At 38.1% G+C, this 134143-nt stretch overlaps 6 protein-coding genes and 1 pseudogene across 11 annotated transcripts; 5 read left to right on the top strand and 2 right to left on the bottom strand.

The window, feature by feature from the left end:
• The first annotated feature begins 13069 nt into the window (after window positions 1-13069).
• LOC117301346 (glucose-6-phosphate exchanger SLC37A2-like) lies at window positions 13070-35319 on the top strand. Of its 3 annotated transcripts, none has more exons than XM_033785263.1 (19): window positions 13070-13253; window positions 15799-15853; window positions 18001-18088; window positions 19402-19483; window positions 20125-20230; window positions 20777-20855; window positions 22450-22585; window positions 22865-22941; window positions 23544-23710; window positions 24782-24831; window positions 26583-26702; window positions 27126-27216; window positions 28516-28664; window positions 29250-29298; window positions 30183-30256; window positions 30974-31162; window positions 32110-32213; window positions 32519-32556; window positions 34459-35319. In XM_033785263.1, exons 3-18 carry the CDS (start codon window positions 18021-18023, stop codon window positions 32547-32549), a joined length of 1572 nt encoding a protein of 523 aa, XP_033641154.1. In that variant the 5' UTR covers window positions 13070-13253; window positions 15799-15853; window positions 18001-18020; the 3' UTR covers window positions 32550-32556; window positions 34459-35319. The 3 variants fall into 3 exon arrangements, with proteins under 3 accessions (XP_033641154.1, XP_033641156.1, XP_033641155.1); XM_033785264.1 differs by lacking the exon at window positions 13070-13253 and adding an exon at window positions 13334-13445; XM_033785265.1 differs by lacking the exon at window positions 32519-32556.
• A 5-nt stretch (window positions 35320-35324) lies between these two features.
• On the bottom strand, window positions 35325-72429 carry LOC117301345 (neural cell adhesion molecule 2-like). 4 transcript variants are annotated; one of them, XM_033785258.1, is made up of 16 exons: window positions 72130-72428; window positions 70705-70752; window positions 57037-57192; window positions 50907-51050; window positions 50296-50475; window positions 49442-49571; window positions 47674-47843; window positions 46988-47162; window positions 46000-46032; window positions 42952-43052; window positions 41775-41932; window positions 40999-41203; window positions 40341-40364; window positions 38575-38631; window positions 37155-37190; window positions 35325-36371 (listed from the first exon to the last, which is right to left on the bottom strand). In XM_033785258.1, the coding sequence occupies exons 1-16, from the start codon at window positions 72278-72280 to the stop codon at window positions 36256-36258; spliced, it is 1884 nt and encodes a 627-aa protein (XP_033641149.1). In that variant the 5' UTR covers window positions 72281-72428; the 3' UTR covers window positions 35325-36255. The 4 variants fall into 4 exon arrangements, with proteins under 4 accessions (XP_033641149.1, XP_033641151.1, XP_033641152.1 ...); XM_033785260.1 differs by lacking the exon at window positions 57037-57192 and adding an exon at window positions 55414-55563; XM_033785261.1 differs by lacking the exon at window positions 40341-40364 and having other exon boundaries at window positions 72130-72429.
• An 8019-nt stretch (window positions 72430-80448) lies between these two features.
• Window positions 80449-82352, top strand: LOC117301817 (sulfotransferase 1E1-like). The gene is made up of 3 exons (XM_033785816.1): window positions 80449-80576; window positions 81253-81426; window positions 82189-82352. Exons 1-3 carry the CDS (start codon window positions 80549-80551, stop codon window positions 82350-82352), a joined length of 366 nt encoding a protein of 121 aa, XP_033641707.1. The 5' UTR covers window positions 80449-80548.
• A 717-nt stretch (window positions 82353-83069) lies between these two features.
• On the top strand, window positions 83070-91926 carry LOC117301815 (sulfotransferase 1E1-like). Its single transcript, XM_033785815.1, has 4 exons — window positions 83070-83280; window positions 84474-84568; window positions 89453-89630; window positions 91471-91926. Exons 1-4 carry the CDS (start codon window positions 83070-83072, stop codon window positions 91578-91580), a joined length of 594 nt encoding a protein of 197 aa, XP_033641706.1. The 3' UTR covers window positions 91581-91926.
• A 2959-nt stretch (window positions 91927-94885) lies between these two features.
• On the bottom strand, window positions 94886-102287 carry LOC117301607 (intraflagellar transport protein 57 homolog). Its single transcript, XM_033785631.1, has 10 exons — window positions 102214-102287; window positions 101403-101854; window positions 100846-100954; window positions 99907-100079; window positions 98515-98605; window positions 98323-98394; window positions 97442-97636; window positions 96643-96774; window positions 95509-95638; window positions 94886-95066 (listed from the first exon to the last, which is right to left on the bottom strand). The coding sequence occupies exons 2-10, from the start codon at window positions 101564-101566 to the stop codon at window positions 94900-94902; spliced, it is 1233 nt and encodes a 410-aa protein (XP_033641522.1). The 5' UTR covers window positions 101567-101854; window positions 102214-102287; the 3' UTR covers window positions 94886-94899.
• Window positions 102288-102474: 187 nt separating this feature from the next.
• On the top strand, window positions 102475-118830 carry LOC117301401 (3'-5' ssDNA/RNA exonuclease TatD-like). The gene is made up of 7 exons (XM_033785365.1): window positions 102475-102713; window positions 106561-106744; window positions 108298-108538; window positions 110175-110289; window positions 112265-112425; window positions 112944-113127; window positions 115629-118830. The coding sequence occupies exons 1-7, from the start codon at window positions 102617-102619 to the stop codon at window positions 115946-115948; spliced, it is 1302 nt and encodes a 433-aa protein (XP_033641256.1). The 5' UTR covers window positions 102475-102616; the 3' UTR covers window positions 115949-118830.
• Window positions 118831-130951: 12121 nt separating this feature from the next.
• The window catches only part of LOC117301814, an 11506-nt pseudogene continuing 8314 nt past the window's right edge, over window positions 130952-134143 (top strand).

Here is a 134143-nt window from a genome sequence, read left to right as displayed (position 1 = left end):
CGCTAATTATTGCAATTTTCAGTAGCCGGCTCGTCATCCTTTTGGATACTTTAATTAAAGACAACTATTTCCTGAAATAAAACTTACTTTATTTATGACACTTGAACACCCATGTGATGCCATTTTGTACAAAACAATTGTCCAACAAAACACAAATAGCACTTGGCTGCACAGTGCCTCCATAACAAGCTCAATATATCGTTGGGAAAAATTTTTTCTTAGTGACTTCCCCCATCTCGACATTTTGGTAAACTCACGTTTTACGAAGGCCTATACAAACGCAACAGTTTTCACTGATGCTTCCATCTACTCGAAAAAAACTACTTCATTTATGACTTTCAATCTTATGACACTTCTACATCATCGACAAATCACAAACAAAGCACTAATTCATTTGTTTACACAATTTGGCTGCACATACTAGCTATCGTTGGACTTCCCACTTATAAGTGACACTCAAAGTACAATGTGTTCAACTATTTAAACAAAGAAACATAGCAAAATTGGGCTACGCCAAGACTCTGTTAAGCCGTTCTATCATTTGAAGAAACCGTTTGTTAGCGGCTTTTCAACTTTCGCTGAACTCGCATAATAAATAAACAGAACAGTTCTTAATCTGAAGCTCCCATCATTTTATCGAAGATATTATCCATGGTATATCCATTGAGGTATATCCATTGAGGTATATCCAGTGAGGTATATCCTATGAGGTATATCCAGTGAAGTATGTCCATTGAGGTATATCAATTGAGGTACATTAATTGAGGTACATCCAGTGAGGTATATCCATTGAGGTATATCCAGTGAGGTATATCCAGTGAGGTATATCCAGTGAGGTATATCCAGTGAAGTATGTCCATTGAGGTATATCAATTGAGGTACATTAATTGAGGTATATCCAGTGAAGTATGTCCATTGAGGTATATCAATTGAGGTACATTAATTGAGGTACATCCAGTGAGGTATATCCAGTGAGGTATATCCAGTGAGGTATATCCAGTGAGGTATTTCCCGTGAAGTATGTCCATTGAGGTATATCAATTGAGGTACATTAATTGAGGTACATCCAGTGAGGTATATCCATTGAGGTATATCCAGTGAGGTATATCCAGTGAGGTATATCCAGTGAGGTATATCCAGTGAAGTATGTCCATTGAGGTATATCAATTGAGGTACATTAATTGAGGTATATCCAGTGAAGTATGTCCATTGAGGTATATCAATTGAGGTACATTAATTGAGGTACATCCAGTGAGGTATATCCAGTGAGGTATATCCAGTGAGGTATATCCAGTGAGGTATTTCCCGTGAAGTATGTCCATTGAGGTATATCAATTGAGGTACATTAATTGAGGTACATCCAGTGAGGTATATCCATTGAGGTATATCCAGTGAGGTATATCCATTGAGGTATATCCAGTGAGGTATATCCAGTGAAGTATGTCCATTAAGGTATATCAATTGAGGTACATTAATTGAGGTACATCTATTTAGGTACATCCAGTGAGGTATATTCAGTGAGGTATCCAACGAGGTATATGCATTGAGGTATATCCATTGAGATATATCCAGTGAGGTATATCCATTGAGGTATATCCAGTGAGGCATATCCAGTGAGGTATATCCAGTGAGGTATATCCAGTGAGGTATATCCATCGAGGTATATCCAGTGAGGTATATCCTATTAGGTATATCCAGTGAGGCATATCCAGTGAGGTATATCAATCGAGGTATATCCAGTGAGGTATATCCATCGAGGTATATCCAGTGAGGTATATCCAGTGAGGTATATCCTATGAGGTATATCCAGTGAGGTATATCCATCGAGGTATATCCAGTGAATTGTATCCACAGAAGTGTCCAATGTGTCATTGTATTGAGTCTAAAGCAGTAGTACAAGCTAAATCCATTTGCGCATCTTGCTGATTTTCCTGAAGTTTAAATCCATCGAGTGACAAAATGGTCCAAAGACATAAAGTTAATGGTTCATCGTCATTGTTCCTTTACTCTGTAACATTCGCTTGGCACGCACGTGTTGACGATGAGTTGTGTTTTTATGAAATTATGTTTGACTGAATGATCTTATTATTGCCTTTTCTATTAATGAACTATTAATAAATGAACTAAATGGCTAGTTTATTGAAGTTAGTTATTGTTACCCATCAATCGAACCAACCAAACATTCACACTGCACGCACCCTTGTGTTTTTATTTAACGTTGATCCATAGGCCAACTTTTAGAAATCAGTTATTATTTTAAAAAGTTATATTTGCCTTTACTCTAAGGAACTATCTATAAATATAAATAAACACGGACCAACGTAACCAGTTCAGAAGACAAGAGCACTTGAAGATATCTCTAAATCATATTATCAGACTTTTGATTCATTTCATTTTTTCTGATATTGAAACTAAGGACTCTCAGAAAAAAGTGAACTTAATCACTTTACTACTCAAGAACAAAATGGAAAGAAGACAAGCAAAGAATTTTCAGTTTTAGATGTGGGAGGAAAACCCTGATGAATGAATCCATGGCAAACCCAAGCAGTCAGGCAGGGACTGGAAACCTAACCCAGGTAGAGCACTTGGCGTGGTTCGAACCAGGGTCCTAGAGGTTGAAGGCGAGGAAAGATACCACTACGCCAACCCGACAGCTTTTCTCATCTTCTCCTCGGGCTGGTAGATTAAAGAGTAAAGACGTCTTTGAAGATCTATGTACAATGGTACGGCACCACAGAGACCATTCCGGAACCTTGCACTATTCAAATTACCCTTTGGTTAAAAAAGGTACATCCCAAGACCTATATTATAAACCATGATTTATTACTGATTTTACTGATTTATTTATTATCGTATACTGTTTACACTGCCACATTCACATTCTCGTCCTTCTCTTCATACGAGTTTCATTTATATCAGTTTATTTAAACAAAATTTAAGAACATTTATAAAGTTAGTGCTTCATCCGTGTAAAATGGTTTTGGGTGTTGTTCGATGTGTTGTGATTGGATATGAATGTCAAAGCGGGATGGTAGTTATGCTGCCCTCATTGTTCAAAAACGTTCCTTTTTACGTCCCTTGTTGTTCATCATTGTTGTTCCATACAAATGTTTTCTCCTTTGGAGTTGATAAGCTGTTTCCAGGTGACAAGTGCGCCCTCGACGTTACGTTCTGTGTCGATAACAAACATTGCGATTGTGGTGACTCAATGGCTCTGAAGAGTTGTAAACATTACACATAATGTCCTCCATGTCTATGCATCATTAACACAATAATATTTCACCAAATTAAAGTTTGACCATGAGGTTGAAGCTAACAGTATTGCAAAAGTGCATACAATTTAAAGTAACACCAGCTTAACACCAATTTAATACTAGAGAGTCAAAACGTGAACATAATAATGTGTTTGCCTTAGTTTTGACACATAGCAACATTTATTTTGTTTAGCATGTTTTACTCCACTAAACAGTTGGATAAGCAATATTATTGTCCATCCTTTCTCTTCACAGTGTGCAAGTTGCATTCACATAATCCCCTCTGAGCGTGGTAATGGACGCACACACATTGATGATTTCTAATTCGTTGTCCTTGGTGTTATTCGTAGTTAATATTGACGGGCATGGTTGATTGACCCATTCACATTAACGAGTTCCTGGTTAACAGTCACGGGCATGGTTCAATGTCGTGTCCACATAGATGTTTTCTGTGTGTTTTTGATGGGCGTGGTTAAACAACTCGCGTTGATGATTTCTTGGTTGGTGTGACGAAAAAACAAATACATGTGCGTGGTCGATTTGACACTGACGTTGGAGATATCTTTGTTGGGCGTGGTGTCAAAGCCTGAAGAGTTCTCACATTTGATCAGTGATCTGAGTCAATTAGTGTTTAGGACATCATTAAGAACGGTATGATAACCTCGTCTCATTTTCCATCTTTGAGCATGTGAGGGCTCAGTTTTGTCCAAAGCTGCGCTTTAGCGTTTAGCAATGCGATGCGTTTGCTGTTGTATCTTGCGTGAATGTTTGTTTTGGAGTGTTATGTTTGGTGGAAATATTTAATACCTAGATTTTATTTAAGTAATAGTCCAACTAATCAACTCAAGTTTTAATTCAGCAACCTGCATCCATCACCCATCCATTAACTCACACACTCTTTCAGCACGATCTCCTCATTATTAAATAAAACAACTATTAACCAACTAAATAATTACTTGCTATTTCATTTAGTAAAACATACAATAAATAGCCCATGAATCTGCTTAGGTTTTGAAATAAAATAAAAAGTGGTAGGGGTCTTCCAAAGTAGTGGTCCTTCACCGTTGCCGTTTCCATGTTTCTCCCTGGCTCACATTCACGTATTGTTTTAACGTATACTCAATTGTCTCTTGTCTGACACAAGGATGTTTACTTTATCCTCTGCTTCATGTTCTAAAGAGTATCATCCGATGTGTTTAGTATCCTTTATTCCTTATTCGCACACACTTACCTAATTCATGACAAGGCCAAAGATTCGGAAATGAATGTAAGAAATAGGGTAGCTAGCAGAGACAAGGAATCTGAATTGAGGAAGAAATAGATTGTGCACCATCTATTTTCTTTCTTAATTCATATCCACCAAGTAGGATTTTACACCTACAGGAGAGGATCTGTGCTTCTGGAAAGCCCAATAGACACCTCTTGAAGAAACACTGATACCTTGGCTTGAATTGACCAGAGAGAACACACTTAGAAGTAAAAAACAAACGCAATCTTCACGATGTACATAGGCCCTAAGTCTTCCAATAAATAATAACATACATTAAATTCTCTATGACGAGAGAATGTGCAGAGGTGGGGGTAGGGAATGCATAATAAAAAGAGATACAGCGTCCATTATTTTCTTATTCTAAAAATGTATCTTTCCTTCTCTATCTTTATATACACATAAGAGAAGAGACATTTGTAAGATAAGAAGCAAAAGGAGAAACTGTCTCGAAATTATCTCACATCGATGGAGAAGAGACATCGGGATGAGAAAGGAAAAGTGTCCAAGGGGGGGGGGGTTATAATCATTAATTTGCACCGGAGACCACACTTACCCATAATATCATGCTATGCAGCATCAGCATTAATAATGCTGATATACTTATTAACTACTTACACATACAACAATGGTCATGATTGATCCTGACAGAACAGGTTGTCATGAAAATGCGTCTTAGACAGACACAAGAAAGTATTTCCAACATGGGATGACAGTCCAAAGAAACCGTCTCGTATCTCAGTCACCACAATATAGGTTAAAAAAGACAAGATACATTTGGGATGAAAGGAAAGTGTCACAAATTGGGGAAAAATATAAATGGTACAATGAATTGCCCCACAGGCTACACTTACACATAATGTACACTAATATGCATGTACCGTATTAACTACTTACAATGTTAACCACTAAAACATAACTGGTGTATATACTGAGAGCACACCTACATGGTATTACCAGATTGTAAGATATGAACAAGTTGTAAATCTTTCTGACACTGTAAACACCCATACATTGTACAGAAAATTAACTTAGCTGTTGACCCTGACAAAACAGATTGTCATGAAAGTGAATCTTAGACAGACAAAAGAAAGAATTTCAAAGATAAGACGACAGCCCAAAGAAACTGTCCCGTATCTCACTTCATTAGGTTAAGGACAAGCGACATTATGGGATGAGAAAGGACAAGTTTCCAAATTGGGGGACATATAAAAAGTCCAATAATTTGCACGATATAGACTACACTACTCTTTTATCATGCATACTGACATACCTGTACCTAACTACTTTCTAAAAATATAAACCACTTAAATTATACTGTTTAATACTCAAGAGCACACATATGATAATTATTAGCAGAAGACATACCAATTTTTTCTGACACTGTAAATTGGCATACATGTACAGAAACTTACCTTAGCTGGTTGACCCTGACAAAACAGACTGTCATGAAAGTGACAGCCCAAATAAACTGTCTCGTATCTCACCTCAATAGGTTAAGGACAAGTGACATAGGGTGAAAGGAAATTAGTGTCCAATTAATTGGCGAAAATACAAAAAGCCCAATAACTGACACGATATTGACTACACTTACTCTTTAACCATGCATACGGATATATCTGTACCTTATTAACTACTTACAAAAATATAAACCTCCTGTAATTATACTGTTGTATATTCAGAGCACACCTAAGATATTACCAGATTGTAAAACATAACAAGTTGTAAATATTTCTGACACAGTAAACATGTACAGAAACTAATACCGTAATACCGTTGAAGCTGGTTGACCCTGACAAAACAGGTTGTCATGAAAGTAAATTGTAGACAGACAAAAGAAAGGATTTCCAAGATAAAATGACAGTCAAAAGAAACTGTCTCGTCACAATTCACACCAATAGGCTAAGGACAAAAGACATTATTGCGGATGAGAATGGAAAAATGTCAATATTGGGGTAAATATAAAAAGCCCAATAACTTGAACCAAATAGACTATCGAGTTAATACCTGTACATGTACCTTATTAACTACTTACACAAATATTAATCACTTAAATTATACCCAGAACACACATAAAATATGAACAGATTGTAAGACATAAACAGTTGTAAATATTTCTGCCACTGGTAAACCTACCCAGATATTTACAGAAACTTACCTTTAGTTTGTATTCCCTGACAAAAGCAAACTGTCATGCGGGCGTACATCTTAGACAAAGAGACCCAGAGTTCATATATTGAGAAGAGACATTTAAAAAAATAACACACAAGAAAGGATTTCCAAGATGAAATGAAAGCTCAAGAAACTATCTCATCATTCTGTTTCACACCAATAGGCTAAGGACAAGAGACATGGGATGACAAAGGAAAAGTTTCCAAATAGAGGGACATCATAATAAAAAAAGCCCAAAAATGTACACCATAGACTATACACTTACTCATTTATCATGCTAGTGCTTGTACCCTTTTAACTACTTACACGAAATATTAACCACTAAAATTATACTGTTTTATACTCAGAGCACACATAAGATATTACCAGATTGTAAATATAACAAGTTGTAAATGTTTCTGTCACTGGTAAACCTACCCAGACATTTTACAGAAACTTACCTCGAGTTTGTTATCCCTGACAAAAGCAAATTGTCATGCGGGAGTGCATCTTAGACAAAGAGATCCAGAGTTAGATTGAGAAGAGACATTTTAAAAAATAAGACAAAAGGAAGGATTTCCAAGATGAAATGACAACCCAATAAACTATCTCATCATTCTATTTCACACCAATAGGCTAATGACAAGAGACATTATGGGATGACAAAAAAAAAGTTTCCAAATTGGGGGGACATCATAATTAAAAACAAAAACAATTACATCATAATAGACTATACACTTACTCATTTTATCATGCTATTGCTTGTACCCTTTTAACTACTTACACGAAATATTAACCACTAAAATTTTACTGTTTTCGGAGCACACATAAGATAATTTATTACCAGATTGTAAATAATAACAAGTTGTAAATATTTTTGTCACTGGTATAGAAACTTACCTTGAGTTTGTATTCCCTGACAAAATCAAACTGTCATGCGGGATTGCATCTTAGACAAAGAGACTCAGAGTCCATAGATTGAGAAGAGACTTTTGTTTACAAGATTAGATAAAAGAAAGGATTTCCAAGACGAGATGACAGCCCAAAGAATTTTGTCTTCACTATATCACACATTATAGGCTACGGACAGAACATTATGTGATGAGAAAGGAAAAGAGTCCAAATTTTGGGAAAGCACAATAACTTGCACTATAGGCTGCTATCACTTACTGATTTATCAAGCTAATGCACCTTATCAACTACTTAAAATTATACTTTAAAATATTAACCACTAACACTGTTTTATACTCAGACCACACCTATGACATTACCATAAAGAAAGACACAACAAGTTGTTAATAACTGACGATGGTAAACATTTTATAACCATACCCATGTACAGAAACTTACCTTCAGTTGGTTAATACTGAAAAACAGATTTTCATGAAAGTGTATCATAGAAGAAAAGGTCAAATTCCAGAGTCATAGAAAGAAGAGTAATTTCATAAGAAGTAGGGATTGACAGACAGCCCAAAAACTGTTTTGCAATGGAACAAGAGTCATGGGATGACACAAGGGCTGTCCAAAACAATACATAAATAAGTACATAATAGATTGCACCAAAGACCAACTATCATGCTTACTTGTACCTATAACTACTTACGAAAATGTTAACCACTAAGAAGACAAAAAAGTTGTAAGTATTGATTACACTATAAACAATTCTATAACGACCCGTACTTTAATGAGTATCACATACCGATAATTCATGTACAAACACTTACCTGAATTTGGTTTTACCCCTGACAATTAACGTCATGGAATGGGGAGTGTGTCATAGAAAAGGAGGTTGAGGGTCATATGCAGAGAGATTCTCTGAGACGGGGAAATAAGCAGAAGTGTTTGGAGGGGAACTGTGAGCAGGATTTCCCACATGTGATGAGAAGAACAGCCCTTAAAAGTTGCCTTGAAGTATCACAGAGTATAGTAACAAACTATATTTATTTTTTAGATCACCCTTGTTAAATCACAGACACTTATTTCTTATTTTTGCTACTTGCAAAATCTTACTTACCATAAAGTCTACTTAAAACATAAACCTACATAAATATGCAACAAACTAAGCAGGAGATAGTATTAAGGGGGACAAGCTATAATAAAAATAAAAAAAACGCATGTATCAACTTATATCTGCTGAATGTGAAATGTATAAGACATAGATAGGGCTCACTGAAATGGATGCTGCAAATTTCTTCAAACAAGAGAATAGATGGTGGCAAGTGCAATCATTCAACGTAAGACTCAGCACAAGATGAATGCAATTAAGAGCAGAGAGACAGATAGAACATTCCTGCTGGGTCTTCATGACTTCAAGACATCAGTGGCAAACCACCAAAGTGTCTTCAAACAAGAGAATAGATGGTGGCAAGTGAAATCATTCAAAGTAAGACTCAACACAAGATGAATGCAATTCAGAGTAGAGAGAGATAGAACATTCCTGCTGGGTCTTCATATGACTTCAAGACATCAGTGGCAGACCACCAAAGTGTCTTCAAACAAGAGAATAGATGGTGGCAAGTGCAATCATTCAACGTAAGACTCAACACAAGATGAATGCAATTAAGAGCAGAGAGACAGATAGAACATTCCTGCTGGGTCTTCATGACTTCAAGACATCAGTGGCAGACCACCAAAGTTTCTTCAAACAAGAGAATAGATGGTGGCAAGTGCAATCATTCAAGGTAAGACTCAACACAAGATGAATGCAATTAAGAGCAGAGAGAGAGAAATAGAACATTCCTGCTGGGTCTTCATGACTTCAAGACATCAGTGGCAAACCACCAAAGTTTCTTCAAACAAGAGAATAGATGGTGGCAAATGAAGAAAGCTGAGTTTTCAAATTAAAGTTGAAGATCAAAGCCTTTCAATGGCAGACCACCTCATACGAAGTTTACAAAATATACTTCATCTTATGACAAATTCAATTTAATTCAACTGTTAAATTCTCAACATTATGTACGAAAACACCTTATTACCTCATCACGTCCGGATTGCATTCGGGTGAATATCTGATTCACACAGAATGATTTCCTTTTGTGAAGAGTGTGTAAACGAGACACAATCAAAGAACTGTGCATTAATGATCTCAGAACCAAGAAATGTGGTTTATATGAATCTACGAAACTCAGCATGAACTTGAGTATTAATATAGGGTATAAACAAGAGGGACAAGAGGCTTCAAAGCTAGACTTTGAATGTAATAATTTGAAAGACTTAGTGTGGGAAGAGAAACAATATACGTTAACAGACTAAAAACTATAAGCCTAGAAAATGTTTTCTTTTAATTTACTTCATAACTCTTATTTTTGTTTTGTTGTTTTATTTCATAATAATGTTTGTATCCAATGCTTTTGCAAACGATCATTCCGTCTCCAGGAGGACACGCTCATCCAAGTGTTATCTCATTCATTCACTCTATCCCAACAATGCAAGCCTGTTATATGCTTTAATTTAATTTACTTCATAACTCTACTTCTTAACAAATTTTCATGTTTGTTGTTTTATTTCCCAATAATTAATTTTTTGTGTATCCACTCTTTTCGCAAACATTAAGTCCTCTCCAGGAGGCTAAACGTTCACTCAATTGTTATCTCAATCATTCACTCTATACTACTTGGAACTTGAGTTATAACAAAAAGTTACTGGGCTAAGCACCGATTAACTTATTTTCTTCCAATTACTACTTTCTCTAATTTTCAAAAAGGTAACCTTTCCACTTTTTAAAACTCCCCTATAGTAGGGTTTAGTTATTTAAATCTAGTGTGTAATGATGTTCGTGTGGTAGATTGTGTTGGTCAGTGATGTTGGTGTTTGGTTTTGCCTATGCATCGCATTGCGTATAAACAAACTGAAATGTTCCAAAGTCAGCTTTCTTACATAGTCATTTAAAGTTATGCAATTCAAAGACCCTAATCCTGTTTGGTGCGTTGAAGATCAATGTAGTTTTCTTCTTTTCTCATCTCCTTTGAAAATTGTATTACTCTTTCTTTTGTTGATGCAATGAATGACATCAGTTCCGAGAGAAGTGTTGCAGCTGGTCACGACCTTTCCGCCTCATTGTTCAGTTCGTGAGTGAACAGTGTGTGCACTGCGAGTTCAACAATAGTTGAGTAGGGATACCACATTCCAAATCAGCCTATGATTACAACTTTGGTGTGTTTTTGTACGATGAACAAATATATATATATTTTTCAACATGACAGAAATTAGTTTTAAGCATTATAAGAATACATATACAATATTGTGCAATGTGGTTTGGCATTACCAAATCAACACAATTTTCACAACACGTTTTTTTTAGTGAGGTTAAAATAAAATACCCATTATAAAACGTGTCACCATTTTTCATTTTAACATCTTTCGAAATATATGTCTCAATACATTATTTATTGCATGCTTACCTATTAATTGACAAAAGATAAGTTACTGCAGTTCATGCAGTAACTTTACTGCGAAACCTTGCAATTGAGTACCAATCATTATTTTTCATTATCACACACAGTTTTCGTTTGGTGCTTATATTTTTGAGAAAACAACAATTTTGCTTTAAAAAAAGTGATTCGTTTTAAGATCATGGTTCATAATTTTTTTCCAGTGCTTTATTTGTTCTCTTTGCAGAACGTTGAGCAGAATGACAAGTACAGTTTAAGAGAGGATTTTGTTTGTGAATCTGTGTACACATTTTCTCCTCTAAGATTTTGCACTAAAAAAAAACATTAAAACAATTATATCTATAGTTAGAGTTGTCTGCCCAACTGACCTGAGTACTTGTGGTTCTAAAAAGAACCGTTTTTGTGTTGGCTCATTGACTCACCCCCTCCTGGTCAGGCTTGACCTTGTCTTGAACTTGACACAAGAATTCAGCCAGGACGACAATACTCCCTATTTTCCTAAGAACTTCTAGAATTAACTGTCTCTGTTTTTGCACACAATTTGAGTTAAGTTTGTACATTCGCTGCCAAGCAACAGTCAAAGTATTGCTCGCAGTTGTAAGGTCCCACCGTCTCGAACAACAGCAAGACGGTATGCTCTTGCACGGCTGAGGCGGTTGCCGTGCTTTTGCAGGGCGGCGGTTGGCGGGCATCACATGGGCGAAAGGTGAGACGGCGCAACATTTTCACTTCCGAAATTCAGCCTTTTAAGTCGTCCAGTTCCAGCACCAGACAGTTTACATTTGGTCTACACAACTTAAGGCGTCCACTTAAATCCATAGCTTGACGAAATTCGGCAAAATGGTAACAAACTGCCGTAAATTAGGATAGTGAAAAACGAAGACGACGCAAGGTTACATCCGTTCTAACGTGTGCTTAATAACTCACTACATGAACAAATTGCCTGGGTTGACTGTTTACTCAGGCTTATATTTCTACGCGAGGTTACTAATTGTTGAAATGTTTAAACAAAAGTAAACCAATTAATTAAAGTGAATATTGTTTTCTTCAAAATTAACCAAAATAAAATAATTTTTGAAAATTTAATCAAGTTTTCCTTCATTTCCCTATGTTAACACGCCAAAGGCGCACTACGTTCACCGGTGCGCGGAAGGAGTTTAGTGTTATACGGTCGTGGAAAATGTTGTCCGTGAAACTTTGAGCATTGGTTTGGAAGCATGCACAATCAGAGAAAACCCATATTTAGGCCGTGTCCGAAACGGCGACTTCGGCTACAGCTACGGCTAGATCGCGCGCGTCTGCCTATTCTTCAACACTGGTAGACGTGCTGATCTAGACGTAGCTGTAGCCGAAGTCGTCGTTTCGGACACGGCCTAAGAGAGACGCAACAGCGCGAACCCATTATGTCAGAGCAAACCCATTCAAAGAACAAATAGAGCAACTCCACTTTCAGAGCAAACCCATTTATTTTATTTTAAATCTTCGGACATAATTCTTTGTTGGCAGGGGCCGTCCAGGGTAAGGCAAAAGTTTTAAAAACTGTCATCAAAGCGATGTGCCCTCCAAGACCCCTCCAACAAAAAACATACATGTTTATAAAAATACAGAAAATAAAAGCATGAATTTAAAAAATGTAGATAATAACATAATTATACAAGTACAAAACGCCACATTAAATTAAAATTAAAATCATTAAACTCCGAGCAAACCCATGGTAACCATGTGTCTCCTATGGTCACGGATGACATCTAGATTTATACTTTGCTGAAGTATGTGTTATTTTTTTGATTTAATTTGTGTGAATTTCAAAGGAATTATGAACACACCGTCAACAAGCTATGTTTATGTACAGCATCAAGGTTAACGGGTAGATGGTTCTTTTGATTGTTAGTGCATTCACCATAAGTGGTGCGCGCCCTCGTGTGATTGTAACATGAGAACCTTGAAACAAGACTACCGGACAACAACTGGAGAGGAAGGCCGAGTGCACGTGGGTCGAGTTGACTCTCCCCTGCGGTATTTTATGCATAGCAGGCATCGGACGCGGAAACGGATGGCACGAGATTCATAACATTAACAATGGGATTCAACAATGTCGTCAACAGGTGACACTTGGGGTCTACAACGCTTCTATAAATCACATTATCACTACTGATCACTGATTGCACCGCCATGAACTCTGGAGGAAATGTACATGTAAGTTGAACCATGTTGAACTAATGAACTACATGATAGTGGATTGTTTCGACACACAAGTCCAAGTCGTGTCATCAGCGTTTTGTTGTGTAGTGTAAGAAAAATAATGATTGGTACTCAATTGCAAGGTTTCGCAGTAAAGTTTCACGAACTGCAGTAACTAACTTATCTTTTGTCAATTAATAGGTAAGCATGCAATAAATAATGTATTGAGACATATATTTCGAAAGATGTTAAAATGAAAAATGGTGACGCCTTTTATAATGGGTATTTTATTTTAACCTCACTAAAAAAAAACGTGTTGTGAAAATTGTGTTGATTTGGTAATGCCAAACCACATTGCACAATATTGTATGTATTCTTATATTCCTTAAAACGAATTTCTGTCATGTTGAAAAATATTTGTTCATCGTACAAAACCAAACCAAAGTTGTAATCATAGGCTGATTTGGAATGTGGTATCCCTAGTGGGCAATTACCGGTCGGAGGGCTAACTTAAACTACAGTTAGTTTTGCACGGCCAGGCTCAGGCTGTGTTGCCGCTCGTGTGCTATCTTGCGCTGTGCGACGTGTGTGACCATTGTGTGACAATACATGTACATGGAACAAGTGACATGCCCCAAATTCCCATCTTCGGTTGAATTGAAAGGTGAGTAAATCTGGCTGGAATCATGCTTTCGTCAGATCAGGTTTGTACATACAAAAGGACAGAGTCAGAGATAGTTTAGTAATTACTCTACTAGGATGATTAGCTAGTTGGATAACTTTCTGTATTTTCACAAATTTTTACAAAAAGGGATTATCTCATTGTAACCCATTATTAAACTATTACTATTAGTATTTTATATTGAAGGAAAAAGTGGTGGCCCCATACGGAAACTTTTCCAGCTAGGTTTCCAAACTATTCTTGATGGGGCCTTCCATGCTACTATACTAACTATAGTTGCGATATAAAGTAAAGTAACCCTCCTCCCGGACGGGGATGAGGAGGGTTAGTTATCGCCTATTATTTAGAGTTATGAGGTTCATTTCGCTATTGTTTCCATGAACGATAGTGGAATAGACATACCGGTACATAGTTCTTGTACTAGGAGGAGTAGGATAGGGCCACATGCAATTAAGTTTTACAGACCTTTTGTGGTGAGCTTTGAAAAATCTCACGCATAGCTGACCTCTGGACTTGGCATCTCTGACAATGTTGTCCCCTGCTTCAGATGTTTTCATATTCTGCGTTGTTTTGTGGCCCCTTCACTCAAACTTACAACTTACAAGGTACTGTCATTATTTTTATTTTTAGTTTATTTTATTAGGCTATACAAAAATTATTTGTATTTTGTAGGCCTACTAGTAGGACCTGACATATATGTACATTATTTTTTGCGGGCCTAGGGGGCCTATTGTTTCGGTCGTATGAATAATTAGAATAGTTAACAAACCTTCCCCTGCCCACCAGTGACCATGCCCTCAAACCAGTGGCTCCTGACTCTCTTTTAATTACCTAGCATATTATTGACTATAATGAGTATTTTATGGGAAAAGTTTCCGCATGGCGCCACCACTTTTTCATTCGATATGAAATAATATAGTATCTAATTTACCTCATTGATATATATATATATAATCCCTTTTTGTAAAAATGAGTGAAAAAGTGGTGGCGCCATACTATTCTAATTATTCATACGACCGAAACAATAGGCCCCCTAGGCCCGCAAAAAATAATGTACATATATGTCAGGTCCTACTAGTAGGCCTACAAAATACAAATAATTTTTGTATAGCCTAAAGTTACCCATTTTATGGGCTATATAAAATGAGTACTTAATCATTTATATAAATGTCTAAATGCTGTACACTAGTTGCTGGTGGGCACCCCAGGTTGAAATATTTGACTTACAATTTAGACTAATTGATTGTGATATTATTTTTTTGTTGATATAATTATGTTAACACTAAAGAGTTTTTGAGTCACTATTGCCAATGTTGTTGGTAATTGTCAAAGACCAGTCTTCTCACTTGGTGTACATGTATCTCAACGTAAGCTAGATGCAAAAAATAAAGAATTTGAATATTTGAGCTCGATTGGTCCTTGAAGTTGCGAGATAACTGTGAAAGAAAAAACATGCTTGTCGCACACAAAGTTGCTTTAGATGCTTACAATGTTATTTCGAGACCTCAAAATCTAATTCTGAGGTCTCAAATCAAATTTGTGGAAACTTACTTCTGTCTCGAAAACTTAGTCACTTCAGAGGGAGCAGTTTCTCACAATGTTTTATAATCAACCTCTCCCCATTACTTGTTACCAAGTTTTTAGGCTAAATATTTTGAGTTATTACCAGTAGTATCCACTGCCTTTAAATATATTGTTGTTTTTAGAGAGCATATGGTTTTTGTAAATGCAGAGCAGCCATGGTTTTGAGAAGTTAAACTTTCTGAAATCGATTTAAGGGTGGGCATCGTACAATTTTTAGGGGACTGACTGATAGTGAACTTGTTTTCGTCTGCATAAAAAAATGGAGTGTTTTTGTTCTCTTCCTCACAGTGAGACGACTCTAACTTCAGTTTCTTAACAGTGGGAGAAAGTTGTTCCAAGTCGGGTAACTATGACATTTAACATCATGCATGAATTTTACAGGACATGGCTCAAAATTAACACTGGACCACAAGTAATTTTGGTGTAGGGCCAGTAAACTCTCCTGTGTTTAAAAATAAAATGTTTAAATGTTGACTTAAACGTCTTTTAAGTATGACCCATACAGTGCTTGTATGGATAATCTCTTCTTTGTTTAAATTAAAAACAGTTTACATTGAAGTTTGTTGATGTAGTTTACATTGTAGCTTACAATATTTGATTCTAGTCAATGTGAAAAGTTCTGGTCCAGTAAAAATCACAAACTCCAAGTCATTGTGGGATTTTCCATCAAGTTTGAGCCATGAATGCTCAATCTCTGCTGACAACTGAATGTTATCCCCTTTTTGCTTTCAGACAGTTATTATACCCACATTTTACATTTTCTTGCGGTTTTATGTTAATAATGGCACTGACTGTGTTTTGATGATAGACGATGTGACCTACGTGAGGTTTACATTCAAACCGCTCACTGTTGACAAAACACTGTATACGTAAGATTGCATACACTTTCTAGCTGACTGCCAAAACACAAAGGTTTTGCCCGGCGGTATGCGCGCGAATCAAATGGTTTTCGAGTGACAGACATCAGAGGTCACATCGTCTAAATACGTACAGGCCTGGAATTGCACAGAAGCCACGTGAGCTAGATATGGCCTTGCCCTCCATTTTCTCTAGCCCTGCTGGTATTGGCCTTGTTGCTTGTTGCCTGCCCCTTCAAAAGTTTCGCATAGACTTTGAGATTTTACAATGGAAGTGCCCTTTAAAATTGAAATTGACCTTGCCCTTTCGACGATTTAATCAATTCTAGGCAAGATTATACACAATTGATGTTATTTTATTGTTGTGTGTTGTGAGGATTTTTATCAATACAGAGGCCATCATTGTTTGAAGCCTTGGTCTTCCAGATCTAGTTTAAATACACTGTTTGCACGTGATTAATATTTACCATGAGTAAGCCTAGATTATTTATTTGGCATTCACACATGACAATAATACAATTAAGAGCACTTGGACAATATTCATCAGAATGTCAAGGGAAAATACAAAACCAGCCAAAAAAACATGTTTACTGTATGGTATGCCAGGAAAAAAATGCATGTTTTTAATAATTTTGGCCTGGTGGCCTTTGTTTCCTATGCTACTTGCATTTACATAAAAATGTGATTTTGTCCCATTGGTTTTGCGCATAATTTGTTTGATGATAAAATTAACAGACACCCTTATCGGCAGCTGTAGTTGTAAACGCCATTTCAGATTTGGCCTTATTCTCAGTTCTAGGCACTACAATAATTTAGCCGTTAACCATAGTTACAGGTTTCGATGCAGGTTCCACTACCATCTGGTGCTACTTGCTTAATTTGGTTCTTGTCCAAAAACATACATTTTTAACAGTTGTTACATACGTGTATTTAGCTGCTGATTGTGTGAAGACAATAGTACGTATGCGTAATGAATGTTTATGAGTGCTTCGTAAGAGTATTTTTATGAGTTGAACATGTTGAAAGGTGGAATGTTTAACTCAATAAGGCAAAGCCGAGTTTAAAGGATCTGGGTACTTTTTGTTGGATACAAAAACACAATGTCCACATTACAAATGTTCATTAAGCTTACACAGTTTGAAGATAAATGATGATAGAAAAACATTTCTCAAAAACTACTTCAGCTACATGTAGCACCTCGGCTAGTAATATTTTAAGGCAAGCTTTCTATCATTATACAAATATTTTCAACATGTGTAAGTTTAATTCTGAGGACATTGTGTTTTGTGTTTCTCCTTAAAATGAAACATTTTTACTCTTGCACAAATGAACATTATTTATTATGACCATCATAATTGTTTGTTTTCATTGTATTTATAACTCAGAAAGCTGTGTATTCCATGCAATAATAAGGCTTGGAACTCTTTGAGAGGGCAAGGCCATTCATTTTGTAAGAGCACTTCCCTTGGAAAATCTTAGAGTCTATGGGAAAGTCTCTGAACAGGCACCAAGGCCAAGATCATGACAATCAGGGGCTACAGTAGGCAAAGACCTCCATGTAATTCTAGGCCCGTAATAATCCTGTAAGTTCATAATTTGTTTGTATTTATTGTACTTGTTATTCCATTGTCAGGACCCACAGAGCGAATAACAATGGCCCCTCTACCCATTATGGCTCCACTTTTTGATGCTTGCTTCAGAGGAAAACATCATAAATTGCTGTGAGTATCTTTTTAAACTTCTTGCACTTATCACACTTATTATGAGGACTTTTAAACCAAGGATGCCTCATAAACGAACTTCATCACTGTGGCTCACAAGCCTGGGGTTGACCAAGGGAAGCTAATTGAGCGCACAGGGCTGTATGCTTCGTTTTTTGAAAGGCCAAGGGCACCAAGGCATTTTCTCTTTTGCAAAGGGCACCCTATGAGGAAATTGTAAATTTGTACTGGAGCATTTCAAGGGCACCAAGGCAATGGCAAGGGGCAACGGAGGCAATCGCCTCCGTTGCCTCCGTGAAGTATCAGGCCTGGCACCCTATAGATACAAAAATTAATAGTGAACTTGTGGGTACAACTATGTGTAACTGTGTTCTCTATTGATAAGCTCCATCACCACCAGTAGTCGGACATTCTCCTAAAGACGAGCAGAGTATGTGGTCAAGACCACGTCAGCTCTTTTCAGAGCCAACACTCCCAGTCCCCCTCCAACAAAAGAGATTTACACATGGTTCAAGGTTGTACCTGCAAGTTTCTTCCTAGTCCACATTAGTTCAAACTAAGTATTGTATTTCTAATGATTTACAGAGTCACTAAACCTTCTGGCTTATAACATCAGGCCCCAAGTTCTTAGAGCTGCTTATAACAGTAAGCACACTGTAAGGCTTGACAAGATTGCCAAGGTGCAAGCGTATTGCACAAGTTGGCAAGAAAATTAGGCAGCCATATTGCGTGTTCCCATGGATTTGTGTTGTTGTACACGTACGCCATTAATTTTATGCAATAAGCACCGGAAGGTAGCACGCCTTTTCAAGTGCTTACGGTAAGCAGCGCTATGAAATGGAAATCATGCAGACTGCAGTAGGCACAAAATCGACCGCTACATTGTACATGTATGCTGCTCAATGAAATTGGACCCTTGGGAGCTTGGGTCTAGAATGAGGAGACCGGGACACACAAGCCAGTTTGAAGTTTTTTAACTGTGCTGAAAAGCACACTTTGGAAAGCTCTAGACCTTGTGGAATCTCTCCAGAAAATACTAGGCAAAACCAAATTGCACTTCCTAGAATAGCGGCCAAACTTGCCATATCACATACTTGTACAGGTTGTGACTGGTATCTGAGTTGCTCATTTTTGCTTAGCAGAAAATTGTTAAGGAATATTTTTTGCTTTTAAGCAGCTCTTTGAAGTAGGGCCTTGATACATTTGTACGTAAGATACATTGGTTCAACACTCCAATTCAAATATGAGTTCAAGAAAAGTAAATCCTGATTTGACAATTCTAATACTCACCATTTTTCTTCTTTTCTCTTCAGGCACAAATCGTTTGTGTTGATTCTTACCTTCTTCACGTACATGACGTATCATCTATCAAGAAGGCCAATCAGCATTGCTAAAGTATGTTACATGAGTATTAAATATTCGTTTTTTGGTTTTAACCATACACCAAAGAGTGTTAGCACTGTACAGTATACTCAGTACTTTGAAGAGTTCTGTGAACAAATCACCTGTAAGCATATTACTCTGGTGGGATTCAAACCCACAACCTTTGCAATTCTAGAGCAGTGACATACCAACTAGACCACCGAGGTTGCCCGGTAACTAGAGGCAGTTCGAACTCCTCCATGTTTTCGCAGCATAATTTCAAATAATAAATGTGCATCGGGTGACTGTCCTAAAAACATTGCACTGTGATGTTCACCTTTAAATAACAAAACTTGAAGACCAATGAAGCTGAAACTTCTATATTTACATAATGTATACACACATTTACATCTTTATCACTGGCAGTAGGGATAGATGGAGTGCAATAGGTGTCATTGACCGCCATATTTGATGAACTGGGCATGCTTGAAGAGCTACATGTACCATTGGTTGACAGTTGGACCAGCGCGTACACGCGTGCACTTTTCCCTTGTTAATACTTCAAAGATGGCGGTCGATGACGCGAATTGCAACCCATCTATTCATGTCATGGCCAAAGACTTGATCTACAAAATGTATTGAATTTATGTTTATACTTTGTTGATACTTTTCAGGGAGTTTGGTTCCGAAACTGCTCTGTACCTATAAACGATCTGATGTTCCCAATATTGAACATATCAGAAGCTGGCAATGAATACTGGTGTGACTGGGCACCTTTTGGTAAGTGGAGCTTTTTCATCTCATATTCCTCTATTATTCATCAAGGTTTATTCAGCAACGGCTTAAGGTCATTAGAAGGCATTACATGTACCTGTCTTGTAGAGTAGTGTAGTGGAGTCATTTAGTGGACGAATAGCAACTTTTTACTGTCTGTTTACAAACTTCATGGACGAACTTGGATGGGTTTGATCGCGATGGTGCTCCAGAACTTTGAGCCTGGCCTAAATTTTGAGGACGTACTACAAGTGGAATTTGGATCGTGCTAAGAACATACTAGACGTAGTGCAGTCGGGCGCCATGTACATATGTACATGTGCACATAGACCAGGGCCAATTTGTAGCTTGTTCATCCAGCTACCAGAATTTAACTAAATATAGGGTCACAGCATACGTTCCATGCAGACTAAACCAGATGGACAATTTTTTCCAGATAGTTTTGAGAACTAATTTGGTGAGACCCAGCCACAAAATACAAACAAAATTGCACAGTTTGTTCCCCTTAACAAATCCACTGTTACTTTGAAATTCTTTTCTTGCCATTTCCAGATACACAAGATGCTAAAGTTCTTCTTGGATGGCTGGACACCAGTTACCTGTTTGCATACGCAGTTGGAATGTTCATAAGGTGAATAAAGACATTGTCATTTCTTATCTGACTTTCGAAGGTCAAAAAAAATCACTGTGGCTTATCTTTAGATGCACCTTGTCTGATAATGATTAAGTTCGTTTTAATAATAATAATAATTACACAGCATTTACAAAGGCGCACTAAATCTGATGTAAAACCATTTTAAAGGTGCCGGTCAAGATGGAAAGGAGGGAATTGTCAAGAGGTAGGAAAAGCAAGTGTGAACAGGTGTGTCTTAAGTTGCTGCTCGAGTATGTCTTAAAAACACTGGACACTATTGGAAATTGTCAAAGACCAGTCTTCTCTCGTGGTGTATCTCAACATATGCAAAAAAAAATAACAGACCTGTAAAAATTTTAGCTCAATCGGTCGTAGAAGTTGCGAGATATTAATGAAAGCAAAAAACACCCTTGTCGTACCATGGTCACACAAAGTTGTGTGCTTTCAGATGCTTGATTTTGAGACCTCGCATTCTAAATCTGAGGTCTCGAAATCAAATTTGTGGAAATGACTTCTTTCTCAAAAACTATGTCACTTCAGAGGGAGCTGTTTCTCACAATTTGTTATACTATCATCCGCTCCCCATTACTTGTAATCAAGAAAGGTTTTATGCAAATAATTATTTTGAGTAATTACCAATAATGTCCACTGCCATTAAGTTGCTGCTGAAAAATAGAAATGTTATGTATTTCCCTGAGGTTTCCAGAGCCTTGGTACTGTAATGGAAAACCCCTGTCCCAGTACATGTAGCCGGCTAGACGAGACCGGGGAACAAGGAGCATGTTGCTTGTGAATCTTAGACCCGATCTTGTAGTACGGGGAGTCAACAGGTTATTCATATAGAGTAGGGCTGAACCTTGGAGTGCCTTGAAAGTGAGAATGACTATTTTGAATGATCACTTAATGAAATCTTACTTACACTGTTAAATATTACCCTTGTTTTTGTCCAGGGTAATTCTACTTAATACTACTTTACTTCAAATAAAACCTGCACTATTCATGTTATTTAGTTTTAACAAGCTTTGTCGAAATCTATCAACCGACACCGAAGAACGGAGCCACTGTCATGCTGCTGCGGGCAATAATAACAATAATGTAAGGCGCAGTCTTTAAAGAAGGCTTTTTTTAACTTGCACAAGCTGCAACTTTTTCACTGTGCAAACTTTGTTTTAATTTTCTTTTAAAGGCCATCTTCATGGTTGTGCACATCAACAATACTGGCATGTAGCATGTACAATCGATGACCAATGCTACACAAAGCCTTAATGTTTGTTGTCTTAATGTTTTGTTGTCTTATTGTTTTGTTTACTTAATGTTTTGTTGACTTAACGTTTTTTTGTCTTTATGTTTTGTTGTCTTAATGTTGTGTTGTCTTAATGTTTTGTTGTCTTAATGTTTTGTTATCCTTATGTTTTGTTGTCATAATGTTTTGTTGTCTTTACATTTTGTTGTCTTAATATTTTGTTGTCTTAATGTTTTGTTGTCTTAATGTTTTGTTGTCATAATATTTTGTTGACTTAATGTTTTGTTGTCTTGAAGTTTTGTTGTTTTAAATTGTTGTTGTCTTAATGTTTTGTTGACATCTTTACAGCGGTCACATTGCAGAGAGAATGAGTCTGCGCTACTTTCTTACTGGTGGAATGATCCTCAGCGGAATATTCACTGCCGCAGTTGGACTCGCTGAATTCTTCAATATACACAGCTATGCTTATTTTATCTCTATGATGGTGAGTGGTAAAACCCAGCCAGATATTCATTTTTAAAACTGTGATGACTGAGGACATACATTGTGTACTAAATGCCATGAAACTGTCAGATTAAAAATAAATCAACTTTTGAACATAATTTGTTACCTCCGTGCTGGTCTTGGCCCAATTTCTTGGCTCTACTTACCGTTAGCAAAGAGTGCTTACGGAAACAAGGTTTTCCACGCTTACATCAAGCGTACTTCAGGGGTAAGCAAAAAGTCATTGATTGTTTTATTTTTAAATCCCAATTGACTGCAGATTTTAGGAGGTTTCTTCCAGGCTACTGGCTGGCCGGCAGTGGTTGCTGTAGTAGCCAACTGGTATGGTAAAGGAAAGTAAGTACTGTCAGTGGGCAGTTAGGTTTACGAGTTTTAACGCTGCCTCGCCTAAAATGCGCATTTCACTGGATAACGCAGGGCATAGAGTTATATATAAAAACGCGCAGTGAAATTGCCCACCAGTATGGCGCATTAAAGATTTTTCTGGTGATGACATCAGGTGAATTAGGTCAATACTCAGTACTTTCCCGAGCTCTGTGAAAAAAAGTCACAGGCATATTTATTTTTGTCTTTTGGTATATCTTGTCTTTTGGGTATTGTAGTGCCTTTTTGGTAAATTTGTATACCTGCTCCCTTGTGTAAAATGTGTATGGGAATGTTTTTTTCTCAATATTTAACAGATTTATAGTAATAATTATTGTTATTTTACTCTTTGTATGTATGCATCCGCAATTAGGCTTTTCGGTTGCAATGTTTGCATTTTTATTGATAATTATGCCTATGTTTTTTGTTTAATTATGTACACGTGTGTATGTAAATTATGTATGGATATGTACCTGCAGGCTTCTGAAGAAGGACCGGTTTGGATCGAATGCTAAGGCCATCTACCCTACTCATTTACTTATTAACAATGAGTTCCGTATTGTTCTCATTTGTAGGCGTGGCTCAATAATGGGTATATGGAACGTACACACAAGTCTAGGTAATATTTTAGGTGCATTGGTGGCCGGAGCTCTTATAGATGAGACATGGGCGTTTTCTTTCATTGTTCCTGGATGTATCATTGCTGGTATGGGAGTCATTGTCTTCCTCTTCCTTATAGAATGTAAGTTACAATGTACATGTAACTCAAATGATTTACCTCTTCAAATCTGCAACATTTCTAATCTCAATATTGTCAAGATTAAGTTGAAAACCACATTGTTTAATCTCGCCTATGTGTAATTGGCTATTTGTCTTATTTTCCTTGCTGTGTGTGGTTTCCCCTCCTGTGCGCCTTGAGCACCTCATTTTGGTGGATTTTGGCGCCCTATAAATATTCTTTATTTATTAAAGGAAGTGGACACTATTGGTAATTGTCAAAGACTAGCCTTCACAGTTATTGTATCTCAACATATGCATAAATTAACAAACCTGTGAAAATTTAAGCTCAATCGGTCATCGAACTTGCGAGATAATAATGAAATAAAAAAAAACACCCTTGTCACATGAAGTTGTGTGCGTTTAGATGGTTGATTTAGAGACCTCAAGTTCTAAATCTGAGGTCTCAAAATCAAATTTGTGGAAAATTACTTCTTTCTCAAAAACTATGGCACTTCAGAGGGAGCCGTTTCTCACAATGTTTTATACTATCAACCTCTCCCCATTACCCACAAGCTCTCCCCATTGCTAATAATTATTTTAAGTAATTACCATTAGTGTCCACTGCCTTTTAGCAACGTTTGAAAATTTGCACGGTGAAAATAAGATGAATATTGATAGTAATACCAAAACTTATATAGCGCACTAATCATGTAGAAGTGTTCTAGGGCGCTGAACATAGCATTATGGACAAATAAAACAAATTAAAAACAGAATTATAACATCAGGATATAGTAAGGTTTGTTATCATTCATCATTAAGGTTAATTATAATCCCTAAATGACATTGGGTGGTTCTGAAAAGGACCATTTTTTAAATTATTATTTTGTATTCTTTTTTTCTCTCCAGAAGACGATTGTGTAGTTGCGACTATTTTTGTAGTAACACGGTAGTTGTGACTCGACTAAATAATCAATAGTTGGTCTTTGATACTAGTCACATCAGGCTTTTCCAAAATATTGGAGGAATTGGTTATGTTTTGTGACTAAGTAGCCTCGGATGTAGTAACAATTTAAACAAATCTTGTTGTCAACAGATCCAACAGATATTGGATGTGACACACCAGAGCAAAGTTCAAGTCCCAAAGTAAGTCAAACATTGACATTTAATCAAAGATAGTAAGTTTCTCTTTAAACAGATAACACAAACTGTTTCCAATGTAGTCATTAAGGAACTTCCTCCGTCTTTTTTCAAATGATGGCATGACTTGAATTTGGAGGGAAAATCAAGACAACACAAGAAAAACACTTGCGTCTGAGCACAAAGGACATTGTTTTGCCATGTTTACCCTCCATTCCTAAGCTATACCATCATTGTAATTGGCTTGTTGTTGCCTTGTTTTTCTCTGATTTTGTTCCTGGTGGTTTAAGAGTGCTGTTGTTGCTTCTGTGGGGGTTGTTCTTTATACAATGTGTATTTGCTTATCTCTTGTTCTGTGTATTGCTTTTTCCATAGGGCCCCCAGGGAGAACAGTGTTTTTACACTGATGGGGCTACCCTGTATAAATAATACTTAATAATAATAACAAAATAATAAAAATAGTAAAGAGAATGATGGTACAGTATACATGTACTTCATGTACACTGTATGCCATCCCTTCAAATTGGAGTGGAAAGAAAGTGGAGATCACACTTTGGAAAGAAATCCAAGAACTTGAACACTTACTACAGGTGTAGTTAGATTTCATGAAAGAAAATTACTAAGTACATGTAAGACAATTTGTAATACTTATTGGGCTGTAACATGAAGTCTTCAAGGTTATAATAGACACTGTTAATAGAGTTTGTAAAATCAAACATTGAACACAAGTTGTGTGCGAATGTGAGCTTCATATTTGGTTGGTCAAACAATGTCATGAATGTTGGTGTAGTGATTGTTTATGTCAAAATAATGGGGGACTGAAAGGGTTAAAGGGTTACGTTACCTTTATTATATCAAGTTTTTTTTACCAAGACATGAATCGCTACTCACTGTGAATGAAGATGTATGTTTTATGTTATCAATATTATATTACCAAAAGAAGTTCAAACTTAAAAGTTCTCAAGCTTTTGAGAGAAAAAAACAGTGACAATCACAAAGCAGGAGTGTCACTCTGATCTGTTGTACATGCTAAATAATTTTTCCTCCCATCAAATTGTCTTACACATTTCTCAAAAACTACCGCAATTCAACAAGTAATATTTTAAGGGAAGCCTTCTACAATCATTATCTTTATAGTGTGTAAGTTCAATGTAAATCTTTGGAGGTATGTCATCATCATCTTCCTGTACTGTGCAGAAACCTCCTCTGGAGAATACTCGCACATGTGTTTTGTGTACCCCAACCCTTTTATGGAGCTTTCCCATAATGCTGATTTCCTTTTTCTGGACCCTTTCATGTTTTAACACACATCTTTCCTAAAGACAGAAATAATTGTACAAAATGCAACAGATTTATCTGAAACCTCCAGCACATTGACCAATTGTTTATTCTTACAACCATGACAACCTCATGCATACAAGTTCTCATCCAGACTTGCGAACTTCTGTATGAATTTTTACTTGGGTTAAAGATCTTCAGTTGGGAAAAGACAACCATCAATCATGGGTCAGTGACTCCTCGAAAATGCACGCTTGTTTGGCATTTCATTTATCGAGGGCTACCGTGTGGTACCGAGCGATTGCGTGCAAGACCGGGTGCTTTAAGGTTACTACGAGAACCTCGTTCTTGCTCGATGAAACTTGTTATCACTTGTTCAGCTCGCATTTTGGGGGAAAACTACCTGAAATCATGACTGTAGGATTACCGTTCTCAGTAGCTTGTTAAATGTATTTGCTGATTGTGTTTTCTACGCATAGGAGCTGGATTACTCTTCTTCTAGAGGCTCTGGCCGTGATGATGTTGCAGCTGACCATGATCACAGTCTAGTACTCTCAGAGCAACCTGCTGTCAGTCTATGGGTTGCAACTACAATACCAGTGAGTATGGGTACACACACACAATGCCTGCAATTGTGAACCTCCTGTTGTCCATTTTTTGTTTAAACTCTAACTTTTTTGCAAAGCTCCCCTTTGTTTTCGTACACATTTTCCAACTGTTGACCTTTCTCGAACTGTGGACCCTATTGTCCTCTTTTGTTATAGGTTCCCAGTTGGAATGTGGATACCTACTCACCCACACAAATAATGGCTTCTTATATACATGTAGCGCGCATATCCGTCACTCAGTGACGCTCAAACCACTTTAACATTAAGTATTTTTATGCAAGAAATAGGGACAACGTTCGAAGTATAAGACCTAAACTCCTTTTTACATAGCACCATGTAGTGGTTTACAAGATGCTGTTCCGCAATATGCTGCCAGTCACAAAACGTTAATAAATTTGTTGTTTTCATTCACAGGGAGTTATTGAGTTCTCGCTGTCATTATTTTTCTGCAAGTTGGTCAGCTATACATTCCTGTTCTGGCTTCCTTTCTACATAGACAGTACAAGTAAGTACGCAAGGTTATCAATATAAAAAAATATATCACATTATCACAGAATTTGGGTTAGAGTCCCAGTTGTGACACTTGTGTACTAAAGCAAAACACTTAACCGTTATTGCTTCGTCCTTCGATGGGACGGAAAGCCGTAGATCCATGTGTTGCGTAATGCACATTAAAGAACCCAGTGCATTTCTCAAAAAGAGAAGGGGTTCGCCCCTGTGTTCCTGGTCTTCTGGGGAGCATATTGCACTACAGCAACTTTTAAATCATTACATGGTGCCATAAACGAACAGGGGTGCGTTCCACTCGCGCAAACGACTCGCAACTGTTCGCGCAAACGTTTTTCATCTTTTGAACGATTGGTGCGTATACGCGATGTCAATATGGCGGCGCCCTGAAATGAAGATGGCGCGCACCATACGTGGTTTGTTTTTTTTACTTTGTTTTTGCTGCAATAGTCCTCTTTTTGACATCATTACATTAACAAATTAATCCACCGAAAATACAATGTAATTATGTTTGTGACAAAGAAATAATACCGTATGCTTGTCCGCCATTTTAAAAACCACTCGCCAACACCTCAGAAGTATGTTCGCCTAAAGTTGCCAACGTTCGCCAACGGTGGCGGCGAACAACTCGTTCCACTTGAAATTGTTGGCGAACGTGCGCAACTGTTGGCAACGTTTGCGCGAGTGGAACGCACCCCTGATCTCGTACTTCAAAATGTAGCTCCACACCAGTTACCTGAATCATAACGCCACCACCACGACTCGACTCTCATTGCAACAAACCATTAGTCTATGTCCGATTAGGCAGAAACTGTGTTTATGAACTTTTGACAAAAGGTGGCTCCTTATATACATGTAGCGTGCATACATGTATCCATCACTCAGTGACGCTCGAGGCGCTTTAACACACAGTTTTCGCGCAAAGTACATGTACATGTACAAGATGTATGTGGGACTATGTTTGAATTATAAGATTTACTCATTTTACATGCACATACATTTGCAGCACCATGGCTGCCAATCCAGCCAGGAACACAGGGGCGAACCCCTTTTTGATAAGTTCACTGGGTTCTGTTGCATGTGTTACACAACACACGGGACCACTGGCTTTCAATCCATCCGCAGGACGTAGTAGTGGTTAAGTGTCTTGCTTACGGACACGAGTGTCACGACTGGGACTCCAACCCACACTCTGCTGATCAGAAACAATGGGAGTTTGAATTTGGTGCTCTTAACTGCTGGCCTTGACACTTCCACAAACTTGGATACTCACTTCTTGTTTGTTTGATCTCTGCAGCTGATTTAAATGACGCCCAGTCGGCTGATCTCTCTACGTTGTTTGATGTTGGTGGTGTACTCGGTGGCATAGTGATAGGGTTTCTATCTGATGTAACAGGAGCTAGTGCCACTGTGTCTTTTGTGGCACTTATTATCTCAGCACCATTGGTAAGTTTTTTTTAATTATAATTCGGCAATACAAGAGTGGCAATGAATTCTTAAACGGCCATGGGATCACTACTCTTTTCTATTTCTTTTCCTAAATGCCCTTTTGTTAAAAAGTAAAACAATGTTAATACAGCAATAGTCAATTTGTTATAAAGTGCTTCTTTAGTGAATATTCAAAATGGTACATTTTCAAAGATTGGTAAAATTCTGTTTGATGCGCATATGGTGTGTATACCAGCATGTACAAAATGTACAGAGATTTTTACGCGCTGGTATGATAGTAGCTACATGTATATATTGCGTTCCATGTATAGTAAATTGTTGTAAATGAGCTTGCGCGTCAAACCTGCGAAGCCAGCCAGTTTTAGATTGTCTTTATCAACCATTTAAACACCCTTCGTGTCGTGCTCTCCACAAATAGGAATGGCGAAACTGTCTGGGGTGTTTATGAATACCCCATACAAAGAGTCTACCTTTTGATTTGTTTAGAAGAATCACATGATATGTTTTTTTACCTGAAGTAAGCCTGTGAAAGAGATTGATATTGATGAATTAAAATGTGTTTTTATTGTATTTCTTTCCTAGGTTTATATCTACAATGCATTTGGTTACATCAATCTTGCGTCCAGTATAGGTATGTAGTGGAACAAATCAATTTATAATCCCATGCTCACCATAGTACATGTCAAGGCATGGCAAGGAAACTCTTGAGCCCAGTTCATATAAAGTCAATACGATCTCTGTTCTGCTGAGTGTGGCTTCGAGTCCCGGTCGTGATACTTGTGTCCCTGAACAAGACACTTAGCTACTTGTATAATTGTTTCTCTCCACCAACGCCACCCAGGGGTAAATGAGTACCTGTGAGGGCAGAGATGGTTTTTGTGATTGATGTAGCTTAGTATCACATATTAATGTTGCGCAGGCTGTATACTCCCAGGGAGCTAAGATGGTTTAAGGAACAAATATAAGGCCCAGTCACGGTGACCAGGGGTAACAATGTTGGAAGTGCTATTAGATGCCCTTTAGATGTGAAAAGGGCTATTATTATTGTTATTATATACATGTAGCTTGGTGTAGAATATCTTTTGGATATGATCTTAGTTGATTTTAGAGGTGTAAAGAATGTAATGGTTTTGATTTCTTTTGTAAATCAAGTTTTTGGCTTTGTCATGAATCCCTACTCACTTTGAATGAAGATGTATATAATACAATTTACCTATGTACAAGTTTCAGCTTCATTAATTGCGAGTTTTTTTGAAAAAAAAAGTGAACATTTTAGAACAATGTTTCCAGGAGAGCCTTGTAAATCCGTTATACATGCTGTTAATAACTTTTATCGTACTGAGACAAAAAGTATTTTTTGTGAATTCTTTTACTCGTTTCTCTAAAACTACAACACTGTAGCAAGTATTATTAATTTCTTCAAACCGTATAAGTTTAATGTAAATCTGTGTCATACAAAAAGTACCCAAACTATAATATAACGGAATCTGAATGTATGTTGTTTGTCTTACAAAGGTTTGATGATGGTGACAGCTTTCTTTACAAATGCACCTTATGCTCTCATAACAACAGCAGTGTCTGCAGATTTGGTAAGAATTTATTTATCTGTGTGGGTAGTGGTCCTTACTCCAGAGCAAAGGAGGTCCTCATAACGCAGGGTATAGAGCACGACGTGTATAGACACAACCTGTTCCTACGTAGAAATACAGTTGATGTTTATAACCGCCCGGAACGACTTCAGAGCAACCTTTTTGGTTTGGGTCAGTTGACCAACAGACATGTTCTTTCGACACCCGACAGTCTATGTATTGTGTAGGTAGTGTGTACACTCATGCACCTCCTATGCAGGGATGTGTTTTCTAGGTTTTTACCCAGAAATCCTTTCTTAGCAAGAATTTAGATCAAAATCAGAAAAACATGAAAATAAAACCATATATCAGAGAGCCCCAGATTGCAGAGAATTTTTTTTAAACTAAAGATAAGTGGTTTTTACAAAGCCTATCACACCCCTGACTCTCAGGCATGCAACTTTTCCCTCGGATCAAATGATTTCCTCTTGGTTTAATCTCAGTTTTACAATTCAAAATTGAAAAGTTCTATATAAATGGTAATGTTATCCGTGCTCGAAATCTTCCTTTTTTCAGAGGTTGTTGTGTAATCCCTATTTCCACATCTTTGTCTTTACGTTGACTACGAGCGATCGATATTCTGTTATTATTTGTTAGTGTGTACATGGTGTATTCAAAAACTAAATTTAAATTGTGTTGATGAGAAAAACTTTAAATTTGTTCCGCTTTTATTTTTAGGGTACGCATCCATCACTCCATGGGAATGCCAAGGCGTTGGCAACTGTAGCATCAATCATTGATGGTACGGGTACAATTGGTGCTGCTATCGGCCCTCTATTGACAGGTCTCATAAACCCTGGTAGAGGGGAGAAGGATTGGACATGGGTGTTTGTCATGTTGGCTGCATCAGAACTGTTATCTGCAATGGTAAATAAAGACCTTCATATTGTGTGTTTGTTTATTTTTATGTTGGGTTTTGTTTTGTTTTGTGTGGGGTTTTTTTATTTTGTGTTTATTTTGTTTCGTTTTTTGGTTTGGTGTTCGCATCTTTTTTTGTTTTTATGTTTATTTTGTTCGGTGTTTTTTTGTCTTGTTTAATTTGTTTCATTTTTGTTGTAGTGTTTGTTCCTTTGTTTGTTGCCAATGTTGTTGTTGTTGGGGAAGTGTTTTGCAGTATTAGTTGCTTGAAGTGTACTTACTTATTGAAGTCAATCACTATGTAAACACTTAAAGGCATTGTAAACGTTTGGTAATCGCCGAAGACCAGTGTTCTCACTTGGTGTATCCTGTCATAAGCATAAAATAACAAGCCTGTGAAAATTTGGGCTCAAATTGGTCATCGAGAAATTGACGAAAGAAAAAACACCCTCGTTGGACGAATTTGTGTGCTTTAAGATAGGAATAAAAGACTTTTAGCTAGAAGTCTTTTATTATTTTAGTGAGAAATTACCTCTTTCTCAAAAACTACGTTACTTGTTGTTTCCCACAATGTTTTATACTATCAACCAAATGTGTACCTTCCCTTTAAAGGCACTTGACACCTTTGATAATTGTTAAAGACCAGTCTTCTCACTTGGTGTATCCCAATATATGGCATAAAGTAACAGACCTGTGACAATTTGAACTCAATTGGTCACCTTTCTCAAAAACTATGTTACTTTAGAGGGAACCACTTCTCACAATTTGTTATACTATCAACAGCTATCCATTGCTCATTACCAAGAAAGTTTTTGTGCTAATAATTATTTGAGTAATTACCAATAGTGTCCAGTTCCTTTAATTTTTGTTACAAGCTATTTCAGCCTTATGACTGCAAAGAGTTTGGGCGAAATATATCGACAATAATGATTTATTTTTCTCTTTTATTCAAACAGTTTTTAATAAGGCTTGTGTATAGAGACATCAAGAAGTGCGCCTGCAGCAATGGCTACCAGCCCATTTCGACCGACTCAAATATAAATGGTGACACAAGTGTAGGGTAAGATATCTTATATAGTCTTAAAGGGACATGTTGCCTTGGATCAGGCTAGTGGATCTATAAAAGTGTTTGAAACCGTTTGTTATGAAATGCATTGGTTAGAAATATGTTTTAAAAGTAGCGAATAATGCTCCACACAAATATGCCTCGAAATTGCATGTCTTGAACTAACTCAGCAAGGTATTTTGTGGAGTCAAGTTTTTGACTCCAGAAAATGGCCGACTGTGTTAGGTCACCCTTACCCAAACCCTAAGCCTACTTGTTGAAATGATTATTTAACTCCCTCTTTAATCGCTACCCTTCAGTATTAGTGATGATAAAGATGAGGAGGAGTAATAATTCGGTGAGTATCGGGCCTTGGCTTATCTCTTTATTCATGGTGATGTGAAAGTCTTTTAATTATCAGTTTAACAGCCAGCCGTCAATTTCACAAAACTCTTCCTAACTTGGGATTAATCTTATGACTTAGGACGAGTCCCAACCCTGCACTGTAGCATGCAGACCTTAAGATTAATCCTAAGTTAGGACGAGTAAATCCTCTTAAGTGTTACAACCAGAAGGTTCAGGGGCTTTATCCTAGTCTAGTAGTACATGTATAGCGCCCTCTAGGGACCATGTTTCTGCTACATGTTTTTAACCTGAATGTGATTATCTAGTGACTGTGATTGATGTGCTTTCTCTGGGTCACACAGTTGGCTGATAGATGATTATTGGTTGCTACACGTATGTGTCACTAAATTGCCTAACAAATTGCTTGCCTTCAAACTTGTTCTCACTGTTAACTTTTGGAAAGCTCATGGATCTCCCTTACTCGCTAAACTACACTGGCTTTCAATGGAGAAGCGCAACCAATTCAAAACTCTTCTATGTTTGAATGGCATTGCTCCACCTTATTTGTCTAACATGTTTCTTCTTCGCCAAACTCACCGTCCAAGACTCCGTTCTTCTTCCGATACAACTCAGCTTCAAAGCACTCATTAATCTAGATTAGTTTATGGCAAACACCCCTTCTCACACTCTGCTGCTCAACTTTGGAAGAATCTCCCAATTAATGTTTGTAAACTTAAAACTTATCTCTTGCCTAAATAGTAGATTAATGATTTGTTTCTAGCAAGTTTTAATTCATCCTTTTCTTTGTAATACGCTTTGATCATGTTTTTGAAATGATTAAATCATAAGTGTAACAGGCAGCAGGTTTAGGGGCCTTAACCTCTAGACCTAGGGAATACCCAGACCCACTTCCCAAAACTCTACACGGACGCTAAGCTCACTCCCTTGTTTTTACTAACAAAGAATACCGATGTTCCAATCATTTGCTTCCTGTGACCGCAGTGATGGCGCTTTTTTTACTGCAATGAGGGCGTTTTTTGAGTGTGTGTTGTCACATGCAAGGGGTCTACTATGGTGATGAAGAGAGTTTGGTCGCCCCAAGTGGAAACAAATTTGTCCTGGTAATGGGGTTGCGATGAAATGTCTCCTAAGAAACATGTATGTGATTTGGACTAGAAAAAGCATTTGTAAGCATTTTTTATGAATTGAATGTTCATTTAATGGTTAATTAACATCAATTTACTAGGCATTTTTCGCTTGCATATCAAACGCAAAGTTCGGTGCTTGCCCTGTGAGTAGCGTTTGGTGATCGAAAACGCAGAATTCGGTGGTTAAAGACACTGGACACTATTGGTAATTGTCAGAGACTAGTCTGTGAAAGTTTGAGCTACACGATCGTTGAAGTTGCGAGATAAAAATGAAAGATAAAACACCCTTGCCACACGAAGTTTTGTGCTTTCAGATGCTTGATATCGAGACCTCAAACTCTAAAAATGTGGTCTCAAAATCAAATTCGTGGAAAATTACTTGTTTTTCAAAGCTACATAACTTCAGAGGGAGCCGTTTCTTACAATTTTTTTCTACTATCAACAGCTCTCCATTGCTTGTTACCAAGTAAGGTTTTATGCTAAAACTTATTTTGAGTAATAACCAATAACGTGTCCACTGTCTTAATAACAGAGTCATGAAATAGACCCTTCCCATGAAGTAAATTGCACATAAATTGCGTGCGCACTAACCTTTTGTACATGGCTAATGGCTGCGTGACGCAGGCGAGATTGCGTGTCTAATAGTGCACAACTCCATGGCATTAATTTGCCAACCAATAGGGTCTGTACACATGCGTGAATGTAATTAGCATATTTTTTGCCTGCTTTGATTTCTTATTTTCTTTTATCTACTTTCATTGCCACAGGACTGCCGATGAAGGAGTTATTTGAAACGAAGGAAAGGTTTTAAGCAGAAAGCTACAGTACTACTGGATTGTCTGTTACCTGTTATTCTTGTGTTTTGCAGCTCTGCTAAACAGCTTCCAGGTTGTATTATGCCATGTATGTTAGGAAGTAGAACTTTCTAATGATATTTAACATTGTATGGTGTAAAAAAGCAAGTGGCTTGCAACCTTTTGAAGCCCGGCTCATACTTCCTGCGAAATTGACCAACTCACACCTGTTATCCCCATTAATCATTTTGCCAAAGAGTGAGCCCTTAATTTTTGCTTATCTGGATCAAAACCCCTGGAAACAGAACTTTCTAGGTTGAGATTTCTTTGGAATTATTTTTTTCTTCTGAATTTTAAACCATATTATGAATATTTTAATACATAAAACAGTATTTTAAACAAGAAACGAAAATGTTTTATCACATTTACTGCACTTTATCAACAGCTTTAATTTCTGTACAAACAAAAAGAAGCTAATTCTTTGGATGAATTTCAATATCTAGCATATATCTACTTTACTTATACATAGTAATACTAACATGTACATACTTGTTTAATCCCCTTATTTCTTATTTACACTTGAGTGTTTTTAAACATGTACAAGTAGATTATGTAACATTAACACAGAAAAATTTAAATGGCCCGTACATGGTTTGCACTTGCAATAGACTGAATCGAGCAAGGACGAGTAAGGACGTGTGGCTTATTTGATTTGACATTAACAAACAGTTTTGCTGTTTTCACTGAAGCACTTCCCTTTCAACAAAATTGTCAGTTACTACAAGGTTAGTCATAGCTTTGTATTAACTTTTAATACATGTATTTATGTATATTTTGTATTTTTGGTTTATGTTCCTGCCTTTAAAGTACAATACATTTGCATAAATGATCCCTTTGATAGAGAATTCTCAAATCTAGTGCACCCCTAGGGGCCAAGTTTATCAAGCTTGTTTAATAAGCAGAAAATACCACTCAGCAATTTTCTCCGCTAAGCAAACATTGAGTAGTGCACCAGTCGCAATTACCTATTTCTGTTTAGCAATATTGTCCGTGCTAGGCTAGTTTTTGTGCTTAAAGGCTTTATACACTTGGGCCCTGGTCAACAGCTGTCTTTGTTGATGTGTGGGAACTTTTTTGTTACTGCGAGGCTTTAAAATGGTTCGGGCCTATTATCGTTGGATGCTTTTACCCAAAGAATCGGCGTTTTCGGAATCAAGGACTTCCGCGCTTACGTTCAAGCGTATTTCACTTTTACAAAAAATCATGGATTTGTTTGCTTGATGTGCGCATGCATACTCCAAAAGTTACCGGGCATTTCTCCCCTATGAGCTGAAAATGACAATCATAAGCGCAGAATTGGGCACTTCTTAAATGTTACAGTACTGCTTCAGGGCATGCTATTTACCCGCAAGTGGGACAGGGTGTCAGGGAACATAACTTTCCTTTGAGTATGCCACCTAACCAAGAGTCTGTAAAATTGTTTTTATTAGCACAGTGTTTTTTTTAGTTATTAATAATTAAGCCCGATAGTTTAATTCCGGATGTTTTCAAATAAATCAGTGTCATTATCGAATATGAAAGCCACTCTTTTTGGTAGCTAGCGCCTCAGAGCTTTTCTACTGTGGTTGTCCCACAATAAGTTTTAAGACATACAAATTTAACCTAAAATCAAGGTGCGATGTATCAATGTTTCAAAGCAGAAAACAATACAGATTCTCTATGTCAACCTCGTGTAGCGAAGCTACCTCGTTACCAGGTTGATGACGAGACTCACTTGTAGAAATCTATGCATCGGAGAAGAATAATCAATGACGTCAAGGTTGTGACTAGAGTGGCTCTGGTTGAGGGTGCTGTATTCCCTCCATCGGTGTTCTGCCAGCTTTTTGCTGGAAAAAAATATATATATATATATATATTTATAATGAATAGGGTAGATGGCCTTAGCTTTCGATCCAATCCGGACCTTCTTCAGAGGCATAAAACAAGTACAAACAAATACATACCCATTTATAGAAAAAGAGAGGGGGAAAGGGATTAAGGAAAGGATCCATATATCAAACAACTTAACGAACCGTAAGGTCCGAGGGTATATGCAAAAAAAAGTTAATGACCTGACGTTTCGACCCTAGTCTTTCTAGGCTAAAGAGAAAGACGCTGCAAGGATCGAAACGTCGTCAGGCCATTAACTTTTTTTTTTGGAAGACAAAAAGAAAACATCAAAAAAATCAAGCATCATGTGTTGCTCGTGACGAATAAGAGCTGACGATAAACGATAACAAAGGTAGTCTTGATTGGCGAGGTTTTGTTTACGAACTGCCCAAAGATCGTGTTCGAATCACACCCGAGTAATAATGCCTGTATTTGTTTTATAAAATAACTTGTAAAAGTACTGCAGAGTATACAGTGCTAGCACGCGTCGGTGAATAGATTAAATCAACAATTATGATTACGTTTGTTTTGTAAACATAGTCGTCAATGTCACAGCAGGGGAATAACTGGAGAAGAGATATCTGTGGCGAACAAACAAACCTAGTTTGTAGGGGAAGAAAACCAAGCGTTGGCCTCATTCGAATTTGATAGCCATATGGCCTCAAAATAATGTACAGTAGAGATATTTGAGAGCCCAATAAAAGGGGCCAGGCCGTGTTGCTCCCACAAATCATACTTACCGGGTTGATCGGGGTCCTCTCTTTCTTTGGTGCCCTCTGTAAGAAAAAGAAATAAATCAACAACAGTCATATCACTTAAGACTGTTTTTGTATGTTTGTGTTCCTAGCCAACTGTTTATTGGTCGTAGCTCTAGACTAGTATTAGCTGAGTATTATTTTTTATTCATGCAACACTTCTTTGTTTTATATTTTGTTCAATGGTGGCTCGACTCGACCACGATCCTCTTTGGTTCAGTTAATATTATTTAGTTCTCAACGCTTTGCTTCCTACATGGATCTCTCCACAGTGTCAGCTTTGTTCTTCAAACCTATATTGTGAAATGTATACTTTGCATTTTGCAATGACTTTCTTTTAGTGGATACTATCTTTTGGTTCTTGATACAACTGTGGAAATAAATAAACCTTGGAATATCCTACACAAACTGTTTGCCAAAGGAAAATGCTGATGACGTTTCAAGTCATGTATTGCAATGGTGTTTGAGCCTTATGTAAAATCGGTTAGCAGTGACCGATACTTAACACAAAATAGTGAAATCGAAGAAAAAACAGATAGCCGCAGTATTTTTAACGGTTTATGAGAAAGTAAATCAGTCATTCAGTGGTTACCAAACCTACTTCCTCTGCAATCTGAGATACTTATAAATATTGCAATAGATTCATCTGTATTGCAAAGTTCAGCTGTTGTTGTCAGTTTCCGGCCGCAGTTTTACGTGACAAACGTAACATACAGATAATTATTTTGATTGTCATTATCGCCCACATACTGATAGGGAAGTATGCATGATAAAGTGGATAATAATGAGCATTTAAGTAAATTAACATCACAAGGACGGAATAACTTTAAGGTGAGGGCTACACCTAACTGGTTTGTTCTGTCGACCCAGATCCACTTCCACCAGGGGCACGGTTGCCACCTACTCCTGGGGCTGATAGGGTTCCATCCTTCACAGTCCTTAAGGATGTAGGCATGAGTTGAATATATACTATAGGAGCTGAATGCAATGCCTTCCCATTCTTCTACCCAGTTGTAGATCTTTGTAATGCATTCAGCTTCTTTTTCATGCACACAGTCATGATTTTTTTCCCTTTTAGAATTCGAATTCATTTATAGATATTCAAGACAACACTTTGAACATTCTTAAGTTGATTTTCTACTACGTTTTTGAAGAAGTTAAACGTTGACTAGCTGGCGCGTTTACGAAATTGAATAAATCTTACGTCGTTATATGAAGTTGATTGATCTTATTTGACCAATGACTGCTAAACAGGTGAAATTAAGTTAAGTCTCTTTACTTCTTTTGATTTTGAATGCTGGTTCAGCGGAGCATTCATTTCCAAATAACATAGAGGCTGGTTGTTATTAAGTGGATTAAGTTTAAATTGGTCAGGAAAAGACAAATTTTAATGATAATGACTTACTTGACGATGATGATATAGACCCCTGGATAGCTACATCGTTAGGTGTCGTTGTTTCTTCTGCAAACGAATAAAAGCAAGATCAGAAAATACAGAAATGGCAGTAAGTCCATAGAACAAAACCATAAGTTGAACAATGTTAGTAGACATTATGACAACAACTCAAAGATAGTAGAGGCGGAATAAAGGAAATTAATATTAAACACGTTTTTGTTCTGTTGACGTGTGGGGATGGGAAGGGGATTTTAACTGAAGAACAATTAAAACTCGTTTTCTTGGACACTGAATCCTTTACATCCTCGATATTTTAAAGAATACCTTTCCATTGACAAACTATTGGAGGCGCGCTTTACTATGATACAATCCCCATATAATAACCACACATTGTAAGGGCTACGCACTAATCCAAACTTTATTTCATTTTGACCTAAAATATTTAGCCCGCGTATTTGAAACTGAAGCTTGTACCTCGAAGGGGCTGTTTGGGTATGTCCAACTTTAGGCAGTCAAAGATAAGGATTTTTTTTAACGTGGCCGATGCTTGCGTTTTAGATACATGTCATACAAATAATACTAAGTTCTTACTATAATAGCGTTTTATCGGGCAAACATTGTCACAGCCACGTCACGGTATACTGTTTGTTTGACCCCTTGTTAACAATTATAATCATTGAGGATTGATGCTCCTCGGGAAGTTAAGAAAGATAGAAGATTTGTTTAAGTTATGCGCCCGCGGCACCCCCAGATGTTGCACTCCCCCAGATATCACGTGCGTTCGTTTAGCTTCCCTGGGTCGACCCCGGTGTGTGGCGTTTTTTTTTTCCAGGACGAACGTGGGTAATTATCTGCACACGTTCGTCCTGGGAAAAAAAACCGCCACTCACCGGGGTCGACCCGGGGGAGCTAAACGAACGCACCCAAAGAAAAGAACATCAAACTTATCTAAATCTTCCCTTAACAAGTGTTAGTTCTAAAGATAAAGTTAGTGTTAGACTATCAAATCAAGAAGGCTGTTAAAACATGCAAATTAATAAGTAAGCGTACGCCAAGCAATATTTTATTGCATTTCATCAAAGCATGTGTTTATCAGCAATTATTATATCAAAGCTGCAATCTGTTGCAACATCATTGCATTAATATTTGAAAAATATTGTTCTTGACTTTAATGACGTCAAGGACATTCTTAGTGACCAAACACAGATTCAAACGGGTAAAGGTTGCTATAGAAGCTAATGAAAGCGGACTTTTGCGATGAGAATTAGCAACACACAGCAACCTTGCAAAAAGTGGCTTATAAGTCAATAGCAAAAATCATGCATTGGGCAAAACAAATAAACATGTTGAGCGTCCTGGGGTCGATGTCACAAAGAGTTAGGACTAGTCTTATCTTGAGTTAGGACCAGTTACTCATCCTAACTTAGGACTACGCATACATTTGGTATATCTCCTAAGACTAGTCCTAAGTCCTAAACTCTTTGTGAAATCGATTTTTTTTTTTTTTTTTTTAATTGAGGGCCCCCTTTTTCAAAATGGCCGCCCGATACATTTTTTAACCTGCTGGGCTATTTTTTTTTCAAAAAGTGCTAATTTCGTCGGCGATCGTTAACATTTACCCTTTTTCGTTAAAAAAGAAAATTAAAAAAAAGGAAAAGGGGACGCAGAACATGCTTTTTATTTTGCCTTTTGTACGGACAGATCGCATAATGAATGCCTATTAAAATAAAGAACAAACAGCAATTGTCATTGTGTGCTTGTGGGTGTGACATTACCTGTGATGTTGCTATCACTCTTGGCTATCGGGTTGAGTGTAGTGTGCAGGAAGTGCAATGGTGCGTACAACATAACAATTTAATACACATTATATCAGTAGCTTGATTTCACAAAGCACTAAGATTCATTTTAAAGGCACTGAACACCTTTTGTCGACAAATACCAGTATTCACACTTGGTGTATCCCAACATAATATGCATAAATTAACAAGTCTGTGGAAATGTGGACTCAGTTGGTCATCGAAGTTGCATGAAATTCTGATTTAATTCTGACATGTTTTGCATTGATTATTCATTTTATATCTATCTAATCTGTTTTAGTAAATTCTGTTCCATGAATTTCAGAAAAGGCAGAATACTTAAGTATTGTCAAACTTATTGCAGCGGTAAAGTACAAGGCTGTTTCAGAAATGGGCGAACTCCGTGTAAGCCATTTCACACAAGCGACTGGGACCTCCATAGAAATCTCGGTTTTGTGAAGAAATTACAAGAAGCATGACTAAACATAAAAAGTACTGAATATTTAGATATAGACACAACTCAAACTGAGATTGCAAAGTTTCCAAATTGCCGCTGTTAAGAAATAATGTAGTCGACTTCCTTTAATAGTGGAACTACTTTTTAGCTTGTATTCTCAAATATTTTGAAGGGACTTACCCAGAGCGGTGTAAATCGTTAAATTTACGGCATCACCATCTCCGTATTCATTGACCGCATAGAGCTGGATGTCATAGGTCGCATTATATCGAAGTTCATTCAGGACACAGTATTGCTGAGCCTTGGTGGAGTCTGGGAACATGACCTCTTCAAGAAAATTACTCTCATCTTCTAATGAGTAAACCTTTCGTCTGTCTTTTGTAGACTGTATGTAACGGAAGAACAATGAAGATTTGAACCATCTCGAATTGTTTTTGTTTTTTTGTGGGTTTTTTTTGATGATCTTCCCATCAAGGGAACTCGGCAAACTCCCACACTGGAGACACCAAGCTTGCTACAGCCAATCTTTCGCCTACAACCAATGATTTAAGCTGATATGATTATGAATTGCACAAATCAAATTGTTATTCAGTAACTAGACGAAAATACTTATTCTAGGCATTGTAAACATCAGCGGTTATGTTTGGGGTTCGAACCCACAACCACGGTTGCAATTCCTGCAATACACTGGGTTCTTTTACATGCGGTGTTACACAATACATGGGACCAACTGTTTTACGAAGCAATGGTTCAGTGTCTTGCCTGATGACACAATTAGTGTCACTACTGGGGATTCGAACCCACACTCTGCTGATCATAAACACCAGAGTTTGAATTCGGTGCTCTTAACCGCTTGGCCACGACACCTCCGTTATAGAAGTATATAAAGCCGCCAAGTCGGAAAAGCCCCAAGACAAAGGTATATGGTGCAAGACAAGAACCTGTTTATAACTTACGTCTCTCCACCAACCACGGTACCGGATTTGATAGTAGTTAACTGGTATGGTGCCTGGGTAATTTGGAGGCTGACCATTCTGCTGTGTCCATGTCAACTTGTATGCATGACGCCGGTTACCAACTGGGCTACTGGTAATGACGGGCGCCATCGGTTTACCTAAAACACGGTTAGTAGAACAAATAATCTGTAGTTTGCTTCTGAAGCAACGTTATTTTGAACAATAGGCCTAATTGTACAATTGTATGGGCAAGTGAAATAGAAAATGGACCGGGATCAGTGTTTGAGAGTCCTGGAAAAGTCACAAGTTGTCTTTTAGAAAATAGTCATCAACACTTTATCTTACAGATTTGCAAGTGAGTTTAATTAGACGTGTACAGATTGGTAACAGTGGGCTGCACACTCCGCAGGAGTTGAAATGGTTTTAGTAATTTCCGAAAATAGGGTTTGACACCTTTTGTGGATCAAGTTTTTGGCTATATCATGAATCCCACTATCATATGTAACTGCCGAAGTTTCAGCTTCATAGTCGTCAAGTAAAACAAAACAAAAATCACATGCTTTCAAAAGAGTCAGAAATATCCGTTTCACATGCTGAACTATGTTCGTATATCTCTTACCACTGAGACGAACATTATTGTCTTTAAATTATTTTACTCACATCTCGGCAAGTTAACGTTTCAAGGGGAGCTTTCCACCATGTTATCTATACCAGTGTAAATTTAATGGAATGAGTGTGTCCGTTTGTGTTGTTTGTTTTACAAAAAGTACACAACACTTTAAGTTTAGGGGACACGTCGACCTTGATAGGGTCACTTGGTGTGTTAAATGCGTTTGTAACCGTTTTTTATAATTGAATATGGTTAGAAATATGTTTTAAAAGTAGAACATAAAAACACATGCCTCAAAACTGCGTGGTTTCCCTTTTACTCTGCGAACTAAACATGGTCAGCCATTTTCTGGAGTCAGAAATTTCATACAAAAATTGGCGTGCCGTGTTAATTCAAGACGTATAAGAAAAACCATGCGTTCGAGGCATATTGTGTGAACTATTATACTCTTTTTTTACAACATATTTCCAACCATGTCCGTTTTATAACAAACGGTTACAACGCTTTTCATAGACCAACTCGCCCGATCCAAGGCAACGTCCATTAAATTATAGATGTGTAGTTTACCACTGAGGTTGATGTATCCAACTGATGTACCAAGGAAGTTCGTAGCGTGGCAGGAGTATGTGCCGTAATCCCGGTCTGGATCCACACTCACAATAACTAAACTGAATACACAAGATGAAAACATAAACCAAAATATCAGTAACCTTGCCCTTCAATGATTTCGGTGACTGGTGAAATCATTAGGTTCGTTTTTCACGCAAAGAATTCATCATTCATGGCTTAGAAACACCTTTGGAGAAATAGCAGTTTTATTCGAGAAAAAAATTGCTTTTTATTCGGTGATTAATGTAACTTGCATGGAGCTTTATACTCTTATTCATTTTTTTTAAGGAGAAATCGGCCTAGGAATGGCAACAACTTCAAGGTGAGGGCTGCACTTATTTTATTTGGGCTATCGACCCAAACCAACTATTATACCAGGGTACCGTCACCTACTCATGATGCTCAAACAGGGTACCCCTTGACAGTCCATGAGGTTGTAGGCATGGGTATCATTCACTCGGAGCCTGTTTGCTATAGGGCAGAATGCAGTCCTTTGTGTACGAAACAATTATGGTTAAGTGCCTTGCTCGAGGGCCGAGTGTCATGACCGGGATTCGAACTCACCCTCTTCCGCTGACAACACAAAATACACCCACTCACCGAACTCGTTCTCACTACTGGCTAGTAGTGAAGCTTTGTAGTTTTGTTCATTATTGAAGCTATTTTTATTACGAATATCTGTAGATGCTTTTATCTGTAAATGCAGTCTTCATACCAGTTGTCTCGTTTTCGATACTCGGGACTTGCACAATCCTTACGAAATAAATAATTCGACTTGCACGTGACACAATAATTAGTCTAGCTTTGACATTTATAAAGTAATTATGACCCGTGGGAGGTGTTGACCCGTGCGAGGTGTTGAAGCCAGACAAGTCAAGTCTAGTGGCCGTGTCTTATCATCGATAAGTGCATGTATGGAGCGCGTCTGGGGCAGTTAATCACGCTAAGTATAGATCATGCATACATCAGCAATCGTTAATTCCAGTTCAAAAGAAAATTACGCATATAACACACAAAGCAATAGTTTGTGTATACATAAACGATAGCTTAGGCACCGGTACACATTAATTAATCGTAAAGTAACGGGGTGCAGCTTTATAAATCATTCAAATCTCGTTAATATTCGCGATGTTTTGACCCAGGTGCGTTTGAGTAGATTTTTTACCAGGGCCGCCGACTGCTCACTGAACACTTGTCCATAATTGAAAACGTGACTACACACGGACAGATCGGTCCGTAAAGCAACGTAGTTGTGGCGTGTCATAGCCTGCGGTTTAGGGCACCAAATTCAAACTCCGGTGTTTCTGATCATCAGAGTGTGGGTTCGAGTCCCAGTCGTGACACTCGTGTCCTTAAGCAAGACACTTGACCATGATGCTTCGTCCTTTTGATCCTGTTTTTTTTATTATTTTTTAGTGTACACAATGGGTATGATTAGGCTCAGGATTCGGTATGATATGAACTCATAATTATTATTGGAATTCAAGTATTTTAACAGAACAAGCATAATAGCAAGGGGAGCAAAAAGAAAACGAAATACTTACACATTTCTGACAAGTTAACGGTTTGGAGCAACGCCATGCAACGTCATGCATAACGTGTACACAGAGTAAAGTCTACGCAGAAGTAATGGATTGTCAGATTGTGTGATTGTTTTAAGATTGTCGGACATAAAAAATGGTTTGACATAATGTATTGTCGAACATAATGGTTTGTCTGTTATAACAGTTTGAAGGACTCAAGGGACTGCTGGACGTATGGGTTTGTCGGACATGTAGGTTTGTCGGACAAGTTGGTTTGTCGGACATAATTAGTTTATTGGTTTGTCGGACATATTGGTTTGTCAGACATAATCGTTTGTCAAAAATAATGGGTGGTCTGCAACTATGGTTTGTCAGGCATACTCGTTTGGACATAATGATTCTTCGAAAAAGAGTTATGCCAGACACAAAGGTGCAGAAACCGTTTGTCGGACATGGATAATGGATTGAGCATAATACAAATTTTTGAAACAATTGGTCAAATGATCAAGATTGGTTGTTGGACAAAAATGGTACATTAAGTCATGGTCCATCACCAATTTGTTTCAGAGCAAAGTGCTCATTTTATTATTATTGGTGTTAGCGTTACAACAATCTTCATGCATTTTCAATTTATGTCATTCAATACATGCAGGGTCAATTGGGAACATGTAACAAGCATGGGAACACTTTTTAATGGCAGAAACAAGTTTTTTTTTCTGTTTAAGTCGATGTAACCAAACTAAGCTTTGGAGATGCAACAGCATGGTACCTTCTGTTTAGTATAAATCTGTGTACACGATTGCTTTTGCAAATAGGGAACACTACCATTAAAGATGGTGGATGCATTATACAAATTCTTGCAATTGAGCACTCGGAGCTTTCGGCAGCAGACTTTCAGGTGTGATGGAAAACATTTGAGAAAAATTCGGGGTATAGTTTTCGCTACGAGGTCAATCGAGATTAACTTGATAATTTATTAAGAGAAATATCTTTTTAAACAGACGCTATTCTTTTTTTAGATAACTGTGTTTCAATGTTTGTTCACTGTTCGCCTCTCCGAAAAAGAGGAAAAAAGGTCACAATAAATTATTTATCTTCGTTTCCGTTTGAAACGTGTACGGCTTTACTTCACTCGAAATCGAGTTGAAAGTACCCGTCTTTCACTCTAAGAAGAGTTGTCCGCCATTATGGCTCTTTGCAAAAGTGATAAACGCGGACACAACGAGTGGTTTTCACTTGTTTAACTATAGGCGAGTACAGATTATGATAAAAAGTGTTTCAAACTCATGTATAGACCAAATTCTACAATTTATTTTACTAATTTTAAAACAACCATCATGCCTGCTGCCATAGCTTTTCTAAGAGGCTAGGTGTTAGTAAGAAAAGAACAAGATACACTTGTGCGAAGTGCGCAACATGCACTACCGGAAGTGAGCTACAGGATGATGGGATAGATTGAAACAAGACCGTGATGGCTACTTGCCTAGTATAATTTCCACCACAAAACAGAGGAATCCTGGGTTAGTAACATAGCAAGAAAAAAAGGAATTATGCAAAGTTTGCAAATGCAAAGACAACAGACTTGTATAATTATAATGCCACTAATGTCAAACAGCGCCCTCAACAGCGTTTTATTGTTTGACATCAGTTGGCTTTGAATAATTATTCAAGAGAATATAAACGTGACACAAATTTGTTGACACTTGAGAACTTAAGTAGTTAACCGAACAAGTGAAGCGACGAGTAAACCCAATTCATGCAAACAAAACCCGCTCAAAACTGTCTACCTATACATCACCTACAAACTACCATTAAATAAGTTGTCAATACACACCGGGACTATAATAAAATACAACACAACCCGGGGGGGGGGGGGGGGGTCGGGAGACACAACAATAAATGTTTATTTGTCAGAGAAGCAGTTGGATAACGAGGGATAGGAAGCAAAACATTACTGTGGTAGTACTAATTAAAAAACATAGAATTATAACATAAAAATTAACAATTATTAACTGAAACAAAGACTAACATGTACAACCAATCAGTGTGTTACTTCTTGTTGAAAAAACATAATTTTACACTATTCACTCATTGTTTTCGACAACGAAAAAAAAACGGAACAACCAATAATGTTTCTTTTCCCCCTTTGTGATTTTGTAAACAAAGGCTTCGGGTGAGTGTCCACACAGCTAAACAGAATGAACGAAGTTTCTCAGACAAACACCGTCCAAGTTCATAGGTTTAAGATGCGAATTTTGGGTTATTGGGGTATAAATATAGTTACTCAACAAAACATGCTTAGATATAAACTGAAATGACAAAATGTACTAAAGTAAGAATCAAATCAGAACACAGAACATGTGTGCACCCACACAACAATGTACAATTACACTTACAAACTGTTAAAGTAGTCATAACCAATAAAAACAAACTTCAGTATTCGGGAATCAAAGAATGATTTATTGTCTCACGTTGTTTGCTTTCTGGGCGAGTTTTTGATGGCACCGCTAGGTGGGTCCAGTGTGACTCCATCTTTCTTCCATGTGTATTTAGCTTTGGGATAAGCATCCACGCCACACCGGAGCTGCCTGTACTCACCCGCTGCTGCTCGGACATCAGTCACAAGAGCGACAACTTCTGGTTTATCTGGTTACACAATGGAAACGGGATGTGTTTTAGGAGTTTTGCATCGGGGATAAACAATTCTATTTTGCTTTTACCTTTGCAGAACACTTGTGGATAAAAGTCGTTATTGTTAGTTAAATAACTACTGCTCTAAACAGAGAACCAACCCCGGTGAGATTCGAACCGGTGTAGAAGGCGAGTAAATGTAGCACTACACCACTAGACTGCCTTGGATTGGTCTAAAGGCAAAAATAAATACCCATTGTCACAAGTTTTCAAACCCTATCTCAAATTGGTTTCCGTACAAATATCTTTAATTGGATTACTTGTCCATTTTGCTCCTTGCACAGTGCGTTCAGTGAAAATGAAACAAACAAACAAACTTACATAAACAGACTCCAGAAGACGATCGGAGCATACTGATCGAAACGTCAAGTTGGTTCTCAAAACAACCCCAACTCAATTAGAGAGTGTCATTACCGAAACCTTACTATATCGTATTTACATGTAATGGTTCAAATCCTAAACTTACAGTTGACTTTGATGAACACTGGTCTGATATCTGGCGCTTCGTTGTATCCATTCTCTGCCGCACATTCGTATTTACCAGCCTGGCTTCGATTGATTGACTCAATTTGTAGTGTCACGTTCCCAGCCGGTAGGGGAGGTTGTGGCGGTTCACGCCATTTACGCCATTCAATGCTAAAACAGAATATACCATAAAAGAGCCGTCGGTATTGGAGACCTTTTGGGACACGATTAAAGTGGCAGCAGATCTACCAGGTAAATATATTATTCTTGTAAGAGACCGGGAAGAGGGGTAAGAGGAGGAGGAGGAACAGGGGAGGAGTGGGGGGGGGGAAGGCAATTTATAAACGAACGCCTGAAAGTGCCATCGCTATTTTATTTTCGGGATGTTTTTAAAGACCAGTAGTTTTATTTTTAAGCGTGAAATCAACTGTTGAAAAGGAAACAAATCCAGCTGTTTTTGAAAATAAAAATAACTGACGTTGAATATAAACAAAAAATGCTCCGCCAAAAGTTGCTAAAAATAGAATTTGCATCTTAATTAAAGACCTTCAGAAAACGAGGCCAAGGACTTGAACCGACTACAAGCCACCTGAGCTCCTTTTAAAAAGAAAGAAAAAAAGCTGCTCTTAAAATAACCGCTCTTGCAATAAATAAATAATTAATTGCTCTAAAAACACGTTCTTTTCGAAAATGAAACCGTGTACTAGAATGATCTCGTACTAGAGGACGTGGTAAGACACTTTTAAAGGTATAGCTTTACACTATTGCAATCACTGACAACAAATGTTGGCATAAAAACTTACTTGTCAGAAACGGCTCCCAATGGAGCGTAGTTTTTGAGAAAGATGTAATTTCTCATATTTAGGCATTTAAAAGCACGCAAATTTTTGCAACAAGGATATTTTGTTCTTGGACTATTCTCTTGCAACTTCGACGACCATTTTGAGCTCAAATTCTCACAGAGTTAATATTTTATGCATATGTGGGGATATACCTAGTGAGAATACTGGACTTTGACATAAATACCAAATAAGTCCATTCATCAGTCGTTGATGGGCTCAAAGCGTTCTAACGTTAATGGTTACGGAACTTAACTCGTCTTGAGTCATTTAATTAAACCTACGTAAGGAATATTTTTGTGTTACATCGAAGGCAGTGCTTTTAACTTTAAACAAAATGCTGTAATATATAAGCTAAAAAGAGTTTGAGTATACACCAATCCAGGCGCGCACCGGGCGCGCAAGTGTTGAGCACCGCGGCCATTGCTGAGGTGACAAGTGCCTAGTTTTGTGCACAGAGACATAAGGAAATCAAGTTTCTTTTCTCTTTTTATGGAAATGTAATGTCTTTCTCGACAGTCTATGCGATTTCTCTGACATGGCTGCATGATATGACAATTTACTACATTCTTGCTATTGTTTAATTAAGCACAAAGGAAAATACTGAAATTCTGACAAAATCTCATTTTAGTGACTATTTTATGCAGTTTCTGCGTCTTTTCCCCCTAATTCACCTAAGACAAGCACCACTTTCATAATGATTCGGTTTCTATTTAGTTGCAAATTTTGTAGTCAGTGATCTTCATTAGTATATCATGATGTCCTGTTAAGGAAAATGTGATAGTCGTTGAGGAAAACATTTCATGCCCAGTATAAGTGAAAAGAAACATGATTTCCTCATGTCTTTGTGCACAAAACTAAGCACATGTACACCTCAGCAATGGCGCACGGTGCCCAACACTGCGCGCCTGAATTGGTGTGTATAATTACCTGGGTGATGGGGACCCGTCACCTACACATATCAGTTCAACTGAATCCGTCTCGTTGTATGTGAAGGAAAACATTCTGCCATCCCGTTTTCCATTTTTCACTGGTACAATATCACTAACGGTAGCTTGAACTGCAATGAAATAAAAATAGTATAGGTTTTCTCGGTCATTTTCGGCAAATGGGCAGCCAATTTAACCACCTACTGAAAATGGTCATTGGATTTCGTTTTATGATCAGTCAAATGTAATGTTGCGTCATTCGAATTAACAAAATAATCATTCAATTTAAAATTCATCAAAGCAGCATTCAAATTCGCAGACGCTTCTTGAGGCGGGTGTGTCACGGAAAAAAAATGACGGTACGCTAAATTGAACAGAGTGCAAAAGAATTTGACTCGACTCGAAACGAAATTGAATGGCCGAATTCTGAATTTGAAACGCAGTAACAACTGGAGAGACAAAACAGCTTTAATTCGAACGCATGAAAATGAAATTGACTGCTCATTTGCCGAATTTGACCGAGAAAACCTAGTGGCTTCTTATAAAGCGCACAAATCCGTCACTCAGTGACGCTCCTGGCCCTGTAACAAGCAGTACTTGCAAGGTATTTGGGACCACGTTTGAATTATGAGACTTAATCCTTCCATAACACCATGTAAGTAAGGCATTGAATATAGTTTCAGTAGACAGGTTGTAACCGTGGGTGCAGAGAACGATAATAGTAAACCACCTTGCTCAAGGACACAGACCAAGCCTGCGAACCCACACTCAATTGATTTCATAACTACAATAACTTGAGTTCGATGCTCTTAACCAATCCGTCATGACACCAAAATACAAAGTGGTTGATCTTACCTACTATCTGTAAGGTAACACTCCATGCTAACTGTGGATCAGTGTTGACCTGGCATTCATAGATGCCCTCATCGGCCCTTCTTAGGTCATCAATTTGAAGGTTAAAAGTGCCGTTGTTGTCCGTCTCCAGAGAATAACGTGAATCGGGTGCGTTTAAAATCTTGTTTATTGAAATCATAACTAAAACGACAAAACAAATTCATAAAAATTACAAGTTTTATTCCAGAAACGAAAACATTTGAGCATGGGAGTGAAAGGATTGGTTTAGATGCACATTAAATATTTCGTAAATTATAAGTAAGTTATGTGTTTTGTATGTTGTCTTTGTCGCTCATTCATCAACAGGCGCATCGATAAGTCATTCTTGAATTACACCTTGATATCAGGGCAACATTTTTTTTAAAAGTATTACAACATATGCATAAAATAACAAAGCTTTGAGAATCTTGACTCAATTGGTCATCGAGGTTTCACGAGAATAATACTATAAAAAAAAGATATCGCACAAATTAATGTGTACGATTTCAGATGTTAACAACTATTTTGAGTGATTATAAATAGAGGCCAGTAGAGCCTTCAAACATGAACAGTTCTATTTTGACTGCACTTACTCGGTAGTGGCCTCATTTTCATCCACACAACATTGCGGTTTCCAAGATCCCTGACGACACATGTTAGCTTAGCGTTTCTGTCTCCTTCGTACTTTGATATTAGTAGCTGCCCGCCATCAATGTCGAAATACGGCTCACCGGGTGCTAGTTAGTAACATAACGGAAAATAGAGATAGGGCTCAATGTCGATCCCTGCGGAACACATTGTGAGGCACATTTTTTTTTTTTTTTTTTTTTTCGTGTGATACATCGATTTGTATCACAATTCTCTTATAAAAAGCTCTGAGATAACTCTTTCTGTTGGGACAATTTTAACACAGTCACACAGTCATATTGGTAAAAATGCCAACAATGCCACACAATTGCTTATAATGAAATTAAAGAACTGATGAACACTAATTTTTTTATCAGCGTAAATACTTTTAAGTTTCACTTCAAGAAAAACTCCCATTTTGAAGGTAGGTCTATAAATACTTTTTTGTAGGCAGATTTATACGAGCAAAAGCATGGGTTAATAACAAAATCCTTATAACTCATCTTATCGAGCTACTAGGAATGGGAGACTTTGGAATGCCAGGTGGCAGCAGACTTACCTGGTAAATGTCAATTGTTTACGTAGTTCTGAGCAGGCGCTCATTACTGAGAACAACAGACTTTACCTGGTAAGTCTGCTGCCACCTAGCATCCCAAAAGTATCCGATAGCTGACCATGGTCATGTCATTGCAAAAACTTAGGTTAACAACAATCAGATAGAACGCTTGGTGCTTGGTTAAGTTGTTTCGGCGATACAATTGTTTGCCTGGACGATCTTTCGCCATAATCTGACAAAACTATAATGCAGAGATGGTGCGTTTTGCATACAGTGTTAACAATCTTTTAAATTCAAGTGAATTCAACAAGCAAATAAATAACAAAAACAATACGTGCATATTACATGCAGTGAATATTGATTAGCGAAAGTGATGCATAACAACGCTTCGAGCAAGGGTGATCAATCAATGGATCGATTATATATGCACTATCAAAAAATAAAATAAACACACCCAAAGTTGCATGCAGAGGTATTGATAAGTCGATATTAATCAGCAGTTAATACATTATGTTAGTCTCGCACTACATAACTGGGTCCAATTTCATGACACCACTTACCGCGTTATGGACATAATATGCAATGTCGTCACAGTGAAGCCATCTTTACAGGTATTAATGCAAGTTATGCACCTGTGTACGTGCGACGCACAGGATGGTCCCAAGGATAGGCCATGCCCAATGACTCCATTTGGATACAATGATTTCATTGGATAGCCATGCTGTGCCGTAATGTTGCCATGATTGGTCCGAGGCGATGTAGTGTCAGTTTGCACTTTAAACCGTCTGCATGTAGCGTATGTGTGCATAATGTTGTGAACTTGTTGGTTTTGTCACTATGTTATGTGTGCATGTACGTGTGTAATGACTGCGAATCTCCGAATGACTGCGAGGTCCGGCAAGATCCGGCCTCCGGTCAGGCTAATATATAGCGTTACTCTCGACGTCAGATGTTCAGGCTTATAATGGGCCAACCAGAAAACTTCTTTTGATATTTAACAGAGGGCGCCCTACTCAAATGATATCAGTAGCAAGTCTATTCTGTGTTTGTTTGTGGGCCCATGAATAACGTACACAAAGCGCCACCGTAGGCGAATAAAACTTTGGTAAGTAGACTCATGAAACTGGATGCTGAATGTTTCGGAACTGGCTATGGCGAGGAAATGCACGAATAATCAACTTAGCCATTTCGTAGCCGAAGTCGCTCCGGTCGGGAATTTGCTCAACACCAGGTAGAGTTTGTCTATACTTTACGGGACCTTATTAGCGCTTACGTGTACATTATATCGCTTAGAAAGTTAACATTTTCAAAGTCTTTGGTTGTGTGCTTTAGATTCCGTACCCATCAATCTTTAAAAATGCTGCTATTATCAGTATTTGAACCTCTCAGTATAAAAATGAAAAGAAACATGAAAAATGTTAAGGATAAGTTCCGTTATTTGTTTTTGTTGATAAAACTCTTCAAATAAAAAAAGGAGCAAGTTGTACGGTACAACATTTTTTTTCTTCATCTGAAGATAATTATGTTTAAAAAAAAAATATTCATGGAGGCAATTTATTTTGTTTTGTTTTTGTATGGGCGGGTTGAGAATGATGTTTTTTTTTTTTTTTTTTGGGGGGGGGACACGTTTTTTTCTTGTCAGCTGCACAGCATACGGCTGTTTCATGTAATATCTTTTTAAATAAGTCCGGCCAGCTCACAACGATTTTTGTTATGACCTTGATCACCTCAGGGGATGTTTTAAGACCATAATACGGATATTAACCCAAATTGATGGTGCCAAAAAGTAATTGAGTCAATATCTTATATTTATAAAATTATGAATAATAAAGTGCAAAAATAGAATCGAGAGTGCCTTCTATCGTTGAGCTATTTCTATCGCCAACTTACCACGTTTGAACCATGACCTCCACACTTGTTTGAAACGATCACTTGCATAAACAGTCATAACACCTGGTGTATAATGGTTCATGCATAAATTAATACATGCGGTTTAGTACAATGTTGTCATGCCACTCAGGTCATTCAGATCATTCAGTGCAATGTTGCAACTTCACGTCCCTCTTAACTGGTTAGAGGTTTATACATGTAGCTACTGGTTAGTTTAAAGACGCTGGACACTATTGGTAGTTGTCAAAGACCAGTCTTCTCACTTGGTGTATCTCAACATATTATGCATAAAATAACAAACCTGTAAAAATTTGAGCTGAATCGGTTGTCGTAGTTGCGAGATGTTAAAGAAAGAACAAAATACCCTGGTCACACAAAGTTGTGTGCTTTCAGATGCTTGATTTCGATACCTCAAAAACTTGAGGTCTCAAAATCAAATTCGTGGAAAATAACTTCTTTCTCAAAAACTATGTCACTTCAGAGGGAGCCGTTTCTCACAATGTTTTATACCATCAACCTCTCCCTATTGCTCGTAATCAAGAAAGGTTTTATGATAATAATTATTTTGAGTAATTACCAATAGTGTCCACCTTTAACGTGGATTGTTTATAATGTAACTAGCGACCAACTGTATTGCAAACTGTGGTATTGTGGGTGCAGGTGTGATGTGTACTCTATATCTATTTTCCATGTTTAGTTTGGGAGTAACCAAGACAAAACAAGCTTAAGTGAGGACTACGGAGTAACTTTAAACTAGATGGGTCGTTTTCAAGTTTATAAAATAATGTTAATAATTAAAGGTTTGAGGTTAATAAGTTTGTGGTTACGAAGCGATATATACAGCGGAACATAAGGATTAACTTCTAAGTCTTATGTCAGTTTTCGGGAGTGTTGTTATTTGGGGGACGATGAAATAACCAATTGATAAACCAGTGCTAATTTTTTAAACTTCGTATGCAAAAAAAATAAAATAATAAAAATCAGTAAATGGCAAGCTTCATAATTTCAAAAGGGGATATTCAGTTTTGTAATAGATTTAACGGAAGTATGAACATGCTAACGTTCCCATGCAGTATATTTGGGTTGCACATACATTAACAAACATTCCTGAGTTACACACGATCCGAATCCGGAATAAACAGCCGGAACCTGTGGTGTTTGAATCGTTTTACGGGTCAATCAATCTTCTTGATCCGAATTTGGATTAGTGATAATTTGTGCAATCAGATTCCATGTAACATGGCCCGGAGCACGGGTCAGATATACCAAAATGTTGACTTGAGGATCATTCTCGGCTGGGATATGGGTCATTTAATTTAACCACGATGGTTGTATGTTACACCGTCATGTTATAAGTTATAACCAAAAAGGTGGGAATGGCAAAATGACCAAAAGATCAATGGCTTTAAAAGATCACCGGTCATTAAACGGTCAACCCATAGTACGGATGATTGTTGACTCAGTTATAATTAGGAAGATCTATCAAAATCGGTTCAGCCCCCATTTGAAGAGACACCTCTTATATTAGAAGTTGTTTCTGGGTGCAAATACATTGGGATCTGTAATTATTTGCTGCATAGGTAGACTAGACATGATATTAATCGAGTTAACTTGACAAAATAGCACATTTTGGTTTCCATGCTTCTTTTGTTGTTTGTTGTGTATAATTATACTACAATATAAAGTATTCTCTCTTTTGACGAGGATGAATACACGTATCCTTATTAAACCTAACATTCAATTAACACATTATTAGTTAACATTCATGCATGATAATTTAAAGGCTACCTCAACTGGTTGGAACTTACATAATATGTATAAGGAATGCAAAACAAAGCGTTAGTTTATGGTTAGTCATCAAACATGCAGCTTTTAAATGGTAAATGAAACTGGTTAGTTAATGAGTTAGTTGAAGTTGTTAGTTATGGATGGTTATGGGTATTAGTATGCAATAGAACAGGGAACTAAAAACAGGATGGATTTCTGCCGAACCCATTCCGGATGGGGAAGAGGATAGATCACCATACCTACTGCCGTGGTAGTGGACCGCACTCTAACCATGCATCTCCAAAACCGGACGGTATCCCCCAATGCAAATTTCATGCATTTCCGGGAGTTGCGAGTTTCTGGAACAGTCGTCGACCCCACCAGGATCATATTCCTTGGCAGAACTGGTGCTATAAGGGTCGGGGTAATCCGCACGGGGCAAACAGCATAAATAATATAGCAAATCAATTTTCATCTTCAAAGGTTTGAAAAGTCAATCTTAGGGCCCGTGTTTAGTGCACGAATGGGATAACTTAAACCCCCCTTAGTGCAGTGTGTTCATACAATGAGAAAATACATTTCAGTTCAATCAGAACAACATTGAGTCAGTTAATTCACGTAAGTTCGGGGATTTACAGTTTGTTTATGAGAAATGCCAAAATGTCACAAGGCCGGACAGCCAATTCAATGTGAGGGCTATCTCTCAATGAACTTGCCATTCAGAACCAGTGATTTCATTCGATAAACGTGCTGTGACGTAAGCTTTTTATATATCTGTGTTTTGATTGGTCTGTAGTGACCTAAATCGTCAATACACATAGTGTTTTTATTGTTGTTGCATTTGGCAAGCCATACAGCTACATGTACTGAACTTTGACCTCACTGTGCAAAGAGTTACATGTACATCATGTACAGCTGAGACCACATGTAGTTTTTGCTAGCACTGAGTTGCACATGGTTTACTATTTCTCCATTTTTCGCGTTCGTTCTACTCAGCAATTGTCAGCGTATGTACAGCAGTTTTGTTCGTCAGTTGTATGAGTCAATTCGTCTTCGTTTCTCCGTGAAACTGTTTAGTCATTGTGAACTTTGTGAACACTATTTTTGTATTCTGTGGATTGGAATTGGTGTTCATCGTACCGTGCTACGGTCGGCGTTTTAACCTGTATTGTAGCACTCCAGTCTTCAGGACCTCGACTTTTCTCCGACCCGGTGTGCAGATATTAAGTGGTGAGTTTTATTAATATTAGACATCCTTCTAAAGTAGTTTTGACTGATTACTACAGGTCCGAGGTGACGTTTGGCCGCGGCACTTTTGCGGTCGTCTGCATATGGATCTAGGTGAAAGGTGAAGATGGACGGGGATTGACCTAGCTAGAGGCCACTCTCTGGCGTTAATCACGGGCCTCAAAGTGTGACGTCAGATGTTCAGGCTACTCTTAACCCAAATCAAATGTCACCAGGGACACAGTGCCACCCACTCCTGGGGCTGACACAATGTACAGTATATATGTAAGGCATGAGATCATCCACTAGAGATGAACATGTCTTTAAAACGCAGCGCCGACGAACCCCCTTAAAATAAGTATGCACATTGCAGGCATCTTGGGTATTTCTTTTGCACCGATTGTGTTTTGTCATGCTGATTGTTAGCTTATTATCACGATAACAATATAGACACATCCGAACAAAATGGCAAAATCGGTGTTAAATTGTTAATACAATCATCAGATAAAAAAATGCATTACATCGGCCAGCTGGAAAAACAATGAAACACTGTTAGTCGGTTAAATATGTTAGTAATAACAGTCATTCTTTGTTGTTGTTTGGTAGCTAGACGTGCTTTTAGTTCTTGCCATTCCTTTTCCAGTGGGTAATCCTACCTCCCTTGGTCGTGGTAGAAGCCTCCAGGCACCGTTTGACGTCCTTAGCTAGAGTAGGGCTACCTTGGTATTGTTTGTAACATTTAGCTGTCTGCTCAGTTTCTATGATTGCTGTGGAACCAAGAACCAACATGTCTTGCCTTGGGTGCTGATAAGCTATATAGGGCAAAATTTGGCAATAAATAATAATAATAATAATATTGGCTTCTCATAATTTACGCCCAAACCCGTCACTCAGTGACGCTCAGTGCACTTCCAAATTCAGTATTTTCCTTATTTTGAATTAAGAGACCTATTATAGCACCATGTACTGTTTTACAAGGTGCTATGGCGTAATATGCAGCCATTAAACCAGGAACACCGGCGAACACCCTCTCTTTACGATAAGTGCACTGGTTTGTTTAACGTACATTAACCAAACGGGACCAACGGCTTTACGTCGCATACGAAAGACGAATCATTATGGTAAAGTATCTTGACTGGGACGTGAACCCACACTCTGCTGATCAGAAACGCCAGAGCTTGAGTCCAGTCTTTTTAATTTGCATGACACTCCAATCAAATTAAACTAATGTGATACAAAAACTAATAAAAATAGATATAAAATAAAATAAAATAAAACATTTTAAAGAAACATTTAGTTTATAAAATTATCTCTTGACAAGTAGTTACAGAATTGAAATATGTTTTCATCAGAGTCAATGTCAACAGACGAAAACAAAGACCAACCTCTTTTCACCACAAAAGGTACAACGCACGTTTAAATTGAAACCCGGTGGTACACTCCCATGGGAACCCCACTCTGTCATTACCCGGTTTCACTGAAGCTACGCTAATTAGAAAGATAATTTAAAACCCATTACCTTCTACCGTTCATTAAATTCCTTTGTATTTTTTGTGGCTCTACTGGGAGTGCGGGGTTATCAAAGATCAAAGTATAAATTACTCATATTTGAAATATTAACAAACATAATTAGATATTATAACCATTTTACATAATAACCCTTAGTTTGTTGTTTGTTTTATTCATCGAATTCTAGAATTTACTTAACAGTCATAGCAGGATCCAACAGTGCAGGCATGGGATCTAGACTTTTTTCTGAATTGTCGTACCAAAAGTATATTGGTGTATTTGGTTTCACAATATTACCGACGTTACATGCGGTTGCGCATGAGTCACGCCGACTTCAATATCAGACTTTATTACGGCCCGCAATACTTCTAAAGTAAGAAAGAAAAAAACAAAAAAACAACAATGGTTTCTCTCCTAGTTTGTTTCATGTAATAACACAATATATTTGTCGCAATTTTTCCCGGTCAATTTCGTCTAGTGACTGAGCCACAATTTCTCAGTTTGTGCAATTCTCAATCTTTATAGACGTTAAACTAATGTTTGTATGAGAGAGATTGGCTGTTGCCAACTTGGTGTTTGTATCTCCTATGTGAGCTTTGACAAACAGTCAGGCCTGTTTTTGTACAATGTAGTTAGTTTTTGTTTCGAAAAGAGTGAATCTATCTGCGTTGGCCCTGTAGCAAAATATATTTCTCCGACTTTGTGGCAAATTGCCACAACCATCCTGATGTATTTGTTTTAGTGTGTAGGATTGGGAGCCCGGCGTCGTGACATCGGCTTATGTTGGAGTGAAGGTATTAGGCAAAATGATTCTGGGCATGATCAAGTTCGCTACCGATTTCATTTATAACCATTGACCTACAATCCCGGCCATAATGTCGTCGGGACCCGCCAATCAGCCCCTGTAACGAATCTAGCCTGAAGAAGAAAAAAAATGTTTCGAATTCTTTTTATATCCTACTCAAACACTCCAAAGAATATAAATGTTTGTTTTACTATTGCACTGATGTGTGCTAGCAATGTATAAATGATTCGAAGTGCCTGTAGCTACCGGGCAATCTCTCTGGTCTTGTCGGGAAGATACTGCTCTAGAATTGCAAAGGTAGTGGGTCCAGGCCCCATCACAGTAATAATATGCTTGTGATGTTTTCCACACAGGACACAACTGTGTATGGGGGTAACAACAAAACATTAATGTTCTTTATCCCCGATGCAAATTTAACATATATTATATTCTAGAGCTTTCAATGTATATGTGCACACATTCTAAGTTTTTTGTTTAAAGCATTTATTTTTTATTTTTTGAGGGGTATTATTTATATTTTTTCCACCGACAGGTGCAGGCAATAACGACCATATATCTCGCTGGGCCTCGGCCCGGTCCTCCAACGTAGCTCTCATTGTGCGGTCGGCACTCCTAACACCATTGAGCGGGGAGCGGGGGAACGGCAGAACAGCAGAACGGCAGAACGGGAGAACGGGGAAGGGTGTGCTCATTGTCAAGTGGCTCACGCACTTTTCAGGGATATAGACTGGGGACCCAATAGTTGAGATCGAGTCAAATCTTCACAAATTGAGAGATAGTTTGGTAAAAGAAACCATTACAAAATGAGAACAATAAACTAGAGAACAAAAGAAAAACGCGAAAATAAACTTGGATGTTATATAAAAGATTACAAAGAATTGATGGCGTTACTTTCTTGATAACAGTCACTACATTACAGGTAGAAACAACATAGTTACCAAAGTTAATCTTGCGTGATAAATGGAACTATTTCTTTCGTATTTATAAAAAAAATCAATATGTTTAATACTTTTGGCTTAATGTTAATATTTGCGTAAATATTCACGACTTCCACCATATGGCAATTTTTTACGCAAATATTGCATTTGGGGCTCAAATTGTGAATGTTCATGTTAATTTAACGAAAAAAATAGCATCAAACGGCAAATAATGTGAACATATGAAAATATGCAAATAATAAAGATATCATGATATCTGTAAGATATCTTATTTAAGCCAGCATCGTGAACCTTTTTTTAATACTAAAAATAAAAAGAGTAATTTCACAACATCCCATACAACCAAACGTAAACCTCATTTAATTTGGATTCTGACTCCTTTTGTTGTTCAGTAAAAAGATATTATGTTTCGCTTCATTGTCTTCCACTAATTAATGTAAACTCGTTGCGCGCGCAACTCTTCATCTCGTATTATGATCTAATGATAGCGCTGCCTTTCCATCCACGATGGGTTGGGGATCGAGGTGAGTGGCTGACACTTCTCTTCATTTAAAATTTATTGGTAATAAATTAACCCAGAGACTCGTTCCCAGGGGGATGGGGTCCCTCTGCATCACTGAGGCAGTGAGATTGGCATGACAGTGTGACTAGGGCACGAACTCCAAGGTGGTTTGTGTGCTTCAAGGAATGAAATAACATTCAATCATCTGTATAGTGGTTTAATTATTAGAAAAGTATAATACTTCAAGAAATAATTAAACAATAATTTGCGAAGTTTCAATATAATTGGTGATTGTGAGTTGACCAATTTGAATCGCGAACTTCACAAATAACGATCAAATTAATTTATGTTTCAAGGAATGAAATAACATTCAATCAACTCTAGTTTCATTACAAGAAAAGTATTATACCTAAAGTAATAATAAAACAATAGTCATTTGCGAAGTTTTAATGTGATTTGTGTTTGGGAGTTGGTCAAATAGAATCATGAACTTCACAAAGAATAGATGTGCTTCTTGGAATGAAATAACAATCAATCATATATATAGTGGTTTAATTACTAAAAAAGTATGATACTTAAAGTACAATTAAAACATACGTACTTTGACCGAGGACACCACTCGAAATAGAAGAAGAAGAAGAATATAATTTGTAATTGTGAACTGTTCCTCATGAACAAGTATACGGAAAAAGTTCCCGTTATATTATTATGCTTGTTCACAATGGCAATTACTTTGTAGTTGGTGGGGGGGGGGGGGGGTCACATCACTAAGTTACTTTGAATGGTGATTGGATGAGCCGCTGATGAATTGGGCGGTAATTAATCCTTTGTACAAATATTTGATAAATGACTACATTTCTATAAGTTCACTCCGCGTCATTTGTTTTAGCTTGGCGAGTCCACAGTCTTACATAGCAGTAATTAAAAAAGAGAATGGTAAAAAGGCGCGCCTGGGTGAGTAATTTCACACATGTGGGGGTTTTGTTGCATGCTGTCTGAACGCTACATCGGAGTCTCTACGTGTCTTTAATTCATAATGCCTCTTCAGTCAATAAACTGCGCTACGAACTACAGCTAAGATATATAATGCTAGACATTGGTGATGTGTGAAGCTTTTTGGTGTAGATTAAAGGTTTTGGTTCTTTTTGTAGTACAAAACACAAACAAATAATTATCTGTGTGATGTCCACAGATTTACATTACATTGACACCGTTTGAAGATGATGATAGTAGAAAGCGTACCTTCAAATATTAGTTGCCGGTGTTGTAGTTTTGATAATGTAGTAAACGATGCCACGCAAATACGTTTTATAATTTTCGTCTCATGATCACTGAGACGATGTTTTTTCAAGACATTGTTTTACTCATTTCTCAAAAACTACAGCAGCAAGTAATATTTCATATAATACTACTGTTATTATCTTAAAACTGTGTAAGTTTTATGTAAATCTGTGGACGTTGTTTTATTTTGTCCTCAAAAATGTACATAGACCCTTTAACCTGAAGACCGGCAGAGTTTACAAATTGAAACGTCGAGACCGCACAAGTTTTTCTCAGAACCAACACTTCTCACAGAAGATTTTCAAACATGCTGTTATTGGTTTCTCTGTTTTAATAATGTTGTTGTTGTTGATGGTGCTTGTGGTGGTGTTAGATATGATGGGTGTGCTGTCGCTGTTGTTATGTACTTCGTTTCTTTGTTAAAGGCAGTGGACACTATTGGTAAATACTCAAAATAATTATTAGCATAAAACCTTTCTTACTGACGAGTAATGGGGAGAGGTTGATGGTATAACAGATTGTGAGAAACGGTTCCCTCTGACGTGCCATAGTTTTCGAGAAAGAAGTAATTTTCCACGAATTTGATTTCGAGACCTCAGATTTAGAACTTGAGGTCTCGAAATCAACCATCTAAACGAACACAACTTCGTGTGACAAGGGTGTTTTTTTCTTTCATTTTTATCTCGCAAGTTCGGTGACCGATTGAGCTCACAGGTTTGTTATTTTATGCATATGTTGAGATACACCAACTGTGAAGGCTAGTCCTTGACAATTACCAATAGTGTCCACTGCCTTTAATGCTGTTGCTGCTGCTGTTGCTGTTGTTGCATGCTGCTGTATTTGCGTTAATGCATTAATCAGATTGTAAATTCTTACATATATGTAAGCATAACTGCTCCAGATTTTCAGCAATACCAAAACACCAGGCCTACTACCTTATGAAAAAAATATCCACAGGGTTGTTTTATTGTGTATATTATCTTCTGCTATAAAGGGTTAACATATTCAAACGGTTCCCAAAACCAAAGGTGTAATTGCATTTAAACTCTTAAATTACAAAACTAATAAATAATAGCACAGATCTTTTTGAAAAAAGGCAACAGGCTCTGGAGCAGATCCCTCATACTAAATTAATGAAAGAGTTTTCCAGAAACGGAAGACTCTTTTGAAATATTTTGAAGCAATTGGCGCCTTAACGACTGCCCCCACTTCTTTTGCATTCGTACGGCAGTTGAGCTATGGACACAATTGTTTTTTTTGCATCAGAGAATGTCGGACAACATTTTCCCTCTTTCAACTAACGTTTATTCGAAGCCCATATTTTATTATTGGTAACATAAAGTTTGCCTCTGTTATCAGATTGTGCTCTAACGATAATGAGCAAATAATTATTATTTCCCTAAAACAAGATTCATATTAACTTATCATTAATAAAACATGTCAGTACTAAATATTACATTGAATGACACATTCCTTCCATCTGGAAGAACAATTACTCCGAAGGAAGTTACGGCAGAGTAACCACAGAGTAAAATGTTTCCTAAAACCAATAATTTTAATGCATCTTTAATTGATAAATTAAAGAGCTTCCCATACATCTCTATAAAAAATATACGCGTGAGATAAATTGCTCACCGGCGCCAGAACGAATAAGCGAGACTTGAGTTTCCTCAATCTTCGGCGTATGTGTAGACTCCCAAAGGAGCCGGGTTTAATTTATCGAGTCTTGCTAGTCTAATTATGTAATTACGACTTGATCATAGTCATTATCATCATACTTATCAGAGCGGCTTCTGACGAAGGCTACTGTGTAATAAACAGGGTTGCCAAAAAGTATAGATTGTGTAAGGTATATGTTCGCATGATTTTTATAAGGCATTTTGAAAGAACACACATTTTTGCAACAAGGGTATTTTTTCTGTCATTTTATTGATACTGCGATGACCAATTGAGTCAAAACTTTCACACATTTAGTTTATAAAAATTGTATTTTTTTTGTACATGGAGAATCATGTATTGGAAACTAAAGCTATAAATTACGTATGAGGCATGTAAATGTGTAAAGTTCTTAAACTAGGGAGATGGGAAGGGCAAAGAGGAACATGTGTTTCTAGGGGCTGGGGTTTGGATATGAGGGAGGAAGTGGAGAAAGAGAGAGACTGCCCAAAATAAACTTACGCGGAATGTACTATGTGGAGCGGGAAATTAGAAACCGATTCCGGTGACAGTAAAAGATACACATGGTTTGCGGTGGTCGTCTGTCCATAGTTCCTCTACCAAGAAACTATAACGGTTTCGGTTGTGTTCAATTTACAATTTATCATCTTATATAGATGATGGTTTTTGGGTGTGGTTGTTTGGGTGTGGTTGTGTAAGTTAAACGGGTAGAAGGCACAACCATAATACTGTCGATCGATAAACCGAATTAAACTGACCAGAGGCTGTTTACGAGTCATTGGCTTTGACTGAGCACGTGTTTCATCAAACTCAATAAACACGTCGTAGCTGTATTCTTCCTGTTTTCCTATCTCACAGGTGGAAAGTTAATGAGCCGTATTTGATAAAGTACAGTCGTTGTAGAAATTCAATACAGATTATGGTATTCAATTTAGTTTTAGGATTACAAAAACAACCAAATGAGACAATAGTATACAGTAACTAACATGCAAAAGTTACTGAAATGTTAAAGTATACACCATTTGTGCTGTCACAATGAATACAAAAAGGATTCAAGTGCACCAGGGTGTTTTACAGTGACACACATTTCGGCCAAAACAATACCTTGGTGTTGTTTAAAAGGTAATCTGTACCTTGGTTTTTACCCGCACGGTTATTGTTATCCTATATAAATGTAGTTGTATACCAAATTAACCTTGTAAATTTCATTCCCAAAGATTATAAAAAGCGTTACCGCGGTAACGCTTCTAGTATTTTATATTTTGTGTGGATAAAAGGTCATGTCTTTTCAATTACCGTAGAACTTCTAGAAATGCATTATACTATAACAAGCTGCTGTACCTATAACCAACCGAGTTGTTATTTATATTGCTAAACTAAGCAGACGCCCCCATGTACAATAATATACGTTCACTGTACAGACCCTTTCAGGTGCCTAATAATCGGCTTCTGCTGAAGTTATAGCTATTTGAGTGAGAAATTATAGTACTCTTTCCCAAAAACTATATACGTTACTTGAGGGAGCCGTTTATCACAATGTTTTATACATCATCAGCTCTCCATTGCTGGTTACCAAGTAAGTTGTTATGCTCACAATTATTGTTAGTACATTTATTTGGAGTAATTACCAATAGTGTTCAGTGCCTTTAACTGACCTTCAATGACTCAAAAAGTACATCGACTCCGATCCAACCTTGAAAATAGCACTACCAGTTATTCTACGGTACGAGGCGCAAATAATAAATACAAATGGAAGGTCGGAAGAAATTATTCATTCCCCCTAAGTAAAAACCCACATTGCAACTGTTGTTCCATGTTTGATGGATTGCGTTAAAACACAATTAGCTTTCAGCTCATAATGGGTTCTAAACAGGTCAAACTGAGACGCGTTCCGTGCTATAGGTTGACGTTGACATTGCATTGTTGGTTTCAGAATGAGTGACCTCTTTGTTTCATGTTTGTGAAGGATTACGTGAACGTATCATTTTATATTTCGATTTGAAAGAATTAGATGTACAGATATTTTACAACAATCGAGTGTTAATTTAATTTTCAAACAAACTATTGTTTCATACATATTAATAATAATACAAATAATAAAAAGATATTTATAAAGCGCTAAATTGCCAAAAAGGCATCAAAGCGCTAGATACGAAGAAAAAAAAGCGATTTCCAAAAAACAACATTACAATACAGAAGGTTTTCGAAGAAACGATTTAAAAAGACAATTACAAAAATACACCTACAGTATTTCTAACGACAAGTTGTCCATGTTTCGAATTTTCCTGTGATATTTATTCTTTCAAGTGTGCTGTAACTTATTACCAATAATGCACATGTATGTTAAAAGGAAGGTACACGTTTGGTAATTGTCAAAGACCAGTCTTCTGACTTGGTGTGTCCCAACATATGCATAACATAACAAACCTGTGAAAATGTGAGGAAAAACACCCTTGTTGGACGAATTTGTGTGCTTTCAGATAGAAATATAAGACTTCTGGCTAGAAGTCTTTTATTATTTTAGTGATAAAATCTAGGCTACTTCAAAGGGAGCCGTTTTTCACAATCTTTTATACTTTCAACAGCTTTCCAAATGTTCGTTCCCAAGTCAGTTTTTAAGTTAATATTTGTTTTGAGTAACTACCAAACGTGTACCTTCCCTTTAAATGAACATGACAGATTTGGTTGTTGCTAACGAAACAGTTGCTGGCAGTGTAAGCATTTTATGTGATCAACCATTACATATAAACTGACAGACCTGTACACGTTTGAGATCAATCGGTCAACTGATGGGTCACGAGAAAATAGTGAAAACCGATTACACATTTTGGGATGGCATCGATTAAAAAAATAAATAATGGGAATTAGTTTAATTAGTTTTCTACTATTATTATCATTATACAGTGTAAATGTGATCTTCTACATGTTGTTTGTTACCAATTCTGTAATTGTCTTTTAATGGATCGGGGATAAAGAAGATACTATCTTTAGATTTACCTTTCAATGTTGTGTTTTACCGTATACTTATGCAAACTGTAAGTTGCTAGAATTTTTCATGTATTTTGACAGTTAAGTCCAAACCACTTACCGTGGATTATGTTCACAGCAAAGACCCGACGGCGATTTAACGGCAAAAGCAAACCTCCGTTTGCTTTCTGCTTCAAACATCGTTATGGGGTTGTTTCTTCTGACAACTTAAATGTAACATCCATTCAAATTGTTGGTTCGTTGGAAAACATACATTTATTACTTATTCATTTACCTCATTTGTAATTCAGCCGAAATATGTTCGGATAATGATAATTTTGCGACAAATCATTCACGATAAAGGTTGATAACCTGGAGTAATGTTGTCTTAATGATCTCTCAGACAATTTTGTGTTGTTTCTAGTTATGGATGTTCCCTAATAACAATCACTATTAAAGTCATCAAACGGACAGCGCTGTGATGTTGCGACCAATGGTGCACCGCTAAAGCGAGGGGAAGGGGGTCGTTTAAAGGGACTGAACACCTTTGGTAATTACTCAAAATATTAGCCTGAAAACCAACTTGGTAACGAGCAAAGGAGAGTTTTGTTATGGTATGAAACCTTGTGAGAAACTACACCCCCCGAAGTAACGTTGTTTAAGAGACAGAGGTTATTTCTCACTGACACATTTGAATATGAAAAAAAAAATACTTCCGGCCTGAAGGTGACATGCCCTTCAAGACTCAAGAGAAGACATAAAAGTTGCGAGATTTTCGTAATGTTTGACTTTCATCCGACCTTTCGTGACACACTGTGAGCACTTATAAAAAGTCCTTAATTAAACTGCGGTTAAAATTCTGCTCATTACAACTTTCACTTGCAATAATATCTAAAATACTAACTAGGATAATGGCTAATCAAGTAACACACTATACTTTACAATTATCATTATTAAAAATGCTTTAAAAGGAGGAAAGGCGGCTCTTGATGTATTTGACTCGCTTATAATTTTGCCTAATTTTTAATCACCCGACCGTGTCGAGTTTTTGAGAAACTGCCTTGGGGATATATTTCCTGGCAGAGTAAAAATACTAGTATACATTGGCGGTTTTCTTTATATTTCTGCATGGTCATGGGGATTGGTTAAGGTTTAGCGGTACACCTTGTAGCTAATCCTTATAAAGTGCGGGAACGTGACAACTGAATGAGCTAGACCGCCAAGAAGACTGTTGGGGCATTGTATGACAATGATGTCACATTTAAAAACCTGGACACCTTTGCTTATTGTCAAAGACTAGTCTTCTCACTCCCTTGGCGTATCTCAAAATATGCATATGCTTTCTCGAAAAATACGTTCCTTCAGAGGGAGCCGTTTTTCACGACGTTTTAAGGATCGTTAACATTACAAGTAATTTTATGCTAACAGTGATTAACAATAGCATGCATTGAAACAAAAGAGTCAAAGAAATAAAGAGATAAACGCCTTAAAATATGGAACAGAACATCCATAGCAGCACCCTGGGACAATTTATGCCCACAGACGAAAATCAATGGAGAGACAAAGCACGTGGTTTCAAGGTAAAAAGGTAACACCTTTCTCTAATACTTTATATATAACTTCAAAGGGGTTGTTGATGTCGATGTTTAATACCAACAACAGCTCTCGTCAGTGCTCTTTACAAAATAAGTATTTTAAAGCTCATGGGGGAACTAATTGCCAAAGATGTATATCCCATTAACAAGTTTTCGAAAGAAAAAAAGGAAAATTAAAAAATGAAATAGACTATCTTGATACCGTATTGAACCCCATCACGGCCATAAGAGCCCCTCCCAAAACTGTATGGTTATCGACCTCAATCCAGAAAAGGTTGCCTAACCTTGCCGGTCTTTACCTCACTCCCCTGGGTGTAACTGATCATTCTAATCTCCTATCGGTACGATAGTAATGCTCTGGCTTGGACCCAAATGATATCCGACTGGCTCTGATAAAGAATAAGTGTGAAAACACAAAAACAAATCGGCTAATCGAGGAATCGGAAAAAGTTAATGCCAAAGTATAACTTTGTTGAACTGTTAAGTTGGTGTCCCCCCCCCCCTGTTCCTTGCTCTATGATCTAAGTGTAGATGTAAACAGTATTTTAACCCAAACACATTTTTGTTTATAACGTGGAAGCGTTTTTGAGATATCGCCGAAAATCAGGAGCGGCTTCGGTATAGGCTTACACAAACTGAGAAGCGTTTCATGCATTAACGTTTCTCAGTTTGGATTAAGCTTTAAATATCCCTCCCTGCCTCTCTTTAAACCACATCCCCGATTAGCAGAAATGAGCAGAATACCAGTCACAATTTGTACATCTGACCTTGTAGTTCTGCTGGTAACCTTATTCTGGTAAGCATAATAATGACCTACTTTTGTTGTGCTAGCAACTTTCGTTGCTTATGACTCAACTTATGGTAGTCTTAATTCAAGGCCCCATGGCTTCGTAACAGAGAAGCACCCGCACGAGTGTCGAAACCCCAAGGTCATTTCTACCAACTTGATTTTGCGTTTTGTTGTTGTTGATTTACTTATAAGGATACAGTCATAAGTTATCATATTAGTGAGTAATATTAATCGATGGTTGTACCCATATACACCCAATGTGTGTTAGCGTTAAATATCAGGAACTTACCCAATCTCTGGAAGTAGGGCCTACTGACTGTTTACAGTGCTGACATACATCGGTGTATATTGGGAAAACACATCAAGTTTATTTTTATCACCGATTAAATTTCCATCTATGATGTAAGTAAACTATTGTCAGTTTAACCAATCAATGCTGGCCTCATTACTTATTATTGGTTTTGACTTTTGTTATCTACCCGGTGAGGGTATAGCAAAATCAAGAAACAGTTATAGAACATTTCTGACAATCTAAACAAGGCCCTTGTGGCTTTGTCACTCATGCGTTTTGTCAGTTTTCACCGGTTCCAGTCACTGCACGGCTACACAGTTGTTTAAGCCATGACCCTAGACGGCAATGACAGCACTAGAACTTGAGCCAGATGCCCAATACGCTTAACCATGCTCCACTAAAAAATGCACATGTACTTGTACTAAAGTAGCTTAGCATAACACAGGTATGCTTACAACAAACAGGTTACCGGCCAAATACCATGTCACATGTTCATTTTGTGGTAGGTCCTGCTGCTTGTGTCTGCTTTCACAGAGCTGCTTTATCACAGAAAGTGTGTATCTTAAAGGCAGTGGACACTATTGGTAATTACTCACAATAATTATTAGCATAAAACCTTACTTGGAAAAGAGTAATTGGGAGAGGTTGATAGTATAACACATTGTGAGAAACGGCTCTCTCTGAAGTAACGTAGTTTTCGGGAAAGTAGTAATTTTCCACGAATTTGATTTCGAGACCTCAAGTTTAGAATTTGAGGTCTCGAAATCAAGCATCTGAAAGCACACAACTTGGTGTGACAAGGGTGTTTTTTTATTTCATTAATATCTCGCAACTTCGATGACCAATTGAGCTCAAATTTTCACAGGTTTGTTTATGTATGCATATATATGTTTAGATACACCAAGTGGGAAGACTGGTCTTTGACAACTACCAATAGTGTCCACTGCCTTTAAGAAAAAAATGTGCTTACTGGAAAAGGGATACCAGCCAAACAAAAAATTGTGAAGTGCACAATTCTTGACTAGTTCCCTGCTTATTTTTACCAAACAGAATTACTTCAAGCAATATTTTGTGTGCAGTGTTTATTTCTTGTAAAGGTAATTTTAAGCAGCATGTTGTAAGGTTGAAACATACATTAGGGACAGTGATGTATGTTTACTGTTCCGTATTTATTGTTAACAAGGAATATAAAAATTCCTTCCACACGAGAGTGTTGGAAATGTTGACATTTTTTTTGCAGAAGCATTAATTGCATCATTTACCCGAGGGACTGAGTCCTAGAGCCAGGCATGTTTTCCCTTCTACGATGTGTTCTGTCGAAGCGTATCAGGCATGCTCAATAATTAAAGAGTTAGTTAACCCAGTTGTACGGTGCCCGAGAAAGGACGGGTAAAACAAATGTTTAAGGAAACGCAAACGTTCATTTGTCGTTTCCTCGAAACAATATGGGTTGTCTCAAAATACTGTTACATTTACTCGAAAAACTGTTTTGCTTTTTGCCTTGAGGAGTTGTACCTTTCGATCGAAGGTCTGTTTAGTCAATCTGTTGTTTCGGACGTAGATTTGTGTCGAATAAAATGGATAGTCAGACAGAGGGACATTATGGGACAGACTACTTGTACTACTTGGAAACGAGGCACAAATTATCCATCTAAATGTGAGCATTGCTATAAAACGCTGAAAATGATTATCAAACGTTAATTTTGTACAATCCAAAGCACATAAAAATACATCATTGCATCATTGCATTATATTATAGGTATTCGTCGACAATGAAAAAAATCGTTTGGTGTAACAAAATCTACTTAGCCACACCACCCTTATAAATCACTAATTATCAGTTTACAGCTCCCATATAAAAATAAAAATAAATCATTATTTGCGTTTAAAATAACAAGGAATATCAATCATGAAAAAAACAAAACAATTTTTTGTAAATTTAATTTAACAATGGTTGGACAGTCTTACCTTTCTTCGCGGGGGGGTCTTGTGACGGTGCTGGGGATACAGCAGGTTCTGAAATTCGAAAATTAATTGGAAAAATCACTATATTATTGGTATTGTTTTCATTTTAGATTGAACATACAAGACAACATTGACTAGATCGGGACCTGAATCAGCTCCGGATTATAATAATTTAAGCATTTATTTAGTGTTCTTACACAAAAAGGTACCACAACGCTTGAAAACAAAATTACAAGCAATTAGGTATTAACAATACATCAAAGCAATGAAAAATAAATAAATAGCTTAAGAAGTGAAATAAGTATGGAAAAGGTGTGTTTTGAGTGCTATTTTTAAATCGGAAAGTGAATTAGCATGACGTATTTGATAAGGAAGAGTGTTCCAAAGGTTTGGTGCTGCTGCATAAAAACCTTTGGAGGATGAAGTGTATCTGGTTTTATATAGGTTTAGTGAGAATCCTTGTATCTGAGCAGGAGCGGAGTGTGCGATTTGGCTGGTAAGGAGTCATAAGCTCAGTAAGGTAAGGGGGGGGGGGGGTAACGCTGATCCAACTGAGCAATCTTGCCATAGTGTTGGTGGTCTCCGTATTGTGTCAAAATTTGCTTTGTTTAGGCCAACATTAGCCTATATTCAAGCAAACATTATTTCCATATTTGCAAGGGTCGTTGGTTCGAATCCCACCCGTCGAGTAATATTCCTGTAATATGCCTGTGCTAACACACATCAGTGTATGGGTTAAAGAAAAAAAACAAATTTAAAGGTTTTGGGTACTTTTGTACGACACAAAGCACAAAATTACTTCTTTCTCAAAAACTTCGTCATTTCAGAGGGAGCCGTTTCTCACAATGTATTATACCTATCAACCTCTCCCCATTACTCGTTACCAAGTGAGGTTTGTGCTAATAACTATTTTGAGTAATTACCAATAGTGTCCACTGCCTTTAATCACCTACTGTACTAGCCAAGAACTGTTAATGTTACTGCCTTTATAACAAACAACTAAACCAAACTAAACGGACTGGAGACAAACAAGGAAGTTTCAGTTTAAATGTGCGAGAGAAAAAAAACAGAGAATTATTCCATGGAAAACTCAAGCAGTCAGGCAGGGACTGGTTACCCAATCCACATAGTACCCCGGCGTGATTCGAACCAGGGTCTTTGAGTTGGAAGGCGTGGCAAGATACCACTACGCCAACCCGACCACTCAATAATTAAGATTAGTGCTTTTAGTAACAATTAATTGTTAAAATACTGCAAGAGAACACAACCTTTCATGTGAGCTTTATTTAAGTATTTGACAAATGATAATTCCGAAACCAGAGATGTTTCTTCCGTTGTAAACAAAAGCTTCCTGCTGAAAGACGAGTTTCCGAGGTGAGAACTCAGGCTATAGAATGTCACTACAAGATACCACAAATAATCTATTACCTGAAAAAGCTACGTCCAAAATAAGCAGGAATGCTAAAGACAGCATTATCGTCTTGTAGAACTTTTCTCTCCCAGTCATGCTACCCAAAGTAGAACTTGAAAGGGGATGACAGAGTCTGCAAATCCCTGTGTTTGGAGTTAGTGGAAACATGCGTTGTATACTCAAGTATGCAAGCGTCGTCTCTTGTGATCACGTCTGCACTAAATACCTATACACGAGTTTTGGGGACTGGCTAGATAGATCATCCGGCGTGACTATGCTGTCTAAGGTAGATAGCACGCGGTGTCGTTTGTAATGGGCTTCAAGTACGGTGAGTTGAAATAGCTATTTCCGCACAGAAATCAGTTGGCAGACCAGATAGCTATTTCATGCGCTCCAATAATCAAAGGGTTGCCGAAATTCTAACTTTCATATTGGGAATCTCCCAAATTTATTAATTGTTTTATCAATGTTACTTTCATGATTGACAATATTTGAACATAGGTGCAACTTGGAATTAGCACAAATGTATTGTGATGTACGTCAACTACAATGAACAAGAGAATGAATATAAATGGCTACGAATACAAATGGGGGAGTAATTGTAACAGTTTCTAAAAGTTAAGTCATCCAATCACCGTAATTTTTATATCAGATCAGATGTTTTGCTATTATAGTTCGAGTTTTAATCGGCATAGAACAGTCGTCTGTCAGATGATGCAGCCTTTTCGAGAGCAGTACTGCATCATCATCAAAGATTCAATACTTACCGTTAATTTATAAACTATTCATTGACTCTCTCTAGATCAAAAAATAAAGAGAAAAAATGAGAAGTCGTGTGACCATGAGGGATGGTTTACGCGTGGACGAACTTCACAAAAAGCATCAACTGCTGCCAGGAGTTATCAATAAGTGAGGAGATCGGGAGCTAGCTGTCACTTTACCATTTGGTGCCGCAAGTGATGGAACCAGGGACCTAACGACTATGATGGTCAGTGCTTAACTGACCAGGAAATCCAGACCGAGATACCATTCATCAAAGTCTACTTCTGTGTATTTTATTCATTAATTTATTTATTTGTTTGTATTTAGAAATAGCTACAAAATGTATGCAACTATTGAATGTGACGTCACGTTTTTCACACCTTCGTCAGGCAACAGCTATTTGGGGGAAATATTTTGGACTCAATGGCTCATATCATGACATTTTAATTTAGGTACCGCATCGTATCTAGTCCCCTCTATTGATCTAAATATTGTTTGTGTTTTTATTTTGTTGTTAATCGTGTACTTATTTGTTTAGGTATTTGTTTGCTCGTGTTTTGTCTCTCTTGCTTGGAAGCTATGAACAGCTTCATTTTTTCACCACAAATGGCAGCAATGAAACAAATACAGCTATTTACTTTCTGCTATTTGTTATTTATTAATCATTTATTAATTCACGTTTAAGACTCATTAATGACTATGACGGTCAGTGTTTTACTGACCAAGAAATCCAGACATATAATTATATCACTCATCGATGGCCATTTCTGTGTATTTTTTTAAACAATGTATTTATTTGTTTGTTTGTATTTTAGGCACAGCTACACGAACCATGACGTAATATGCAAATATTAAAATCGCCGTTACGTTTTTTCTCACCTTTGCCAGGCAACAGCTATTTGGTGGCATTTTTTGTTTAATGCTCAATGGCGCGTATCAAGACATTTTAATTTGTTTGTGGGTCAAACCAGCCTCCAAAAGTTGCTCCAAGGTACTGTAGTTATGGACCAATCCTTGTCCATGTCCATTTACTAATCCATGTCATATAGGCCACATTCAATTATTGTGTCATTATTTGATACTCAACTTGCCCGTTAGTGACGCTTGTCTCCTTGAGCAAGACAAGTATAGTCAAACTCCGTGTGTAATGTTGTGTAATCTCTCAACATTCTCCTAAAACTGTCCTCTGTTCCTTTTACGAATTGCCTGTTCTGAAAAAAGTTCAAACGGTTCCTTGAAGGCACTGGACACTTATAGTAATTACTCAAAATAATTGTCAGAATAAAAACTTACTTGGTAACATTCAATTATTGTGTCAACCTGACCGCTGGTGGCGCTTGTCTCATTCAGCAAGACAAATAGCAATACTCATGAGGGCTATGTCATCTTTCAATATTCTCCTCTTGCCTGTTCTAGAAACTGTCCAAAGATTCCTGAAAGGCATTGGACACTCGTGGTCAATTCTCAAAATAATTGTTGGCATGACAACTTACTAACTAGCAATGGAGAGCTGTTGATAGTATACAACATTGTCAGGAACGGCTTCCTCTGAAGTTTTGAGAGATAAGTTATTTCTAAAAGTATAAAGACAGACAACATGGTCTTATAAAGGTCCAATGATTTCATGGCATAAATGAATTCATGTGATAATAGTGCAGTGACGTAATTTTCCACTATCTGTGTTATTGGTCTAAGGTGATGTAGATTGTCAGTTTGCACTTTCGATCGTCTGCACGCTCAGCACGGGCTTAATCTGTTTAATGTTTCATTATATAATATTTGTAATTATTCGGAAAGTCGTAAAATGTGCATCATGAGGTAATCCCAGTGCTCAAAATGGCTAAATCGGATCGCGAGTATACCTGTCCTGGGAAGGTGCGGAGCTCCTAAAGGGACAGATAAAACACAAGTCAGAAGGTAAAGTACTTAATCAGAATGACTTGTTATTCATAGACAATTTCGCTACCTCGATTATTTCGTTTCCAATGGGGTTTCGAGGTAACGAAATAACATTATGAGGGAGCAACATCTTGAGTGAACGAAATAACATTTCAACGGAACGAAATAATATTTCGTAGAGCAAAAGAATTTGGAAATAATATCATCGTGCGTTTGTTCATCTTAAAAAAAAATGTCCTGTCCGCTTAGGGGCTCCTACCACGAGGGCTGCTTGTCCCGTATAAGAATCGTTCCCAGTCACCCTTGTCTAACAAACTCCATATGAAATAATTGATACGGCTCATAGCTGCAGCCATTACTATTCCAGTAGCGTCTCCTTTACCAAAAAATACAAGGATTTAATTTACAGAATATAAAAACGGGTCCATCAATTTCTGGACAAACTGATTAACGGAATCGGAGGTCGGAACAGCTGGGTCCCGCTCTCTGCACTATGCAGGTGTCAAAACTTGTGTCTAGGGCTGGCCAGTCATTCGTCAATATTTCCTATGGGGGTGTTGATGATCCAACGACTGTTTAATTATCTACACATTCCGATGGTTGTATTTGGTGATGCAGTCACGCGTTCGATTATAATGAAATGTTTTATTTAAACGAGTAGATCGCGTCAAGGATTCTCTCCTTGTTTGGAGGAATTTGCCTTGCCTTGTGGATGGTAGACTTGAGTCCCAATGCATTGGGGTGTATTTTATTGCATGTCCCTTCGCCTATAGACTGGGCCTCTGTGATTCCATTGGATACAATCATCGTTTGAAAAACGTGCAGTGACATAGATTGCCAAATAGTCACTGCTGTCACGTCCGTTATAGAAGTTGACAGCGTATCTCTTTGTGAAATGACTGAGGTGAGAGGTCAAACTATACGCAGGTTTTGATGCCGGTCTCTGGCGTTATTATTGAGCCTCGGAGTGTGGCGTCAGATGTTCAGGATACATCTCCTAACATTGGGTGCGTTCGTTTAGCTTCCCTGGGTCGACCCCAGTCTTCCCGGGTGCGTTCGAATAGCTTTGACATCATTCCAGGGGCTCACCCGGGTCAGCCCCCATCCCCAGTGCCCTGCTTGTGGAGTGGGTCACTTGCGGGCTGGCCCCATGTGCATGACGTCACCACGAGTGGGTGAGTGTGATCGTTCGTTTAGCTCTTGTCAGAGCTCACCCGAGTGAGCACCGCGGGGTCGACCCAGGGAAGCTAATCGAACGCACCCATATATTGCCTATATAGCTACATTTTGACGGTGGGGGCGCACCTACTTTATGACTTGATAGTTGGCGTAATATGCTCGTACGAGAAAGGGACTTGATTCAAGTCTATGTGGATGGTCGTTTGTAAGGAGATCTAACAGTGCCATCAGACATGTTGAGATCCTGATACTATTTACTGCAGAATTATGACATCATAAACGTATGATAATTATTATCCTGCATGAGATCATTTGTGTCGGTATGATATGACGACAGCATAAAGAAAGTGATGCTTGGAGCTTGGTATGGTGTAGATCATGTATTAAGATGAGAAGAGCAGAGTACTGTTCGAAACTTTAAGACACCGGTGTCCCCCCCCCCCCCCACCACCACCAATACGGCGAACAGACACACTTCTTCTGATAGCGCCCTCTGTTGAATCATTCTCCTTCAGTCAATGCTAATTTCCCATGAGGGTCAGACTCTCCGGCGGACATTATTATTTTAATGGGACATCGGATCTTCTTAGATTGCTGTTGTTGCTGTTGTTGTTGTTGTTTTTGTTGTTGTGAATATTGCTTCCATTTATCTATTTATTTATTTATTAACAAATACTTCTTTTAACCGCGGTTTAACAAACCGATTAAAAGTATTTCTCCAACACGTAATAGGACTTTCTTAAGGAAAGTGAACAACTTGTTTTACTGCAAAGATAAAAAAAAGAAAATTAATACACAAACAGTAACACCGTGGTTGTTACCATTGCCCCAAACCCCTCCAAGCCACACACGCAGCTCCTACGACAAGACATGGATTTAAAACATGAGTGTAACAACAGGGTTTTTAATATTTCCCACCTTTAGTGTCAGAGCCCATTAAAGACACTGTGGACACTATTGGTAATTGTCAAAGACTAGCCTTCACAGTTGATGTATCTCAACAAATGCATAAACTAAAAAAACTGTGAAAGTTTTAGCTCAATCGGTCGTCGAAGTTGCGAAATAATATTACAAGAAAAAACACCCTTAGCACACGAAGTTGCGTGATTTCAAGATCTCAAATTCTAAATCTGAGGTCTTGAAATCAAATTCATGGAAAAATACTTCTTTCTCGAAAACTACATTACTTCAGAGGGAGCTGTTCCTCGCAGTGTTTTATACCATCAACCTCTCCCCATTACTCGTTTACCAAGAAAGATTTTATGCTAGTAATTATTTTGAGTAATTACCAATAGTGTCCACTGCCTTTAAAGCAAGCAACAACATTCTACAAGGGCATTCAATTTGTGACCTTCTAAACCAAATAATCAAGATCAAAATCCATTATAATCTTATTAAATTGCGCCCGGTGGCTGTTTTAAAGGTCAGCAATCAGATGTCAACAAAACACAACTAGGTCGGTCAATGTTTTTCCGTTTGACGTTTGGGATTTCATGACCTGGTCAGTCAACTTATTGTATGATTCAATGATAGCTTTGTTAGCGTATTGCTTATAACTGGGATTTGGTGCCGGCTCAAGTTAGTCTTGATCCAAGACGTCAGTGACACTATATAATTCTCGTATAACGTAACGTGATAACCCGACAGAAGGCGCACTTTTCTGTTTGAATCATTTCGTCTATTGGCAACTGTGCTTTAGAGCTGGACGTCAAACCAAAGATACACGTAGAGCTAGCGGGCAATCACGGCGCGCTGGCCTCGGTGGCAAAGCTGGGAATTAATCAATGCGGAGGTTTTAGATTACCAAGACTAGCAGCAAGTATTGCAAAAGTACTGGACTTCAATCTCCCCCAAAAAAAGCATTGTTTTCAACCAGATCAAAGCAGTTGACACACTTCCTATTAAAGGAACACGTTGCCTTGGATCGGTCGAGTTGGTCTTTGAAAAGTGCTTGTAAATGTTTTTATAAAATGCATGGTTAGAAAGATGTTGTAAAAGTAGAATACAATGATTTACACAAATTTGCCTCGAAATTGCGTGGTTTTCGTTTGACTTTGCGAACGGTCGGCCATTTATGGGAGTAAAAAATTTGACTCCAATAAATGACCGACCGAGCTTGTCGATGAGGTAAAAGGAAAACCACGCAGTTTCGAGGCATATTTGTGTGGATCATTATTTTCTACTTTTAAAACCTCTTTCTAACCAATTATTATGCATTTCATTACAAGCGGTTTCAAACGCTTTTCAAAGACCAACTCGTGCGATACAAGGGTTTGCAGATAACCGTGGATGACGCACACCGCTCCACCAACTCGTGCGATACAAGGGTTTGCAGATAACCGTGGATGACGCACACCGCTCCACCCTATTTGCGTTAATAGTTAATATTATAGTTCACTTTTGGTCACTTATTATTTCCCAATGTATGTAGAGGGAATATTAATACAAAGTAGCAAAGAGTCCAAAGTATCTCGTGAACTTCCTTAAAAGTTTGATTACATGTGTAGACGTGCCTATTCTTTCAAAGGCAACCAACGTAGGAAGGCCACAATCAACCAGGTAAGTCCTGGTTAAGTGTTTGGAAACCATTAAAAAGAATGTCAGATTTATATAATTTTCCATTCAACAACAAATCATTTCAAACTTAACCATCCCTCGCACACACAAAATGGCAGGGGACCGGTCCTTTTTAGTCGCTGGTCCCCGGTGCTGGAACGCCCTACCAAGTCATATTCGGAACACCAACACTCCAGACATTCAAGAGTAAATTAAAAACACATCTATTCTCATTATCGTCTTTTCCGTAGCACTCTTCCAGCGCATTGAATTTTGTAAAATGCGCTTTATAAGTCTCGATTATTATTATTATTATTATTATTATTATTATTATTATTATTATTATTATTATTATTATTATTATTATTATTATTATTATTATTATTATTATTATTATTATTATTATTATTATTATTATTATTATTATTATTATTATTATTATTATTATTATTATTATTATTATTATTATTATTATTATTATTATTATTATTATTATTATTATTATTATTATTATTATTATTATTATTATTATTATTATTATTATTATTATTATTATTATTATTATTATTATTATTATTGTCGTTTATTCTGACAACTGAAATATAATAAAGTCGCATCACCTTAGAGTGATCCCATTCACAATGGGTTAGTCCTCGTCCGTGTTTGTAAAATCAGGTAAGGATAATTGACGTGAAAGTGTAGATTCCTGAATAGAATGTAGGAGCCGAAGGCGAGTACATTGTACTCACAAATCTACACTTAAAGGAACATTACATAATTGTTTTTGCTAACAAAAGAGCTGGCAGTGTAAACACTTTATGTAATCCACCCTAAACATAAACTGACAAACCTGTCGAAGTTTGAGATCGATCGGCCATCTGGGAGAATAGTGAAAAACCGATGACAAATGTTGCATTGAATCGATGCCAAAACAAAACTGAACAAAACGTGAAATTAGATAATTTATATCTCATCAAATATTAAATTTCAGACAGAAATATTTCAAGGGATGTTTTCTTCTTAGACCGTGTTAGTTTTATGTATATCTGTGATCATCACGATGTTTGGTTCTTACCAATTCTGAAACCTTCCTTAAGAAGTCTCTTATTCTCTGACTTTAACTATTTCCCCCATTAGTTATGAGAAATCAAATTCATTGAAACTGTTATAACAGTTTTTCAATAGAAACATCACTATTATATAGTTAGTCTATCCAATTTCGTATTATCTGTCAAACGACGGTTGGTGACATTTGTATAATTACTTTACAAAACATATAGGCATACTTTAGTGCTTGCAACATTATCGAGTACAACGTCAGTTTTTATACAATAAATTGTTACTAAAGTGAATTTTCTAAACTGGAAAATGTATTTGCAAATTGAAAGATAACTTATTTTCAGCTCTGTTTTGTTGCACTTCATGCTATCTTTTAGTTTTGGAAATACATTAATTTTCAAGGATTTTTTTTCCTTAGGTTTATTATTTGTTGATATCTGAAATAAAAAGTTGCATCCCGTTATAAAGTGATTTCCTGGTTGCCGTTTACCAGGGTGTATCGTAAACTTTGGTGTAATCTCTTGCTACACGGCAGTTTACGGTTGAATAGCTTCTGACTTGAACAAAGGTATTGACAAAAAATAGGGAAACCGCAAACATAGGGCTAGATATAGCTCAGTTGTTAGAGCGCCGGCACGTTAAACTGAAGTTCGTTGGTTCAATATCCGCTCTAATCAATTTTGTCCTTGTTCAACCCAAAGTCATTTATATATTCAAAACAATATCAAAATTATTAATGATCATTTTTTTTAACCATGTAACTCTCGAATCCCGAAATCCACTCCACGGCAGAAGGCCTATATTACTTAGCAAACGTAGTTCCTAACTGAGAAAAAAATCTACACATCACAGTATAGGTACACATGGTTTTACCGCAGACACTGTCATTAAGCTTACAATAACAACGGTTTGATTTTTTTTACTACAGACTTTCCACGAGAGAGGTAATCAAAGAGAACTACCCTATCCTTTAGTGACGTCATGGATAAGTATATCACCAACGAACAATGTACGGTTAATGTCTTTGCCTTTTAAAAAAGAATGACTGTTTACGTTTGGGAATCACTCATAAAATTAACGACAATACAAATTGACCCGAGTAGAAGCACAGATAAAGGGCAGAGGCTACACATGGTATACCCTTCATTCCCCTTAAATATAGAAACTTAAAATGTCAACAAATTTCTACCGCCCTCACCCCCCCCCCCCTATAAAAATGTGCAAGAGTCCATTTGGGACCCTGCAATTACACAAGTTATATACCGAGGGATAAATTAACTATGTATGATATCAATCCCACAGTCGTTTAGATTGTCTACAAATTGTAGTACACCATTCCAGGTGGAGTCAGGTTTACAAATAATTTACTACAAGAGCAGACGAAGGCGTGTGTACGAGCATTATGGGAATTCCCTTCTGAAAGCGGACCAGTCTGTGTTGCAAAAAAATCAAGCTGGTAAACAACCTTGCCCTGGCCACTCAAACCTAAACAAAAATAATTGTTTCTCAAGCGCATCCTATAGAGGTCAGGGTAAAGGGGGTTTATTTACTTTCATACACAGAGTTGCCTATGTGTATTAGCCAGCTGCTTACAGTGTAACGCACGAAGGGTTTAAAACATAGCAACTTCTACCGTTACATCGACCTTTACACAATGTTGTAGTTATTAATACAAAAATTTGCAGTTTCAGAAGTATTCTCCAAACTCAAAGACGAGCCACTGAAAATTACATACGAAGAATGTTTCTGCAAATACAAAGGTTATATCTTACCAGGCAATGCAATGGACTGCGTGAAAGATATGCCAACTTGGGAAGTTCGATCGGATGACGTGTGGAATCTGTCATACCCCAAAACAGGTAGAAAACCAGAGTCGAAAGCCAAACAAAAGCTCGACCAGAACAAAATGACTACAGACTGTATATTTCTCATTTTTAAAGGCACTGGACAAAAATCATCGTTAGCATAAAAACTTACTTGGTAACGAGCAATGGAAGACTGTTGACAGACTATACAACATGTAGAAACAGCTCCCTCTGAAGTTACGTAGTTTTTGAGAAATAGGTAATTTCGCACTAAAAAGGCCTCAGGCCTAATGCCTTTTATATGCATCTGATCTGAAAGCACACAAACTTGTGCAACAAGGGTGTTTTTCTTTCATTATTATTTCTTGCAACTTGGATGACCAATTGAGCCCATTTTTTTTTACAGGTTTGTTATTGTTATGCATAATATGTTGTGATTTACCAGGATGAGAGTGCTGCATGGTCTTTGACAATTATTACCAATCGTGTCCAGAGCCTTTAAATGTATTGTACGCTTTGAGAAAAGACGTTAGCTTGTAAATATCTAAAATATAACACATTCCTATACACACACAGACAAACCCTTGTGCAACACTTCCAATGTTTGATAACTTTTAATTGTCAGCCGGTTTTTTTCACCAACTAATTTTCCCGTCACCTTTCAAAAAATGTGTTTTGTACATCCCAGAAATGAAACACAGCTGCCAGATAGTTTTATAAATCATCTGACATGACTCGGACTTAAAATAATTTCAGTTTATTTTTGTTTGTGTTTGTATGTTTGATATTTGTTTTTGTTTTGCTTGTTTTAACAAGGCTCCACATGGTTGCAAGAAATAATATGTGCCGCAATGTACAACGGAGACTTGAGAAACATGAAGAAACAGCACCAGGAGATGCGGATGATGTTTCTGGATTTTCATCCACTACCGCCGGAAGAGCTAATAAAACTAAAGGCAAGAAGATTGTGGTTGCACTAGAACTGCAATGCAGTGGCACACAACTGTGTTGTTAGTGTTTTATCTTGCTTTGAAGCTATACAGCGTCATTTATTTACGACTGTCGGTGCTATTGCGTGTTTTCGTGTTGGTTATTATGTTGTTGTTGATGCTGTTTTGAATGTTGTTGTTGTCGTCGTCGTCGTCGTCGTCGCGCTGCTGCTGCTGCTGCTGCTGCTGCTGCTGTTAATGTAGTCTTAGTCTTCGTCGTCATCGTCGTTGCTGTTGTTACTATTTTGTTTTCACTAGTTATTTATTTATTATGATTTTTTTTATATAAATATATATTTTATTTTTATTTTTGTTGTTTGTGTTGCTGCTGTTGTTGCTGCTGCTGCAGCAACGCGTTGCAACGGTAGCGGTGGTGGCATCAGCAGCAACACTATTAGCCCTCATTGTTGTTGCTGTTGTTCCTATGTTTTACTTGTTGTTACTGTTGATGTTATGTTGTTGATTTTTGTCTTGTTATTAGTTATCGTGGCGTCACGTTTGCTCTGTCGTTTACCAGTGCTTTGCTCTTCTTGTGTACGATATTGTTGTTCTGTGTGTTGTTTGTCTTTTTCTGGTGGTTGATGGGTGTTGTTTTTATAACTTCTTTTTGTTTTTGTTTTGCAATGTCTGTTAAAACACCTTTTATAGACTTGTGTCCTGCTGTTTTCTATACCACAGATACCCATGAAACACAAGATCGCAGACGAGATGACGTCACCACGCATCATCAAGTCACACTTTACGGGTCCTCTTCTGCCTCCGCAACTATGGCATAAGAAGCCAAAGATACTTTACATCCTGCGCAATCCTAAAGACCTTGCTGTATCAATGTTTCACTTCCAGAAGATTGTACTTCAAGTTCCTGAGATTATAAATCAATCGTTTGCAGAATTTTTGGACCAAATGATTTCAGGCGAAAGTACGTTTCTTAATTATCTTAGGTGCCATTCATAATAGCCTATGTTTAAAGCCATTATACACTTTCGGAACATAAAAAAGTTCACAGATTTACAAATAACTTACACGGTTTACAGAAGGTAATGGTAAAAGACTTCTCTTGAAATATTATTCCATGAAATGCCTTACTTTTTGAGAAAACATTAAAACAATTATCAATTCTCGACTACGAGAATTACGGATTTATTTTAAACACATGTCATGACACGGCGAAACGTGCGGAGTGCAAGGGTTGGTTTTCCCGTTATTTTCTCCCGACTCCGATGACCGATTGAGCCCAAATTTTCACAGGTTTGTTATTTTATATAGAAGTTGTAATACACGAAGTGTGGGCCTTGGACATCACTGTTTACCGAAACTGTCCAATGGCTTTAAAATTCGATATTTTTTCGAAATTGTGGGTGGGTGGGTCAAAAGAAACAACTGAAAATCGAAATTCATTTTTCTTTAAATGATAAACTAAAGATGGCTGCTCGATGTGCTCGATGTTAGAGTCCTTTGGCCTGATAAATCTGCATCATTTGAGGCATTACTTTGTTCTTTAGTTTATGGAGTATTGTGAAGTAAATCAATATTTAAACATCGACATTTTGGGTGGGTGGTTGGATCCGAACAATTTCGAAAGAAATTGAAATATTTTAACATTGACTATTATGAATGGCCGATATGTTTTCAAAATGGGCTACTCTGGAAACCAACTAGTTCGCTTTAAAAAAAATGCATAATGACCTCTGAATTCAAAACTTTACAACGGGAGACTTTTTCGAAAGAAATTGAAATATTTTAACATTGACTATTATGAATGGCCGATATGTTTTAAAAATGGGCTACTCTGGAAACCAACTAGTTCGCTTAAAAAAAATGCATAATGACCTCTGAATTCAAAACTTAAGAACGGGAGACTTTGAAGCGCTAGGTGTCAGCAGACTTTACCACCTTTATCAGTTTTATTGTACCTACTTTTATATCAAATTACGGACTGAACACAAGTCTCTCTCTTGTCGTGTGCGTATACGATAACGCCAGAAGGTATCGTGTACGTATACACGTTAAGAGAGGTTTTAATTTTTTTAAGTGGCGGCAATACGCTTTCGTAACAAATCAACCAATCACACTTCATGCTCAACCTTTTAACCTGGTTCTATTTCTTCCTAGTGGGGTACGGTCCGTGGTGGGAACACTACTTGTTTTTTTGGAAGAAGCGACACGAGAGCAACGTTCTCCTTCTCCGCTTTGAGGACACGAGGCGGGTGAGTCTCATTACAGAGCAGTAGACTGGGCTCAATTTCATAGCGCTGGTGACCGGTAAGCACTATGTCATGCCTACTGCTGCAGAAACATTAATTGCCAGTGCAAGCGTATTTCACACGCAAGCAGAAAAATTAGCCTGTGCCATATTGCGCGCTCACCATGGGTTCACACTGTGACATGTTCGTCCAGTAAAAGCACAATAATGTTAGCACCGCTTTTCGTGTGCTGGTTTTTATTTAGCGTTATGAAATGGATATCGCACAGTAACTACAAAATCGGCTGCTTAAAGCAACTCAATGAAATTGTGCCCGATCTCCTGTCTTTATCCTTGAACAGGTATTGCTTCTCAGAACCAGTGATTTCATAAGATAAAATTATCACATTGACGTCATTGGTCCGGGAAAAGGCTTGGTTGCGCTACCAGTTATTAATCTAGTGTTTAATCTCGTCCTAGACGCCCTCCAGTGGATAAGACTGAGGAGGCCACAGGGTTAGACTGGTCCCCCGTCTTTATCCGCAAGGATAAATACAGGTACTAGCTTTTCAGAACTAGTGATTTCATTGGATACAATGATTTTATTGGATAAACGTGCAGTGACGTAGCTTTACATTATACTTTCGGTCGTCAGCATGCAGTGTTTTGCCAGTGCATGTACAATCGCTAGTAAGGTATGTAAGATTTGATTGCATCTCCATGTGAAATTGAATGAAGAGTGATTATGGACGGGGATTGACGTAGGCTCAACGGCCGCAGCTCCTGATCTGACGTTATTCACGATCCTCGAGGTGTGGCGTCAGATATTCAGGCTAAGGCAGCAGTTGCCCTGTTTTGAGCCGCTTTCAAAGTTGAAATCATTCTTCGTCGGCTCGTGAGGGAAAAAAGTTATTTTTCATTTGCATGCTGTAATAAAATGAAATAATAGTTATGTTTTTTCTAATAATCGCACGCAGTAATGACACTTTACGGAAGTTGCAATTTGCAACTTCCCAATCTTTACGATGAGCACTTGGTGGCGCTCTTTATTATTGCGTCACCCCTTAGTGTTTATAATGCCAAACATGAAGATACGCACTCAAATTATACATACTAACATTACATGCGAGTAAACGTGATACATGTACTGTACATAATACACATGTGGACACTATTATGCAGACACCAAATAAACTTTTCGTGCTGTGTTTTGATTGGTCCAAGGTGATGTTTGTCAGCTGCACCCACATCACCTCAGACCAATCAAACACTAGCCTTGATCAAGGCTGTTGACGTACTGTTCCCCGGCCCGGTTCACGGCACACGCATGCAGTGCATACACAAAATGTACATTACCATACATTGTACAGCGATAACAGTATAGCGTAGTCGTGAGTACGGTCGTGTCTTTGTACTTTCAACCTCATACACGTGGCTCAAACAACAGCCTTGATGGGTTTGTAAAGCTTTATCGGAATTCCGATAAAAGGGTATTCATGATGTGGGCGTGTCATTCTAAACATTGGCCAATCACAGGCGCGATTGAGAATGACGTAGTACTGCTAGCAATCATGCCACGTCCATGGGTGTGGTTGTGTGTGTGTATGTGTACATGTTTAATAATAATTTTATGCGTGAGTGTATTTCCACAACTATTATTACGTCGAAGTACGCATGTGCATGGGAAAATGTATAGTTAACTACGCCCATTTATGTAAATTGCCCACGTTCGTCCTAGAAAAAAAAATACGCATACGGGAGCCCATCAGGGTGTGTCATGTCACCTCTTTTGTACTCAATTACCATATGATTTCATAAAATATGCAGATGATAGAGCCGCTGTTGGCTTTATGGATAGCAAACGTGACTTTAAAGGAACACGTTACCTTGGATCGGTCGAGTTGGTCTTTGAAAAGCGTTTGTAACCGTTTGTTGTGAAATGCAAATGGTTCGGATTTAAAGGAACACGTTGCCTTGGATCGGTCGAGTTGGTCTTTGAAAACCGTTTGTAACCGTTTGTTATAAAATACATATGGTTAGAAAGATGTTTAAAAAGTAGAATACAATGATCCACACACATTTTGCCTCGAAATTGCGTGGTTTTCCTTTTACTTTGCGAACCAACACAGTCGGCCATTTTTATGGGAGTCATAAAAGGAAAACCACGCAATTTCGAGTGATATGCTTGTGTGGATCATTATATTCTACTTTTAAAATATCTCTCTAATCATATGCATTCTATAACAATTGGTTACATACGCTTTTCAAAGACCAACTCGACCGATCCAAGGCAACGTGTTCCTTTAAAGTAGAATATGATCCACACAAACATAACTCGAAATTGCACGGTTTTCCTTTCATGTCGCGAAGAAACAAGGTCGGTTATTTTATGGAGTCAAAATTTTGGCTTCACAAAATGACAAACGGTTTCACACGCTTTTGATCAAAGACCAAATCGACCGATCCAAAGACGAGCCCAGTAATGCTTTATTCTTAAAAAATGAAGTTGTCTACAAGGCAAAGTGTTTCTTTAAAGGCAGTGGACACTGTTGGTAATTCCGAAAAATAGTTATTAGCATAAAACCCTACTTGGTAACAAGTAACGGGGAGAGGTTGGTAGTATAAAACATTGTGAGAAACGGCTATATATAAAGTACTCGTATTATACAGTACTTGCTATTCGGCATTCGGTTATTTTTGATTAGTTTGTACCTGGAAACTTTAATCGTTATCAAATTAGAATGAAGTATGTTCTTGGCTACTCTACCAGTTGGACACTCTAGTAGTCGGCGGTAGCCTTTTTTTTTTTTAATAAGATCATTGTTCATTCCAAATCATTGTATACCAAACTGAGGCTGGACGAAATAATAGTCTGGTGCTATGTTTACGCAATGGAGCATTCATTACTGTTATGGAAACAGGGAACATGACCAAGATGGTGACAGCGTGATTCATAACACAATTATGATGTTTACCTGATGACGATGACGATGACGATGACGATTATGATTCGTCTTCTGCCAATCCTTTAGCAGCCAAACAGCAAGCTACAGCAATAGATAAGACCAAGAGGCCTCGACATCCTACAAAAACAAACATGACAATAACACCCAATACTTCTTAGTTACTTATTGGAAGAACAACACCACTCAGTCAGGCAAACTTGTTCCAGCACCAGGCTCACTGAATCAGTAACTTGTTGCAGCTTGCTTATATAGCTATATTGTCAGCATTGAAATAACCAATAGGGTGCTTCAAATAAGTAACGACATTCCCTTATGGAGGACTATTAGCGCATCGGGTGAGTGGAACCTGATATTATGCTGACAATTGCTTAAAGTTTCAAGCTACATGATACACAACACCAATTTCTCGGAACCTGTTTATTTGTTCTGATGACTGTAGCAGACCGTTGGTTCGATGATCTGGGCCCAATTCCTAAGCACAAAAACTCGCTTAGCATGAAATTTCTTTCTTGATTAAAACAGGATTTCCAACCAAATTTCCCATTGTTGCATAATTGCTTGTTACTGGTATTCAGCTGTTGTTGTTTGCTTTTAACCTGAAAAAATCACGTGAAAATTTAGTTGGTAAATTTTATCAAGGAAGAAATTTCATGCTAATAATAATAATAATGATAATAACCGTATTTATAACGCGCCTTTTGCCAAAGGATACAAAGCGCCAGGTATTATTACTGCAAGGAGTGGGGCGAATTTTGAGATATAAGACCTAATCATTAAGCACCATGTAATGGTTTACAAGGTGCTGTGGCGCATAATGCTGCCAATCCAGCCAGGAACACCGGGGCGAACCCCTTCTCTTTTCGATGAGTGCACTGGGTTCTTTTACATGCGTTTACACAACACATGGGACCAACGGCTTTACGTCCCATCCGAAGGACGAAGCAATGGTTAAGTGTCTTGCTTAAGGACACAAGTGTCACGGCTGGGGATTCGAACCCACACTCTGCTGATCAGAAACACCAGAGTTTGAATTCGGTGCTCTTAACCGCTCGGCCACGACACTCCTAAGCAAATTGTTGTGCTAAGCAGCTTTATGAAATTGGGCCCAGTTGGGCTGGGTTGGACAGACATTGTTTTCCATGAAGAAGAGAAAACAGTGAGAGAAGCAATGGGAACTGATGAAACGAACATTCAAACATATTAAACATAATGATGCACCCCGTTGTGCAAATTGTTTACATTCACCGCTGCAAGAACCCACCTAATCAAATGAAATTTCACATAGCTAAGCGATTGTATGGGGTTCATGTCTGTTTGAATTAGAGTTTAGAATGTATCTGAATATATATCGGATCACAGACAACTCTAAACAGTTGAGACAGTTGCAAGAAGAACGTTTCTTTACATCCGGAAAAGAGAAGTGTACAAGTGTATAATGTTTCCAGATGACATGGAAACATTATACATTTGTATATCTTCTATTTTGATGACTGTTAATGTTTCTAATGAAGACAGGTTGACGTTATTAGGTATCCATGCAAGTATGTCAATAACTCTCAACTGTAACTGGGTATAAGGCACTGGAAACCTTTGGTAATTGTCAAAGACCCGTATTTTCACTTGGTGTATCTCAACAAAATATGCACTAAATAACAAACCTGTGAAAATAATTTTGGCACCCAATTGGTCGTCAAAGTTGCGAGATAACAATGGAATAAAAAACAACCTTGTCAGACGAAGTTAAACACAGATTATGTAAAGCTTACGTCACTGCACGTTTATAGGTTTATCCAATGACATCATTATCCAATGACATCACTGGTTCTGAATCATTACGGATAAAGACAGGGGACCCAGTCTAATTCTTACCTGGACGGTTTTAGATTGTAAGGTCCAAATAAGTTGCGAATCCGACATCGTTTGATGCTTTTTTTTCTTTCTAGGACCTCAGAGGCCAAGTTGAGAAAGTCAGTAAGTTCCTAGGGACGGACTGTTCTGACGAGAAACTTGCTGCAATTACTGACTACTGCTCCTTTCAGAATATGAAGGAAAACCAAACCACCAACCCAGGGTTCCTTTTCGAGAGAAAAGACCGCCAAAACGAAACTTTCATGAGAAAAGGTAATTACAGTGGATTCTTATCATTATAGCGCCCATATCCGCATAAGGTGCTTCAACACTTTTTAGTATTTTCCTTCGAGGTATTATATAGAGTAACATTAATTCTGAGACCGTGTCTTCTTTTAGCACCACGTAACGGTTTTACTGTGGCGTAATATGCTGCCGATCAAGGAAAACCGGGGCAAACCCCTTCTCTCTTTTCGATAAGAGCACTTGGTTTTACGTGCATCACACACGGAACCTATGGATTTACGTCCCATCAGAATGACGCAGCAATAATGAAGTGTCTTGCTTGGAGGACACTAACCACCCCCCCCCCCCGCCCCCTTGCGTCACGACTGACTGGAACCTATACTGTATGCTAAACAGAAAAGCGTCTTGGGGCCTGGCATAAGGCGCTATAATGTATAAATACTCTTTTGTTATGATTATTATCCGTTATGGTTAATCATAGTACTGTAAAACAAATCAGTTCGTTATTTCGAATAAGTATATACTAACAAGAACTGAATGTACGATCCCTTCAATCTTTTACTGTCTTGCTTGTTTGTTCCAACAGAGTAGGACATTATGGGACTGAGTCATTTTCGCATGCTGGACTCTTACCACTTAAAATTATTAATAATCTTGTATTCATACTTTTAAGATTAGTTTGAAAACTAGCGCGCCTGAATGTTTATCGCGGCTTTTATATGGAACTGTTCTTTGATTTTTCTCTTTCTTCACTGTGTGAGAATTCACTCTCGTGCATGCGCCTTCATCACCTTTTTGGTGGATTTCGGCGCCTTTCAAATACTCTGTAATATAATAATAATAATAATAATATCAAAGTCTTATAATATAGCGCACGTATCTACCAAACAAGATACTCGCTGAGTATTTTGCAAACTTTCAGAAAGATAGGTTTAACCTTTGAATTCAGTGATACAGTGATGAATTCTGAGACCCAATTATCTAGTACCTATAAGGGTTTACAAGGTGCTACGGCGCATTCAGCAGTCTATCATTAGTATTAACGTATTGTGAGGAGTTGTTCCTTTATTATTGGAGCATAGTTTATTGTTATAGTATAAAGTTATTCTCTCTCCGCTGAGGATGCGGGGTGGGGTGGCGCCCTTTGAAATTTAGAGACCCCCCACGCTCCTCACCGCCTGCACAATCTTCATCAGGTGAGGATGCCAAACTTTATCCGTAGTTTTAAACCTTTTATTTAATCATTATAATGCAATGTTATTGACTCATGCTTATATTCATTATATCCGCAAATATCCATAGATTCATATTCTGTTGTAGATTTTGGGAATTTCATTGACTAAAAAGAGTAATTTTACAGTTAGAAGACTTGTGTGGGTCACAGATTTGGAGGTGACGTTTTAGGATATACATGTGCGTTGGTTAGCGTTATCAGCTATGCTGTGTTGCGGTACATACACGCGCAGTCAAGTACATGTAGAAGTTAATGTTAACGTTGCTATGTATGGACGGATGTATGTATGGCAATGGCTCTGTTGGACATTGGGGGAATGGGTGTTTATTTCTGTGTGGAAATGGGGTAAGTGAAGTTGGGCGCTCAACGATGTATGTTTGTGTCTCATATCCCCATTGCCCAGTACTGCTGTGTTATTAATATATCCCAGTTAACTGAGTCTAGTGTCTATTGAGATTTTAAGAGATGAATTGATATTGACTCTTGAGAGGTCCTAAGTATTGTCGTACTAAAGCAGGAGTTTAATTAATGTACCAGTATTTAGCAGCCGCTTTGGACCCCCACACTACATTAGTCTTCGGACCCCAACACATATCTTACAGTATTATGGTTTTGTATCCACCCCGTCTTCAGGAATGATTGGTGAATGGAAGCTCCATTTCACCGTTGCACAGAACGAAGTCTTTACTGCGCATATAAAGGAGAAGTTATATGGAACTGGACTGACCTTCGAGAACGATTAGCCAATCAAATGCAACATGCTGATGGAACGAGCCAATCAGACAGCTAGGATGAGTTGTGCAGCCATCTTGGTAATCAATGTAATATCCAACCGAGACTAGGAGTGCAAAGTGATGCAATTACATATTCGGTTGTTGTCGGTTTGTATGCATTGATCTGTCATTAGATTTGCTATGATGTTAACTACCGGTTCTTTGTGTGATCGGCCTTTCAAGTCTATATTCTATTTTGTTAAGCCACTTTATTCCCACGTACAGAGGCAATGGATACATTTGGTATTTTGTCAAAGACCAGTGTTCTCACTTGCTGTATCTCATTATATGCATACAATAACAAATCAGAGACAATTTTGACTTAATTTGTCATCGAAGTTTCACAAGAATAATGGGAAACACATTTGTTGCACAAAACTGTGTGCTTTCAGATGCCCACTGTTTCGATGCCGAATAAAAGACCCTGGCCTGATTAAAGGCAGTGGACACTATTGGTAATTGTCAAAGACTAGCCTTTATAGTTGGTGTATCTCAACATATGCATAAAATAAACCTGTGAAAATTTAAGCTCAATCGGTCATCGAACTTGCGAGATAATAATGAAAGAAGAAAACACCAAAGTCACACGAAGTTGTTTGCGTTTAGATGGTTGATTTCGAGACCTCAAGTTCTAAATCTCAGGTTTCGAAATCATATTCGTGGACAATTACTTCTTTCTCGAAGACTGTGTGGCACTTCAGAGGGAGCCGTTTCTCACAATGTTTTATACCACCAATCTCTCCCCAGTACTCGTCACCAAGAAAGGTTTTATGCTAAAGTTTTGAGTAATTACCAACAGTGTCCACTGTCTTTAAGTCTTTTATATTTGAGTGAGGAGTTACATTTTTCTCAAAAACTACGGAACTTCAGAGGGACCCGTGTCTTACAATGTTTTAAACTATCAACAAGTATAAGTTGTTGTGAAAAATTATGGTTTTGAACAATTACCGAGTGTCTAGTGCATTTAAAGAAATAAGGAAAACAGCTCGCGTACTTTAAAATGTCAAAAGTAATGTTCAAATACGCGCAAGACTTGTAGTCTATTTACAAATGAGTATTGACTTTTTAATTATTTATAATTATAGTACTTTTTTAAAGTATCTTTTTGAGATCACCACGAACCGTTTTTTTTTTTTACTATATCAGTGACCTGTTCAGTAAATGATGGGTTTTTGTTCTCAATGGTTCAAGCCCTCAAATTAAAACGGCCATCCCAGAACTAATTGATGTACATGAATGTCTTTAATGTTTGTAAAGTATTTTGGGGGGTCCCAATTTGGCAATACAAATCACCGTTTACAACTATAAAATATATAACACAACAATGAAATACATTCAATCAGATGACTTTTTATTCTATTTATAGATCAAAAACTTAAGATTAAGCAAACTTAGCTCGTTAAAACATGACATCTATACTTATAAAGAAATTAGCATGATGACGTCATCAGCTCAAACAAAGTAGTCAAAGTCACCCACTTTTAAAGGAACATTACAGAATTCTGCTTACAAAACAATTGCTGGCAGTGTAAGCACTTTATGCAATTCACCATAATATACATAAACTCACAAACTTGTGTAGTGTGTAAGTTTGAGATCGATCGGCCATCTATGTCACGAGAAAATATTGAAAAACCGGTTATACATTTGCATGACATCGGATAAAAATGGAATGAATCGCTCACTGAGCGATAAACTCCAAACAGGAAATTAGTTTCATTTATTTCTCCTTAATTATGACATTTCAGACAGAAATATTTCAAGGGATGTTTTCTAAATTAATTTAATTTATTTCTCCTTAAATATGACATTTCAGACAGAAATATTTCAAGGGATGTGTTCTACTATCATCTTCATCATTAGACCGTGAAAGTTTTATGTTTTATGTAAATCTGTGATCTAACCGACCTTACCAATTCTGTAATGTTCCTTTAAATGTTAACGTAATGGTTATGGTGTAATAATTATACCTAATGTAGGGTAATGAATCCATTCACATTTAAGTGTTCACATTAAAATATTTTGGATTGTTTGACACTATTGGAAACAATGGCCTAAATGGTCATTTAGGCTACACACCAGTGGGTTGCCTCCAAGTTGCCTGTAAAACATGCCGTGCGTGACTAGGACCTTATTTATGTTTGGTCTTAAGAGGTTTCTAATTAAAGCAAAACAACACTGAACAGCTTTGTGTCTGTTGACTAACTATTAACGTCAAGTTTCAAGTTTAGGTGGTCAACATATTACTTAAAAGGGTTTAATTCAAAATACTTTGTTTCTCAAAAATTGTACCGTCCATGCATATCGACTTGTGGGGTGGGATGCAACACTGGTACTTTTTGAAGAAATGTGTTCACATAATTTGATATCGTTTTGAAGAGTACGTAACGTTTTGATTTATTTACAAATATTGTGCAAGATTCCACACACTCAATATATATACACAGATTTACACAAGGTTAAATGAATAACTACTCCGATGACCTGGCCTGATTTATGATATCGATAGTTATTGATAAAACTGTTTTATCTCTGAACTATCTTTGTAGGAGATAACAGACTGGAAGGTCAAGTTATACAGATCGGGTCAAAGGGAAGTTGACCGAGATTTATGATTTCAAACAACCAAAATCTGACACTCAAAATCCCAGTGGGGCCCAGAATAAACAAGCACTCTTTCCTGCTTATCTGGAAAAAAAAAATAATAAAACAAATTGATAATTTCTAAGAGAAGTTATGCCTGTTTTACTCAAAGCACTCATGTTTGTAGCTGTCCATTATGTTAATGCTTGACTGAATCTAAACATCCGAGTAAAAAGTACCAAAGTGTATAAAAAACGTCATTCATTTGTTTTAGTAATCTGTGGACAGCTTGAAAAATTAGTACCTTGATTGAAATAGACATAACTCCTTATGGAATGATCAATTTCTTTCATTCTTTTCCAATGAGCGGGAGAGAGTGCTTATTAAATATATGCTTTACTGAACTTCCGAGTGTCATTTGTTTGTTCTGAAAAACATCACTAATACCAGTCAACTTCTTTTTGACTTAAACCTTGTACATGTGTGAGACATTGAAGAAATATAAGTTGTGAATAGATGTAAGCGGAAAACCTTACAACAGGGGAAATTGATGCAATCAGTTTGGGACTGCAACCCAATCCTGGTCGGATTCGAACCAAGGTCCATCATGGAGTATTAACAAATACAATGTAAGTGAAGGGCCTTCAGGGATAGCTAAATATCCCCTGCCTTTAGAACTAAGCAAGACGCGTCGGAGCATCACAACTCAAAAGGCAAACGTTCCAACTGACTCATTCATATCCTTCTGGAAGTTGTTCTTATCCTTAAGACGGGCCTGGAGAAGCGAGTGTTCCACGACGCCTATCCGGACATCCATCTGGGTGACTTCAACCTTAAGACGTTGTAAAGCTTGCTTTATCTTGACAAGTGGAGCTGCATCAAAAAATACAAATTCAAAACAAGAAACACTTAATAGATCTTCCATGGCAGGCAAGGTACCCCTTCCAATGGCGAATCCAGTCAGACTCAAGTAAGTGTCATGGACGAGCAGTTAAGAGCATCAAATTCAAGTTCTGGTGGTTTAATCATCAGCGTGTGGGTTCGAATCCCGGTCGTGACATTTGTGTCCTTGAGCAAAATGCTTTAACCATAAATATGAATGGTTACCTGCGAGGGTAGAGGTTGACAGTGTATGAAAAAGTCAGGAGAGCCATAAGGCAGCTCAGGGCTGTATACTCCCCAGGGAGCTGAGAAACATTAAGGAATGTTATTGGCCCAATGACCAGGGCACAATGTCAAGCCCATTGAGATACTACTATTGTGAAATGCTCTAAATAAGAACTAGTTATTTTTATTGTTATTATTATCTACTCACATCCATCAGTCATACTGGACCCTCTTTCTTCCATCTCTTGTTTGACCTTATCTAGTTCTTCAGTAATCTCCGCTAACGATCGCGTCCTTTCTGTGACTCCACCACTTGCTTGACGATATTGCTCCTTCATCTGTAAACAAAACACATGTTATGATTGAAAGGTTAGTTTAGTAGGACCAATTCTTTATAACCATAACAACAGCTCTATAGCGTAATTTCCAAAATAAACATTGCGCTTGCGGATGGAGTCTTTATCCACAAATTCCAAAGGTCTACACGTACATGTACGCGCTTGGAACAGACTCGGGGCGGACAACTCTAAACTTTAGATTTTCCCTAATTATTTTGCTGACAGCTGGACAGCTGGTGTTTTTTATCCATCTTGAGTTTTTCATCTAGCAGCATGCACAAGCAGACACCTATCACCTTGGTTGTTGTTTCTCTCATACAAAGAGCCACAACAGGTACTTGAAAACATGCTTTGTAAAATCCCTCTCTGAGGGTTATTGTGAAACCCCACGGGCCTATTTCACTGAGAGTAGATTGATCTTACTTGCATATCAGTCGGAGTTACTCAGTTAAGTAAGTGGGATGTATAGAAGAGTTTGTGGTAGCACCATGTAATGACTATCTCTAAATGAGTTGGGGTGGTTCTGAAAAGAACCGTTGGATAACTCGACGTTTCGATCAGTATGCTCTGATCGTCTTCTGGAGAATGCTGGACTCGTGGTGTTACCGCAAACTCTTCTATATCTTATTTCCACCATGCAAAGTTTCAAATCCTACTTGAGTGTGATGTCACAATGCAACTCACTATGGTACATTAATACTGACAATTTGTAATGCGATGAATTTGTCTTGCTTTGTGTAATCGGCCCCTGATTATATTGTTGTACAAATGTGGTATCCAAGAATGGGCAGGCTGCCACAACATTTAACTCTAAAAGCGGCAAATCAAGGCATTCTGAGATTCTAGTATACCGTGGTAGATTTTCGGCCGTGGCCCACTGCCGGGGTTCTGCAAATTAAACTATGGTGAATGCCTACTCAACTGATGTTGGGTGCTTGGGCTGAGTAATGTTTGAGGGCTTGGGGGTGGATAGGAATGTTGGGGTGTATCTTAAGCTACTTCACCTCAGCAGCGCTGTCCTGCATCCCTCTATACTCTCCCAAGTGATGCTCTAGTTGATTGTTGATGTATTTCTCTCGACTCATTATCTTCTCCAAGGTACGGCTGATCTCCTTGTGGAGTTTGTCCAGATAGCCCTGAGAAAGGAAAACAAGTATTACGCAATTACATACCAGGGTGTTCCTCACCCACCATTTACAAGAGAGAATACAGGGCCCATTTTCATTGCTCTGCTTAACGTAAGCAAAGAATCTCCATTTGTGAAACAGGAAATTCCACGCTTACATCAAGCAAACTTCCAGGTTAGCAGGGAATTTTTGCTTACAGTGTGCATGCATACTCCACATTAATAGGATTTCTGCACTTACACAGCTAGCGCAGAAATTCAGCGCTTGCACATAAGCAGAGAATGGTGAACGTAAGGGCAGAATTCGGAGGTACATGTAGACAGAGCCAGAAAATTAGGCCCTGCACCTTATCTTCTTTGGTCCCTTCCAGCATGTCCCTTGCCGTGTTACAGTTCTCACGACTTGGCAAAATTATGAGAAAACCACAACAGGTGCCCTGCAGTGTGGCATGTGATAGCCATCACAGGCAACCCCTCCTGTTAGCGGTGCTTCAGCAGAAAATATTGCTTAACAATATTCTACTAAGCAGGAATGAGCAGGATACCAGTCACAAATTGTACTTTTCAAGAAATATGTTTGTTGTGTCTGTTTTTCTGATGTTTTGTTTTTGATTTGACTGTGCCTTGGAGTACTCAGCAGGGTTAATATGAGCACATACTTATACTATTTTTATTACCTTAGTTTCTGAGAGAGCAGACTGTATCCCATCTCTGTGCTGATGCATCTGATCGACATGAGTTCTCCAGTCTTTATTATCAGTTCTGATATGAACCTTGAGTGACGGAATAACTCGTTCTACCTCAAGCTTCCATTCATTGGCATCAGTTGTAGACTCCATGATCTCCTCAATCCGTGATGTCTCGGTTGTATCCTGTGAAGAGACAGTTAAGTTTAAGACAAATCATTTTTAAACCTTTTGTAGATCAATTTATTTGCCATGACACTTTCCCCACTAACTATGAATGAAGATGTATAATATACCTGTAGAAGTGTCGTGGCCGAGTGGTTAAGAGCACCAAACACAAACTCTTGTGTTTCTGATCAGCAGAGTGTGGGTTTGAGTCCCGGTCATGACACTTGTGACCTTAAGCAAGACACTTAACAATTGCTCTGGCCTACCGATGGTACGTTAAGCTGTTGGTCCCATGTGTTGTTCACCCCGGTGTTCCTGGCCGGATTGGCAGCATTCTGCGCCATAGCACCTTGTAAACCATTACATGGTTCTAAAGGCCGATCTCATAATTCAAACTTAGTCCGAAATACTTGCAGAAAAAATTGTGTGTTCAAGCGCTTGGAGACGCAGCGTACAAAGCACTGTATAAAAAAAATTATTATTCTTATAATTTTGTGACATTGTTTCACTCCATTCTCAAAAACAACAGAACCTCAGCTAGTAACACTTTAAGGGAAGTTTTCTACCACCATTATCTGAAAATCATGTAAGTTCAATGTTAATATGTGGACAATGTGTTTTGTGTCCCAAACCCTTTAAAGGAAACACAGAAAGTAATGGTCTCAGAAACGTTAATATCTTGAAGTTTTATTTTGTCTGTGTACCTTCGTCTTGAGATTCCTGAGTCCTTCAAGGTCCAGGAAGTTATCATCCTCTTCAAGATCTTCATCAACATCCTAAGTTCATCAAGATATTCAGGGAGAAAAGAAGCGTTATCAGAAGCGACAAGAGTGAAAAACCTAGAAATCCAGAAAAATATGGAAGATGTTTATATTTGAGTGTATTTGATCTCTTACTGCCATATCCTCTTCAGCTTTATCCAGAGTGACCTCCACATCATCTTCAATAGCAGATTCCTCTTCCATTTCTTCTTCAGGGTAAACAGGTCTGTAAGATAATTATAAAAGTAGTCAAACAAATAACTAGTTTTGATAAGCGCTTTATCTATGGGTCGATTTATAGGCTTGATTAGAAATAAGTGTATTTATACATATAACACAACACAACAGCTTTATGTCCAATCAATTGTCTTGCTTAAGGACGCAGAAGTAAAGTCTTGGACTCACACTCTGCTGATCTGAAATACCAGAGCTCGAGTGTGCCTGACCGCTTAGTGACAAAAGTATCAAGACGGAGACTGGAACCCACACTCTGATCAGAAACAAATGTTTATGTTGAACACAATTCAAAATTGACAGGAGAAGGATTTGAACCTGCAACCCTTGTGTTAATGTGTTCGGTACTCAACCAAATGAGCAATGTCACTGTGACTGCATGACTTGCAATCACTAGGAGCAAGTTCGAGTGTGCACAATGGTTAACTAAAGGTTGACCATTTTGACTCGAACCCAGGCTAGTCGACCATTGGTTGACTACTGTGGTCGACCATTTGGAACCAGCCTCGAGCCCATGGTTTCTTCACTGGTCCCAGCAGCATGTTCAATTCTAACATGTGTTAAGCGCAGAAGGGAACCAGTGACACTTTAGCGAAAAGGTGGAAGGATGACTAGACTACCACCGAGTCGTTCGGGTGAGTACGTCACTGCACATGTGCGTTGCTAGTCTGTGGTCGACCACTGGTGGACTAAATGTGCGCACTCAAACTTGCTCAAGGTTGTGGGTCTGAATCAAGGTTGTCTAGTTTGAATCACAATTTCTTGATTTGTGCAATTCATAAGCATAGTAGTTTTAACCAATGTTTGGAGGAGAGAGATTGGATGTTGCCAGCTTAATGGATTTGGGTACTTTTTCAAAATGTCCATAGATTTACACTAAACTTACACAGTTTGAAGATAATGATAGTAGAAAGCTTCCCTGAAAATAGTACATGCTGGGGTGCTGTAGTTTTTTAGGAATGAGTAAAACAGTGTCATGAAAATACACTTGTAAATTATTAAAATAATTTCCGTCTCATGAGACAAAAATTATTTTCATGACATTGTTTTACTCATTTCCCAAAAACTACAGCACCTCAGCACGTAATATTTTCAGGGAAGCTTTCTACTATCATTGTCTTCAAACTGTGTAAGTTCAGTGTAAATCTGTGGACATTGTGTTTTTGTCCTACAAAAGTTACATACATTGTACACACTTTAACCTTTATATCCCCCTGTGGTTGTTTGCCTAATTCCCTTTATGGGAGGATCATCTAAACAGACAAATCATTGTCATTTTGTTATTGTACATACCTGTTCCATTTGAAGCTTGTTTTTCTGAGAGCTTCATCAGCCAGCTTGTCTAAGACGTAGATACAGTGCTCTCCGAAGCCTGCTTTGAGCTTGGCAGGTGGAAACTCAACGGCTGCCCCAATCTGTCGTACTTCATCTAGAATACTGGATATGGTCGCATTGGGGTCATCATACTGGGGGAAAGATTCACATTAAAATTAATATTTTAATACGTTCTTTTTTAATTCGTGCTATTATTATCTGCTTCTATCTTGTGCAAATCCAGAGATTAAGAAATAAGAATCCCCCAAAGATTAAAACAAACTATTTTGTTTAGCATTTTTGAAAAAAGAACAGTGTTTTCATCCTCTTGTTTGTGCATACTTCATTTAGGGCTGGGTTCATGGGAGTCTATGGCCTCTGTTACCTTTGTTCTTAGTGCCCCAGGGCTCAGAACTAACACTCGACTACAGGCCCAAGGGAGCATTGGATCAATAGTTTCATGACCAGACAAGTCTAATGGTCTTTAGTAGGAGGGTTGACCAGGCAGTGTAGATGCAAACTTACTACACAGTATCATACTTCAGGCTGCCAAGGTATACTATCAATATCATTCAAAACCACTTTCAAATATTTAAAAAAATGGTCAGATAGTAAGCGAGTTTGTGTGTATCGACCCCTTCCACTTATGTCACACGCGGCACGACTGTGACAAGAGAATCTTTCATAACGACTGTGCCACGCTCACCATTATGGTGGTCAATAGGTTTTAGTGTAAATGCCGCATCGCCTAAAATACGCATTTCACTGAATACGCACAGAGTGACATTGCCCACCAGTATGGCGCATCAAAGATTGTTTGATGACGACGTCAGGTGAATTGGGTCAATATACCATTATTTTTAAGGGCACAAAATGCACCGTTTAATGAACTTAATCATTTGGCAACAAGGAACTCACTTCTTGGGGTTGGTCGAATTGTTTACCAGCTTGGTTGATGAGCCATGCAGCCAGTGATGTAAACATGTAGAATTGCTCTCCAGGATTTGTAGGAAGGGCAAAGTAGTGTCTAGATGTAAGAAAAAAACAATAAAGAGAGATTTGAGAACCATTCTATCACATTATTTTATTATTTCCAGACTTAAAACTTCCTTCTAGCAAAAAATGGTCCATGGAATTGATACATTCTTGATTTTGATGGATGCGAGATCATGTGACACTGTAGGGATTTGATCAACCTTCGACACGAAATCACATCTGTTTTAGCCAACTTGCACTGGTTCCCCTTGCATAAACAAGATAAAAATATAAAATGTGCCTTTAAATTATGTTTAATGCTTTAGAGACCAAAATGTGAATAGCTACATGTACTCCAAATTGCCGAAAGGTTTGACCTACTGAACATAAACACCAGAGCCTGAGTTCAGTGTGCTTATCCACTCAGCCACGACACCCCAACCTGTTTTGGGTTGCTACATACTACATTGTATGGTCTCTAATGGTTAACTATACAATACCTTGATAATGGCTTAAATCCTAGTCCTTTCAGGAATCCCTCTTCATAGTCCATCAATTTCAGCTTATCCATCATGTCCTCCATCACTACAAAGTGCATGTACACCTGGCCAGGCCCCTGCTCCGCCCCTGCTTCAGCACCGCCCCTTCTCGCTTCCTCAGCCATGATGCTCAGCTACAAAACCTATCACCAGGGCAGCTGTTTGTACAAAAGCTCAGTTTTTACACCAAAAAATGTGATTGCTGCACAGGTTAAAAGCTTCCCATTTTTTGCTGAATCATCAACTACATGTTGAAAACTAGGTCAATGAAACTTGCAAAGTTTTACACCAATTGTCTGAAATTGATCAGCGAACATTGACTTTCCCCGTTTGATTTCCAACAGCAGACAAACTTGCTTGGTGCTTTTATTACTTTGACAGTTTGAGACACTTTGAGACACTCTTGGTTGAGGCTGGATAGAAAAAAGAAAAAAAGTAGAAACAGAGTGAAATAGATCTTTTTAGATTTCAACGTTTGAAACCAACTTGGTACTTTTGATTGAGTCAGTCACCAGCAGAACATGATTGAATGATGTACTTACAACAGTGATGCAGTGCACTGCGTCGTGCGTGTGATGATTTACACACAAAATGTTCGGTCAATAAAATATATTTTGCTAAAAAAAGTTCCTGACGAAATCGTTCCCTGTTAATGACATTAAACGGAACATCAATGAAGACACATAGTGAAAATATACTGATGTGTATGGAGTAATGATCTTTAGAAAAATAAAACACTCCCTTTCGATTAAAAACAGCTGAGTTTACTTACCTTTTCCTGTCAAAACCGTCGCCAAGCAAGCACATACAAAACTATGTTGTAGTGGTATTGTACCCTATTCACACCTCTCCTAATATTAAATACACGGTTGGGGAACAGACCAAAATTCCCCTGCCACAACCTCGTCTTTTAATAATGGTTTTAACGTACGACATTTTGATTTCAACTCCTGGGTACGGTATTGGTATGAATTATTCATAAGAGGTCATAGGTTAGTTCTCACATTGTGCACATCGTGCACGCCGCCCCACGTCCTATGCATAAAACACGCACAGCATTCCCGACCACACTTACACTACTGCGACATCTTTCAGTACGTGTGATTCAACCTATTTTGTCACATGGTCCTTAATTTCACTTACAGTCAGATAGGTAAATTGGTTCTATAAACATCATGGCCAACAGCACAGAAAACGAAGTGGCTGACATTAAGCAAGAAGCTGGTGGCGATGCAGAAAATGTCGATTACACAAATCGTAAAATTTATTTTGGTAAGGTTTGTGTTTTCGTTTATTAAATGCTGATGAAAATTGTCATTTTTTGTTAAAGCTGCAGTGCACGCTGTTTATTTTAATCCGTGGGCCGGCCGGGTAGCCGGCATATAGTCCATAACCCTTTTCCGGCTTCTCGCATGGTTGAACTCTACATTCATCTACGTAGGGCAAAGACAAATTACTAAATAAAGAGTGAAATTGCTTTATCTGACGGTGTAACTTATTGGTGTATAAAATTAAAACGATTACATTAATTCAATACAAATCCAATGTCAATTCATGAACTTTAAATAATATAAATCATATATATATATATAATTACAAACTGAATTTTGAATAAAATTTAACAATAATGCCTTTTATTAGATTTTTCTGAGTCAGAGAACTTAAGTTCTGTAGTTGCTCACAAAAGCAGACAAATTTAATAAGGCCAAAATGATAAATTTAGGGGCAAATTTACCAGATGGGGCTACTCCTATATTAAAAGTCCTAGAACTATTTCTGTTTCGTCCGACTATCGCCAGACGAAACTGAAATAGTTCCTAGGAGTAGGACTAGTGTATGGGGCCACCACTTTTCCATTCAATATGAAATAATATAGTATTAGTACGCCCTCAATGAGATATCCCTCTTTGTAAAAATGAGTGGAACGGTGGTGGCACCACCACCATGCCATACGGAAAGTTATCCAGTTATGTATGTTTAATAAAAATTAGTCAGAATTTATTTGCCATCCCATCCCGGAACACTCCCATTTTCCCAGCTACTTACTAACACTTTACAGAAAAGAGGATCTTTCATCAGTTCATCTGTTCATTTGATTAGATAATAATTATATGAAATATTTGCAAATTAGCCCTTCCAATGCATTTTCGCATCGCCCGACTAAGAATACAATTTAATTTGACACAGCAACTTCTAGAGCGTGACAGGGTGTGGTGGCCCATGGAGGAAGGAAGAGAAGGAGCTCGAACGAAGGGACTTCAAAAGTTGAAACCGTGGTACCGCGGTCGTTTAACGACACCTCGTAATCACCCACATACCTTATACAGACAATGGGCGACCTGGTGTATGTGAGTTTGCGCGTGCGCACTTGGTTTTTTACTCAACTATGGTGTTGTATGTCGTATGGATATAATACAGAAAAAAAACAACTTTTTTGAGACCTGAAAATTGTGTACACTTGTGCCCACCAAATCGAAAAGCTCAACTGAATACCAACCACCCTCGAGTGCTAATACCCAAATTTTGAACCACCGCTAGTGACCAGAAAGTCACAAAAAATGTAAAATTATGCCATGATGTTTCCGTGAAACACCACAAACGGTAAATGAAAACAGGTATATTTACAATTCTTGTCTCCCCATGATTCAACTTTACAAGCAGGCAAGAGCGCAGACTGGCGGTACCACAAGTTCTGTTCAAAGAGATTTAATCCCGCTCGTTAATCGGCCGTCCAGTTGGAGGTCTCCTATCTTTTTTCACTGGTCAGACAGGGGCATTGTCAGAGTATTCTTTTGTTACTCTGCGGTTTTGCGGGTCATTTGAGTTCCTCTTCCTTCCTCCATGGTTGGCCCGAGTGGATAAGTAAGAGCACTGAACTAAAGCTCTGATGCTTCTGTTCAGCAGAAGTGTGGGTTCGAATCCCGGTCGTGACATTTGTGTCCCTGAGCAAGAGAAAAAAGCTTAACTATAATTGCAGAGATGGTTCTTGTGATTGGTTTAGTCGAGTTGCGCATATATTGCGCACAGGCTATATACTCCCCAGGGAATGCAGGGAGCTGAGATGGTTTAAGGAAGAATTTAAGGCCTAGTGAGCGGGGTAATAATGTCGGAAGTGCTTTGAGACACCCCTCGGGCGTGAAAAGCGCTATATAAAAACGCCTTTATTATTGTCACCACTTCGTGTAACTAATAATAATCATAATATCAAAGTCTTATATAGCGCCTGTATCTATCAAACAAGGTACTCAAGGCGCCAAGTGTAATACAAACTTTCAGAAAGATAGGTTAATGCGGTGATGAATTTTGAGACTCGACTATTTAGCACCCTATAATGGTTTACAAGGTGCTACGGCGCATAGAGCAGCCACAGCCAGGAACACCGGGCGAACCCCTTCTCTTTTCAAATAGTGCACTGGGTTCTTTACCATGCGTTACACAACACATGCAACCAACGGCTTTAAAGTTTATGTCCCATCCGAAGAACGAACTACATGTAGCGTGTAGCAGTAGCACAGCAGAGCTTGTAGTCTTGGTGCAAGACGTTTCTCGTTTCCTTTTCACGCACACCGCGGCCAATTCACCGACAGCGCGCGCAGCGACTCACCTGACTTTAGTCAACTCACAGCCCCGGAGAAACGTCTTGGTCTGTGTGCATGTTTGAGTTATGTGACCTCACATACATATTCAACGTGTGGGTCAACAAAATACTACGCACGCGCACAACTGGAAACTTGCATGCACCCGTGTCGAGTAAAAGCCTCGCTGCAACATGCTACGGCGGGAACCCGGGGAAATACACACCATGTGCGTTTTGTTGCGCATGCAAAGGCGATCACTGACATGATCTTTATGTTATTATTAATTAGAGGGAAGAAATTGTTGTAGGGAAGAAATTGTCAGTCAATGAAAAAATACTATAACAATATTGCTGACCGCATCGGCAAGACTCGAGGAGTCAAGTGTTTTATTACCAGATGAGAGAACTTGTTTGCACATTATTTCGAAAATAAAGAAATATCCTGCATGGTTATATCGGCACTTAACTATAGATCACAATCGATCACAATCGTTCGCCAAAATTGTCCTCCATGAATACCTTGTGAACAATGTCACGTCTAATTGTGGCCAAGTGCGTGGGCAAAGGATGTCTGACATGTACATGTACCTTCTTGTACACATGCACACAGTACACAACCGAATGACAACGTGGTGTTGTGGCTGGGCTTCTTATCTTCGCGAAGACGTGTCAAATTACTCATAGGCTTAGATATTTAATGGTGGTCGACCACCGGTTGATTTTGACCAAGCTGTGTGAGTATGATACGGAAATTTCGTTTGTACATTGTGTTAGTTTTTCTGCATAATAAGTACTTTCAGGCACTGTGACCCTATAATTATTTTTACCTACAAAGTTACCCTTTGGACTAAGACTAAAGATGCCAGAAAATCCCATGTTCGTGTACATCGATCTATTTTTGTTAGCTCTGTTGCTAAACATCCTCGTTCATAACATTTTTAGATTCCATTCCCCTCAATTAATTGCTCTTACAAAAATTCTCAAAATCTTCCCCAAAAACGTATTTTAGGGCAAACTAAAATTCGCACATCGTTCAGCAGCAATCATGTTTACAAAAATTAAAAGACGAACGTAAATATACAAGCCCTACACACCAAGTAACATACGAGGAAGCCTGGCTGTTTCTGGTTGCGTTGCACCAAAGATGTAAAGATACCAGACTGTGGGAAATTATGCTGATACTGCTACGTCAGAGTTATGCAGGCCAAGCGCAGCGCGGCATGATTGGAATGTGCTCGGAATTTCCCGAGCGATCAGTAAACGGACCAAGACGTTTCTCCGGGGCGGTGAGTGGACTAAAGTCAGGTGAGTCGGAGCGCGCGCTATCGGTAAATTGGCCGCGCTGTGCGTGAAAATGAAACGAGAAACGTCTTGCACCAAGACTACAGAGCTTGTAGTGATGAGCTTAATAAAAGTCTAACTAAACGTTTCTCTTTTGTCAAATTTAATTCAGTCAGTTTGGGTCTTTGTGCATCCCCAAATTAAAGAGATAAGTATAAGTGATTTAAATGTTATACGTTTTGTATTAATTATTTCTTGCAGGTAACCTGCCCTTTGCAACCACTGCCGAGGACCTAGAGAAGTGGGTACTAGAGGGTATCTCACAGCCTAACGCTAAAGATGTGAAAGCCGAGATCGCCATGGATGGGATCGGACGGGCAAGAGGGTTTGGTTACATCGAATCTCCTGACGAGTTCAAAGAAGCCATTCTAAAATTGCACGGAGAGTAAGTGACATGATAACAAGGATGGGGTTTCTCCGTCTTGAGCAAGAAATCTGTGTTTATTTTAAACCCCAACCTCCCAAAAAACTTTGATCAAATTCATAGGAAAAAGAACACAAAACTTTATGGAATAGTAGATTGCAGAGTGTGACTTTCGCGCTTTGTGCTCAAAGTTAAGTTTTTATCCCAACAGCCTATCACATCCCTGTGATAGTAAGCAGGCCTAATACTTCATGGAGGCAATAGGTGAATGCCTCCATGCCCCCTGGTCATTGCCTAGCCTGTTCTCCTGAAAAGCAGATTATACTTTTTGAAAGGTTGAGACCACAACGACACTCCTCAGAGCCAACACATCTCAATGCATGGTTGAAATGGTATTATAGTATCCAGGGTTTTACCAATGCACAAGCTTGCATATTGAGCTCTCTTATACAGGTGATTTGCCTACCAATACACCACAATTTTGGCAGATACTCCCCCCCCCCCCCCCCCACCCATAAAAAAATAAAATTTGAAATAAAAAATAAATTTACAAAGTCGTAAAAGGAAACTACATTGAAATTGCACAGTAGGATCTTAGACCAGTTTGCGCTTGGCTCGATACACTAGCTTGTGTATGGTGGGAACCCTGCAAGTTTCAAATCATTTAAAGACAGTGGACAACTTTCGGTAATTGTCAAAGACCCGTCTTCTCACTTAGTGTATATCATATGCATAAAATCACAAACATGTGAAAATTTGAGCTTCATAGGTTGTCGGAGTTGCAAGATAACTATGAAAGAAAAAAACACCCATGTCACACAAAGTTGTGTGCTTTCAAATGCTTGATTTCGAGACCTCAAATTCTATTACTTGAGGTCACGAAATCACATTCGTGGAAAAGTATTTCTTTCTTGAAAACTACATCACAGTGGGAGCTGTATCTCACAATGTTTTATACTATCAACCTCTCCCCATTAGGCTACTCGTTACCAATTGAGGTTTTATGCTGAATTATTTTGGGTAATTACCAATAGTGTGTAGTGTCCACCACTTCCTTTAATAATAATCGCTGTAATGACAACTCTAGACTCATATTAAAGGCAGTGGACACTATTGGTAACTACTCAAAATAATTATTAGCATAAAACCTTACTTGGGGACGAGTAATGGGGAGAGGTTGATGGTATAAAACATTGTGAGAAACGGCTCCCTCGGAAGTGCCATAGTTTTCGAGAAAGAAGTAATTTTCCACGAATTTGATTTCGAGACCTCGGGTTTAGAACTTGAGGCCTCGAAATCAACCATTTAACGCACACAACTTCATGTGACAAGGGTGTTTTTTCCTTTCATTATCATCTCGCAAGTTCGATGACCGATTGAGTTCAAATTTTCACAGGTTTGTTATTTTATGCATATGTTGAGATACACCAACTGTGAAGGCTAGTCTTTGACAATTACCAATAGTGTCCACTGTCTTTAATGGAAGTCTAAATATAGAAAGTGACATGCTGGTAATTCTTTCTTTTGTTGTCACACTTTAATTAACCATGCAAATTTGTTTTTTGTTTATTCAGGGCACTCGACGGCCGCAAGCTCCGTGTCCAAGTTGCCCGCGATGCTAACAGCAAGTCCAGGTTCACTGGTGACAATAAAGGTGTACAGAGCAACAGGAGACAACGTCCTCGACCGGTAGCCAGCAAGTTGCTCGCCGATCCCTCACATACCTACACCTTGATTGATGTGGGAGCCAACTTGATGCATAAGACATTCGGTCGACAGGGTCTGCCCAGCCGCACCTTGAAGAATGTTCTTAAGGTTTGTATACCACGTTACATCGTAGCCCATTTTCTTTGCCATAGGTGACTCTAGTCTACTGCACTCATACCCCCTCTTCCTTACCATAGGTGACTTAGGTCCAATGCACTCATACCCCCTCTTCCTTACCATAAGTGACTTAGGTCCAATGCACTCATACCCCCTCTTCCTTACCATAGGTGACTTTAGTCCACTGCACTCATACCCCCTCTTCCTTACCATAGGTGACTTAGGTCCACTGCACTCATACCCCCTCTTCCTTACCATAGGTGACTTAGGTCCAATGCACTCATACCCCCTCTTCCTTACCATAAGTGACTTAGGTCCAATGCACTCATACCCCCTCTTCCTTACCATAGGTGACTTAGGTCCAATGTACTCATACCCCCTCTTCCTTACCATAGGTGACTTAGGTCCAATGCACTCATACCCCCTCTTCCTTACCAGAGGTGACTTAGGTCCAATGCACTCATACCCCCTCTTCCTTACCATAGGTGACTTAAGTCCACTGCACTCATACCCCCTCTTCCTTACCATAAGTGACTTAGGTCCAATGCACTCATACCCCCTCTTCCTTACCATAGGTGACTTTAGTCCACTGCACTCATACCCCCTCTTCCTTACCATAAGTGACTTAGGTCCAATGTACTCATACCCCCTCTTCCTTACCATAGGTGACTTAGGTCCAATGCACTCATACCCCCTCTTCCTTACCATAGGTGACTTTAGTCCACTGCACTCATACCCCCTCTTCCTTACCATAAGTGACTTAGGTCCAATGCACTCATACCCCCTCTTCCTTACCATAAGTGACTTTAGTCCACTGCACTCATACCCCCTCTTCCTTACCATAGGTGACTTTAGTCCACTGCACTCATACCCCCTCTTCCTTACCATAGGTGACTTTAGTCCACTGCACTCATACCCCCTCTTCCTTACCATAAGTGACTTAGGTCCAATGCACTCATACCCCCTCTTCCTTACCATAAGTGACTTTAGTCCAATGCACTCATACCCCCTCTTCCTTACCATAGGTGACTTTAGTCCACTGCACTCATACCCCCTCTTCCTTACCATAAGTGACTTAGGTCCAATGTACTCATACCCCCTCTTCCTTACCATAGGTGACTTAGGTCCAATGCACTCATACCCCCTCTTCCTTACCATGGGTGGCTTTAGTCCAATGCACTCATACCCCCTCTTCCTTACCATAGGTGACTTAGGTCCAATGCACTCATACCCCTCTTCCTTACCATAGGTGGCTTTAGTCCAATGCACTCATACCCCCTCTTCCTTACCATAGGTGACTTTAGTCCAATGCACTCATACCCCCTCTTCCTTACCATAGGTGACTTAGGTCCAATGCACTCATACCCCTCTTCCTTTACCTGTTTGTGTACATGTGTATATTTATTTGCTGGGTAGATTATGCTCTTCAGAGAAGTCTACAGACACGCCCCACAAAAAGATTTTAAAAAAATTTTGAGTTTCCTTTTACTTCTTGAACCAAACTTTGACTTGATTAAATGGTAGGCTGTGTTATTGCACAAAAATAAATAGAAACCACCATTCCAGGCATATTTGTGTGGATCCGAAGTCAATAGATCCCTTAACCAATCCTGTACTTTCTCAACAGAGGGCTGAATCGATGGGTGTGAAGAAGATGGTTGTCACAGGGACGTCAATCGCTACAACTACCGCTGCTCAGGAACTGGTCAAGAAATACGAGGGAACTCTGTATTACACAGCAGGTATGACCGGGGGAACTTTAGAACTCTCTTCTAGCAGATAACCAGGGACCTTTCATAGAGTTATGGTATAAGAACTACATGTAGAGGCCGCACTGGTGATGCTTCTTGCACAAACGCGACGGGACCCAAGGAGACACGAGCGCGCCATTCTGTACTTGCGTTGATATTAAACACACATTGGGAGTTTGTGTTTATTGAATGCTATGCAATGCTGTTTTATCAATTTACAAAAGGGCCGCACAAACACACACTGTGCGATGCCTGTTTTGTCAACTAAGCGCATGCCGGGTCACATATATAGGCCAGTGGGCCCTCTAGTTCTAACATATAACTCAATGGGTCCATTAAAACTCTGTTATAGCCGGTATGACAAGGAATCATAGGAACTTAGATAGAAGGTATGACTAGGGACCATTAGAACTCTGTTCTAGAAGGTATGTCTAGGAACCATTAAACTCTGTTCTAGCAGGTATGACTAGGGACAATTAAACTCTGTTCTAGCAGGTATGACTAGGGACCATTAAACTCTGTATAGCAGGTATGACTAGGGGCCATTAAACTCTGTTCTAGCATGTATGACGAGGGACCATAAGAACTCTGTTCTAGCTGGTACGACTAGGAACCATTAAACTCTGTTCTAGCAGGTATGACTAGGGACAATTAAACTCTGTTCTAGCAGGTATGACTAGGGACCATTCAACTCTGTTCTAGCAGGTATGACTAGGGACCATTCAACTCTGTTCTAGCATGTATGACTAGGGACTATTAGAACTCAGTTCTAGCAGGTGTGACTAGGAACCATTAAACTCTGTTCTAGCAGGTATGACTAGGGATCATTAAACTCTGTTCTAGCAGGTATGACTAGGGACCATTAAACTCTGTTCTAGCAGGTATGACTAAGGACCATTAGAACTCTGTTCTAGCAGGTATGACTAAGGACCATTAAACTCTGTTCTAGCATGTATGACGAGGGACCATTAGAACTCTGTTCTAGCAGGTGTGACTAGGAACCATTAGAACTCTGTTCTTAGCAGGTATGACTAGAGACCAGCAGAACTCTATTCTAGCAGGTATGACTAGGAACTATTAGAACTCTGTTCTATCAGGTTGACTAAGGACCACTATACACTTGTAACTCCATTCAAGCAGGTGTGACTATGGACCATTAGAACTCTTACTTTAGCAAGTACTGTATGACTAGGGACTATTAGAACTCAGTTCTAGCAGGTGTGACTAGGGACCATTAGAACTCTGTTCTTAGCAGGTATGACTAGAGACCAGCAGAACTCTATTCTAGCAGGTATGACTAGGAACTACTGTATTAGAACTCTGTTCTATCAGGTATGACAAGGGACCATTAGAACTCTGTTCTTAGCAGGTATGACTAGGGACCAGCAGAACTCTATTCTAGCAGGTATGACTAGGAACTACTGTATTAGAACTCTGTTCTAGAAGGTATGACTAAGGACCATTAGTTTCTTTTCTAGCAGGTATGACTAAGGACCATTTCACATAACTCTATGACTAGGGACAATTAGAACTCTATTCTAGCAGGTATGACTAGGGACTATTAGAACTTTATATCTGTGTCCAGTGATTATAGACCTAATTATTGCAATGTCGCAGCCCAAGTTTTTGCCAACCAACCCTGACCAAGTTTCAAAAACCTAAAGGAAGCTTTTAAATCAAAGAAAAACAACACAAAACAAAAGTTTGTGGCAATGTCATACATGTTAATTTATCATGGTAATAGCCTTGAACTTGAACAAAATAATGCTTAAGTGACTTTCCTCCCAGGGTTAAGTGGCAAGGTGTGTCACTATGACAGTAGTAGGGAGGCTGAAGCGCCTCACCAGAAAGAATTATAAATACATATGAAATGAAAATAAATAAAATATAAACTTTTACTTCAAAGGTACCACTTTTTAGCATAGCTAGTTATGATTATTGAGTTGAATATTTTCTATCACGCCAGGTGTCCACCCACATAGCGCTAAGATTTGGGATGACACGACAATGGAGAAACTGGAAAAGCTAGCTGCGGATCCAGCATGTGTAGCCATTGGAGAAACCGGACTTGACTTTAACCGGAATTTCTCTGATCCCAACATACAGGAAGAAGTGTTTGAGAAGCAGGTATGGTACCCATTATTCCCCTGTAGAGTTAGTGTTGTGGCTGAAGGGCACCACTCTCAAGGTGCAGTGAGATAATTAACTGGTTCATGTAAATACACTTAAGTCATTTTTTGTTTTGTTTGATAAAACGGTTTGTAAAAACAAGAGATCAAACCATTAAGAGCATCCCAGATAGAAGAGTGGGGCTTTTAAAACCGAAGAAGAGCGTAGATGTATGTACCAGGCTTCGTATTCGCAAGGTCTTCATTTTAAAGTCTGAAATGATTGAAGGATGGTGTCACTGATGTCTGATTGTGTTTCAGAAGTAAATTATGTTCTTGCGAATAGTCATGAGCGACACAATATTGGTTCAGCAAGCAGGTAGTTGTGACTATCTTTGTAGTAGTAGTATCGACACGATTAATCGAGTAGTTGCAAAACGGTAGTCGCAGCCAGACTAAGCAGTCAATATTTGCCTTCAACACAGGACACACTAGTCACCTAGGCTAAATCATTCTGCCTAATGACCTTTGTTTCAGGTTCAACTTGCCTGTAGGCTGAAGAAGCCTCTCCTTCTTCATGAGAGAGAAGCCCACTCTAAGCTAATGGAGATACTGATGAGGTATGAAGAGCAGCTTCCTGCTTGTATTATCCACTGCTTCACTGGCACTGAAGATGAAGTCAAGACGTATGTGGAAAAGAGCTTCTGGATCGGCCTAACAGGTATGTGTTAATCAACGTCTAGGATAAAGACAGGTCCCTGCCGCTACAATGTAGATCCAGTGATTCCATCATTGGATCTACGTGCAGTGATATAGATGCCCAGTTAGTCATTGCTGTCACCAGCATTCGACCTTAACGCGGGTCCGCTGGCCAAATGCCAGTAGAAATCGCGGCGGACCAGCTGAAACACCTTGCCAACTGGTCCGGCTGACCAGTCAAAAATATCGGCAGCGGTACTACGGAACTATGAATATTTTTAAAACTATTTTTAGGCTCGAATAAAACGTAAAAAACATTCACTAAAGGTTTGGATAAAACGTAAAAAAATCATTTGAAGTGCCGCTGAACGCTGGCAAACTTTCGACGATCACGCATACACAGCGCAAATCCCATCATGCAACGCAAAGGCTTGTAGTCTTCGTATTAGTTCACGTGTTGCAAAAAGTGTAAGAAACATTGACCGCTAGAGGGCTGGCCAAATGCCAGTAGAAATCGCGGCGGACCAGCTGAAACACCTTGCCAACTGGTCCGGCTGACCAGTCAAAAATATCGGCAGCGGTACTACAGAACAACGCAAAAGCTTGTAGTCTTCGTATTAGTTCACGTGTTGCAAAAAGTGTAAGAAACATTGACCGCTAGAGGGCTGGCCAAATGCCAGTAGAAATCGCGGCGGAACAGCTGAAACACCTTGCCAACTGGTCCGGCTGACATCATGCAACGCAAAGGCTTGTAGTCTTCGTCTTAGTTCACGTGTTGCAAAAAGTGTAAGAAACATTGACCGCTAGAGGGCGTTTCAGAATATTTGATAGCGTGAGAATAGACGCCCTCTATTGGTGAAAGTACGCGATAGCTGACAAAAGTAGCTTTAATCGCCTTGACAAAAGACCACAAAGCAAAACACATTCTGTCAGCAGCATGGTCGTCAACGGAGCAGATTTCCGTGTGGGAATAAGAGTCTAGCGTGCTTACGAAAAACGAGCGAGACGATGAGGCTTCATTCAACAAAAATTACCAAGTTAGGATACTCTGGATGAGCAAAAAGGAGTATTTAATTGTGTTTAGTAAGATTCTTCCGTCCTGATTTTGCTTAATTTTGTTGTTATTTGGGGCTCGTTTTTTTTTTTTGCGGGCGATTGGTGGGCGATCTACTGGTTATGTGCGGTTGTTTGGGTTTTTTGCGGGTTGATTTCAAGAAAGACTTGGGTTCTAGAATGCAATCATGTGTTAAACAAAGGCGCAGTTGTTTTTGCTGCTTTTAAAAACGTTTTTTTGAATTAAAATTTTGTTCACAAAAGAGACGCCGGCACCGACCTTTCCATACACATAATTGAAAAAAATGCCGTAAACTCATATGCTTCTTCATGGATGTTGCAACTATTTTGATGTCTACTTTTTGTTGGTTTTTTTTTCTGGACGAAAGTGGGAAGATTTTGGGAAATTCGGTACGATGTATTATGTTTTTGAATACTTATTAAAACTACAATAATAGGCAATGTTTATACATGATAAAATAACTTTAGCGATCGCACGTAACCCTCCCCATGCTAGATTTGAAGGCAATACATAAAAAGTTAATGATATTTTAACAGTCGGTTTTAAGGTGTTTTTGTTTGTTTAGTAAAACACTAATTTGTTTTCATCATAAAGTTCTTCTTACTTAGGAATACTTTGATGTCGAGTGCTTACAATAAACCGTGGACAAAAAAAAACTACCTCAATAAAGATCATATTAAATTTTCCAATTTACTCTGACAAATAATTTGACCTGTTTCTAAATTAATTTTAATAATATTATTATTATAACATTTTAAAAGAAAAAATACTCTCAAATGAACACAATAACTTGGTACTCTCTTACGAACACAATAACTTGGTACACATAAATAAAGTATGGCTTCCAGTGCAGTTGATGTTGCAATTCATGTTGAATTTTGAAATAGCGACGATCGGAAATCGAGCAGTTGGTATACAACAGTATACTATTTAGTTTTAAAAAATTTTAAAAAAATTGACGGACCAGTCAAAAACCTGGCGGACCAGTCAAAAATCAAGCCAACTGGTCCTGCTGGCCAGTTGAAAAAAAAGTTAAGGGCAACCCCTGGTCACGTCTGCAATAGAATCTGACAGCAAATCTCCATGTGAAGTGAGGGTATGTCAAAGATGAAAATACATGCCAGTTTGGAGGCAGTTCTCTGGCGTTATTCACAAGCCTCGAAGTGTGACTTCAGATGTTCCAGCTCTGGTCAAGTTTGCCCAACAACCAATGGTTAACTATTAGTTGTTTAGTGACTTCGTAGGGCATAACACCACAGAACTTCGCCAACCATCTGCAGGTAGTTTGTTTTCCTGATTTTTTTGTTCTTTGATTTTTTTTATTAGTAGAGCCTGAAAAGTCTTTGACAGCATTACAGTATTTGTATAAATAACCTACTTTTTTTGCCAAGGACCAAATATCATGCCCGCATCTAACAATTTGTCTGTATTTCATACCAACTTCCCAGGCTTTGTTTGTCAGGTTGACATCAAGATTCCCGACATGTTGAAGGACGGCACTCTGCCACTAGAGAGAGTCCTGTTAGAGAGCAACGCTCCCTTCATGGAGCCACGGATCTCTAAAGATATTGAGGTTTGGGACTCCTTGAAGCAGGTCCTTGAGTGCCTTCCTCCCTTGACGTACTGGAGCCCGTTTCCTCGCAATGAGCCCGCGAAGCTCCCCATTGTGTGTGAGATTGTTGCGCATTTCCTTCAGATGGAACCCAACGAGGTTGCGGAGAAAACCTCCAAGAACGCCTGTCAAGCGTTTGACCTCGACACAGAGTAAAAGTACCGTGCCCAAAGAAATCACATGGCAAGTATTTTTTTTTATAAGTAGATTTAAAATTACAGATTTTATTTCTGGAGAAATTTCGGAGTTGTTGAAGTACGTTGATTTATAAGAAGGAGTTGGCAAACAAGTTTTTGTTTACCCTTGTTTTTATTTTGCATTTGCAAATTTTAAAAATCTTTTTTTTTTCTGCTTTGTGGATGAAGGTTTTGTTTTATGGATTTGGTATTTTTTATTTAAAGACTTTAGTGCTATTTACATGTACGTGTAGATTTGATTTGGTGATTCTTGCCTCATGTACAAGATGAACTAACTATAATTGATTATTTTACAAATTCTAGGCGATAACTCTTTTAGATTTTAAACGGATGCTTTGTATTAATGTGTCCCTCAAGCATTGGTGTTAGTTCTGTTACTTCTAAAGGGCCAATTCATAAGACAGGGCTTGTATTGGTGATACCCAAGCCAGTATGGACTGTAAAAGGGGTAACCCTGTTCCAGCCCTATGAGTAGCTGGCAACGGCCTTTGGAAAACAAATAATTGTAGCCCACACCTTAAAGTGGCCTTCAGGCATTGTGTGTCTGGCGACATACTTTAAAAAAAAGATTTAAACAAATATTAAGTGGCTAAAATTCCACAAGACTGCAGGGTTTGTAGCTCAATATCTTTATTCACACAACAATTTTAATGAGAACAAATGTTCTTAAAAGTTGAACTTGTAAAATGTTTTTGATTTGAACAAGCAAAATTTACTTTGATTCTCAGCAAAGGTTAATGATATTCACCAGTACCAGACTCAAAGTCAACAGTTTAAACTATTTTGTTTTTAAATTTGAGGTATTATTATTTTGTTGTAAAAAAATCAAGACCATCGGATTTGTCTAGCTACGTGTTCACCAGCCAACTGCTCAGATCACTTGCTTCAGGCTTGCAGTCCTGTGTAAATTTTGAGCCCTGTATGAGGTATTTTTTTACAAGCAACTGTACTGCAGAAAACCGGCTTGATACTAAACGGTGGAAACGAAGGCGATTGCCACCATGCCCTCTAGTCAATGCCTTGGTGCCCTTGAAATGCTTCTGTAGAAGTTAACAATTTCCTCGCAGGAGAAGATGTCTTGGTGGCCTTGCCCTTTCAACAAACAAAGCATACATGCCTGAGTCAAGTGTTGCAGTACAACAGTTTCTTACGATAACAACATGATTGACAGGTCAATTATTCGTCTTTATCAAGATTGCTTGGATTTTGTTTTGGTCCCTCTAGAAAATTCACTCAAGCATTCAGAATGTCTGGTGAAAAAGTTGGTTGATACCCTTAATGTTGCCATTGTTTCACATTAAGACAAGGCTTTTTTCCCTTTTTTCTTGTCATCTGTGTGTTCTGTTACACAATATTAAAATACATTTACTTTCAGCTCAGTAGCTAAAAAATGTATAATGTTATTCAAGTTCAAACAAAAAATTGAAAGCAAAAACAACAACCGAGTGCAGAATTAAAAGCTTCAAATACGTAACAAATGAATATCAACTAAGAATTTCTTGAAGAAAAGTCTTTTAGTCTGAACGTAGTGTCCGGATGTAAGTGCCGCAAAATGTTCCCAAAATTTGAAGCTTCTTGTTGTTTTCTATAAATTATTATTTAATTTACAAAACAAAACAAAACAAACTCGAATCTGAGCTACCTTGTTATGAAAGCAGCTGATTAGTTTTTTTTTTGCTAAGTTAGGAATCGGTTTTTATGGTGGTTATTTTCCAATAAGCATTGTTAATCTTATTTTAGGGGCTTCGTAAAAAAAAAAAATTGGGATTCCAATACTCTTTTTGGACTGCTGCGAAATTTATCGTGTGTACAATTTGGTATTTTGAAATACAGATCGTTGAAATCTGTTATATTTCATTATTTTATAATGTTGTTTTTAATTTGTTTAAAAGACTTTTACTATTGTAGTTATTTGTTGTTTACAAGTTTCCTGCTCAATTTCAGTGAGGATTAATTTAGTCTTACTCACACACATTCAAATTCACAAATATTTCCCATAATCATTCGAACCAAGATTTCCTGTTATCAACTATTGCATTCATTTTAGTTTGCATGTGCAATTTCGATTTTGTTTGTCGAAATTTTTCCAATTTGTTCTTAGGTTTGTTATAGTAATTCTTTTTCATTTGAAGACATCCAATATGCCTTGAATTACGTGGAGGCAACAGAGGTCATGACCTCGTTGCCCCTGGAATTGGCCTTGGTGCCCCCTTTACAACTTTCCCATTGACTTTAAGATTTCTCAATGGAAGTCCTCTTTGCAAAATATAACATGCCTCGCCCTTTCATAAAATGAAATTCCAAGCCTGAGCCAAGACTAAGTTTTGACAAATCAGTTGAAATTTTACATCATGTTTCAAGCTCAAATTGAAGAAATAGAAGGGTTTATCACACTCTTGCTGTTGGCTTTTGCTAAATTGAATTATTTTCGCAACAATGAATTTGAATGATGTTGCCTGACCGGGTTGATACTTAACTATTGACATTTAATTACCCATTTTGACTGTTGAATACTAAAGCAACAGGACATTGATTTTCAAACTAAGTTGAATTAACTTTTTTTAAACCAGTAGGAAAGCCTATTATTATGTTGTATGTGTTGTTATATTATTGACAACAGTTTCTTATGAGGGTTACACTTCAAATTGTTAATTTAATTGTTAATTTAATTAACTGAAAGACCCGTTAATGAATTCAAACTTGATAGAACATCAGCAATTTTATAGACTTATACTGTAGTCAGCAATATCGTGTTTTTTTTCATATACTATTGTTGATTTCAACTCATCAAACACTTGATCAAAAAAAAAGACACAAATTATGTGAATGTTATTGTAATGACACGAACATGTAACCCTTATAAAGATAAAATGCTACAGTATTCACCATACCTAATGTAAGAGACACTTGAAGTGTAGGACTTTTTGTTTTGCATAATGGGCAAGGAAAAGGAAATACAAAATAATTAACAACAATGGTGGCTTTGAAACACTAGGTGGCAGCAGACTTACCTTGTAAATCCATTGTTCTCGGTAATGTAAACAATGGAAATGTACCTGGTAAGTCTGCTGCCACCTAGCGTTTCAAAATATCCCATTAATGGCTAACATTTTGCGAAAGAAAGACGAGCCCATTTTTTCCATTTCTTTTCTGGCTTTGTTCGATCTTTTGTTTTTCATTAGTATTGTAACAAAGTGTTAATGGCCTGATGTTTCGATTTAAATGACAAAAACAAAATGAATGTGTTTATTTGTGTACAGCAACTTATGTATAAGGTTAAACAATGAAAATCTGTAAAAACCTGGAGTATGACTGGCAAAACACTCAACTTGTACACTTTTGTTAGAGATGCACTTGGACGTTCATCAACCTTTTCGCAATACCATTGCGCAAGCGCTAACTGTTGGACAAAGTTCATGCTGGTCTAGCTAGCGATAAAACTTGATCGCTAGGTAGACCAGCATGCAACATGTGCGATACGGTCTATTGTAAGCTTACCGTCGTGCTGTGCTGCCACCAAGGTTCAACGCAGTCCAACCGAATAGCAAATTACGAAATAATACAATAAGAAGTACGGAACTATTTTGACATTTAAACGTTGCAAATTTAAGTTACTCGCTTGAAGAAAGTAAACCCAGTTTGGTATTGTAATACACGTAGCATATCTGTATGTTTTGCATAATCTTTGTGCATGATTTCATAACTTTTGAATGGCTGTACGATTCTCATTATATCTTACAATACTCTCTCTAAGAATTTACAATATCCGTAATTTTCCTTTATGAAAGCAAAGGAATGCCAAAATGTTGTTTTATATTTCGAGACGTCAACTTTTCGACGTTTGTCTGTTGAATAAAAGATGATATTCACGGAGTTCCTGTTCGTTGTTAAATGTGTTTTGTATTCAGTTGCCCCTAACTCAAATTCCAATCCCCATTCTACCCCACCCACCCACACAAGGGTATATACGCCAGCAACCGTGGACCTCCTATTGTCCATCTTGTTTGTCTGCTCAAACGTTTTTTCGCAACAGCTTCCATTGGTTGTGAACAGTCACGTTTTCTAACCGTAGACCTTTCCCGAACTGTTGACTCTCTTCTCTCTATTGTTATATGTACCCGGTTTGAATGTGTAGGCCTATACCTACTCCTAACGGCAAACCAAACCCCAACCCCAAACCAACCACAATCCGCCCTTTCAGAGTTGTGAAAATGTGAGACCCGAAATACATTGTAGCTTACGTCACAGACACACGTAGATTGTCAGCGTCATAAACCTTGTCGCCGCCAAATCAAAATGGCCTCTGTATCTCTATGCAATGACGTAATGAGTTAAATGGCAATGTAACCTAGATAACAGCAAGGTAATCTCCTTGCCCTAAAAGTCGAGGTGATGTTGGTTTAAAACGTGAACAGAGGGAGTGGTTATATACTGTCAAGAATCAATTGCAGCGCCAATAGTCGAGCAGGAACTCATTGACCACGAAGAGGATACCAATTAAATTACATTCAATGTACACCTTGGTCCAGAGATCAAACGAAAGAAGATTATCCTAAAGCAAAGTGTTTTTCCCGCCGAGACCGGAGATAGTATTAACACTAACAGTGCCTCTAACGGTATTTTATAAGTTACACGAGAAACAACATTATATCAACGTCTGTCTGCTCTTGAGAATACATTCAATCCAGTTGGATAATTCATTCACACGTTTGCAGTTCAAATTGGATTACGTTACAGCATACTTTTTAACATTTGCTTCTCCGGGATCGAAGAAGTTTGACAGTTTGTTCTATACAATGAAAGGGAAGAGTTCAAAGTTTTTCTTTTTAACCTGCCGATTTTCACGTGAACTCTCTAGTGGAAATAATACCAAAAGAAATTGATGAGTTATGTTTGATTACGATGGTGCTGTCAGTTTGGCTCAGTTCTGTCCCTGCCTTTCACCGCCGTGGTCGTGGACCCCAGTTCTAATCCCACCTCAGACAGAAGCCTTGCATATGGATTGCAGGAGTTTTCCGCATTATTTTAGGCGCTCCTGAAAACACCGCTCTGTGATTTTAACTTCTATGGTTTTCTGAAAAACTTGACGACTGATAAAGTTGAAAATTCTACAGATTAATCTTAATATACATAATCTTCAATGACTGTAAAAAGTAGAGATTCATGTCCTTGGCAAATATATATATATATCTACAAAATATATCAAAATTTTTAACAAAAAGTTTGTATGAAATGGGATACTTTGTTGTTATACAATTGTAGTGTTTTTGTCTGTACTGTTAAATCAAGGCCAGTTTTAATTTTCCCCGGGATAATACAGTTCTTATCTTATCTTATCTTATCATCTTTGGAACGCTAGGTGGTAGCATACTTACCAAGTCATTTTCCACTGAGACTTACTTTTGAGCATACGCACATCACCGAGAATAATGGTTTGTATACCTGGCATAGAAATAGAACCCGGAGAACGCTGAGTGTCTCATTGTGCGTGCGGTTTCGTTGTGAGACCATTTTTATGGACGCGCACACGCCATTTTCGTAACGCGTGTATGGCAAAATATTTTGCCATACAATTTTGCCATACAATGACATCATCATTGACCAATGAAAACACTAGAAATGGTCTATGTACGCTGACATCTTGCCATGTTGCCATACGCGAGTGTCACACGATGATAATATTTTGCCATACGCGCGTATTGCGCGGTATTGATACGCCGCGTCCACAGACGACACAGAGGGTGGTCGAGCTCAGCGTTCTCCGGGTTCTATTTCTATGGTACCTGGTAAGTCTGCTATATACCACAAAGCGTCCTAAAAGTCTCCCATTGGCTTTGCTGTCTGGCTTTATCAACTAGATCGTCTTCGATCATCTTGATATTGCTCGTTATTGTGTGATTATTCAATTACACGCAGCGTGGCACTTTAAGACCAGTCAAGCGTTTTCGAAGAGTAAATACTAGCCTGTACATCTGACGTCAATCCCCGTCCATAATCACCTTTCACCTACATCAATGTGCAGCTGCAAAACGTCACCGGCGGACCAATCAAAACACAGATGTGGAAAGCTTTACATAATGCACGTATTATCCAATGAAATCATTGTATCCAATGAAATCATTGGTTCTGAAAAGCAAGTACCTGTCTTTATATCCTTGCAGATAAAGATAGGGGCACCGTCTAACAAATGCGTGCATCGACGGTTGTCTCTTGCTCGCCATATAAAGGGCGTCATTAAAGAATGTACGTGTGTGGTGTCTAGTCACAGTAGTTGTGCAAACGCTATGAGTAATATCATGTGCACTGCCTTCCGCCGTGCCTATATGCAGCATTAATTTGGGGTTTAATTTAGTGGGCATGATTTTTATAAACCGATTACGCTGTCCCTTATGATGACGACACTGATTTTTCGTCGTGGTTTGTTTTTTTGCTTTTTGAAACTGTTTTATGCTATGTTTTTTCCCCACATTTTTCTTTTAAATATTATTAAAGCCTAAAATTACTTACCTTTTGGGTTTGGGTATAGCTGTATATTTCCTTGCCTTCTATCTCTTGGATACCGATTCTACTCCAACTGGGGGCACTACGTGGATTGGGTTTTCGGTCCCTATAGTTGACTGCGTGGGTTTTCTCTGATATTTGCAGTGTTTTCCTCCCACATCTAAAATTAATTGAAACCTCTTCATTGTTTTATTTTCTTGTCCAGTTGCTGAACAATATACATACTTTGTCAAAATGTTGCAGCTGAAGAGTTAGACAATTAAACTACCTTAAAACCTCAGATTATTACTTTTTGTTCTAAATGAAAATCTGTGTGTTATGACATTGTATACACTTCAAACAGAATAAAATACAACGCATTTCTCCCAACACAACTACATTTTGGTGTTTTTTAACACTCTTTAGTGTTAGTTTGGTGTTCCCATTGGTATAATGTGTGAAAATACCCATGGTGTCATTTTAACACCTATGTGTTTGCAGTGTAGAAATGACTTTACCTGATTGGCTATAGCTAGATCGCTACATTTGAAAATGTTAAGAATTGTCAACAGCCTCAGCCGCAGTCGCCACTTCGTTCTAACGAGGCTTTTGTGTGTTGGGTGTTTATTTGTTTGTTTGTTTGTTAAAAAAGAAATGAAGAACAAAGAAACATGTTCCCTTTACGAAATTTAATAATAATTAAGTTTTCAACACAAAAATGTTGATAAAGATGGACATGAATGGTTTGACTTGTTTTTTAGTTCATGTTTCACACCCGTTTACAATTATTATCCCTTACAGGATGGATCAAAATAACAAATGGTGAAACGTAACATAAAACAGCCGTCTAGAACAGCCGTCGATTCGTAGGAACCTTGTCAAACAGAGTACCGCTCCCCCAGGAAGTCGACCCCATATACACCTTGGAGTCAATACCTCCAGGTTTAATTATACCAGATCCCCGGGGAAGAGGTTGGAGATTAGAGGATTATCGATTAGTAAGAAGTGCTTTAGAAAGACTTTGGTTTTTAAACTCTCTAAAACGACCATGGATTTAAAATGAAATACTGGATTATTATGTTGGACACTTCTTACTCTTTGTGCCTAAGGGGATAATTATTTTTTACGGCAGACTTATGAAAACAACAAACATGATATTTCATCTCGTCAAATCATTGGAAATATTTGTGACCTCTGTGACCCTTCTTGACAATCCTAATTGTATTTTGTTCCATTAAACAAACGAGTTTTGTTTAAAGGGATAATATGTGATTTCTTACCCGTTACCAGTTACATATCCCGAAGCCTTCTGACTGTCGGGCACTGACTGTGAGTACACCACTTGATGACTAATTGTCAATCAGTTTCCTCTATCCCTCTCGATCCTCAGGCTTTCTCTGGGAGTCATTCAGCGTCAGACCCATCCACTCCATGATATTGTCCTCCCATCTTTGTCTCTGCCTGCCTCTCCTCATTCCTCCTTGTACAGTGTCTTGCAGGAGCGTCTTAGCAAGTCTTGATAATCGTGAAGTGTGCCCATACCCCTTCAGTTTACGCTTTTTCACAGTGGTTAGGATTTCTTAAAATGTGTCCCGGACAACTTTAACATTGAGTGCAATACTATCGAAAGATTACTCTAGTTTAATTATTTAAACTTGCTTGAATTTGAAAGCGTGATTGAATTTTTTTTCAAATTGGCCGGGAAAACCTGGCAGCATGACGGCAACATTTATGGCAGATGAACTTTCCCTAATGGTTGCTGTTTACCAACCAGCTAGGTTTTTTGTTGTTGTGTTTTTACGAGAGATCTCCTACATCAGCAGAAAGGCCATGAATGGCCACTTTATGGCGAGGGCTATAAGTGATTTGGGCTATCAACCAACCAATTCAAAACTTCCAATTATGTGCACAGTGCCACCTACGTGGATGAACTGGGGGTTCCCCCTTCACAGTCCGTAACACCAATATCCTAAGAAGGGTTATCATCACCTATAAAAACCAATGCCCACCGCGAGGTTGCGTGCTTTCAGATGCTTGATTTCGAGACCTCAAATTCTAAATCTGATGTCTCGAAATTAAATTCGTGGGAAAATTACTTCTTTCCCTCTGAAGTAGCGTAGTTTTCGAGAAAATATAAGAAATACGGAATTATAACAACGGGTAAAAATTCTTTAAAACATACAACCTGTTAGTAAACAAACTTAATAAATAGAAATCCAGAAGTATTAAAAAAGCAATTAATAGGTCTAAACTCTAAATACAAAACATTATTACACATTGCAAGCATTAAGAGTAGGTTAAAACTTGAGAACTTGTCTTATCTACTACAGTGGAGTAGATTATTCTACCTCAAGGAAATGTACTCTTTATTCACTTTTATTTTTCATGTTTAGTGACCAAGGTGTCAGGGATTTGATCGAGTCAGTGGATACCACACTTAGGACGTATTGATCAGCACCATCAACTTCACACAGATTGATGAGTCTAAGTTTATTGACTATTTGGTTGATAAAATAATAATAATAATTACACAGCATTTATAAAGTCGCACTAAATGTGGTGTAAAACCATTCAAAGGCGCCAGTCAAGAAGGAAAAGAGGGAATTCTCAAGTGTTAGGGAAAGCAAGAGTGAACAGGCGTGTCTTAAGTTGCTGCTGAAAGATGCTATGTCAGATTTTTGGCCCCAAACATAAGAACATAGATTTGTTTGAGTGAATGGTATTTGAAAGAGTATCACCCGCTCTAACGAAAAGAAGTTTAACTTTTACTTTTAATGGTCAGGAACCATGACAAAAATTTAAAACGTTTCTTATAAAACACAAAAGAATTGGTCACGTGATATATTGTGAGCACAATGCACATTGTGAATTTCACGGCTACTAATAATTGGCGGACTTTTTCGAGCAATGGCTCAAATGAAAGCTTGTAACTTTCTCGACCCCCATCAAAATACCTACTGAATTTTAAATCAAAATTTTAGGGTCAAATCGGCAAAAAATCTGACATAGCATCTTTAATGTATTTCCCTGAGAGCCTGGGTGATGTCCCCTGTCCCCGTAGCTGGCTAGACGAGACCGGGGAACAAGGAGCATGTTGCTGGTGAATCTAAACCCGGTCTTGTAGTACGGGGAGTCAACAGGTTATTTTATTGATTGATTGACTCACTGTCTGACTGAACTACTCACTGCCGAAATAATGGACTTACCAACTTGGTGACTCACTGATGCACTGACTGACTTATGAATGACTGGTTGACTCATTTCCTTGACTGACTCACTAACTGTCTGACTTGATAATTGAGTAGTTTACTCACCCTCACCCATTGTCTTAATAATTGACCGACTTACTGAGTGCCTCGCTCACTAACTCACTGCCTGACTAATTCACTGACTCACTGACTCATTTTCCTAATGATTGTATGACTCACTTCCTGAGTGACGTGACTTACTCCCTGCCTGACTAACTCCTCGACTGACTCACTCGCTGACTAACTCACCGACTCACTGACTGACTGACTCAATGCCCTAACGATTGATTGACTCACTACCATGACTGACTGACTTACTGCCACTGACCGACTCGTTGACTAAATAACCCAAATGTCTGCCAAGTGACTTACTCACTACTCGCCATATCTGACTGATGCTACCATCATGGTGACGAAACGTACTATTGTCAGTCATAATAAGTTAAAATAACAAGTCATGTTAAATGAAATGAAGTGTTCACTTTTCAGAACATTAGAATCTACATTTACAGTCAGTAAAATTAAAATAAAAATTCATGTGAAAAAACAATTTATGTTTGAAGGATACCTTGTTGGTTGAAACCCAAGTTTAGTAAAAAAAAATATATAAAGAAATATAAAAAAATATGTTGTTTACATTTTGTGGTAATGACGTCAGACTTGAGTAATAATAATAATAATAATAATAATAGTAATAATTATACGGACATTTATATTGCGCAGATACCTATATAAATATACTCTACTGCGCATTACATGGAGTACAAAAAATGCAGAAAATAAATATGAAAAAACAAATACACTAACACAAGAATTGACTTAGATTTAAATACATTAAGTGAAGAAGACTGTCTTATGCAAGGTGGGAGATTATTCCAAAGATTTGGAGCGGCGTATAGAAATGCCCGATCACCTAAAGTTACCCTAGATTTCCTAGATGGGTGAGATAACAATGTGGGATCTTGAGAACTCCTGAGACGGTAGGTCGATTGAGGCTGAGAGAGGGATTTCATGGTTATGAGTTCTTGAATGTATGGTGATAATTAGGCCGCGATAACAATAAGGTTCATTATCGTCCAATTGACTGTACTAATTTTACTTTTTACCAGCATTGTTATAGTTTGGTGTCCTATATCCTAGAATGGACCATTCCACGTATCTAACAGGGGAGATCAGGTCCAAGAGTCTTTGAAGTTGAAGAGCCACTTAGAAGTAAAAAATGTTGGAAAATGCACAGAATATTTTATTACAATTATATCTTGGAATGTGTGGGTGTGAGCGTTATAGTATTTTTATTGAAAATGTACAACAATTCTCAAACTCTTGCACTAAAACGCAAAAAATAATAAAACAAAACTATTAAAGCAGGACACGTGCGATTTAGTATACAAAGCGTACGTATTGTATATCTTTTTTTAATAACTAATCGTTTTTCTCAATTAAAAAAGGCTGTATATAAAAGCTGCTTAATTTTGGTGTGCACAAAATAAAAAGTATAATACTTAATTAAATCGTTAAAGGAAATGTTTCGTCATGACCAAACAGTCAGGTTGGTTTTAAAATGAAATGGTAAACTTGCGGGTATAACCATGTGTAAATCTCTTTTGTTTGAGTGTTGGCTCTGAAAAGAGCCGGTGTGGTCTCGACGTTTCGAACAGTATACTCTGCTCGTCTTCAATATCCGTATCAACCATTGTACTACTATGCCTATCAATTAAAAAGCAAAATATATTCTTTGTCAAGTTTAACCGACTGACCATGCATTTCTAACAAAGTAACACATAAAAGGGTGAAATTGACGCATAATCTACGCTGTAAAAAAACGAAGCTAGGGTGCCAGGTAAAGTGCAGTATATTTCACTGTGGAAGTTTTGCAAACTATCCACTGAAAGCACAATTTACAAAACTTCCGCAGTAAAGTTTACGGTGATTTAAAGCCATTATACACTTTCGGTAAAAAACAAACAAAAGAAAAAGTTCACATAATTTACAAATAATTTACAGGGTTTACAGAAGGTAATGGTGAAAGACTTCTCTTGAAATATTATTCCATGAAATGCTTTACTTTTTGAGAAACATTAGAACAATATCAATTCTCGATAGCGAGAATTACGGATTTATTTTAAACCCATGTATGACACGGCGAAACGTGCGGAAACAAGAGCACTGGGTTTTCCCGTTATTTCCCGTGCTTTCAGATGCTTGATTTCGAGACCTCAAATTTTAAACTAGAGGTCTCGAAATCAAATTCATGGGAAAATTACTTCTTTTTTGAAAACTACGTCACTTTAAAAGAGGGAGCCGTTTCTCACAATTTGTTAATCTATCAACCTCTCCCCATTACTCATTACCATTTATGCTAATAATTATTTTGAGTAATTACCAATGTGTCCACTGCCTTTAATAACTTGACTGGTGCAGATAACACCAGTCCACACCAACAGACATGTGGATGCAAATATTACCCTTTGTTTCCTAGAGCGGCTTTGTCAGTTGTCACTCCATCATTCCCCCTGTCCAATTTCAATCAGACAGAATCAATGATTTATTTTTCTTGGTCGGGTATTAGGACGCAGTATGAACAAAAATGGAAACAATTATTGGGAACTAAGCTAGGCTTACATCCAGTATAGCTCATAATATTATGAGGTTAATTGGTAAATATTATTAAAACGATAGTTGAAAAGGTGAGGATACAACAAAAGAAAAAGTGTTTTTATTGGGTCGATAGCAAATTTTTTTCAGACTATTATAGCTACCTTCTAAAGACACTGGACACTATAATATTGGCAAATACCAGTCTTCTCACTTGGTGTATCTCAACTACGCTTAAAATAACAAACCTGTGAAAATTTGAGCTCAATATTGGTTGTCGAAGTTGCGAGATAATAATGGAAGAAAAAACACTCTTGTCACACGAAGTTGTGTGCTTTCCGATGCTTGATTTCGAGACCCACAATTCTAAATCTGAGGTCTCGAAATCAAATTTGCAGACAATTACTTCCTTCTCGAGAACTACGTCACTTCAGAGGGAGCCGTTTATCACAATGTTTTATACCATCAACCTCTCCCTATTACTCGTTACCAAGTGAGGTTTTATGCCAATAATTATTTTGAGTATCAACCAATAATGTTCACTGCCTTTATGGACAGAAAAACCACTACGAACTTCTAGTAAATAGCGTATTTCTCCATTTACCATAAACTATTAAAATAATGAACCTAATTTCAATAACTATTTACGCAAGTAGTAATTCTTGTTTGTATATATTTTATTTAAATAATATTTGTACAAAAATTCTCCATTACCTTTAATAAAACATCCTTAATGTCAGAAACTATTTACGCTAGTAGTAATTTTTGTTTTGTATATTTTTTGGGGGAAAAAATTTGTGTATAATTTGAAAATAAAAACACAAAATTTATCCATTACCATAAACCATTATAACATCCATATTGTCAAAAACTATTTACGATATCAGTAATTCTTGTTTTGAACATTATTACCACGGCCGAATTTCATAAAACCTGTAATAAATAATACTACTAATAATTTATTGAATTTGTTGCGATCTCGATCTCCAGGACCAGCCACTTCGAGGACGCATGACAGTAAATCCGCCGTAAGAAAATTACACAGAATTGTTTTTATTCGAAAACGTACACCCAAGTAAGCACAAAATCTTGTCTAGCACGGAAAAATGCTGCTTAGCAGAAACAGGTTATACTATTGCCACATCCAGTGCCCAACTCGTGCTCAGCAAAGATATTTGCTAAGCAGCATGTTCTCCTAAACAGCATCATAAAAGTGGGCCAAGGTAATTAATTTGTCGGCAGTGCGCATGACAGAAGTTTGCTGATGTCAATCCACCGTTATTTATGGCAGTCAATTATTGCTTTCCAGTTTCCATGCCAGCTGTATGACAAGTACACCAGTCGGCAAATTCGCAGAAGAAGAAAGGAGTGATGAGCCACGATCGATTAATCCCGTGTTTGTTTGGAATTAGTTCCCATGGTATTGGTAACCGTTAGGACAACTATGATGCCGATAAAAGTAGCAACACGACCGTCCTTCAATCATTAGTGTATTTTGCTTCGAACGTTATCGGGTCTTGCATTTGGTCTCAACTTGCACTAGCCATCTGCATCTGTATATGCACCCATTTTGTGTTAGCCTTTTGCTACCGTGTTCCCCCTGCTCACTTCTGCACTTCACAGACCGTTTACTCACAGTCATGTGAGGACTGTTTTGCTTCAAACATTATTGAGTCTTGCGTTTGGTCTCAACTTATGCAACTAGCTGTTTATCTGCATCTGTATAATATACACCCATTTTTGGGTGCTTTTTGCTGCTGTGTTCCCGCGGCCTGCTCATTTCTGCACTTCACAGTACGATTACTCACATGTGAGGACTGTCCGTGTATAGGAGGACGAACAAGAACCGTCCTTCGATCATTAGTGTATATTGCTTCAAACATTATTGAGTATTGGATTGGTCTAAACTTGCAACCGGCCATACACCTATTGGTTGTGAGCTTTTTTCTGGCGTTCTCCCTGCTCACTTTTGCACTTCGCAGAACAATATTAGGCCCTACTCACATGAGGACTGGTGTATATGAAGAAGACGAATATCTCACAGTGGGTCAACGTGGGTCAACTACAACAGAAAACACTTAAAACCTTCTCATACTGTAAACTCTTTCAAAAAAATCTAAAGTTCGAAACGTAAAGCAGAAAGTATTTACAATCATTCCACTGCTGGATAAATTTGTTCGTCATGCCCCGAGTGTCTCTGCCAGGAATTCGGTGGGTATTGGCTTGTTGGTGCGTCATTCATAGCATCAATGCCAACTGCCCACTCGGATGGAAGAGCTGGCGTGACTCATGTTACATCACGCTCTCCCGGAATCTCGACTGGGATCAAGCTTCAAGAGCTTGTGGACGACCAGGAAGTAGTATAGCCGTACCGAACAGTTTGGAGGAAAACGAGTTTATACACCAGATTCAGAATGAGTGCTCGTCTGGTGGGGTGTGGCTCGGATGCAGACGGAACCGTAGAGGAGTTGTAACATGCCTCGATCAGAAACAACCACCATCCTTTGAATTATTTATACATAATCATACCAATAGCAGTGATTGCGTAATGATGTCTAAAGGAAGACACCCATTTCTGCACGTTGAAAAAGAAAGTCATTTGTGAGATGTCCCGTCAAGTTCACGTCTACTCTCTCACGATGGGTGAAGACGGGCGCGTTCAACGGCAGTGTCTGTCCGGCCACGAAATCAAGAACGTTACGGTGAGCGGAGTCATCGAGTGTGGGAAGGCGTGCTGGGCGGAGCCCGAATGCCACTCCTTCAGTCTTCGGCAGAAAGGTCCTCTAAAGGTCTGTCAACTCAACGACGCCACGATCCTTGAGGCTGAAAGTGATGTCGTCTACGATAGTGAGTGCAGTCACTTTGAACTTGAAAACTGACATAGTTAAGTGACGACCGTTTCCTGCTTTTCCTTTCTTAAGATGGGCAACACACTATTCGAAATGCCTGTACAAACTTCTATTTAACTTGAAGTGAAGGCATCACACAACGAAGTACGTAACTCATAAGTAATTTTGAAATATCGTGGACAATGACACTTTTTGGTGTGCTTGGGTAAAATTGTAACCACCACCACCAAAACAGTGCATTAATAAAGTGTCCGCAATACCTGAAAAGGCTTATAATTGTGATCTCAATGCTGTCATTTTACACTTTAAAATGTATTTATTTAAGTGGACGACCGTTTCCTGCCGTGTGAAGAGAATGGAAACTGCACTGCAGAAAAAATCTGTTATGAGCTTAAACGCACTGTACACCTTTGGTAATTGTCAAAGACCAGTATTCTCACTATTGGTGTATCCCATCATTATGCATAAAATGACAAATCTGTGTAAATTTTTACTCAATTGGTCATTGCAGTTGTAAGGGAATAATGGAAGAAGAACAAATAACATATTTGTTCCACAAACTTGTGTGCTTTTATCTGCCTAATAAAATTAGTCAGCCGAGGTCTTAGAATAATTACCTCTTTCACAACAACTACAATACTTCACAGAGAGCCGTTTACAGCTCTCCATTGCTCGTAAGTATGTTGTATGCTAAACAACTTCGACGACCGATTGAGCTCAAATTTTCACAGGTTTGTTATTTTATGCATATGTTGAGATACACCAAGTGAAAAGACTGGTCTTTGACAATTATCGAAAGTGTCCACTGTCTTTAACGCAAGATAATCTGAAGTCGGTAAAAAAAAAAACTAAAGTGCCTGTGTGTATACATAATAAAACTTTTTTTTACATTGGAGTAACTAATTTATATTCTGGAATCTTGTGTACTTTTAAAGGGTAGGTACACGTTTGGTAATTACTCAAAACAAATATTAACTTAAAAACTGACTAGGTAACGAGCATTGGAGAGCTGTTGGTAGTATAACACATTGTGAAAAACGACTCCCTCTGAAGTAGCAAAGATTTTGAGAAAGAGGTAATTTCTCACTAAAATAATAAAAGACCTCTAGCCAGAAGTCTTTTATTCCTATCTGAAAGCATTCAAATTCGTCCAACTGGGGTGTTTTTTTCTCTCATCATTTTCTCGCAACTTCGATGACCAATTTAGCACAAATTTTCACAGGCTTGATATTTTATGCTCATGTTGGGATACACCAAGTGAGAAAACTGGTTTTTGACAATTACTAAATGTGTACCTTCCCTTTAAACAATCCCATTTGAAAATGGTGTTATTCCTCACCTATATGTATTTTCTTTAAAAGTGGACAGTTTCGTGTCAACAGATACGTGTGATGTGTGTTGGTGAATGTAATTTATACAAGTACAAAGACAAGCAAAGACACAAGTTCCGTTTAGAATGTAGATACAAGTATATAGAGCTTTGATTAGTTAAACAAACATTCCTCTTCTTTATTGATATCTAAATAAAACTAATAAAAACAACTTGATTATATTCTACTTAAAAGTTGCAAAAACGCATTTTGTTCTTCTTCTTTTACCAGCTGAGATAGTTTTCAAAAACCAATGCATAACTTAATCGATTATAATAGATGGAAATTTGCATCACAATTTCAAAAAAAAAATTTTGTCACAAGCCCTAGACGTGAAGAATAATTATTTAAAAGTATAATAAAATATGGAATTCGGTGGAAGTAGCCAATAATTACACAAAACACGTTGCAATGACCATTGATTGCAAACCTTAAAATTCCATAATGATGAAGTGGGCCGATTTCAAAACCTAGAGCTAATCTTTACTGCAAATCAATCGTGTAGTTGCTTTGAAAGTGTAAGGTCACAATACAAACGGTAATACTGACAAATTTATATTGCGATGGATTTTGTTGCTTTGTGAAATAAGCCCTGCGGAAGTTTTACCCGATCCCGATATGCACCACTTTCATCCAACCTCATACCCGCCTTTGCACCATCGCCTCTATTAAAGGCACTGGACACTATTGATAATTACTCAAAATAATTATTAGCATAAAACCTTACTTGGTAACGAGTAACGGGGAGAGGTTGATAGTATAAAACATTGTGAGAAACGACACCCTCTGAAGTTTATAGTTTTCGAGAAAGAAGTAATGGGTGTGTTCGTTTAGCTTCCCTGGGTCGACCCCGGTGTGTGGCGGTTTTTTTTTCCAGGACGAACGTGGGTAATTATCTGAACACGTTCGTCCTGAAAAAAAAAACGCCACACACCGGGGTCGACCCGGGGAAGCTAAACGAACGCACCCATAATTTTCCAGACCTCAGATTGTAACGTGTAATGGGGAGCTGTTGATAGTATAATACACTGTGAGAGAAATGGCTTCCTCTGAAGTAACATAGTGCGACATACATAAAGAAGTAGTTTTCTACGAATTTGATTTCGTAATCTTAGATTTAGAATTTAGAGGTCTCGAAATCAAGCATCCGAAAGCACACAACTTCGTGTGACAAGGGTGTTTTTCTTTCATTATCTTTCATTTAGATGGTTGATTTCGAGACCTCAAATTTATTCTAAACATGAGGTCTCGAAATCAAAATCGTGGAAAAATACTTCTTTCTCGAAAACTATGTCACTTCAGAGGGAGCCGTTTCCCACAATGTTTTATACCATCAACCTCTCCCCATTACTCATTACCAAGTAAATTTTGATGCTAATAATTATTTTGAGTAATTACCAATAGTGTCCACTGCCTTATCATGCAGCAGGTGCATCAATTAATTAATACAACTCATTAACTTTGCGCGGGAGACTCTACAATCCGCCGACAGAGGGCGCGATTCCTATTTAATTACCTAGTCAGATACCCTAAACCAAATTCAACGCTGAACGTACGGATGAAGTCAAGTTTGATAAATCACGTGCGTCCCATTCAGAAACGCACGCTGCTT

This window comes from Asterias rubens, chromosome 17 (assembly GCF_902459465.1).
Source record: "Asterias rubens chromosome 17, eAstRub1.3, whole genome shotgun sequence".
In the NCBI taxonomy this organism is placed as follows: Eukaryota; Metazoa; Echinodermata; class Asteroidea; order Forcipulatida; family Asteriidae; genus Asterias; species Asterias rubens.
This window is presented reverse-complemented; position numbering and strand designations above follow the sequence as displayed.

Excerpts from the sequence above, each read along its gene's own strand:
- LOC117301346 (XM_033785263.1), top strand. The coding sequence starts at position 18,021 with ATGGCCCCTCTACCCATTATGGCTCCACTTTTTGATGCTTGCTTCAGA. Across the intron at positions 20,856-22,449 it reads GCAGTTGGAATGTTCATAAG|CGGTCACATTGCAGAGAGAA; the intron begins GTGAATAAAGAC and ends ACATCTTTACAG. Across the intron at positions 24,832-26,582 it reads AGCAAAGTTCAAGTCCCAAA|GAGCTGGATTACTCTTCTTC; the intron begins GTAAGTCAAACA and ends TTCTACGCATAG.
- LOC117301345 (XM_033785258.1), bottom strand. The coding sequence starts at position 72,280 with ATGTTTCCACTAACTCCAAACACAGGGATTTGCAGACTCTGTCATCCC. Across the intron at positions 41,933-42,951 it reads TGGATACATCAACCTCAGTG|GTAAACCGATGGCGCCCGTC; the intron begins GTAAACTACACA and ends ACCGTGTTTTAG. Across the intron at positions 40,365-40,998 it reads AACGATTTACACCGCTCTGG|CCAAGAGTGATAGCAACATC; the intron begins GTAAGTCCCTTC and ends TCAACCCGATAG.
- LOC117301817 (XM_033785816.1), top strand. The coding sequence starts at position 80,549 with ATGGATAAGTATATCACCAACGAACAAT. Across the intron at positions 80,577-81,252 it reads GTATATCACCAACGAACAAT|TTTCAGAAGTATTCTCCAAA; the intron begins GTACGGTTAATG and ends AAAAATTTGCAG. Across the intron at positions 81,427-82,188 it reads TCTGTCATACCCCAAAACAG|GCTCCACATGGTTGCAAGAA; the intron begins GTAGAAAACCAG and ends TGTTTTAACAAG.
- LOC117301815 (XM_033785815.1), top strand. The coding sequence starts at position 83,070 with ATGACGTCACCACGCATCATCAAGTCACACTTTACGGGTCCTCTTCTG. Across the intron at positions 84,569-89,452 it reads GCTTTGAGGACACGAGGCGG|GACCTCAGAGGCCAAGTTGA; the intron begins GTGAGTCTCATT and ends TTTTCTTTCTAG. Across the intron at positions 89,631-91,470 it reads CGAAACTTTCATGAGAAAAG|GAATGATTGGTGAATGGAAG; the intron begins GTAATTACAGTG and ends CCCCGTCTTCAG.
- LOC117301607 (XM_033785631.1), bottom strand. The coding sequence starts at position 101,566 with ATGGCTGAGGAAGCGAGAAGGGGCGGTGCTGAAGCAGGGGCGGAGCAG. Across the intron at positions 100,955-101,402 it reads GGATTTAAGCCATTATCAAG|ACACTACTTTGCCCTTCCTA; the intron begins GTATTGTATAGT and ends TCTTACATCTAG. Across the intron at positions 95,067-95,508 it reads GTCCAGTATGACTGATGGAT|CTCCACTTGTCAAGATAAAG; the intron begins GTGAGTAGATAA and ends TTTTTGATGCAG.
- LOC117301401 (XM_033785365.1), top strand. The coding sequence starts at position 102,617 with ATGGCCAACAGCACAGAAAACGAAGTGGCTGACATTAAGCAAGAAGCT. Across the intron at positions 102,714-106,560 it reads AAATCGTAAAATTTATTTTG|GTAACCTGCCCTTTGCAACC; the intron begins GTAAGGTTTGTG and ends TATTTCTTGCAG. Across the intron at positions 113,128-115,628 it reads CTTCTGGATCGGCCTAACAG|GCTTTGTTTGTCAGGTTGAC; the intron begins GTATGTGTTAAT and ends CCAACTTCCCAG.